This window comes from Perna viridis, chromosome 12 (assembly GCF_037379345.1).
Source record: "Perna viridis isolate PV_CMFRI_1.1 ecotype Kerala chromosome 12, ASM3737934v1, whole genome shotgun sequence".
Lineage (NCBI taxonomy): Eukaryota > Metazoa > Mollusca > Bivalvia > Mytilida > Mytilidae > Perna > Perna viridis.
This window is the reverse complement of record NC_142456.1, coordinates 25,687,002-25,831,180: the sequence shown is the minus strand read 5'-3', so window position 1 is coordinate 25,831,180 and position 144,179 is coordinate 25,687,002. Positions and strand designations below refer to the sequence as shown.

General features: G+C 32.1%; 3 protein-coding genes and 1 pseudogene across 13 annotated transcripts; 1 reads left to right on the top strand and 3 right to left on the bottom strand.

The window, feature by feature from the left end:
* Positions 1-3,952: 3,952 nt before the first annotated feature.
* Positions 3,953-10,223, bottom strand: LOC148601828 (uncharacterized). 2 transcript variants are annotated; one of them, XM_088555588.1, is made up of 7 exons: positions 9,934-10,189; positions 9,563-9,638; positions 8,253-8,387; positions 6,131-6,283; positions 5,779-5,931; positions 4,785-4,916; positions 3,953-4,469 (listed from the first exon to the last, which is right to left on the bottom strand). In XM_088555588.1, exons 1-7 carry the CDS (start codon positions 9,934-9,936, stop codon positions 4,381-4,383), a joined length of 741 nt encoding a protein of 246 aa, XP_088411714.1. In that variant the 5' UTR covers positions 9,937-10,189; the 3' UTR covers positions 3,953-4,380. The 2 variants fall into 2 exon arrangements, with proteins under 2 accessions (XP_088411714.1, XP_088411716.1); XM_088555590.1 differs by lacking the exon at positions 6,131-6,283 and having other exon boundaries at positions 9,934-10,223.
* A 13,772-nt stretch (positions 10,224-23,995) lies between these two features.
* Positions 23,996-113,263, top strand: LOC148601826 (calmodulin-binding transcription activator 2-like). 8 transcript variants are annotated; one of them, XM_088556354.1, is made up of 24 exons: positions 23,996-24,040; positions 29,619-29,831; positions 49,826-49,887; positions 54,337-54,428; positions 75,089-75,156; positions 79,542-79,677; positions 80,176-80,247; positions 80,681-80,819; positions 81,891-81,916; positions 84,765-86,156; positions 86,454-86,580; positions 87,645-87,764; positions 88,766-88,854; positions 89,909-90,093; positions 90,825-90,900; positions 92,772-93,453; positions 96,481-96,606; positions 97,901-98,147; positions 98,851-99,026; positions 100,087-100,232; positions 100,609-100,802; positions 102,866-102,949; positions 104,763-104,785; positions 106,544-113,263. In XM_088556354.1, the coding sequence occupies exons 3-23, from the start codon at positions 49,851-49,853 to the stop codon at positions 104,782-104,784; spliced, it is 4,236 nt and encodes a 1,411-aa protein (XP_088412480.1). In that variant the 5' UTR covers positions 23,996-24,040; positions 29,619-29,831; positions 49,826-49,850; the 3' UTR covers position 104,785; positions 106,544-113,263. The 8 variants fall into 8 exon arrangements, with proteins under 8 accessions (XP_088412480.1, XP_088412479.1, XP_088412474.1 ...); XM_088556353.1 differs by lacking the exon at positions 104,763-104,785 and adding an exon at positions 104,118-104,145; XM_088556348.1 differs by lacking the exon at positions 104,763-104,785.
* Positions 30,611-32,360, bottom strand: LOC148601827 (uncharacterized; annotated as a pseudogene).
* Positions 113,264-114,888: 1,625 nt separating the features above from the next.
* LOC148601825 (cytochrome P450 4F12-like) lies at positions 114,889-134,111 on the bottom strand. 3 transcript variants are annotated; one of them, XM_088556359.1, is made up of 12 exons: positions 134,036-134,111; positions 129,614-129,788; positions 128,878-129,025; positions 127,476-127,657; positions 126,444-126,568; positions 126,033-126,095; positions 124,490-124,613; positions 123,870-124,014; positions 122,479-122,608; positions 121,272-121,550; positions 120,619-120,684; positions 114,889-118,829 (listed from the first exon to the last, which is right to left on the bottom strand). In XM_088556359.1, exons 2-12 carry the CDS (start codon positions 129,779-129,781, stop codon positions 118,727-118,729), a joined length of 1,533 nt encoding a protein of 510 aa, XP_088412485.1. In that variant the 5' UTR covers positions 129,782-129,788; positions 134,036-134,111; the 3' UTR covers positions 114,889-118,726. The 3 variants fall into 3 exon arrangements, with proteins under 3 accessions (XP_088412485.1, XP_088412484.1, XP_088412486.1); XM_088556358.1 differs by having other exon boundaries at positions 134,041-134,088; XM_088556360.1 differs by lacking the exon at positions 134,036-134,111 and adding an exon at positions 133,219-134,009.
* Between the last annotated feature and the right edge of the window lie 10,068 nt (positions 134,112-144,179).

The window sequence follows — 144,179 nt, the reverse complement described above, 5'->3', positions numbered from 1 at the left end:
GTACTTATGTTGCTACCCTTAATTTGAACAACATATCCTTGTTCCTATAGTTTCAGAGCATGCCGGTAAGCCCTTAAAAACTGCAACGTGACATTCTGCTGCGGACGGCTAAGGATTTTTCGACCTGTTATGGGCCTAGAGGGTATACGGCTATATCATATGCCAATGGAATGATAAATCAATATAGCTTTTGAATAGCATTCTTTTCTAACTGAAAAGTGGTTAAGTTTTCTGCTATTTTGCATTAATTAGAGGAAGGGTCAAAATTCAATCGACCCCAGTACACTTTGAAAAGTAAGTTTAGTGAAATCGTTCATTGTAGGTATAGGAAAATAATTCAAGTAACATGTAAAGATCAAATGTATAGAAAATCCAAAAATGTAAAAAAAAACACACATTTTTTTCCGACAAAAGTTGACTATTTAATCACAGAACCAAAATGCCCTTAAAAGTGGTTGCATTTTAGTGTATTTTCAATGATTAAAAATATTAAGATTCCGTAGAATATTACATTGTACATCTAAATATTCTTTACTGAAGAACAAATAAAATAAACAAAACGTTCTCCTCTCGTTCTGCAACATGAGCTTTACAAAATGTGTTTGGAGTTGCAAATTTGTCTCATATTTTAAATACTTATTATACTCAAATTGTAAAATACGAAATCAATTCCCAGACAACCTGTTCTGTTTCCGAACTGTTGGTACAACAGAAAAGCATGAATTATGTCATCCAAAGTAACTTATTTTTTGACATGATCAACATTTTATGTACTTTTAAAGTAGATAGATAAGAGTTTGACATCCATAGTCAAGACAAATCACCAAAAATACAAAAATAGTCATAAAAATAATATGTATAAATTTAAAGAATTTATTAGCAAACCAGGCTTGATTTAAAAAACTGGGGGTATTGACCAGGTTCATTGGTAGGATTTTCTCTGCTTTTCCGTAAACGCCCGTCGATCGGTTCTTATGAAATCAAAATTCGCGAAGTGAACCATAAGGTGGCTCACTTATTTATTCTTTACCTGAAGCAGACAGACGTGATTGGTTGCCCAAAAATTAACATTATGACATTATAAATGTTCAAAACAACTTTTCTACCTTGTCAAAATATGACATCAGAAGTAACGCACAATTCAATGCACAAAATATTTATTAAAACTGCTCTGTACATGTATGTTTGCGCCACCAAAAAAATTAGTTTATAACAACTTATAGACAGTAAAGAGCAAACGATACATTGCATTCCCTGTTTATAAACGTCTTGTTCAGAGCCCTCTCTTTTTCTAATATTTTAATCTCGTTTAGTATAATCCATTTAGAGCGGCGGCGGATCCTGAAGGGGTCCGGGGGTTGGCATCCCCGCTTTTTATTGAAAAAATTCTCATTTTCATGTGTAAAATTGCCAAAAATGGTAAATAATGTCCTAGCACATCCCCTTTTCGGAGACACCCCGACTGGCACCAGCCTGGCGCATAGTTAAACACCATAAGACATAAGTATTGTGATAATATGCATGCACTTTACCGTCTTTTGCTTTAATACGTATGATATTCAAAAACTATATTGATTTCTCTTTCCATTGACATATGATATTGCCGTATACCCACTAGGCCCATTAAACTCGAAATGAAAGCAGTTTTTGATACCCGTCCGCAGCACTAACAACACCATCTTAAAATATAGAACGTATGAGCTGTAAATTGAAAAATACATACGACTGGGATGTTGAAATAGCGTATGTAAGTCTCGTCATGTGACTCCGTAATTTTATGAGAATGGATCCTCGTCTACCATTCAAATGCATGTGGAGATTCATCATTAACACATCAATGGGTTCAATATAAAAAGCAATTTTTTTGTGTGTGTAAAAATACTGATAAAAAGTAGTAAATATCTAGATCTACAAAATAAAAATGTTAAGAAAAGCATAAAATAGAAGATTTTGCATTGTGATTGCAGGGTTTCGATTTCCCGGAAGTAAACAATAAAATGCAGATCGGCCTTCGGATTTCAATACGTTCTACATCGGACATTTCGGAAGGGAAACTGAAACTAGAACGAGACTTACAAACCCTATGGTGCCACAATTAAATGGATTGTTGTAAACTCTGGATGAAGTCGGCCTCGTAGAAATATCGAAACAAATTGGCAAGAAAACTATTCAACTTGTTGCCATAGAAACACTTGCTTTGAAAATTATATTCACCAAACTACTAGTAAACAAACTTGTTATTCACCAACACAGGGATAGGTTATCATCTGTGCATTTGGTTTTGCATTTTAGTAATTTTGAATATGGATTTGAATGTTTAATTATTTTGAATATGGTTTTGTATGTTTAGTAATTTTGAATATGTTTTTGAATGTTTAGCAATTTTGGATATAGTATGCCTTATTTCTACCTTCAACAAGGCATTGGTCATGTGTTTACCAGTTTCCTCAAAATAGCAGTGCTAGTTAAAACAAATAATTTGTCCTACATATGTTGAAAGGGAATAGTAGTTTATAGGGTAGCGAAATTGAAAGTTTTAATCCTCTCGCATTTACAAGAAAGGTCATTTGAGGTTTTTTTTTCTAAAACAGACGTGAATATTCTATGCATACGCAACCTTTATTGTGCAAGAAAAGCTAAACGGTGCATATGATACCAAATTATTTAAAATTAATTTAACTATTCGTAACTTGTATCTGTGACAGATAAATTGACAAAAAAAGTATCGATCATTGAAATATGCAAGCATATTTAATCAAAACTTCTTGATTTTGACTAGAACATTACTTTGTCATAGACTTTGGCCTACATTCATTGCAGGATCAAAACCCACACTCAAAAACTCAATTTGTGTTGTCAGTTTTGATACTTTAACAATGTAACAAAATATCTACCATACGTCAGGGTTCTGTGATTCTTTTAGCCTTTAAATTTCCAGAAATTTCTATACTACCAAAACAATATTATGCTCGTATAATACTATGGGCTTTCATTATAGAGGTACAGTGATCATCATTTTCTACTATGAACACTTTGTTTTCGTGTGATGACTCGAGTGTTTCTGTGCATATTGTTTTGTTTTGCGTCTTTTTTGCACAGTTCCGCATACTATTAAAACATTGGCAGATACAATTTATTTAAAATGTGTATAAAGAACACATATCTGACATTATATCATTATATCATATTTTTTTTTTAAATCAAAAAATTGTGATCACCGAAATCTTTTTATTGTAATATTTGGGAAAAACTATACTTCCCATAGAACATTTTCCCGCTAACTATTTCCCCTTTGAAATTGGTTTTATGAAATTAATTTTGTAATTTCAACATAAATAGGTTTATTACAAAACAAAGATCATTCAAAAGGGCCTGGCAACAAACATGAAAGTATTAATTTTAGATGATATAAAGAAAATAAAGACAGCATCACATGATGCCATATGTTTTAGCAATACATAAATAAATTGTATTGCGTAGGGTAAGAATATATTTTTTGTCAATTTTATTCATTATAGTGTCAATGATTTTAGATAAAACTTGCTCTTCCTATAGTTTTTGTGCAAAAACACGCCGCATTTACTCCGTTAACAAAAAACTCCCGTCATATCTTTTCTTTTGATACTCGGTTTACATATTGGAATAGAATTATAGCTAATTTCGAATTTTCTTAAGTGTAACCTTTTCCACCAATTACTGTACATGTGTCAATTTTTGCCATATACTTATTTTTGCGATTGGCAGAACTAAGCGAAAAATATTAAAATTAATTTTAACAGTATATCACTCTAATCAGGTTTGAAACCGCGTAAACTAATGATGCCCATGAATATGTTCACTTAAAACATCCGCCAAAAAAAAAGCAACCACAAAAATGAGTAGGATTACAATATAGGATACTTCAGTTTATATGACGATCATATTGCCTCTGTCGTTATTAACAAATAATGTCTTAATTTTATGCAGATTTAATAAAACAGCGTCTATTATGAAATGACAATTTTAGATAAATACAAACTAATACAAAATATCAGATAATGAAAATGAAAGATAATTGAAAAAAAATATCTATTGAGTATTATATATCACCTTGCTTATTTTTTTTTCAGAAAATATAACTTAAATCATTATTTGGGTTTTTTTTCAGCATCAGTAATGATATTGATTAATCTTTTTTTTTTATATTAGTAGATTTGGGATGTCGCTTTCACGATAAATCATGTCCGGACATATAAACACGTGCATTGTAACACATACGAAACCCATATGTACTTATGTTGATAGCATATCGTTCGATTATAAAAGAACAAAGGCTTGCACGTTTTAGAAGCTATGGTGATGAATGAAAGCAAACATAATGCTGAGTATTCGTCACAGTTGTCAAATCAACTTCTTAAGAGGCACAATGGCGACGAATCCCAATATAAGGATAAGAAACACATCTAATTTGAGTTGACCTGATCCAGATTCTGAAAAATAATTGTATCTGTAATCACCATACGATATAACTATATATTGCTTAACATGTAACAGAAATTAGTACTATAAGTCATAAAAACATAAATAACTTATTCAGAAACAAATATAAGAGAACCATGCCCTACTATTATCTTTTTGTTTTCCCTCTTCTTTGACAGGTGCGCGTAAATTCCTCTATATTTTGTCATAATTGACCATCAGGTGTTTGAGTATCAGTGTTTGTTATACGGAAGATGAACGTACTTTCTCACGTTTGGGCACTTGAAACATATGGCATCACGATAGCTTGATATTATCATACTTACGTAAACAGGACGTAGGAGAACTAGTTGGCGTCTTGGTGTATCCAGAATTGCAAAGGCACGTATTCGTAGAAGTATCACACGCGGCATTAGCAACACATTGTCCTGTGGTGCAAGCTGCATCCGGTGTTTTTCCTGTAAAGTGGAGGTAAAAAGTAACGTTAAAAGGGAATACCTTCTAAATAAGTTGTTTGAATAAAAGTTATGATAAGATAACCGAACATTTTATCTAAAAGCGGATGGGAAATAAATAGTTCATGAACTGACGAAATCATAATGCCAAAAATCGTAAGTAGAAATCTGTCTAAGAACCAGACATTTGTATTTACTTTTATTTCTTGTTACGAAACAGTTACGTTTCACATTATCAGCTTTAGTTTTTCATTTGGTTGTTGGACTTTTCAGATAAGGACTGTATAGATTGTACAGCATATTGAAACTTTGCAAGAGTTATCGTTCTTGATTTTGTTTGATTTGGTTGATTTAAGTGGGAGATAAATGTATGATTATCTCAAAAATGCAGATCTGAATACAGAAATGACAATCGTTGTGTGTATATTTAGCATACGTAGACAACAAAAATGTTTATTTGACGAATCACTTGACCATTGGCAGTGTCTGAATGTCTGAATTTCATGTGGAGTGATACTTAACAAAATGCTATTCCTAATGCATGAACATTGTATCTGATCTGTAGAAAATACGAAAATGTTCATCGTATTTTATATTGATGATATTGCAAACTTTGATAAGACGTGGCAAAATGTTTTCTTTATTGCTATGAAACATCGTTCGCTTAACAAACTAAATGCGAAGCATTCGTTTACGATATATCCTGAGTACTCCTTTTATAATATAACTACATATGGATAGATTAGATTGTTGAGATGAAATCTTTGATTTTTTACTTCATTTTAAACACACCTATTTGAGATTTTATTTAACCTCATCCCCACTCCTGAACAAAAAAACTTTAAGAGAAACATTACATACATACTTGCAGTACAGGTACCACTAGCATCATAGAAATTAGCAGTGCATAAACATTTGTATGTACCGGCTCCGTCATCTAAACAATCGGTATTAGCTGGGAGACACTGTTCAGCTCCAGCAGAAGCAGAATTGTCGCAAGCTGTATTAATGGCAATTTCTAAAAGAAAATGCGATGCATTCTTTCACGATATATCCTGAATACATCTTTTATAATATAACTACATATGGACAGATTAGATTGTTGAGATGAAATCTTTTAATTTTTACTTTATTTCAAGCACACACATTTGAGATTGTATTTAACCTCATCCCCACTCCTGAACAAAAAAACTTTAAGAGAAACATTACATACATACTTGCAGTACAGGTACCACTAGCATCATAGAAATTAGCAGTGCATAAACATTTGTATGTACCGGCTCCGTCATCTAAACAATCGGTATTAGCTGGGAGACACTGTTCAGCTCCAGCAGAAGCAGAATTGTCGCAAGCTGTATTAATGGTAATTTCTAAAAGAAAATGCGATGCATTCTTTCACGATATATCCTGAATACATCTTTTATAATATAACTACATATGGACAGATTAGATTGTTGAGATGAAATCTTTTAATTTTTACTTTATTTCAAGCACACACATTTGAGATTGTATTTAACCTCATCCCCACTCCTGAACAAAAAAAACTTTAAGAGAAACATTACAAACATACTTGCAGTACAGGTACCACTAGCATCATAGAAATTAGCAGTGCATAAACATTTGTATGTACCGGCTCCGTCATCTAAACAATCGGTATTAGCTGGGAGACACTGGTCAGCACCAGCAGAGTCAGTACTCTCGCAAGCTGTATTAATTGCGATTTCGAATAGAAAATTGATAAATTCATCTATTTATCAATAAAATGTCACACCCAATTCAACTTTTTAATCATATTGTTTTCATTTAAATCAAAACCAGTTTATTTTGATACACAATGGTTAACTTTAAGTCACCTTAAATTATCTTTAGAACTTCTCTGTCAGGCAAAATATGCATAAAGTTTGGCACATGAAGAAAATGCCACAGAGATTCAATAACATTGTCTAAGTATTTATACCTCATGACTTCTAGAGTTCTAGAATATCCACATAAGGGAGTATTAAGCATGCTTCTTATGGATATTGTTAGATCAAATTTAATTAAAATGCACTAAGGAAAAATGGCGATATAATATAAGCAGTAAAATGTATCTAAGTCACTGACGCTTACAGATAAATTAACAACTTGTTTTTGCGATATGATAGCAACTCTCGTGTACTTCAATAATTGTACATTTTAAAGTACTTTAATGAAAAAAAAAGAATTCACTTTCGTTTTGTGAACCACGATTCTAGTGGAAAAAGAATTTAATCCAGGGACAAAGACTAGACATGGAAAACACGTCGAGATGGAAGATTCACGTGGCTAATCTAATTTTTACTGTCAACAGTTTCCATTTTTACATTAACTAGATGATCGTTTTCACAAAAACGTATATTATGTAGCACTACAGCGAAGAATTATGCAAAATCTGATTCATGGTTGGTAAGCCTACATATTTTTATTTTTGATATTTTGTTAAAAATGTTATACCAAACAGAAATGAACATGTCGCTTTTCATAATACCCTTGCTCTTAACAGATATAAAGTATATAGAATGTACAGTAGAATTCAAAATTAAGGGGGATAACTCTGTAAATAAACCTTAAATATAAGAGAAACCGTTGGATTTTCAATTAGGATTATCTCCTAAGAGCAGACAGATTTGAATGAATGATTGTGCATTTCATCATATAGATCTACAAAGTAACTTTAAAAAATATAAACATACGTAGCCTTTTTAGAGTTTATCACAAATTACAAAATATGCATGATTCTTACAATGACTTCTACTTAAAGAAAAAATTTAAAAAAAACTCATGTCATATTGTGAAGATATTTAAGTTCATACATTTCTCTTCATTGTTTAACATAATTACTCATTGTTTTGCTTCTCTCCATACTGATAATTTTCGACTGAAAAATTATCATTTTCCTTTTATGATATTGGTTACATTAAACAACGAGACCTGCATTAAAATGTGACATAAAGGTCAACTAAATTCAAACAGGCGACATGAAAACAATGACCTCTTACAATTCTCCTCCACTGAATTTAAATTCTAGATGACAAGTTATAACGAAGTGGAAAAAAGCTTGTCGTCATGGTTGACATCACAATTATTAGCACATCACTAACCATGTCTACGATGTTCGTTCAGTATATTAGTGGTTAATCATATTTTGCTGTGACGAATAATCGAACTCATTCTTCCCTATTTTCCCTATTTATTATTTTAATAAAGGTATTGTAATCTCCAGTCACATTGCAAAATTATATCGTTTAAGGTTAACTTTAAAAACTACTTCCAAAGTTTTATTGTTTGTCATAATATTCATAAAAACAAGATTCGACTTACTGCTTGCACAGGTATTGTCATCTTTTCTGAAATAATTGTCAGCACATATACAATTAGTGGTGGCACTGGTGTCACACTTATTGTTAGCCTCTGTACAGTCCTCATTACCCGTACAACTTTCACCGTATGCAGCACCTATGAACAATAAACATTTTATTTGACTTTGATTTTAGACCAGTTGTAATCTTAGAAATAGTGTGGGCAAACTCACAGACAATATTCTTCTGTTTCAAAAAGAGTTTAATATTCAATTTTAAAATAAATAAGATGGATTATCACTTTTAGGAGTCTTCTGACAATATTTTTTTACTCTTTGCACAACTACGATGTATTATGTACTTTTCTTAAAAATGTTATTGAAATATCTTGAGCAATCTTTGAGGAATTGCGCTTACAGGAAATGGACAACATATTATTATATGCTGCAAAAAGTTGATTGCAGACGCAGTATAAATATTTTTCACGTTATCGTTTGTTAGTAATTTTGTTCTACTTATTTGTACTCTAATCATCTGACATGATGATTTTTAATAAAAACGTTGATCGATCAATGGTATAAGATATGGATACAAAAAAAAATGCAAAATGTCAATTATGTTTTACAAATGTCAGTACACTGCAGGTGTTTCAAGGAGATTTCTCTTGTCAACAACAAACAAACAAACACAAACAAAACAATTGTTCTAACTCTAAAATACCTACGGTTGACGTTTTAGGTTAATCTACAAAGTGAACCGTTTTGTTTCTTAGACACTATTCATGCTGCTTGGTGAAGGTTAAGTCCAGTGAAATAAAAATTTGACCAAATCTACATACCCATGAAACATCAAATATGAAACATTAATATATTCCAAATACATTTCACATGTTTTTTTTTCTATTTTATATCATCTATATCAAAGCGTCCCTAATGGTCAGCACCTTTTCGGGTATTTTTAATTTAATTTTAAAAATGCAATACACAGCTATCAATAAAAGTAGTCCGGTACTTTTGGGCGTGGCTAATATAAATACTGTAAACCAGGAAATTTTCGCTCCGTCTTTTTGTCGAGATTTTTCCCAGAATTAAAGTATAATATTCTTCGAAAAAAATATTCACTACGGTTTTATTTTCGTGTTACGGCTTTTACCGCGAAAATAACGAAAATAAAACTGCTTTAAAAAAATTACGGTTTACAGTAACTAGAAATACGTTTAACGACTTTTGAAATTTCACGTTTAACGTCTTATATCAAATGATATAAGACTGTTCTTGCACAGTAACCGGTAACAATTGCTTTGAGTGGAAAAATGATTTAACGTGCACTCACCTTCGACTCTGGGCAAGCAAAATACCAACAATAGAAATACACCAACGAACACAACTGGGACGTTTCGTAAATGAGACTAAATTAAATAATGGAAATATTAATCGGAATACTACAATGGGAAGTACATTAAAAAACACAACGTATACAAACATATTCTTGAATAAAATATACATAAATAAAATGAATGTATATTCGAACTGTTTCTTTGAATTTAATAAAATATAATTTTTATAAAAAAAATATGATAACAAAACATCCGTGAAAAAATTATAAAAATATAATTTTAAAAGAAATATTTTTTTTCGCAGACTAAAATAAAATATAAAAATACCGATCATATATAAAAATAATTAATTGTAAATTTAACTCACCATGTTTCAAATATTTGGTCTGTCTGTAATTTCTATGTTTCTGATATCCAGCGACTGTTTGTTAATATTTCGTTTTTGGTTATTTATTTATCAGCAGTTTTAGATCCTATTGGTTGTTTAACTAAGCGACGCTAATGAAATTCAACACCAATATTGTATTTGTTTATAGGACCAAACACGCTTCTGCATTGTACTTTTTGTATACTAAATTTGAATTGTTAAGTGTCAGTCTCTGTAAGAATCAGGCAGTGGGTGAAATATGTTAAGGAAAATAATCACCATTTTTGCAATTTTAAATTGATTATTTACACCATCGGAATCAATACAAAAATCAAGATTTTGCATAACACTATGATACAAAGATAAAAAAAAATGGTCTTTTCAAAAAGAGAAAACATTATTGAATGATTTTTATATGTATGTTTCTGATTTTTCCTGTTGTGCCTAATTCTTACAAAAAATACACTTAAAACGGTTGTTTACAGAACAAAACAGGGTAGAACATGTACGTATATAAATCATGATATTAGCGTATCATTACCGTAGGTTTAGATGCTTTTGTCGGAGTTTTCCATTTAAAATCATTAACACATGAAAAATTGCAACACGTTGTATTTTCTTTCCAGTGTTTCTCGTGTCATATATCTAAAATCTAGACAGTAATAAAAAGCATATGAAAAACTTATGATTATGTCTAACATATTGGTTTGTAAAAAGCAAATAAAAAACAATCATATGAAAATGCTACGCCTGCAATAGAACGTACTGAATAAAAAGTATAGATTTCATAAATTTTTGGAAAACATTTGTTTATATGCGAATTTAAAAGCATAAAAACCATACATTTCCAGATCGGTCCTAACAGTATAACCGAGTTTATTTGTGTAAAACGAACAAAATAACCCAATATTTCAAAGTGTCATAATTTGTGAGTTAAAGTTTGATTATGTGTAACAATTCTTATCGCTTGATTTAAGTAAGTATCTGCGACCATAAATGTGAAAACAGTGTTGCAAACAATTTATCTTTACTTTAGAAAAATGCCATGCATATTTATTGAAGCTTTTACAAAATAAATATTCGCTTCTTTAGTTATATTTATACCGTCAACGTTTTAAAGGAAAACAAACTGCAAATAATGGTTATGACAAATGGCAAACGTCATTTTTGGCAGAGTCATATTTCAATCCTGAGGTGATTCATGGTGAAGAAAAGCCCACCCCAAAAAAATACTTCTTATTTTTTCATTAATATTGAGACCATAGAACACTTATTCTATGATTGTACTTTTGTCTGTGAAATAGTTAAATATTTAATTAACATTTTAGTTAATCATGGATTATTAGATGAAGACCATATAAAAGGCCAATTTGCTTAATGCTTACAAGAATCACGAATGCATTAACCTCTTAAATTCATTTTTTTTATAATATGGGAAAGTCGAAACCATGTTATTTTTTTAAGAAACGTTACACCACATTTCTGATGCATAGAAGTTGGAAGTTCAATTTAAAGAATGAACTTCATATCTCATCTCAAAGTTCCAAACTTAAACTACTCGAGAAGGACATTTGGTTCATGCTCCCAGTTTTTAGTGGAGTCCGAGTTGCTCATTTACTTTTGTTACTTTCTATGTATGATTTTTGTTACTTTATGTTCTTTGTTGTGTGTGTCTGTTTTTCATATCTGGTCTTTGTCCCTGGATTATATTCTTTTGATTACCGCCATAACCTTATAACCTTGGTTCCCTTGATTACTCTTTAAACAGTATTATTAGGGATCTTTAAGGTAAATATATCATACAATCATAGGACTTATCATAAGGATCACTTCAGCAAATAAAAGTTTCTTTCTAACTATCATTGTTTTCAAGTTATTGGCTGCAACATGATTCAATTGATTAAAACGAAAATTTGACCACAGATAGATCTCATCATGCTAAACACTTTTATCTATGTCATAATTGGACTTAACATAAGGGTTTGGAGGCACATTGTTTATGCAAAACACTACTGTCTGGCCCCTATGTTCTATTTTTAGTAACAGCGGCCAGGTTTTTCGACGGATCAAAAATCTCCACATCAGTTCTATGCGGGATACCCGAAGGAGCACTCATGCCAAGCGTGGTTCCAATTGGTCATAAAGTGTCAGAGGAGAAGATTGTTGAAAAAAACATTAGAAATAGCAAGCAAACGACATACAGGGCAATAACACGGCTTAATGGATTAAAACGAAAATTTGACCACAAGTCTATCTTATGCTGAACAGTTTTACTCTTTTCAGTTTCAGTCCGAATTTGGCTAAACCTGACGGTTTTAGAGATATATGCGAAATATGTATCTGACCCCTATGTTCTATTTTTAGTAAGGGTGGCCATGTTTTCAGAAGGATCAAAAATCCACAAATCAGTTCTATGCAGGATACCTCCCCCCCCCCAAAAAAAAAAGTTTGGTTCTAATTTGTCTAGTAGTATCAAAAAAGAAGAGTTTTGAAAAATTGTTAACGACGACGGACGCTAAGTGATGACAATAGCTAATAAAAGTAATTACAGCATGCTGACTGGGAACAAATAAGAATAAGAATGATGAAATGGCAAAGGATTACAGTATACTATAATTGTACTCATAATCGTGGTGGACAGAAAAGCGCGAAAAGAAGTACATGCCAAATTGATTTCAAACAATACATAACGCTAATCATTTTTTGAATCGGCGAAAATTGATACTCGCGAATATGTTCACTTGACAGAATAAACGAAAATTAGCAACTGCGAAAATTAATACATTTTACAATATTTGGTTCAATAATTATAATTTTGGGGTTTTTAGGTGTTGTTGTTCTTTACTTTTCTAGCTGTTTTTGTTTTTGTCTTACAGTCACGTTTAAGTTTAGCCAAAACATATACTGAATATCAACTTGTTTAGTTTATCGATTAAATTTTTTTAATTTTAGTAATTTTATTTTGTTCTTACAGTTCAAATGTTGGACATGCTTACTGAAGACGATATGTGGTTTGGCAACAATCTGACAACTCCTATACTCCAAATATTAATCATGAAGTAAAACAAAAAAGTTCACTGAATTGTCAAATTGAAATAGCATTCCATCATGGTCATGGTGACATGTTCCTTTAACACAAGACATTGTTTACTTGATGCAGACAATTACTAGTTAGTTCATGTCCCGACGATAAGAACTGAGATTAAATGCATCGAGGTGGTATTTTTGTATTATGACCCTTAAAATATTTGATGACATATGTAAGATAAACGATTGCAATTTGATACCGTTTATCTTATATAAATGGCCGGAGTAGGGTATGAGAAGAAAATCACAAAACAAAACATATTTTTCAGAACACAGTATTTTCAAAGATTGAAGCTAAATGAGTTAACGATTATATTATTGATCAGACAAATTGTGTTCATGTCAACTGAGAATATTTCCCGTAACTGTGATAACTGGAATTGTTGTATGTGATAGTTTGTATCCTTAGATACACACACGGATGAAACACAAGAAAATCAACCTTGCACTCCATAAAGGAGCTATGGAACAAATTATGTTTTCCCCTCTTTTTGATATATGATTTTGTTTTTAGAAATTCTTAAATTGGTAGAATTATTTGCCATAGATAAATAAAAAAATAGTTATATTTTGACTTTATGTCTTCTTTAGTTTTTTTCCGATGTTGTTTTTATTTTTGTTATTGTACATCTTTTTTTTCTTTGGTTTTCGGTGGTTTTTTTATTTGTTTTTTTTTTTATTTATTTATTTGGCCTGACTCATTTGTCCTTCATTTAACTTTCATAATTGAATAAATGATTAATTATTTAGAGTGCAACTGTAGTTTACTAAAGGTAACATTGGCCACAATGTAACAACAAACTTATGGAAAAAGACTGCATGAATAAATGATTCGAAACTTTAATTACATGCTAACTATGCTGACAGCTTAATTGTAACGGTCATCTGACGAAGTGTCACAATATAATTTTTTCCGTTTTATATGGTAATTCAAATACGCCTTGTGATTTAAACAAAATTATAAAATGTACATAAATCCAACAAGCAAGTTTGTGCATGATTGTTTGTCGAAACTTTGCTTTGGTAAAATCCACTAAGTTTTTAAATTGGTATTTTACTACAAGGTAAACACCAACCATTTACGTTCAACCAATAGTGTTTATTAAGAAATCAAACCTCTTCGACAGACTTCCGAAAGCGTGAACAGAATCATTTTTAAATGTGCTTAATATCAAATTAGAATAAATCGTTTAAGATGTTGTATAATTAAATTTAAGTACGGTTTTAATTTCTTAAAAGAATTTAACAGGAAAGTTATCAGATGTCTTTAGAGTTTAAGTTTTACGTGTGCGTAACTTATAATTATCATTGAAATTAAAATCATACTCGGGCGTGCCATTTTATGTGGAAAATGATGGGCGTTTCTAATATAGTATAAGACACTTACCCTACCAGTGTACCTGGTCCATACTTCCATTTTTTAGTGGAGTCCAGGTATTTCATTTTTGTTTCTTTGCATGAAGTATTTGGGTTTATTTTTATTTCTGTTACAGGCCAGGTTTTTAAGTTACTTAAATAGTTTTACGACTTGAAATGTTTTCTTTATACCTTTCTGAAGCCTTGTGGATAATAAGTATTTTAATGCTTTTGAAAGATCAATATCCTTATGATTTACCTTGTTACAATAACGAATCAGGTATTGTCAAAAATCAACACGCTGAAAAAAATCAAAATATACAAAATATTTAAAGATAAAATACCTTCCGTTCTTGGGTATGGGCGATACAAATCATTTTCTTTATTTAGAGTGACATTTGATTGGGTCTGTCGAATTGACATTCAAATGAGTAATTATGATGTATGCTAAATTGGATATCTTTACATCATATTTTTCATAATACCTAAACATCAAGAGTATCAATATTATGATCGTAACTTCGGTTGCAATTATCTTAATCTTAAGTTCCTGCAAATACTTTAGAATTATTTTTTCACGCAACATGGTGATTTCGAAATAGTATTATATCAAGAAATATCCTTATATATGTTGCTTTTAAAAACATTTTTATAAAAAAAATTGACCAAGAGAAAAAATATTGAGATGCAAAACATAACTCAATAATCATTTCGTCCATGGATGCTTGTATTTTGGACTTGGTTCTAGTGAAATTTGATCGTGTCTCCAATTTATTGAGCGTTTTTTTTATCCGTGATTGCATGACAAAAGGACATTATTGACCTTTTACAAATCCAATGGAACAGACAGCTACGATCATCATCACGTATTTTGTATCCCGATTATCTTTCCTCTGGTGAGTTTATCATTAAGGGAAATATCATGATTGCAACGATGATCCTTAATCTTGTACAAAACGGTCCACAGTATGTAGATGGCAATTTTTTTTTACAGATATAGTATTCACGTGGATGTAGTACAACATGGAGAGATCAATAATTTTAGAATATCAAATTACAAACAATTTGTTAGACATGTTAAACTAGAACGTACTTTGGTTTTGTCTCAATATAAATTGACATTGACCACTTAAGAAAAGTCCTTACAATATTATAATGTTGCTCTTTTATTATCTTATGTTTTCATATTGCCGTTATGTCATTATAGCACTATGATAAGATTATATACTGAATAAAAATCTACTGAACAATTTGCGTATATTTCCTCCTTTGGTTCAAATAATTTTATTTTACTATCATGTAAGTACACGGAAGTATATTTATACTGACATATCTTTGTTAAAAATAAAGGGCAATTATTCGGATAAAAACCATACGACGTTTTTTATAACATGATATTGAAATGACCAATGCAAATTGTTGCCGTGTTTTGACACGAATGCCCTCTCATATGGTCTTCTGGCATTCCGTATAGAATGAATCTGTCATCCGTCTACGTATACATTTGAATGTAGAAACAGCAAATTACACAAAAGGCTCAAATTTTTATGATATGTACATCCCTCATATTTTGAAGAAATTACCTTCAATAAAATACAAAATTATGTCATGTGCAGACTACAATAATCCCCAATGGAAACACACAAAGTATCTTTTTCTAATTAATAAAGTAAATCAAATATCAGTAACCCCACTGAATTCTGAAATGAAGGGAAATTCAAATAGTTACTTTATAGTGTGTCTAAATGTATACATTATTCAATTTTCGATATATCAGCATAATTTTTATAATAATAGGTTTTACATGACGGTTTAATCATGATTTTGGTATCACCCCGGAAATGAATTATCTTCCTTTGACATTAAAACTCAGGAATTTACTTTTGTTTTAGTTTTTGATAAAACAAGCCAACCAAATTACAATACATTTGTGATGTTAATCAACAGCTTCCCTTCGACTAAAAAGACCAGTTCTGTTTTCAAATCCCATTGCAGGGCTTGTTATAATACCCTTATACAATATGTCTTGTTCAGAATTAATCCCTAATATTGCGTTGAGAAAAAAAAATGAAATGAAGGAAAACAATCGGGACAAGATTTAAGATGTATACGCACAGCTGCAGAAAAAGTCAAACATTGTGATACATTTTCTCAGATTAACTATTTAAGGGGGTAGACCTAGGATAAAGGACACAATGTTTGTACTTAGCATTTTACATCAATATCATGTAAGCATCAAAGAAACGTGGATTGATTTCATTCTGTTTCAAATGAAAGCTTGGTGGGCTTTGGTGAAATTAAATATGATACAAACATATTACTGATTTCAAGAGTTATGTCCATTACCATATGTCTACCTCCTAAATCCTTTATAATCAATGCTGTTAAGTACTTATATTCACAGTAAATAGATAAATGAGACACGACAAACTTCGTCGCTTATTGTTAATGATTTAGATTAAATGTCAGGTTTACTATTGCAAAAGTGATGCTATCATATTATATGGTAATCATAGGGGATACTGCATAAATCTTACAAAGTGGACCACAAAGATCGTTTTGATTTGGTATTTCATTTCACATAAAACACGCCATCACTATCCATCTTCAAGTTAAACAAGTTAAAAGAGCAAAATTTAATCAACGCCTCTGTCAATGTAGGTACCCATTGTAGGTACCCAATGTAGGTACCCATTTGTAACCTTTGCCAGATTTATTAATAAAATGTTTTCACAATATATCATTGTATAAAATTATTTCTGTTTAATTTTTTTTCTGACAAAGCCTTACCATGCACTGCATGCATTCAGATATTTAATTTTTCCATGCATTTTTAATATTGTTTTATTGGAAATACTTTTATTTCATATGTTAAACGTTAATAGAGTTTCAGATATGCAGCACAGCCTTAAATCTGATTAAAAGTTAGTATCGAATGGCCGGAAATTAAGGAGAAGAAAATGGCCTTCTTGGGTACAATGGATGTTATTTGTATTTAATTTTCACGGAGTGACAGAACATGATATGATTGTTTTTTATATATGTTCAAACATAAATGTGACATCAGGGATTTTATATGATCCCTATGTATCTCGTAGAAAACTTAATCCTAAAAGTTATTTACACGTCATTCTTAACCAAAACTTAAGATAAACACATAATATCACGACTGTTATTGTTTGGCAAAAGTTGAGATGGCTCAGAATATTGGGTGTAGAAAATTTGTTTTCATATTTATTTCGCTAAAAAGTGGATATGATGAGAATATATCTAATTTACCTATGTGTGTGTATTTTTTTTAATATACATATTTTGCTAGCAATAACTTTTTCAAGCTTCGCCTCTATAGCTTCCCAAATCAATATTTTTTTTTTATTCAAAAAATCGAATCGCTCGCGATCAAGAAATTTTATTGGTGTGGAATAAACAGGCAAAAGAGATTATACACAGTGATAGAAACAATTAATATGGTTTGTTTGTTAATTTTGTTTTATTTTTACAGTTGAGTAGTAAAATACTCAGTAAATGTAACGCTGCACAAGATATATGATACTCTACAAATTTCGTTGCTTGTGGTGAATGATTTTGAATGAATGTCATGATATTTATTGTAAAGGTGATGCTATCATTTTATATGGTAATTATAGGTGTTCAACCTATTAGATACTGTATTAATCTTACGATGTGGAGCACAAAGATTTTTTTTTTGATTAGAAATAACAGTTTAAATTAAACATGTCATTACTAGCCATCCTTTACAAACAAGTTAAGAAGAACCTAACCTAATTACTTGGTAACCTTGGTCAATGTAACTGATAAGCTTTAGGTATCCGTTTTGTGACGTATTACAGGGTTAATAAACATATGTTGCCTTTATATATCGTTAAATACAACTATTTCTGTTAAGTTTTTTTTTTTGCCATGCCTTACAAATGCATGCATTTAGATATTCAAATTTTCATCCATGCATTTCTTTTATTGGAGCTTAAGGAAAATGGCCTTCTTGGGTACAATGTATATTGTATTGTATCTAAACTTTGCGAAGGGTCACAAGATGAATTGAAACTTGCCTTAACCGAAGCTTGACTAAACCGAAATGCTATAAAAATCCGACACTTGTTGAAGTCCCTTTATACGAATTTAAATGTATTGTGAACATGTGTTATTTTCTTCAAAGGTCATAAAAAATATGTCATCACAGTTTTTGTTTCCCTAGATATGGATCGGATGTGAATGTAAACAACACATTATAAATCTAATTAATTAATGTGTTTTTCTGGCACAGTCGGTATAGCTTCGCTTTTTACCCTTTGACCTTAAGGACGCTCTTCTATGGAAATGCAAGTCACCTGATCGCAGTTCTTTTTTCCCGATTGGCCATATACTGATAACTTAGTGGCGTTCGAAAAATCTGTATCGAATATTTGGAATTGGGTTCGAAAAAAAACTTTATCGGAACCTTAAAAATTGCGTGCCATATGTTATTTTCTTGAACGAAATGTAGAAACTTAGAAGTGAAAGAGAACAAAATTTTACTGCGTCGGCTATCTTTTTTTTAAAAGATAGTACTTGTTTTAAATATATATTTTTCGCTCGCAAAAACTTTTCAAGATTCACCTCTAAAATATCCTTAATCAATATTTTTTTTATAAAAAAATCAAATCGCACGGTAGCCCCTTTTTCTGGAGGTCGAATATCTTAAGATCAAGAAAAGACAATAGACGATTAAGGGCTTTATTGGCCTAATATTCAGCAGAAAATTAATTGTTGAATAATTTAACTGTTTATTTGGAAACATGAATCTATCACAGATGATATAAGAAATATAAAGACGTTTAATAATTCTTGCGTTGAATGGACAGACAAATTATTTGCCAAAAAAAATCGGATATTCTGTCCAATTTTGTACTTTTTTGGTCATTTGCTGGTCATATTTTTTGGCAAGGAAATGGTGTCCACATCCAAGAAGCAACTTCATATTTAGTGAATACATTCATTATTACATAGTTTATCATATGCGAAAATATAAAGTTGTTGTGTATAGGCATATCTTTCGGATGTAAATATATCAAAATAAAAAACAAAAAAAATTCACAATTCTCGGCAGTTTTTGCTAAATGGCGTAAAATTAGGGCACCATTATGACCTCATTACAATGAATAATGTCGCAAATTAATTATATTTCTATAAATGTATATATTTTACTATGTAATGGACAACTTTCATGTACTACAACAAAATTTAGGCAATATTCAAAGCTTAATACCCCTACATCTTTGATTGATGTGGCCTAAACGGGCAAAAGAAATCATACATACAGTTAGAGACAAAGTTAAATGGTTTGTTAGTTAATCTTTTTTTTTAAATTTTTTCTGTTGAGTAGTAAAATACCCAGTAAATTTAATGTTGGACAAGATAAATGATACGCGACAAATTTCGTCGCTTGCGGTGAATGATTTTGAATAAATGTCGCGTTATCTATTGTAAAGGTGATGCTATCATTTTATTTTGGTAATTAAATGGGTTCACCCTATTAAATACTGCATAAGGGACAACAAAGAATGTTTGGATTTAGTATTACACTTTAAGTAGCACTCCAGGTAAGAATCATGCAAAACGTGATTAATGATTGGAAAGCCTACATATTTTTATTTTTTATACTTTGTTTTAAATGTTATAGTAAACAGAAATTAACATGTGCTTTTTCATATAACCTAAACTCTTAGGAAATAAAAATTATGTAGAATTTACCGTAAAATTCAAAATTAAGGGAGATAACTCTGTAAATGACACCAAAATACAATAGAAACTGTGGATTATCTCCTAAGAGCAGGCAGATTCGAATGATAAATTACTCATTTCACAAAATAGACCCAAACAACAACTTTATTTTAAAAATAAAAATATGTAACTTTAAAAACTACATTACTTGAAAAAGGACTGTTCGATTCCCTAATCGCTCCACATTCAAGCATTTCCTTGAGATGTTCACGTACTTCGTTGAACATAGAAGAGGTATCCGTCTGTAAGGTTCTTTAAACGGGGTATCATCAGTCAGCTTAATTTCATGCTCGACTAATGTTGTATACCCAAGATCTGTAGGACCTGGTGAAAAAATAAACGACTTCCATTTGCCTAACAAGCTGAACAGTCTTAGTCTAACCTCACTAGATAAATTTTCATCAACCTTACAACCAAGTTTCTTTATATCTTCCTCTGAAACATCACTCTTAGTTTTAGAACTATCTACAGATTGAACACTATCATCGAAAGGATCAATATGGCGTATAACCTTGTCATCACTAAGTCCACATGGATAGATTTTGGCTTAATGTCAACAGTTTTTGCCGTTAAATTAAAATCCCAACAGGAATTGTACATTTACCAGATTTCTTCAATTCTAAAACCCTAGGACATACTGATACCCTATCTGACAATTCTGTAACAGGAACTACAAGCAAAGACACTTGAAAACTTTTCCCATTTACAAAAGGAACCTCAACCTCAACGTAACCTAAATACGGAAGTTTTTCACCGCTTGCCACATTACCTGACAATAAAAAATTTGCAAACTCAAAATCTCAGGTACTGGGTTAAAATTTTTCAAAACCGACTCAGAAATAGTAGATATCATTGACCGACCCACTGTCCACAAGAGCCTTACATTTACAACCATGTATTTCAACTTCCACCTCGTTTGACGAACCAACCATTCTTTTGTACAAATTTTCAGTTTTATCAGGGCTATTTTTTTCATCAAATGAAATAGCAAAGTCCGTATTTTGCCCTTCATTAGAGACTACTCCCCGTTTAAATTATCACCCTTAACTTCACTGGTCTTGTTACCTCTAAACTGACCTCGTCCTCTATTGAGACCTCTGTCAAAATTACCTCTGCCTCTCTGGTAACGTGAGCTATTAAAATAACCTCTTTGACCTTGACCTCTGTTATTACTCGGAGGGGTAAATTTTTGGTGGTCAGTTTGTTTACTTTTAAGTTCTTTTAATTCCGTTTCCATCGAAATTCATTCGCCTATTGAAGCAGTCAAGCTTTTTCAATACTTCCGTAAGCATCTGAGATTGGACAGAAATAGAATTTTGTTGAACTGGCGACGAAACGCTCGACTTCGACGAGTTTGGTAAATCCAACTCAATTGCTCGTATTTCTCTCCTTAACGTGTCAAAATTCTTAATCGTGTCATACTTATGCCTACATGCATTTCTCAACAAAGGATCACTAAGACCCGACCAAAATTTAGACCGCAACATTTTATCTTTGGATTCCGGACTAATATGACCCTTTTCAATAGCCGACTGCAAAAATGACTCTAATTTCATACCTTAGTCAGCAACTGTTTGATTCGATTCCTGTTTTTTTTTTTTTGTTCATTGAAAATTTCTGCAATAAAGCTACACATAGACGCATTTAATGCTTATATTAAATTTTCTTATCAATAAGTCTTTGTATTGCAGAATGTCTGACAACATATAGATATCTCCGTGGCTTCATTTGTAGTACCGGACCATGATGATGTAGAGTCCGTGTGACCTTCAGAGGGCATGCCCTTTGAGGTAGAGGGTTGTAAAAGTCTTTCCTTTAGTAAACATGATGACTATCATAGACATTGGAACAAGTTCCACATGCAGTTCGTAAACATTTTCTCATGTTCATTCAAAGACTGCTGTACAAAAGCCCTAGGAGATGTCATATAAACAGTCATATGAGGAAGTAGCATAATTGTACCGATAAAGATGCTGTGATGCAGAAGGAACACAACATGAACTTTGTGAATCCTGGAAAAATTCATTTTAGGAAATTTGTAAAGGTTGATACTGTTGCCAGGGAGGAGGACAGAAAACAACGGATTAGATACGCAGAACAGCATAGGCTGTCATTTTCTAATTTGCCGAGTCAGAACCTTCCAACTTCAGTCTGCAGAGGACAATCATTACTATTTGATTTTGATAAAGACAAAACAACATTCTTAGGTGTAGATACCAAGTGGTAAAGGACCAATAGAACAATATTGGGGGGGGGGCAGGGATAATGTTGGTTAAATGTTTTAAAACAAATTTATTTTTTTATTAAATTTGTTCTGAGGGGGGAGGAGTGTGACAGTCGTGGTTATGTCATATTAAATAAAGTGATTATCTTCCTTTTTTTATACATGGATTAGAAAGGTGAACATAACTTTTATAATTTACCGGTTATATAATTCAAATTAGGTTGTTTTACTTCATAATTTAGTATGTTTTCCGTCAAAATATTTTCATTTAAGAAAAGGTTGTGATTAGTCAAACATTTGGAATTTAAATTTTTGAGTGTCACCGTCATTGAACAGGGGCATAGCTGCCTATACGCAAATACGCAGTTGCGTACTTTCGTAAAAAGTAACAAAAATAAAAACACACATTTTAAAGATGAAATAAAGGTTACTTATCACATATGCATACCATGAACGTAGTATAGGCTCTGAAAAACTGGCTCCAAAATCGTTAAAATTCAGGAGTTTCCCTCAGGGCTTTGCCTTGCCGGACTCGCTAGGGGCTTTGAGCGACACACCCCCCCCCCAAGACCCCTCGCCGTAATTTTGCGTACAACTAAAACAGGCCTAGCTACGCCCCTGTTGAAGAAAACATGCATTCTACTTAAGTTTTAAGTGTATTTTTTACACATTGTCTTTGCTGTTAGGTGTACAAGTGTGTAGCTAAGTCCATTTTATCTGTATAGGTCAACTTGGAATTTGAAACTTTTGGATTCCATGTGAATTACATGGGTAAATAGTCTCTCCCTTAGAGTAGTTAAATTTTGATAATGAAATTTTGAATTAAATCTTCCATAATTTTGGTAAAGCTATTTAAATAAAAATGTAGTTAAAATAGACTTTTAGATTTGCATGAAGTCACCACAGTGTGTTCTTCTGATTTAATATTCACCTAGCCAGTACTTGCCATTAAAATGTAGCCTCAACTGTCATATTTTGAACTTTCTGATAAATTTACAATTGCTATAACATTGCGCAGACATTTACATTCAAGTTTTGTTACACATAAAGTATATAAACTTGATGCTGATTTGAGTCTTCTTCTCAGCATATAGCTTATCACAGGGAACGAACTTTGAAATCTGGATTGCCGTATCTAGAAAATATCGTATAACATTGTCGTTCACAGGCATCCATCGTCAATTTTTTTGGGTACAAGGATTAAAATATCTTCATTTTACATTAAAACTTTGTTGGTATAGATTTGGGTCGTTGGTCTGCTGTGTTTTCGCTATTTTTTTCCAGTCTTATTGGCATTTCTGGATTTCTACGTACTCAGCTGGGGACGGTGACACAACGACACCGAAGCCAACGGTTACACAGACGAACACAACAAAGAACATAAAATAACCATATATATTTGTTAATAGTTTTATTTTGACAGTCTGCTATAAAAATCCGTTTTGGAATTAAACTTCCCTCTGAAATTTTACCTCCTACTGCTTGAATTTTACAACCAATAATCTCCAATGATTTAAAATTCAAGACAGTTAATTTTCACACTTGAACTTTTTGTCACTTGAAAAATACCGCGAAGTACAAAGAACGACAACTCTACAGCATCCTGTGAATCATGCGCATTCAACGCGTAAATTGTCAATATGCCGACTAAATTATCAGGTAAAGATATCCTATGTAAACACTGAGATTTATTGTTGTTTTGGTGCATAAAATACTTTGCGATATGTTCTAATATGTTGAATATAATAACACGAATCTAACACGTCTTTTTTTCACCTTCTTTAAATTTCTTTAACCTCGATATTCTTCGAAACATTCAACAACTGAACAAATTATTCACCAAAAATTTGACGCAAAACTGACAAGACTTGTCAAAACAGTCGACATCTGTTGATTATGGACTCACATTATAAATATAAGCCATTATTGATTCCATTGCCATAAAGATTTATATTTTATGTAAAGAATGACGTGCAGCACATTGTATGTAACTTTGTAAAGCTACTGGTCAAGGAGAAGTTCTTGCCACCCGATTTTTTTATCCTCTCCTGTGAAACAAGTTCTTGCCCAAAATTTAAGTCAAACATCTGACACATTGATGATATTTTGCTTTCCAAAATTAGCTATCATACAATTTTCGTTGAGGAATAAAATTTTGGTGGGTAGATTGGCGAGAGATTATTCTTTGCTTCTCTGTTAAAAAATGGAAAGATCTACTCTCTGACCAGTACACAGGGACATACATGTATATTGTATGTAGGGCTAAACAGGGACATATAATACAAACTATATTATATGTCCATGGGCTAAATATTACGATGAGTAATCTAGGGAACCAAGGTTATAGCGGTAATCAAAAGAATGTAATCCAGGGACAAAGACCAGACATGGAAAACAGACATACACAACAAAGAACATAAAGTAACTAAAATCATACATACAAAGTAACAAAAGTAAATGAGCAACTCGGACTCCACTAAAAATTGGGAGCATGTACCAGGTGCACCGGTAGGGTAAGCGTCCTCTGCTTTTCTAGAAACACCCGCTGAGTTGCTCATAAAAAGTCAAGTCCGGGGTAGACAAACGAGAAAAGGAAAACTATGACCCGTTGAATAAATTAGTTTTCATGGTGCTGATGGATACACCATAACGATCCACGAGTTCATGATGACAACCATAAAACTTCTGTAGTGATGACTTCAATCTTCGTGATACATGTGTCAAGGAGTACTTCTCATCACCCAAGTTTTGTAGTCTCCTGTCAAGTGTGTCAATTTAAATTCTAAAACAAAATGTATAACCAGTTTGCTGACATATTGTTTAAAAAAATTAGCTTTCATACAACAATTAAGAAATGAAAAAAATTATGCAGAGATTGGTGAGAAATGCTTCTGTCATGAAAATGGCAAGATATATTCTATAACCAGTATAAATGTTGGATTATTGTGGTATATGTACCACAGATTACCAATTTGTACTACTTTCGGTAAAATTTCTGGTTGAAATGAAATCATGCATGATTCCAGATTTATTTTCCTGTAAAAGGCTGTATACGGTCTTGAGTTACCTTTTCTAACTAAAAAACTACAAGTATATCCCTGGTTTTATACAAAATATACAGTGTACAGTGCATCAAAATCTTTTTGGTTATGATCCTGAAATTAATATATGGAGCATTTTGGCGGTTCTGATCAGATACCTAATTTAGCTTAAGTGGACGTCTAAAAGGAAGTAAATTTTGTTTTCTCAACCACAAACTGATTTATCTGCTGTTTTAAACATTTTAGCTTTACTTTAAGTGTAATGGATAGAGGCTTGTCAAAACTTACGGACTTGATAATGTGTCATTTTTTTCGTAATAAAACTGTAAATAAAATAAAACAAACAAGAAAGACATGTCTGTAAAAATCACAATGTAAAGCAGATAGTCAGTTAAGAACCATGATATGTATTGGGTCCGTGGCAGAATGGAATTGTTACACAAGGGTAGGAAACTCACTCAAATTACAGCCAGTCCTGAATACAATTTTTCCATATATTTACTAAATGGCTATATAAGTTTTTGCTAAAATTAGCCAGCCCTGCCAAAAAATAGCCAGTCTCGGGCTGGCAGGCAGGCTACTATTTCTAACTGGTTACAACCCTTTATGTATTCCTGTAATTATTGACATTTTTTGCTCCTCAAGCTGTTGATCATGTTCAGTGTCCTTACTAGAAAGAAAAATTGGTGTTGCTGCATCCCACTCTCTTCTCTTAGGCCAATGCCTTTTTGTTCAAGCTGAGTCCAACTGTGTCCTTTATAATTTAAAAGTGCTAAAATGAAATTATTATTCACACTGTCAGGCCAATCTTGAAAAAAATTTTGGTTTGCTGTTTATCTACATACAATTTTAGATAAAAAAATATGTAGGTATGTGAATTTTTTTTCTTAATAAATGCCAAAAAGCGAAGCCAATTTGCCCGAAAAGATGTCTTGGAAAGGTTGAATAAAAGATTTGAGTAGGTTGATAAGCAGCAAACCAAAATTTTTTTTTAGGTTGGCCTCACCCAAGCCATCTCTATTTGAAATAATTACATTGCAAATAACTTAATTTTTCCTTCATGTACCATTTATATTCCGATTTTAACTATTTGCCAATCTAAGTGTCAGCGGTTCACCTATTACACACTGAAATGTCCTGCTGTTGTGCCCAGTCTAGAACACTGATGAGCATCTTCACTAACTGTTTTTGTTTTAACATGGTTAAAATTATCCAGTGTGGCACAGAAAAGCAAACTGAAGTGGAAAAAAAACTTTTATAGGATCTCTAGAACTTTACAACCTCTAGTTCAACTGGTACCAGAGGGGGGGGTTGGTCCAACTGTCAGTAGTACCAAAACTTCTGTTCACACATACATGTACATGTACATTGCAGGCAAAGTCCAGGATTTTTTTAATTGGGGATCTAGGCTATCATTTGCTCATTTATACCAAAATTTTGCTCTAAATTACATGTACATGTATGTACATGTATCTGAATTTTCTAGCCCCGTGCAGGACCGGGTGTTAAAAGAATACGCCTGCAGCAGCGCTAAGCTTGTCGTATAAGGCGACTAAATAGTGCTCAGAAACCTAGCCGGGGGCTAGGCGCTCTGCCCACAGAGCAACTGGGATGTGTGCCCCAGGTGGTGGAATGGGGTACCCCTGGCATGTTACATGCTGGGGTTGTCAGGCTATAATATGGAAAACCTGACCGCAAACCATAGTGGTGCACCGTGTTGGGAAAGATGCCACGTTCCTCGCACGTTAAAGAACCCCGCTGTGATATTCGATAGGAGTAGGAACCTTTGCGCTCCGCCAGAGGAGGCTAAATTGCCCGACCTTACCCACCCCCCCTTTTTCCAGTGGCAATCAAAATTTGTCGACCCCATTATCCTTGTGACCCATCCTTTTTTTTCATTTCATGTTCATTTTATCATCCATTTCATGTTCATTGTCTGAATATAGCTGAAATATTGCTGCTTGGACGTTAAACCCCAACAAACAAACATCTGAATTTTCTAAGAAGGGGGTTCCAGCCCTTAGACCCCTCACTGGGTCTGCCACATACTGCATTGTTGCTCTATCATTGTTCATGTACATGTATGTGCATGATCTCTGAATATAACATAGCTCACATAAAATTTCATTTATGATGGTTGTCTGAAAATGGAAAAAATTGAAAATAAAAAGGGTCTCAAGTTGTTCTTATGGACTACAATATGTGCATGTACAAAATGTATATCATATTAAGTGACAAAAAATGTTCTGAAATCTTCATTGTCAGTTTTTGTTATGTTGAAAAACTGTCACAGTTGTGAAGTACGGTATTTATTAGTTGTTAAAAATGCATTGTTTACATGTGTAAGTTACGTGTGTCTGTGCTACATGTACCAGTTAGCTAGGCTGAATATCTTCTGACTCTGTAATCTTCCTCTCTTATGTAAAATTGATATGCCATCCCAACATATCAATTTCCAAATGAAAAAAAGGAAGGTTGCAACGTCAGGGAAATTCAGACTACTAGTTAGTAGTACAGTGTCTTAGCCAGGGAAAATGGCGGGGCACTGCACCCCGCCTCTATCATGCCCATGCCCCTCTGTCCCTTATGAGTATCCCCATAGTGCCTTATTTTCAAATCCTAGCTGGAACACTGTTGTAAGTGTAGTTACGTGTACATGTCAGCTACCAAATTTAAGTACATATATATTTTATTCAAGTCCATTGTAGAACCAATTATGTTTTGGTTGTGTGATAGTTATTTTCCAAGCTTTGCACTGATTTCATTTTTTCAGCTAGGCTGAACCATTTTTGTGTCAACATTGTATAGGTAATTTGTTCTAAAAACAAGTTTCCATTGGGTATTCCTTTTACAGACCTTGTACATTTATATATTCAACCAAAATTTAACCTTACCATTTTGAAATCTAAGGTCAGTTGTAAAAACCAGGCAAATTTATGTACCGGTACATTTTTAGCCAATAAAAGAATGTTTACACTAGAACCCTGTCTTTTGTAGGTTATGTTTAGGTAGTGGAAGTTGGATTTTTTAATGATTAAGTTATAGGACAGTCACATGTACACATAATCTTTCATTTAATAATTTTTGGACAACAGGCATAGCCCCTGGTACAGCCAATACCACTGGAGCAGTATCAATAAATTGTGTTAGTTCATCTTGCAGTCCCTAAAATTCTTGTAAAAAAAATTAAAAAAACAGAGTATTTTACTCTGAAACTAATGAGAACAAGTTCAAACATAGATGTATGTGTGTGTTACTTCCACCACCATGGGCCATTGGCGGTATCAATCCAGATTTTGGTACTATACTTCTGGACCATATACATGTACCATACATACATCTGTGAATATTTTTAGACAGTAACATACAATTGTACATACACTAAATGTACAGTCAGTGCCAATGTACATTTGTACATGAATAATGTAATGCCAATGTACATTTGTACAAGTATATCTTTTCCATCACTGTGTTGGATTTGGGACACTGTGACGTGATCTACGCAGGTGTGGCCACCTACAGTGTATGTCAGGTTTTTAGGGGACATCATGACTCGATCCATGCACTTGTAACTACCTCTGTCAGGTTTTTAGGAGACATTGTGACTCGATCCACACAGCTGTGGCCACCTCTGTCAGGTTTTTAGGAGACACCATGACTCGATCAACACAGCTGTGGCCACCTCTGTCAGGTTTTTAGGTTCACTGTGACTTGATCCACACACTGTGATCACCTCTGTCAGGTTTTTAGGAGACACTATTTCATGCTGAGTGTATACTTCATTTAAAATGAAAAGTAAATTATGTTTGATTATGCACATATATTGTACATGTAAATTTTTATTTTTCCTGTATAAGCTTTGAAATTATATTGTTTTTTTTTTTTTTTTTTTCATAAAGATTTTTTTTTTAGAATTGTGTAAATGAAGTGTTTGAAGACATTATTTCATGTTGACATGGTTGAAAATATTCTTCATTTGAAAGGAAAAGTAATATGACTTCATTAGCTTTACACATACAATGTACATTATTATGCATTTCCTGTACATTAAATTAGCTTTGAAATCATAACTCTAATTTTTTTTAATGGAGAATTTTTTGACATTGTGAAAATAATCCTTAAAACACAATGAATTGAGTCAGCGTGCTACATATATGGTTGATTATATTTAAATTCTTTATTGATTAATATTTCAGTGTTCACAACTCCAAGGTAGATATAGCCAAAGCACAGAATGTGATAATAGATGGTGTTGCCTTTTGATTCAAAAGGATTTGTTAATTGGTGGTATATTATCACAATTTGAATTTACATATCAGATATTGACATCTGGAATATTTGACAGCATTGATTATGTGGTACATGGAAGACCCGTGTGTTATACAGAGATGGATGCAGATAAAGTTACTGTGAGTAGATCATTTGAATTTGTCTTCCTTTTCTAATAATTATTATATTATTGATTTTTAATGTTATTTTATAGGGCTCATTTCTTTAATATTGTCTATGAAAAAAGGATGATGGTTCATTGGATACTTTAATTATTTTGAGACTATTTCTAATGGAATTTATGTACAATCTACAGAATGTATATGTGCATTGTACATGTACAAAATGTATATGTGCATTGTACATGTACAAAATGTATGTACAAATGTACATTTGTAGGTGTACACTTGTATAAGATGATGTTGAATATTTACTTAGATACTTGTACAGTAAATGCATACATGTATTTTTAGAATTTTTGTACATTAAATTGTGATATTCCATTTATTTTCAATATAAGTTGGAGGTAAAAACTTAGCAAAATTTATTTAACCATTTGATATGCTGCATTTGCATTTAAAACAAATTAAATTTTCAGTGGTTTCAAGGGTTCATACAACCTATGACAACATTTTGAAAAAATTATAAATAAAGGTAAAAAAGTATGTTGGCCTAGGTTGATTATTGTGTAAACACAGTTGTCTTGTATAAACAATGTGACAAATTATTTGTAATTGGTTTACCTGTCAAATTATAATTATGTATCAAATTTATTACAGCTTGTAATTATTTTATATGCTGTTTTTTGTATGATTTTTGTGATTTTTTTGTTGTTGTTGATTGACTTTTATTTTATTTTGGTAAATTTTGTACATTTACTTCCATTTTATTTTGGTACCAATTTTATTTGTACATGTACAATAGTTTGTAATGATTGTGTTGAAAGTTTGTTGCATATCCATTTTAAGACTCCATATATTTTGGATTAAAAAAAACAATAGTATTCAACATAAATTTTATTATTTTTTTTCATCATAATAAATATTCAACAAACAGACAATTCATCATAAGTTCATCAACATATAATAATGGAAGTAAACATGAACAAATACAAGCACTGAATCAATACAATTTCAACATTCAAAAATAATGTAACAAATGTGAGGCGGCATTGGCGTAGTCAGTAGTTGTGAGTTCACCATTCTGGAGTCTTTCTATCAAGTTGCTGAGTTGGTTGTCTATTTCAGTGTACTTGCGTTTTGTGGGTACACGCTTACCACCTGCTGCATACTGTATGAGTCGTATTTCTGTTGCTGCTTGTTGTTGTTTGAGTAGAGTAATCAGGTCGTATACATTTGGGTGCGGATGTCTAACATGGTTCTTCAGCTTGTGATGCCAGCCCTCTAGATGATTTGTTGTTCTGGGCCCTTCGGTTGCGAAATTGTTCCAGAGTGGTCGGTTGTTCTCTACCCAATAATCTATCATGTAGTCGGTAAAAGGAAGTGTGTTGATGTTCATGTCTTCTAAAGCGTTGAACCAAATATCTTCCACATGTTGCATGGGTACCAGTGGGAGTACTGCTGCTCGTCGTACCAGTTTGTTGATGTCATGTTCTTGTAGTGGGTCTGGTATCTTGTGCTTTCCTCCAAATGCACTGAGTATAATGGAAAAAGCAGCCATTGCCTGTAATACCTTGAAATACTCGGAAAGCAGCATTACGTACAGCAGTCTCAAAGTCAAGGAAGATGTTTGTTGTAATAACATCAGTAATAACTGATGTTGTTGGCAGGCGTCTTTGAGAATTGTAAGAAATCTAACATATACAGCTTCACTTTTACCAGGCAGTAATGCGTATACAGTGGGTAGATGGCTCCATCAATGTATGCGTGGAATGTGTAAAGTTGAGTAAATATATCTGGAGATGTATAAAAGGTACCATCTCCATATTTGATGTCGGCTGCGACCAAGTGTGTCAGGTTTTGCTGAGTGGTAAATACTAGAATACGATCATCTGCACCATCATCTACCATTAGAAATCTGTTGTTTGCAGTGGTTAGTGTCCATTTGCCTTCTAGTACGATGTCTGCCCGAGTTGAGTTGGTGGTAGAGCTGGTATGAGTTTTGATCTTTCAGTGTAGAAGCTGCCTCTGCAAGACTCAAATGTGGGTAGTTCTTCAACAACTTGTTGGCTCTCATCATTCGATTCTGGATTGGTAACTTAACAACATCCTGCTCATATATAGTTGAAACTGGTGTGGTCTCCTCTCTGCAGCGTTTCTTGATTTGTTGCATAACCTCATCAACTTTAAGTTGGATTTTGTCATCTGTGTGATTGTGTCTATCTGGTAGTTTAACTAGCTTGGCAAGAGTGTTTAGTGTTGCAGTACAGTTGGGCGTAGTACATATCCAATAACATCTGTTGCCCCGTCGTGTCTTTACTCGGAACTTGTAGCCATTGTGGACTAAATTCTGGTTACCTAGTCTATTTGTTACAAAGCGAATATCTAACTGAGCATTTGCCACAATTGTTACTAGTGAATTATGAGTGAAATTGGAAGAACATGTCTCTTTATATCTGCTCAGGCTTGGTATACTCACCATCATTCTGACATTTCGAGATCGGCTTGGCAAACTCAGTTTAATTATCAAACAAAGTGAACATCATTCAAAGTGTCTTGCTAACACATTAAGATGGCTTGGTATGTTCATCATTATTAAGGTTCATGTCATGAAATAATTAGTATTAAAATTGATATGCAATTAAATTAAAAGCTAAAATAGCTAAAAACGTCATCCCAAGCATGGATGGGCCACCATGAAATATAGAAATATGATCAGATTTTATTTCATTTCTTCATTAACGTATCAAACTTTATCATATATTTATTTTTTAAAGTCTCTGATTTAACAAACTTTGTATTCCTCCTTGTAATAAAATGATTTTTATTCTATTTTTTATTGCCTGAAAATTACCTGTAATTAAGCCATAAATTATGGCTTAATTGTTAAATAAACACCTATTGTATTTTGTTTGTTGGCATTCCTTGAATATGATATTTTAAAATGTTGGCATAGGTTGAAGACACCGTTTCAAGGTATTTTTTTTCTTTTACCAGAATTTGGTTAGGTTAATCATCATCTAAACAAATTAAATTGTTTTAGGATTTTTTTTCAAATAAACAAGAAAAAGCATGGTTTTAATTGTTGTTATCTTATTCTCTGGCAAAGTGGAGCACTGGTACCCAATGTTATGCCTTATGGTAAACTTAAAAAAAGAAACATTTCTTGTACATTTGTACATGTAGTTACAAACTTGTTTTGACCTTTCAAATTTTTATGCAAAGTATACAGTGTACATGTATACAAATTCTTATATCACAAATTGTTAAGCCAGATCACTAGATTGACATTGTTTTTAAGTGCTGTTCATTGTAAGAATCAGGCAGTGGGTGCATCATGGTGAAAAAACACATGTATGTCTTTCCTGGAATGTTATTCAAAATATTACCCAAAATGCAGAAATGAAGTTCATTTATTTTTCTTTTTTTTATACTTTATTTGTTTTTCATAGTCAGGATTTTATAAATGCCCCACTATCACCACCTGAACAAGGTGTATAGAGGTGTCCTGAATTTTTACAAATTGTTATTAATACTGACTATAGGAGAGTTCGCTAATCTCATTAGTGATGTCATATTCACTAATTTGCATATCATTAAGTGTCAAATTGGTTGGCAAATAAACAACAATTTCATGATAAGAATCCCAATTTTCAAAACTTTTAAGATAAGATAAGATATGTTTATTGTACATGTATTATAAAGGCCTCCAGCCCATGGTACCAATTTACAATAAGTAATTAATAATTTATGCCAACTACATCATTTGAACAATATTTAACACAACATATTATACAATAGCTTTATAAGCTCATACAGACATTACACATAATAATATTTATGTTTGCAAAAAAAAAAATTAAAAACATAATACAAAATATCAAATTGACAAGTATTTTCAAATTGACAGCATTTCTCCTCGAACTAACAATACCTTTTTTATATAAATTGCGAGATTTCTTAAAATGTTCACATCTTTTGACTTGAACAAAGTTACAAGTTTCTCTGTACACACATGGTTTTGACACCAAGAAGGTAAAAAACATTTTCGGATATCAGCTAGCATTGGACATATTAAAACAAAATGATCTTCATCTTCTACCACTTGATAATTACATAATTGGCAAAGCCTATTTTCACGTGGTTTGTTTTCGCAAGTTTATGATTTGAACATAAAATACACTTTATAGCTTTGTTAATTTATATCCAATTTTGGTTCTGTAAAATGTGTCATTTAAATAAAAGTATTCATATTTTGTATGTGAATTTATAACTTTTTTTACTTGAAAAATAATTTTGAAATGATATTTATATGTAAACCTATATTTTCAAACAAAATCTTTTTTTTAAAAATTATGCTCAAATAGTCTAATTGCTGAATATTTAGAAAAAAAAATCACATGGATAAAAAGAGTTTTACCAGCAGTGTAGGGAACCAAAAGAATTTTTCAATTATCTTAAAAAAAGAAAAAATTATGATAATTTAAAGTTGATGCTCCATGCCACTCAATGGATTTTTTTGCCAACCAAAACCAAACTACTGGAAAGTGATGACATCCAGTCTCCTATCAAGATTTTTTTTCAATACTAAAGAAATATTTCACTATATTTATTTTTCTAGTGTCAGAAATTTTAGGTTTTGTATGAATTGTATGATATGCATTGCAATTTCATCGTCAAAGGGAGATGACTCACTTTTCCCTCTACATTTCAATTGTAACTTTGAACTAGCTAAACTTCTGCATCCTCTGACACTTTTCAGACATAAGAACTGTCAATTTGTCATAAAAAAGTTCATCATTAACCTGTATTATCTAATTTTTGCTTTCCCCACTATTTGCACAAAAGAGGCAAAATGGTGGCTCTGGTACTGTGACACCATTGTGTATCTCTCAAAAAAATAAAAACCATACAGTTTACCTTCATCGTCTAAATCTAGATTTCTGTACTCCACAATGTACACATGACTGAAATATTACTGTTGAATATACATGTATGAGAAAGTATTACGCAGTATATTAGCCCAATTACTTTTAATTACATCATAAATTACCTAATCCTTCCTGGGTCACTGCAATTTCTCTAGAGTTGTATAAAACCTGAGTTGTCAAGCCACAGGTGAAAATTATCACAATCACCATAATCAATGAATTAGGTAGATACACCTGCTGACTTGTATACCCTTGATTTGTTCTTATTGAAAATCATTGGGAAAAAAGATCAGTGTGTTGAAAAAATTAGTATTTTACCTTTAAGTGAAAAGCGGAAAAAATATTATTATAGAATTACAATTTTTTTTAATCAATTTTAGAAATTACAACTATTTTCAAGTTTTGTGCAACAATTTATTTTGCCCTCTGCTAATTTGTTCTATTCCAATAATAGAGAAAATTCATTCAATGTTTGAATGTACATAGGATGGGCATTGGAAATAGAAGTGCCAACATGAGGTTTTCACTGTAGAATTTTTTAAAGGCCAACTTCAATCTTAAGATTTTCCAAAGAAATGGTCGGTACTATGGCAATATTTGAGCTTAAGTTATACATGTACATATAGTAACTGCCAAGATTAGATGTCATATAGCTACCTCATCATTAGTATGTGCAGTAATTAATTAGTCTGACTAGGATAACAAGTGTGTTTTGTCTGATCTTACTAAAGAATTGTCCATTGTAATATTTTGTAAATTGGCTACCTAATCTATATAGTAATGTAAAAAAAAACTTTTATCATAGTTATTGCAATAATCTGACTATCCAACGTTTACTCATAAGCTGCCTGGTATTTGACAGTTCTAACATCGTTGGGAATTTTTCAGACCCATCTATAAGTTTACGTTATCTTCCCTGTATCAATTTGATCCGATGGAGCAGTGTAGAGAATGGAGTCGTCACATTCTGAGACGTTATATATATATGTATATATATATATAGGTCGGTCTGAAAAATTCCCAACGATGTTGGAACTGTCAAATTTGCGAATCACATTGTTTTTGTTTGACTGTCCAGTGTTAACTCAGTAGCTGCCTGGTATTTGGTGTAAGCTGTACTTTTTTTAATGTGTCCTTTTTTTGTCTGTCTAGTGTATACTCATTATATGCCTTGTACTTGGTATGAGCTGTACTTATCTGAGTCACAGCATTGTTTTTGTCAAACTGTCCACAGTTTACTTAGTAGCTGCTTGGTTAATAATTTCTCAGGAGCTGTACTTATTTGATTTGTCTGACTGTCCAGTGTTAACTGATTAGCTGCCTGATCTTAAATATGAACTGTACACGTTCTTGATTGAATCAGTTATCATTGTAATGCTCTGACTGTCCAATGTTAAGGGTAAAAAGTCTCTTCACACATCTAAAGGTGAAAACTATATAGGGTTTGGCAAATCCATTATCTTTTCTACATGATGTGGAAGCTAATGTGATGTACTGCATACCAATGCATTATTTATTGAACTCCCAAGTGACTTGATGTGACTGGACACTTCCATTGTTATTTGTGCATTGATTCATGCTTTCTGGATTATATTTAGTGCTTTGTTGAATAATGGAAAGTACAATATTGACATTTGTACATTATTTACATGTACATTATATTTGTAAAACACATTCAGGTAAGGCATGACTTGTACATTTGTAAAACACTTTCAGGTAAGGCATGACTTGTACATTTGTAAAACACATTCAGGTAAGACAAACTGTATGTATAAGCACTTTATTTATTGTGTTTATATAGAAGTTAAAATTTAGTTAGTCTTTCATGATAGTAGTGAGCCTATTACATGTAGCTTTCAATTTGTAAAAATATATGTGTGAAAAAACAAATTTGACTATTAGAGTTTGTTTTTTGATGAGTAATATAAAGTAATATGACGTTTATTTAGTGATAAAGCAATATTCATGATATTGATTTTTATTTTTGTTCAAGGTAAAATATCAATATCAAAATTTGAATTTTTAAATGAAAAAAAAAAGAAAAATGAAAACATTAATAATTAAGAAAGTTGTTGATAAACATGATATCCATAAAAACAACTAGTAGGAGTCATAACATTTTTGGCATGTTTGTAAAAATATGGGAACACAAAAAGCAAATATTGATAATTATGAAAGTTTAGATAAATGTGATATTCATAAAAACAAATTCTTAAATGTCCTAACATTTCTATACCTTTTTGACATGTTCGTGACAGTTATAAGAAAAATAATTTAAGGAAGGCAAAAAATTAATAGTCTTGTTTTCTGTTACCAGCAAATAAAATAGGGTTGGTAGATAGGGAAACTATTTAATATTTCAAAAACAGTTTACATTGAGTAAATGGAGAAATAATCTGGATTTTAAACAGTGTTTGGGCTGAAATGGTCATAGAAAGGCATAAAAAACTAGGGTAGGAAGGGTAGCAGGAAAAAGACATATTATCTATTTTTTTGCCTTAACATTAAGCAATAAAAATACATGTACATGTTAAAGTTTAAAGGTTGGTTTAAAAAAAAATTATACAAACAATATCAATTTCATATTTGGATGGATGATATATAAGTGTAAACAAATAATTTTTCCAGTTTGAATAATTTTAAAGTGTTATATTCAGTCTTGACTGATTTATTTTTACTACTTGAAAAACAAACATTCTGTGTGGGAGACTTGTTTTATAATGGATTACTTGTACATTTCAGTTTTAAGTGAACTATTTAATGAATGCACACCCTCATGTAGATAGGTTAGTTTCATGTACTCAGATCAACTGTCTTGTAATTGGAGTGTTTAAAATTATGTTTTTAGGAGGTATGATTATACTTACATGTGCTTGGAAGAAAGGTAATGAATTTTTGTTTTACATGTAAATGAGTGATAATTTTGAGTACCAAAAATTTGGTATCGAAGTGGATGTTTATGTTTTTAGGATGGTAAATTATCTGTTCTGAATCTTTCTTACTCTTTCATGCAGTTTACAGCATGTAACAGTGTTTGAAATTAGTGGTAGACTGATAGACATTGTCTTTGAAACGTCATGCAGGCTTACACTAAATTCCGGTAATTTAATATACACTCAACAGAAAATTTCATGAAAATTTGCTGTTGGTGAATGGTCTATGATAAAAATATATTTAGTTTTGAACACAGATGTGCAGTGCAGGTATTGAATATTTCGTGATCACTTACACGTACATAATTAATGGCACTTGGGTTCATGCATACATGTAATATGGTGCATTGAGATAATTGCACTTTTCTTCATAAGTGATATCCATATGCAGTGTTATGCATTTAAGTTCATTGACTGTGCAAGTATAGCTTCCTGCAAAGATAGTATTGTTATTTTTCCATGTTTAAACAATTGTTTAGCAGATGGTGAATCCAAAAATTATGGAAGGTTGGGAAAAGGGGATAGGTGGTAGTGGGGTGGTGGTGTGTAATTTTTGATGCAGAAATTTATAAAATGGGGATGTTCAAGGCCAAAACTTGCTAATATTTGCTTTCCACGGATCAACCACTGTTATAGCAATTGAAGATGGCACCCGTCCTTTTTATTGAAAAAATTGTCATTTTCATGTGTAAAATTGATAAAAAAATGGGAAATTATGTCTGAGCACCCCCTTTTTTCTGAGAAACCCAAGCTGGCACCCCTCCTTTCATATTGTTTGGATCTTCCCTTGTAAACTATCAATTGTTTGTATGCCCGTTTTCCTAACTTTTTAAAATTTTTGGATCTGCTACTGTATAAATAAACCAAGTTTGTCTGATAAAACAATAGTTTAAGCATGAGAAAATAATAACACTGACTCTGATGGAAGATATAGATATCACTAATGAAGGTGCAGCATCTGTTGACTTCAGACTTATAATCCCTTCAAGTTAAGGCAGGGAAATCGAAATGCTACCACCCATCCATATGTTCATCTGTTACAGTCTAGTGAATCATCATTCTTCAATCAATTTTGACCAAAGTTTGTTGATATAAGTCTATCATGTACATGTACAAAATGTACATTGTATGAGACCTGTACTCTTGTTGATTTCCAGGATCACTGGACAATAGTATAGTATAGATCCAAATGGACAAAAAAATTTTATGTCAAGTCATGGTCTCTTTTATAGTGCTACATGACCTCTCCTAACAAAGTTACCCTAGTAACCAATTTAGCACAGTGTTAATACTGTGTAGTATGCAATTTCATCATATTGATTTGATATGAATTGATAAAATCTTTGTATTTGTCCAAAATTTTTAATCATTAAAAAAGAACCTTGAGTGCCCAGGTCTAACTTACGTCCAAAATTAAGCTTGTTTCCTATTATCCTACCAACATGTGCATTTTTTGTACCATAAAAATTGGCCTTACCCAAACAGTGTTATTACTTCCATGAACTCATAATCTAGACATTTTAACATAGTTAAATGATACAGATACATAGTATTGCATGTACTTGTTTTTTAATTGGGTTGTAATAATTCATTTCAAAGCGATGACAACTGTCTAAATGTTTTGAGTTAGAGTAAGACGGACAGAAAAATAATCTACTTTTCTTTTTGATGATAAATCTAATTAAGAAAAACATGTGTTGGTAATTACCTAAGCATTTGGCAGTGCATAAAGAAGCAGGCTAATTAGTATAACCCTCAAAATTCCTTATTTTTTCACCTGTTTCAAAGGATTTGTTATCATACAAACTGGTGCTCTCTTTACCTGGTTGTTATATTTTGTCTAAATTGAACCCGAAAATCTTTAAAAGAACGAACTGTTGAAATCATGCTGATTAAACCTTGAATATCTAGACGACTGTCAAAACCAATTACTTGTCTTAACCAACCCTGAATAGCAATTCATCTGTCTAAACCAACCCTGAATAGCATTTCATCTGTCTAAACCCTGAATAGCAGTTCATCTTTCTATACCAACCCTGAATAGCAGTTCATCTTTCTAAAGCAGCCCTGAATAGCAATACATCTTTCTAAACCAACCATGAATTGCTACGTTGTATGTACAATGTAGTGGTTGAACTAATTTCTATGTTACTTGAGAAAAGGAAAAAGCCTAATGAAATCAGTATACTTTGAATAGCCAAGATACCTGTATAAACCAACTGTGAATAGCCAGATACCTGTATAAATCAACCTTGAATAGCCAGATACCTGTATAAATCAACCCTGAATAACCAGATACATGTACCTGTCTTAACCAACCATGAAGAGCCAGATACCTATATAAATCAACCCAGAATAACCAGATACCTGTCTTAACCAACCATGAAGAGCCAGATACCTGTCTAAATCACCCTGAATAATGAAATACTTGTCAAAAACCAAACCAAAATAACCGGATACCTGTCTTAACCAACCAGTTTTTGTCAGATACTTGTCTAAACCAACCCTGAATAGCCAGATACATATACAATGTATCTATCTAAACCAACTATGAAAAGTTAGATACCTGTCTAAACCACTGAATAGTCTAAAAAATGGTGTGTGTTGAAGGATTTCGATTGAGTATTTGAAATTAAATTTCTATAAAAAGATAAAGTGAAGGCCAAACTGATGACATGGTTAGATGATTCATGATAAATACAGTGAAGTCTATCTAAATGGAACATTTTTATAAAGTAAGTTCAGTTTAGATAGGTGTTTGGTTTACACAGATCCAAATGCATTGAAAGGGACATTATTTCATAATAATAATAATAATAAGACAGATAATTCATTTCCTCCACTCTAAGTGAAAATAAGAGATTTGGGAGTACAGCATATTTAAAGTTATTTTACTGTCTAGAAGCGAAGGAAACACATTGGAAAATTTAATTTATGCTATAATGCAAAAAAAACCAGGGCATGCCGCCAGGGGTGATAATGATTATCAATTACTTTAAATTGGCCTTGTCTGTTTAGGTACTTAACTTTGTACATCTGTATGCTCGAAAATCCTGTAAAGTTTGTTTTTCACTGTTAACAGGTGATTTATTTACTGGTGTTTTTGATAAATGAAACTTTGTAAGCATCTTTTTGTATTATGTTTTACATCATAGAGTTCCCCATTTTACTTTTGTTGGTGCAGTTTGTTATTGTTTTAAGTAATTAATACTTCATGTGTATATTTCTTTTATGTAATTTTTGAAATTTCTTCAGGTTGGCATGTTAGTCAGTTTAAGTAAATACATGCTTTTTGTATTTATTTGCTATGAAATTTCATTTTCTTTGAACATGTAATAAAAAAGTTGTTTATAAAGCATTTTTTCAGTTGTTCAAATTGGATGTATCAGTGCTTGTTATTTGCTAAATATGCATCATGTGAGTGTAAAGGATACTTGGTCTCTATTTGGCTCCTGATTTTTTTCTCATTTTAGTTTGCTATAATAGCTTAATTTTTCATGTGGTGAACTTTAAAATCAATAAAGATCACCTAAAAGTTAAAGTCTTACAAATGAACAAAAGATACACAAATTATCTCTATTATTTTACTTAGAAGTCTTCGTTTGTGTGGTCTTGAGTCTTTTTAAATTTTTTTTCAAACATACTGTCTTACTACTGTACAGTCACATTTTGTACATGTACTCTTTTTGTACATTTTCTTCCAAATTGCTCTTTTAATCTGTCCTTACAGATCTGTGCAATTCCCCTGTACTTCTGGTTAGTCTTAATACTAGGTTAAGTTTGCAATGAATTTAACATGATTTTAATATGTCTTGAAAACAAGGTATTATCTGGTATTTAAAGGGGTAAATTCACTAACACTAGTTTTAGGCCTACTATTTTGCTGAAGTTTCAACTTGCATGTGCTAATTTGAAATTTTATATTTGCTTATTTTAAAGCGAAAATACTATCTAAATACTAATATACAGAAAATACAAGCAGTTGTGTCATAATTTTGGTACAAGGAGAGTACTCGGCTTCTACACACAGGTTTCATAGAATTTTCACAAAAATGAGAGGATGAGGGATAGTTTTTTAATCCAAAAATATAGAGTGCAAGCTATGAACAACTAATTTTTCTGTTTGGAGTTGTGATTGTATGGAAGGTTATATTTGTATAAACATGTAAGAGTTTTACAAATATGCTCTATATATTCTTTATAAAAATGTCTCTTAAAATATGCTAATTTAACACATTTCAGCTAAATTGTGCAACACATGCATTAACAGCATTGATACTTTGTTTTTAACATAAGTACATATTCAACTAGTACATTATGCAGTTTTTGAATTTATTTGAATCACTCTATACTTTGGGGCTGATTTTAATGTTTTCTGAGCATACTTCTTTGGAACTATTTTGGGAATGAGAAAATGAATAAAAAATAATTTGTAAAACTAGTTTTCTAGGGTTTTATAATGTCATGCTGTCCTGACTATGGAGTTGGAAAACTTTTCTTGCCTTTTGTTATCCAACTTACCAAACCCCTAAGCCATGCTGGCATGACTGACCCCCTTCATAAAGGTTTGTTTAACAGATGTTTTTTTCCCACATTTTCTAAATTCCAAAATAATTCCAGATTTAAATAACTTCCTTGTGTGAACTTAAGTGACCAATGCACTATGTCCATAATGCCAGTTTTTTTTAGAGTCTGGGTTGTTCTTTTATTCTATAGTTGTTAGTTTCCTATAATGTTGAATACAGGTGTAGTGATTTGTCTGTTGTGTTGGTCTTGTCTTTGTCCCAAATTCATTATCTTGTTTCAGTGTAATCATGGCCTCATTGCTTTTACTTAAGTCCTTTTATAAGATATATTAATAAATGTACATTGAATTAGCTCAAATAAAAAGTTTTGAATCTGTGATGTTTATATAGCAGGATGGTATTCTTTGTCCTACAATGATAAAAAGGATGGCGCCTGCTTCTATGTCTGTATAGCCTTTATTACTGTATGCTATTTTAGTAAAATTCTATCATGAACAAGGCCGATGGAGTAATCATATTAATTCTACACAAAGTGATTTTATGATTTCCCCATATTCAGTCATAAACATGCAGCTTCAATGATGTCCGATAATAACAATTTACTTGTTAGGCAATTTTGATGAAGTTCTATCTCTCTGCGGAATTGGTTCCACAGACAATTGTTCATATATCTACACTGCATTGATTTTCCAATTTCTGTAGTTTGTTTTATCATAGCGCTATCATCTGTTGTGTTTTCAGCACTTGTTAATAAGGCTTGTGTTAGAAACAATTTTACAGATAGTAAATTTCCATTAGTTTGATTTCAGTGATTGTTCTTTCCTCGCAGTAGGAGCAGTTTCCTGACTTCGGCTGATTATTTTCTGCAATTTTACCATTTAAATTTTAATATTAGGAACTATTTTTTTTCTCAATGTGTTTCGCAATTAGTAAATTTTGACTTTATTTTACAAAAACAAAGGAGTGGTTTGTGGGTAGAACATTATTTTACCATTTGTAGATTCTGAAAAAGGAATAATTATTTTCCAATGATAATTAAGAGTTAAAAAAAATCTATATCATCATGATCAACTTTATGTGTAATCACTATTATGGTAATATCATTTACAGCATTATTACCTCATTTGGTTCATAATCACTGTGCATTATTCTTTGAAAAAACACTTAAGGGAATACCATAGACAATGTTTCTCCATTAGATATTTGCCAATATTTTAGGATTTAAAAATTTATTCCAGGGTAAAGTTACTGGGATTTTTCTGTACAGTTCAGTCTATCTAAACTGTAGCCCTTTAGAAAGAACTGCTTTGTTTGGCATAATCTGGTCATCTGTTAATACAGTTTCTTTTGCATTCATTAATATTGAGGGGATGACCTAAGTGTGTCTTCAGAAGCAGTCTGGTTGAGTTATCTCTGGTTTGGGCATGCGATTGCTTTATTGTTCATACTTCAGATACTGTAGATAGTTAAAGTGATATTTGGAAAATAATTACTGGACAATGATTCTTACAATGAAAAAAGACTTTGAAGCAATAGTCATTGTCGGACCTATGACATTTCATTAGAAATATTCAGTACTGCTATCCTTTTAGATGTACAGTGTACATTTTATACATGTACAATTTCTTTTATCAGTCTGTCATTCTGTAGCAGGGTAGGAAACTCATTCAAATTCTAGCCAGTCCTGAAATACAATTTTTCAATAAATGTATTTACTATATGGTTATAAAGATTTTTGCTAAAATTAGCCAGCCCTGTCAAAAAAATAGCCAGTCTTGGGCTGGTGGGCAGGCTACTATTTCTAACTCTGTTCTGTAGGGCTGTCAGGAATTAGAAATTCATTTTTAGAGATTATTTTATTGGTTTCATATGCAGATTGTTTTTGAGGTAATCTTCAATTATTATACATGTACATTTACAGATATAAATATTTCAAATCACATATCTAGATAAAAAAAACAAAACAAAACAAAAACAAAAAAAAAACGATACAAAACAAAAATGAATTGCATACTTGGCAAATTTCAGAAATGTCCATAGAGATTTTATGTGTGAAATAGTCCTCAGGAACCAAGAAAACCATTTCAGGGGCCTCCACATTCATGAAAGTGTTGTTTCTAGTTTCTTTATGTCAAAACAAATCTATTGTAAAACTAACTTGAATCTTGGATTAAAAATTGTGGTCAATATTGCTCTTTTAATAATTATAATTTTGGAGGACCCCAACAAATAGTGACAGTTGTCAGGTATATGAAATTGCAATAGATATTAGTTAATATGTATTTAATAGACATTCTTACACTTGTGGATGCCATTGACAAAAACAATATACATTCTCCCTTAATATATATTTAATAGACGTTCTTACACTTGTGGATGCCATTGACAAAAATAATATACATTCTCCAGTTGTTAGGTCACAATTTAAAATTACATTGTTTCATTGAGGTCAAAAGGTTATTTGGGGACAAATCTGGGGTCATTTGGAGCAAAATGACCAGCATGAATTCATGTATAACAACATGTCCCAGGTAAACATGTAGTACATGAATTTCTGAACTTAGTGCTGTGTACTAATTGTTAAGTCTTATTATTTTCCTGTAGAAAATGCGTTAATGTTTTAATTGGCTATGTCCATAAAAAAAGATCAGTTGTGACTATGTCTCTATGATGTAAATATTGGCTGTGTCCTTTACCAGAAGATCAGTTCTGACTATGTCTCTAATGATGTAAATGAATGTTTATTCACACATTAATATTAGGAGGTGTGTCATATTATTTTGTCATAAATCAATCAGTCTGCTTTTGTTTTCTGTTTCTCTTTGTGAAATGAATGAATAGTTACTGATAAAAATACTGACTTGGGTGTTGGTTGAGAGGGTCAAGGTTACATAAAAAATAATGATGACTTAATTACTACTAAGTGCACCCTCTTAAAAGGAAAATTATTTTATGTATAGAATTTTGATATTTTTGAATAAAGACTCTAATCATACTTGTTTCTACATGTAGTGGTTAAGTTTTCATTAATACTTTAAAGTCTATGAATTTAGTAAAAGTTTAATTGGGGTACAATGTATTTATATTTTTGTAATCACCCTGCCTGTGTGTCTTGAACAATATTTTTACTGCACTTGTAAAAAAAATTTGCAAAAAGTGTCCATGAAAATTATTTTATATAAAGCCTAATCTGTGTTTTGTCCTATTTGTTATATGATCATTCTCAGTTACTATGCATTGTACATTGGAATATTCATTTAAGTGAGCTTGTGATGAAAAGTAGAACAGTTACATTTAGAATAGAATAATTCCAACTTAGTTTAAATTTCTGAGAAGATAAACAGCATACAAATTTTGCTTCAAATCCAACAGAAAAATGATAGCATGCATGGAAAAGTCCAAATAAAGAGGTTTAATGGGTCTTCTCTAATACCCAATTGATTTATGATTGCTTAGCAAGAGATACACATAGACATCTACTTAAGTTGGACAAAGCTCCATCCAGTCTGTTTAATTTCCCAGAATGTATAGATTTACACTTCGTTTGTGGTTTCCATCAATAATATACAGAATAACTTTAGAATTGAATAGAAAATTGTGCTGTTGATGTTCATAATCCTACATCCATATTTAAATGGTATGGATTTTTTTGTCAAATAGTGGGATATATATATTTGGATTTCATTCAGTATAATTCAATAGGATATGCAAGTTGTTATTTTATTGTATAAACAGTGAAACCTTGCTGTGTTAACAGTGAAACCTTGCTGTCTGAACAGACCTTTTGGAATCTGATCAGTTTAGAAAGGTATTCGGTTTTATCTAAGTTAAAAATATATTTTAACTGATATAAAGATCATTTAAGACTTTAAAAAAGTCTCTTTTAGATTATTCTTGGTTCTGATTTGACTGGCTTCACTATACCTGTAAATGGATGGCCATATTTGGCTGAGTGTTTTTATTTGAAATATAGAAGGTAATGCGATAAATAATTGACATGCTGGATGCAGTCAGTAAAAGCCGCTATTGGCTCAGCAACATAGATTGATTGCTATTTATGACTTGAATAGAAAACTGTTTTCAGTTTAATACATACATCTTCCATGTGCAGTTTAGAACTAAAAGGATTATTTCTTTCTGATGAATTTAGGTAAGGAAGTTATTCTGAGATTTGGTTTATAATGTATTTTTGGTGCATTTTCTCTTATATTTTAAAACAAAATTTGCAAAAGCAAAGGGATTATTTCTGATTGATGAATTTAGGTGAGGAAGTTCTTGCATTTGGTTTATCTTCTAGATAATCTGGGAATTTTCTCATACTACATTGAATGACATGGTTGATATTATTTAATTGTTAATTTTGATTCATTTTTTTGTAAAAAAAGGTTTATACAATTACAACGATTACATTTATTTGTATAATTCATATTAAATTAAAATGCAAATAAGATTTTTCTTAAGTAATAATTATTTCTAAACTCAAAAGGATGACTTTAGTTTACAAGTTAAGTATCGTCACTTCAAATGTTAGTAATAGTGCCAAATGACTAATAACTCCAATAACAATGAAAGTTGTATATTTAGAAAGAGAAATGTCTCAACTTCCATTATACATATTTTATATTGTCATGAAGGGATTTTTTACCATTTTATAACGTGTTAAAGTTGACTCAAAATTTAAAATTTTGCCCTCGCAAGAATATCGATAAAGGCACCTCCCTACTTGAAGTATATAAATGAAACATAGGTGATAGTTCTACAAACTTTCATTTCATTTCATTTTTTAAGAAGTCTTTCGATTATACAACAATAATAATATAATCAAAACAGTTCTGTTTAATTGTTAATTACAAACATGGTCATATTTATTTTACCAGTACCAGTCACCCTCCCCTGTTCCTCCCTAATGGATTAAAAAGGGGCCAAAAATAAGCATTACATAGAATTTAAGTGTATTAATTAAAAGAATAGGGTTGTCTTGATATTTTTCTACAATATTCTTCACCACAATCGTCAGACATGGATTGATTTTTTGGATTAAGATTTTAACATTTTTGAAGTTGGGGACCAAAATGGAGGCCAGAAACATGCATTTTCCTGAAGTCCAGGCAGTTGTAATCAAAATTCGAAATTTTTGATTTTTCATAATTTTAATCAAAACGCATATTGCTATGCAAAATGGAAACATCAATAATATATCTGAATCAATAATTCATTACAACCACCCTGCCCCTTTCCCCACTCCAAAAAAAAGGTTCTATCATTGTATTAATGGAGGTGCTGTCTAAAAATATCAGACACAAGGTGCATATCAAAACCAACCAAAGTCATTCTTATTTCTCATTCAGAAACATTCACCACATACAAAATTGTCACTGGTCTTAGGATGCACTTTTGAGAAAAAATAATTATACATGTAGATTGTGTATGAAATTGGCACTTAGTAAAAGTTACCATTCATATTTTAATTGAATTTGTATGGTTTTCTCAAAATTACGGATCTACTATCATTGCATAAAAATTTAGCTAACCTCGTTATAGACTCAGAAACTGTTTGATGGGGTTTTCTACACCATAAATCACCTCTATTATAGGCTGTGTCTGAGTTTTATACGGATTGGTACTTAAATGAATATAGGAATATTCAATATGTGAACTGTAGTTAGATACATTGTAATTTTGTTTTAGATAACAGTAAGTTTGAACTTTTGAAGTATTGTTCAATTTATAAACTCTGTTTTTTTTCTCTCAATAAAACAGTTATATATTCTTATTTACCGAACTCTTGTGTTTTGTCAGATATCATGAATATATTTTTGGGTGGACATTTAATGAAACTTAAATTATCACTTCAATCACCTGCCTTTCATGCTATACTTTGTTCTTATCATGTGAATTACATCTCACTGCAAGGTTAGTCTTACATGTTATCAATTGCATGAAATATTCAATTAAATATACTCCACCCTTTTTTCTTTTTGAAATCCTGTGTCAGTTGAATGAATTTAATGATTTGCAATATTGGGTTAGAAGTAACAATGCATATGTTCATTATTTTTATGTCTTATGACAATATTTTATTGTAAGCTTTTAAGATGACTGCTGTTTTTGATATTTAGGAAGAGCGCATGTATTGTTAGTTGTACACTTTTAAAAACCCTCTTATGCCTTTTCAATGTGAGCCAGAATTAACAAAAACTTTTTTTCTGCCGTCAGACATAGGACTGACAAAGGCAAATGTTTTGTCAGTCCCTCTGAAGATTTGCTGGTCCCATGTAATTAGACTTCACAAATCATTTTAACCACTGTCAGTCATGGGACCAACACAAGAGGTTGAAACGCTGGTCTTACCGAAATTTTACCTGTTAGGTACGGCAATTTTCGTGAACTTGGTGTGAATTATGCAATAGCTCTTTGTCTTTAGAGCGTTCTTATGGTGTAAGCTCCACACTTTGAATCAGTTGTGGGGATATAATGTTTTAGACCCATTATGAGTTGTCATCCTGTCTGTGTGTCATATATATATTGTTGTTGCTTAGAAAGAGCCTCCAATTTTTTACCATTTTACTTCAAACTTTGGTTAATGGTTACTGATGATATGTTTGGATGGGATGGATTTTCACCGATGTTGGTCAGGAAGGACTTAGTCAAAAGTTTATTATTTAGGTTTGTTACCTGGAAAGTGCCTCCATATTTTTATGGTTTCTTTTAAACAATGTTGGATGGTCTGTTAAAAGCAAGAATATCATGGTTGGGATTGATTTTTATTGAAATCTGTTGAGACGAATATTTTTTTTTAGGAGGGGAACTCAGTAAAAAAATTAATGAAAGAATATAAGGATATGCATGATAAAATTTTTTTCAAATACAGAAAGACTCCATTTAGGCAGGTTTTAATAGAAAAAAATTTTTTAGTGTCTTGCTGAATAAAAGCCTGGAACCCAACATAATCCCTTTTTTCAAAATCTATTTGTCTGCCTGTATATGGATCACAACAGTACCCTTAAATGGAAAATATGACCAAGTGACAGCAATGGATGATCATTAAGTTGCCAAAAACTACATATTTCTTCAGTTTTAACATGGATACTAAAAGTTTATTGCAGTGTCAGCAAAATTTTCAACAGTCTGTATATGTACATGCACCAGTATGTGTTTAAGTGGAAGTATTTGTAAGAATCTGGCAAAATGGGAAACATGAGAATTATGTATGTCAAAATCCCACCGATCTGACAGTATGATTTCACTCAAGGATGCTTTCTCAATTTGAAAAGACCATTATTTGATATCTGCATCATTGGATTTGCTTCTAAATTTGTCAATAGAATAATAGAAAAAAATGTTGTTTTTGACAAAATCTTCTCTTTAAATGTTTATGCTCAGTGCTTTTCAATGAAATTGTATCTCAATGCATTTGGAAAATAATGTTTTTTTCCCTTGATTCTGATTATGCAAATAGTGAAATTACACAATCAAAATGATAGGCTTTTTTATGGCATGTTTCACCCTTTGCCTGATTCTTACTAAGACTGACACTTGAATATTTAGTTCTAGAATGTGTTAATTGAAGTTTCTTAAATTATTGTTATCTTAAATTATTATTATCTTTTCAATTTTTTTTTCAGATAATCATGTGACTACTTAAGAGAGATGGATTATCCATCAACTAACCGTGACAGAATTCAAGGTCAGTATTTAACTATATCAGTTTACTTTCTTCTTCTTGTACTCTCCTACACTTTGACGCACTACCAAATAGTTAGAGTTAGAAAACACTCTCATGCCCACATGGGGTCAGGAAGTAGGCCAGAGCATTAACAGAGCAATGGAGCCATTGGTAGGACATACTTTGAGTTCTTCAGTTAGGTATCCATTAGGCTGGTCTTTGTTATCTCCATCTACTAACAGTTATGCTAACAGAATTCCCGTAAGGTGCAGTGGTGTTAGACCCATAAGGATAGTCAAGACTTTAAAACCCCCCATAGAAGATTTGTTCTTGTAATCTTGGTGATACCTGTATAGCATTTGGAAAATCTGGTGGGGTTGCTATTTGAAAATAGATAGTCCCAAATTGAGTTTGTTTTCTGGCCGCACACTAGCAGAAAATAACACTTAAAGAACATTCTTTTAACCAGTAGAGATGTTAATAAGAAGTGAATGACATCAAATTTACATTTAATCTCTTGTTCTTCAAAAAAAAAGTATTTACTGTGATGATAATAAATTAATTCTTGGATAAAGACAATTATATGGCATAACTGTAGAATAACTGAAGCCATTGCATAATTTACTTGATAAGGTACCTTTAATATAATTATTTCGTTATTTAATTGCTTTTAATTTGAAGTAAAATTGGAATGGCACCCACCTTGAGTGCTAGATAATTATTATGTAGATATTTACATTATTAGATAGAATACGTCCATTATCTTTAGTAAATGTGTCACATCAGAGGAAAATAGGCTATTCTTATTGGTTTAAACATGGCCTTGTGATATTCATATATGGGCATTAAAATGCCTGGATCATTATCACAGGATAATGCCCTCTTCAGATATTTGAATGAAATTGACACAATAGTTGCTTATACTGAGGGCATTATTGATAAATTGACTGCCCTTTGGAAGTCATATTGCGATCAACATTGAAAATACCCTTTTCTGGGGTTCAGGGGATTATCAATTTTTAGGGGATATCACTGCACTGTGCACAGTTAATTTTTTATGATAATATCCTCTTTACACGCAACTATAATAAGTCAGGTATACTTTAACCTTTAATTTAAATGTCTATTGGGTATACCACTTCAGTGAAACAAACACAATTATGGGTTATGTAAAGGGCAGTATCAAGATATTGTTTGACCTCATCCTTGCCTTGTAGTTTACAACAATACCTTGGGCAGTCAATTTATCATGATAGTTCCCTCTACATCAGCGAATATTGTCAATATCGTATATTGAGATATTTTGGATCTAGTTTTGTTTTGGTTTTATATGGTGACTCCTTTAAAAGTGCCAAAATTAAAGACTCCAAAATATAATGTATGCAAGTATTTTGACTGCCAATAAACACTGGTGAATTATGATTGCTGAGCAATCGACAAACAAACAGTGTAGAAACATATGTGTTTATTGTCTAAAGTGACCCCCATTTACCTTATTTAAAAAAGCTATACATGCATTTATTTTTCCAGAGAAAAACCGAAAAAAATTAATCTGTCATTGGTAGCATTAGAATTAGATGGATTGTTTTCACTCTAATGAAAAGGCCAAAGTAACACACACCTAATTTAAACATGCATATTTTGTCAGAAAACCGCCAAAATATCCCAATTTACCTTGGGAATAAAAATTCTATTGTGATTCTAACATGAAAAAAAATAAATTTGCATGTTTTTGAAAGATCAAAAGTCAGGTTGTTATAGGGCAAATAAACATGTTCTTAATTTTGGTTAGAGAGATTAAGGCCACATGTTGAGAATTAAACAATCTATTCAGATTCAGAAGACTTGATGTACTATTCAATCAGATTAAAAGCATTTCCCATTTCATTTAAATAAAAGCAGTACCCAATTCCATTTAGACAATTGATAGATGCATTTAGAATGTAACCAAGTACAATTTATAAAATACTAGTCTGTAAAAGACTTGTGCAGGTTGTCCTGCTTATAGGGCATAATGCTTTAGTTTGTTTAATATATAAGCAAATACGAAGATAAATTCTGTAGACTGGTAAAATTCATTAGACAATATCATAAATACAGGCCATATAATTGTGATTCTGCTTGGTCTATATATTATCGTACAACAAAACCCTATATTTGTAAAAAAAATATTTAAAAAAAATTGTGGACCATTTTCAAACCAACCAAAAATCTAAGATGGCCCATGAAAATCAGGGTACATCTGATGAACTTAAGTACCTGGTTTTCTTCCACTGAAAAGATGTTTTCCTTTTTTTTGCCGAAATCTAAATTTACCAGTCATGATTCCCTTTTTACTGTACAGTATGTTTAATTCCGGATTTGCAAGTTTCCACTATTTGTTGACATCATTAAATCAAGTCGATCTTTCTTAACAACTTTGAAAACTACTCTCAGAATGGTTTTATTTTCGAAACATAAACGTTTGCATGAGTTTCAGATGGAGCTGTTACTAAATTGTTAATTCATCTATATTGATTTTATGATATTCAGAGATTAATACATGGAAATCTATCCAATGGCTTTTAAGTCAACTCTTGGTTACTGTAATATCTAAAAAAATTCATAAATTTATAATAAACAGTTTTATTTAGGATAAAGGGGAAATTTCCTAACCTGTGCTATCTGTATTCCTTGTGTAGTGAAACCTCTATTAGCCAAACCCCATTTTTACTTTTCAATTAGTTTCAATTTAGACAGGTGTTTAGTTTACAATGTTCAAAATACACTTTTATGGATATGCACCTTGGCATTGAAATTCATACCCACCTAGATCTTGTATGAAAAGGGAGTGAAGTGCATTTTATCACAGAAAGTGAATTTAAAACACACTTGAAAAAACTTCCAGATAGTGAAGTCAGTAATGGCATATACAAATAGATTAAAGTGGTCAAAGCTGCAGGTACATGTACCAACTGCCGTTTAGCTGAGTACTTAAGGACTAGATGCTGCACTTCCTTTTGTCCTGAACTTTTGCTTGATGTTACAGGGTTGGATCCAGAAATTCTAAAAAAAAAGGGACAGCTGATAATGGCTTGGGGTGATGGGCACTTCTCTGATTTTCAATTTTTATATGCTCATCTAAGACAGGACATATTATGGGATACTGTTGTCCCCTTTTTGGATCTGCCTGAGTATAATTAGTCCTTGCAGTTTTATAAGATGTGCCCTCACTAGTATCAAGTCTTGAGGTATATTGGTTTTGTTAGACTATCTGTTTGTCAAATCAACATAATGTATACTGGGTGTATATTGTCCTTAACTTGTCCTATATTACTTGCTGGATTTGTGCAAATTTCATACCTTTAATAAACTTGAACCCAAGTGTATTTCAAAACATTATTTACACAATTTTTTTACTACTACTACTAAGGGGTTTTTTAACGTTCTTGACTACCCTTTCGGGTCTCACTTATACAGTACCTTTTTTTTGTCTGACATGTATGTACTTGTGTTTAAAAAAAGCTATACAGTTTTTTTTTGTCAGACTTGTATGTATTTAATCAGAGCCCCCATATTAAACAAGCTATTGTTAACTAAAACTTTAATATTTGCACAATGACTTTTTCTTTTGATCCATAAAAGTTTTTTTTTTCTTCAAATTTTCATCATTAGATAAGTAATAATATAAATAAACTCATCAGAACTTACTTTGTTAGTGTCCTACTATCATCATTACTTAACAGTACTTCTCTTATTGGTTTTCATACTTAATAACAAAATTTGAAGTGATTAACGGTATATAGATTAATACTTCAAAGTCATTTCTTTACAAACTCCATCAAACTCTATTATAATATACAGTTACTTCAGCATCAGAACATTAAAGTCGCAGTATTCCTTTATTTTTAAGATATTCCCGTCAAGAGTTCTGTATTAGATGTAAACTTCAAAAGATTATCTCCCTTTAATTTACCTTCAAATCTTGTGTAATCGACTCCTTAATTACTTATGATTGATGTTAAATGACAAAATTTGGGTTTGATGGATAAAACAGTTTCTTTCTGCAAATCTAAGCCTCTTTGCAGTAACTAAAAGGGAAAAACCCACTGTTTTGAAGTACACATAATTTGCAATTTTATCCGTGATCATTTCTGTTTTTCTTTCTAATAAGTTCTCATTTACTTCCCTCATTACATTATTGTTGGTTTTTAGTTGTTTTCTTTTTTTTTTTAACTGTGAGTGCATTAATGAAGCTGATTTTTATTATTTTCTACAAAGAATCAGACAAATAATGCAGTAGTCAATTTTTCAAAAATGACAAAGCGAAAAATTGGTAGTAAGCATGACATGACATTATAATCTACAACTAGTCTTACACTCCAGATTTTTTGTGAAGTGCACCACTGAATATTTAGAAAATGTGTTTCCGCTAAGTTAATATATCTACAAATGGCATGTTTATTTATTTTTTTTAAATAAAACTTTCAGGTTGCGATTTCCCTAAACTTCCGAAACAGCTTGATGAGATTCCATCAGCCAAAGAATTTCCTCTCTTCCGTCATCGCTGGAATTCAAATGAGGTAAGTTCATCCTTCCATATGTGTTTGTCCATCTCTTTGAACATTCTGGAAGGTTAACATTCTAGGGTAGATTTTACCAAAACTTGGTACATAGAAAGCTTCCTAGCTTTAAATGTGAACACAATGTTGCTGATTTAATCTCTCATAACAAGTTAGAATCGATCAACATTCTTAGATTTGCCTGACCTTGATACACACTATCAGTTAGTGAGGTCATAGGTCTTAGGTCAAGGTTTAGTGCTGCCCTTGTTAAATATTTAGTTACTGTTTACCGGTATGTAGAACCAATATTCAGGATAGGAAACTCAATAAAATTATAATATGTTTACTATATGGCTATATACATTTGTACACATAGATTTTTGCTAAAATAAGCCTGCCCTGCCAAAAAATAACCAGTCTTGGGTGGGCAGGCTACTATTTCCAACTTTGCCAATATCACACTAGGTCCTATAGATATTCATATTGAAATAAGAATTTCAGTGGAAGCATTTTGCCTCATCCAAATGGACTTACTAATATACACATCAATAACAAAACCAATTAAGAGAACATGTTACATAGTTATTGTACTGAGTTATGACCATAAAGATTATTTCGAAAACTGATCACATTTACAGGCTTTATAAAAATCTGCTTATGTCATCAGCAGAATCATTTTTGTGAATATTTAAGAGGTGACAAATTGTAATACATTTTATTAATGGTGGACCTTCGATTTATTCAAAAAGGAATTACTTAGTAGACAAGAGGAAAACAAATGAGTCTGATGTAAACACAGGGCCTTATGTAGGGGGAGAAATGAACAAAAACTTCTCCTAAGAATTGTTTGTGCTCACTTCTCCTATTTGTCTTTTTTTTTGTTATAGATTATATGGACATAAATGTCAGTATTGTTATTTTTCAATCAGAATTTACTAAAACTACTCCTTGTAATTGATGTCTGCACTGATTGCCATATGTGATGGATAAGGCAAGATGAGTTTTTACATGTATATCAGTATAGGCTTTTCTTAACCATGAATTAAAGGCTTACGAAAATGAAAACAATGGCGTTAGTGTAAGCATATATCCTAAAGGATCAAACTGTAATACATGTACTTTGAATATTAATCAAGGCAACAAATAAGGATTAGTCAGTTTAGTTACACATGACTTCTATAGAAAAATAGTTACTTTTTCATTGATGGACTCAATTGTGCTTATACTCGGCGTCACATAAATAACATACTGTTAAAATTTGAATAAAAATATTTTCTACGACTTTATTGACACCAACCATCGTTTAAATTGTCTTAAATGACTTGCTCATTCGTTTAGCCAAACAGCTTCTCAAAAACAAGTCGCTTATTAGCTTAAATCATGCGTAACAAATCCTTACGGGAAAATCCCATACTAATATCCGCCATGTTGGTTTTTACGGGACGATTTGTTTACAAACGAAGTTCGTAAGTTCCCGTCGAACTCCGGTGACAATCGTCTGCTTGATCAACTTCTCGGTATTGTACGTTGTTCGCGTAAAATAAATCTGAGATATCCGAATAACGCCGAAGTGCATTCTGGGTTCTTCGGTTTTTGGACAAACCATTTAAACGTAAACAACATCTCCTAGCAACCCGATCACTGTAAACATGGCCGACTTTTTACAATGTAAATATTGGCACCGAGAATTAAAATCTGACCGGAATTTAACGATTCAATGTTTAGGGAGAAGCCGTTTGGCTAAACGAATGAGCAAGTCATTTAAGACAATTTAAACGACGGTAGGTGTCAATAAAGTCGTAGAAAATATTTTTATTCAAATTTTAACAGTATGTTATTTATGTGACGCCGACTATAGTTTAAATAAATTTTGAAGAATTTTACTTAGTTTTGCTAAATTTTATTAAATTTTGTGGAATTTTACTTAATTTTGCTTAATTTTACTAATTAAATTAATTTAGAATTTTACTTACTCGGAAAATACTTCACTAAATATGATACTACTAGGTATATGTTCTTACAAGTTGTGCCTTTTAAGTTGTTTCCTTAGAATTTGTGTAAATATAACAAAACACATGGATTAATGGATTGTAAACTGCTTTTTACATATAGGGTTCTTATTTTATTGTATTTTTTCTACTTCCAATTTTGCCAATTTCTATTTCTCTGTTGTTCCTATTCCTTCATCCTTGAAAACGGACTCTGGAACTATTGTTATTCAATCTACGTGTACTTAAGATTGCATTTGGACTAGATATATGTCTTAACTTGTTGGCAAATACAACCATTGGCATGATACATGTACATTCCTTGATTTGTGACACAGATTAAAGCTAATGCATTATACATGTACTTATATCTGTCTCCCTAAGTTATTATTAAGTTAATTTCCCTCATCGTAATTATTCATTCAGACTTTGATGTGAATGAAAGTACGTCCCTGATAGAACTGTAATGGAACACTTAACCGTTGTAAGTGGCCGTAAGAGACGAGAATCTTACAATCTCAACTTCCTTTGCCATTAATGATCAGTGTTAATATGCAGGAAATTAATGCTATAATGAGTAGATATGAAATAAGTAAGGGACAACTTGTGCTGTATATAGCAGAAGTACATACATGAGGTAGAGTAATTAAGTACAGGTCCACCTAAGATTCATGCAGAGGATGAGCAATCCAAAATATGTTGTCAATTCCCTTAATTGTGGAAGAACATCCTTTTAGGTATTTTAGAAGGAATAAAAGTGATGATTCATGTTTTGAGAAAGGAGAAAAATGTTGAGTGATTATATGTATGCACTGTTAGTAAAATTAATTGAATACCACTGAACTGTTTTAACAAATTTCATTGCTTATTCAACCTTATAGATAAATGTACAATATTTTACTTTACTCTTATTGTGATTTTTTCTTAAATGTAACTTATATAAAAGTTGTGTGATCTTTAAGTGTAAGTGTTTGTACAAATCAGGCAAAATGGGAAAAATCAGAAACATGCATGTCAAAACCCCACAGATCTGATAATGTAATATCACTCTAGGATACCTTCTCTATTTCAAAATGTCATTTAATCTCTACATCACTGGCTTTGCTCAGAAATTGTTCAATAGATTGTTAGAAAAATGAGGTTTATGACAGAGTTATCTATACTTGAAATGTTCATTTTCAGTGTATTTCAATGTAATTATAACTCAATGGTCCAGCATGATAAAGAAAATCTTGTCTGTTTTCCTTAATCTGATGGTGCTAATAGAAAAAGTATACAATCAAAATGATGGATTTTTTCATACCATGTTTCATCCGCTGCCTGATTCTTACAGAGACTGACACTTAAGAAATTTTTGTTTTGTTCTGGTGAAAGTCAATTAATAGAGTACAATAACAAATAAACAGTCATAATTGAAATTCTACAGTTTGGTTGTTTTCATTATACCCCGCTGAACTAGTGGTTGGTACATGTATATTGGAATCACCTTGTCCATCTGTCCTTCATTCCTTCCATCATTTACTAGTAGTCTGTTTGCCATTATCTCAGCTCCCAAGTAATGGATTGATTTCAAATTTGGTGGGTGGCTTTATACAGATAAGGCATATGTTGTAAGCGATATAAGATGCTGTCCAATACCAACATTCTGTTTTGTTGGATTTGCCATTTTTTACTATATGGAATGAAAGAGAAAAATTTTGTAAGTAAAATCCTGGCTCCCAGTCGATTGATTTTAAATTTTGTGTATAGCCTAATGGAGATGAGACATACATTGTAAGCGTTTTTGGTTGCAGTCCAGTACGTTTTTAGGGGAGGTATACCTAGCAGGACAAATCTTGCAACTTCATGTTATAGCCCAAGCTCTTAAAGTATGGCAGTATGTAGTGATCAGGATGTCCAATTTGAGTCCTTCTGTCTGTCCTTCCTAATGGTATTTCCATCTGTCTTTCCAGTTGTCTTTCTGTCTGTCTTTTCATTTGTCCTTCCATTGGTCTTTTCATCTGTCTTTCCAATTGTCTTTCTGTCTATCCTTCTGTTTGTTCTTCCATTGTTCCTTTCCTTATGTCTTTTTTCACTCATCCTTCCATCTTTCCATCCATTCTGTTCATTCATTCACCTTGTAGATTAAATGCCATAATCTTAACAATACATGCATGCATCTGATTGGGTTGATTTGTCTGCTGCTTTTAAAAATATGCCAATCCTTATGAGGCTGAACTTTTATTGTATGTCTGCTGTAGGTGAGACTGCAGTGTCAATTAGTTACAAGTGGTTGCCTTCATTCCTCTGGTCTGTTTAAATGTTATAGTTGATTTGGAGCCATCAGTTCTATTCCGTCTGATAGGAACCATTTGTTATGAACTGCTGTCAGAAGTAATTGGTACAGGATGGAATTAGTTGATCTTTGATTAAAATTGGTGTAGTCTCAGTTTCAAAAAGGAATCAGTCCGTCAAATTTATTGACAAGTTGCCTCACATTCCTTTAGAAAAGAGAAGCTTTCTAGAAGATGAAATTGGATCCATTGATCATGAAAGAAGACCAAATTTTAGGGAATTATTGACAGTTCATTGAATTGATAAGAGATCAGAGATGAAATTCTTGTTTATGTTTTCAAAATTGGATCATATTGGTTGTTATGATTGACAAGATGAACATAGCTGGTTAAAAAAGTTAATTCTTTTGATTATCATCTGTCACTTCTTGTTGTGATGTATTGGTGAACTGTTCATGGAAGATTTGTACATGAAATACTAGATAGACAGGTTAATTTGATGTGTTGTATTTTATGGTTTAGTAAGATTTCTTAGTAGAAATATGTTTTAAGTTCAAGGTTTAATCACAGATTTGAATTCTATCAGGGGCTGCTCTGGCTTCCAAAATTCTCTCGCCAGAAAAATCGCCAGCTGCCATTTGTTGTCGTCAATTTTCAAAAATTAGAGCCTAAGGGTGCCAAAAAAATTATACTTTTTTTTTTTTTTTAAACATGACAGTATTAAGGCCACTGATAAATTATCAAAAAACCTCTCCATTCAAGACATACATGTACCCAAGATTCACTCTTGAAGCCTGTACAAAGTACTACTCCAGAAACAGGTATTTTACTTCTATCAAGGACTTTATATTACCGTTCTCATCTAGTCCCTGATTCTAAAACATTTTTGTTAACCTTTGTTCTTAATGGTCTAATTTATCTTACAACATAATTTGATTTTTTTAAAAATATTTTTAACAAACTTCATTCTTTTTTTCAAGTGATAAAATTTCTGGCAAACTGCATTTTGTACCATGAACCATTAATTGTGTCCCTGTTTAATTATCTTGATATCTGAATAGCATTTCTTAAATTAGATTTTGGGAATCCTCATTCTATTTGTTTACTGATTTTCCCTGCCAAAAAAGTCACGTGGCAAAAGTGTAAACATATGTCACCCATTTTCTTTTATCAATACTTTCATATGGAAGTGTTTAGACACTTCCAGATGGGATAATGATTTTTAATTGGATTTGATGTATTATGTTATTAGGTAAGTCTGTTTCTGAATGTATTACATGGTTAAACAGGGCTGTGAAGCTTGTATGTAGGTGTCATACCACTATTTCTGGTCTCCATTACTTTCTATTTTAAATTCAGCTTTTTATTAGGCTAAAAAAATTTTTTTTACATTAGTACTGATGGTGCTAGAATGGTATCATTATTATGGTCACCCTTTACCTTAACTCTCATAAAAATATCAACGTACCTTATGTGCTTTCTAAGAAAGAATGGTAAAGTGAAAGTAGACAGGTGCAGAAATCACTACTTTCGTTTTGAAATTTAGCCATATCAAGGGGCGTCAAGTTTTTGTTCAGAATTGTTTTACCCTACACCCAAGAAAGAAAATGAAGTTTTTAGAGTATTGCTGATTCATTCAGCTTTCAGATGACACCAAGTTTGTATACCTCTCCTAAACAAGGAGAATGATAGAGTGCTATATTGGGACTACTTCGTGTCATTACGAACTACTTTCTTGTATGTTCAGGTGACTGGTGTCCGAAATAGTGGTATTACACCTGTAGCCATGTGCACATGACCTTTATTGTGTTTACCTTAGACTAGATGATAAGAGTTTTGATTGGCTCAATAATATATTAACATTTGATTGACACCTCCCATGAGGATATTGTAAGTCAGGGTCGCCTGGTCTAACTACCTTTAATTGCCTTCAGTCGAAAATTGGGCATGGTCAATTTACTCTGACCAGGTGTCAACACAATTGTTTGATGAGAGAGAATATCCATTGCTGATAGACTTCCTGTCAATTTTAATATACACAACCTAGGCGCCAAGAAAATCGCCAACTGGCTATTTTTGTCACCAGATAAAATAAAAAATTGCAAATTGCGACATTGGTTAAGCCCAGCACGACCCCTGTCTATCATTTGGTTTCAAAGCCACAACTAGGTGCTTAATTTATTTATTGTCAAAGCAATTTTTAGCTTGAAAAAAAGGCTACATATTTTTTATTTTTGTAATTGAGTTGTTTTATGGGTCTAAACTATGAAATGTGTAATTATTCACTCAAATCTGTCTGCTCTTAGAAGATAATCACCATTGAAAATCCAAAAGATTCTATTGTATTTGAGTGTTATTTACAGAGTTTTCTCCCTTAATTTTGAAATCTACAGTGCATTCTATATAATTTTTATCTCCTAAGAACACGGTTTATATGAAAAACTGAATGTTAATTTCTGTTTACCATGGCTATTCAAACAAAATATCAAAAATATTAATATGTAGGCTTTTTACCTACGAATCAGTTTTTGCATGATTCTTAGCTGGAGTTCTACTGAATTTCCCAAAACACGAGTTTGCCTTGACAATTTTTTATACTCATTTACAATGTTGTTCTCTTTTTTTGGCATTTGGAAGGGTACATTTTCATAAAAAAAAATACACCACTTAATTTCTGAAAAAGACAAGTATTAATTTGTTAAGTTGATTTATTTTTTTATACATTTATCATGTGAATCATTATCCTATTGAGGTCAAAAAATGATAGTTGTGTTTCCTGATACTAGCCAAAAAAAATGGTATGTAGGAAAATTATTTTATTTTATTTTCAGAAACATTGAATGGGGAAACAATCTAGATTATAGATTTTATTTTATTTTTCAAAAACATTTTACATCAGATCAATAGGGAAACAATCTAGATTATAGGTTAATTGTTTTATTTTATTTTTCAAACAAATTTTGGATTTGATAAATGTGGAAAGGGTCTAGATATAACAGTTACCATTAAATGCTAAGGGTATAGGTACAAAACAATTGGATATAGGTAATGTAGTAGACATATATTTTTTTCATTTGGAGTGAAAGTGGAGTAAGTTTTGATTTATCTTGTCTTGTTGATTCTTGCAGTTCATATGTGTCACAGGCTTTCAAGCAGACCTTATTTTCCTAATTTTCCTAATTTTTTAAAATCCCTAATTTTCCTAATAAAAGCAGAAGAATTCTAAAAAAGCCCTATTTTTGTTGAGAAATTCCTTATTTGTCGAATTTTGAAATTTTTAAATAATAATTTCCCTTTATATTGTTTGTATTAATGGTATCTAGCTTAGTATACTTTCAGATAATGAATATTATGATCAAATAAACACCTCTGAAGACATTTTGGTGGTCATTAGCAGTTGCTGAATACAACTGTTGATGGCCACTGACATGATCTTCTGGGTTGGTAAATAGCTTTCATATTGTTGTCTTAAACCAGTGGTAAGTAACTTGTTTTTCTTTTAGTATTATGATAGAAAAAAAAGAATGTCATCCCTTATTTTTGTGTTAAAAGCCATAAAAAATCCTGAATTTAGCCCTTATTTTTGAAGAATTTGGCCCTAAAAATAGTCCTTATTTTTTACAAAAAGTCACTTGAAAGCCTGCATTATAGAAAACTAAATAACTGGTGTACAGTTCCGAAAAAGACATAATGTCACCAATCACTGAATAGTGGTGTACCACTTGCAGAGTGGCAGTAAATATCTTTGAAGATATTTTTACATTTTTTTCTGCATTCAAAGTGGTAGAGCTTACCAATCACAATACTGAAGGAAGGAACAAAAAATGTGTTATAGAAAAAAATGTATTGAGTGGTACACCACTGTGTTGGTGTTCAGTCATGGTATGTCTCTTTCTGTACTGTACAGTTTCAGGAAACAGTGTATTTGTGGTTACCTATAATTGTATTGTATGATAACATACATGTACATGTAATAGTTTTTGATAATGCACACCTGTACATGTACATATTTTGTATGAGCCAGCCTGTCCCTGTAAATGAAGATTGTATTTTTACAGGTATCTCTAGAATGGCTATTCCGTGGCTACTTAGGTAGGATTATAATACATGACAAACTGATCGTAAATTGTAATTCTAAGAAACTTGAGTAAAACTTTAGCAAGTGAGCTCTTGTTCTAGAGTTAATGATATCTGTACCTTGTATAGCCTCGTTGTAGGTAACAGTTGATATCAGATGTTTAAGGAAGGATTTGATATAATCCTTTGATCTTGTTTTGTTCATGGGTTCAGTTGTTTTCTAAGGCTGAGCACTGCTTGTAAGGATTTGAAACTGACAGGCATGCTGAATTATCAAGGATTCCATCTTGAGGAAGTGTTCCAGATACATGTATCAGTCTGAGTCATGTCAGAAGCTTTGTGTCAATGTGATAATGTCAAGGATGTTGTATACTAGCTTATTTTCATGAGCAAGAAAAAATAAAAAAATTAATTGTCATGGATAAGTTAGAACATGTTAAATCAAACAGAATTAAAATAAATTGTAACAAAATGGAATTCATATCCTGAAAAACTAAAATAATTAAGTATCTGAGAAAATTAGTTGGTTAACAGACTACTTCATTATCTTGTTTGTTTGTTTGTTTGTTGGGGTTTAACGCCCGAGCAGAAATATTTCAGCTATATTCAGACGATGAACATGAAATTGATGATAAAAGGAACATGAAATGATGATGAAATGAAAAAGGGATGGGACAAAAGGACAATGGGGTCGACAAATTTTGATTGCCACTGGAAATAGGGAGAGGTGGGTAGGGTCAGGCAATTAAGCCTTCTGTGGCAGAGCCCTATGGTTCCTACTCCGGGAGAATACCACAGTAGGGTTCTTTAACGTGCGAGGAACATGGCATCTTTCCCAACACAAGGTTTTCCTTATAGCCTGACAACCCCAGCATGTAACACGCCAGGGGTACCCCATTCCACCACCTGGGGCACACATCCCAGTTGCTCTGTGGGCAAAGCACCCTAGCCCCCGGTTAAGGTTCTGAGCACTATTTAGTCACCTTTTACGTCAAGCTTAGCGCTGCTGCAGGCCTATTCTTTTAACACCCGGACCTGCACGGGGTACTTCATTATCTACACACCTTCTTAAAATACATGTACATGTACAGTGTTGCATACACATACACATACAGATGAAACAAGCTAGTCAGATCATTAATCTAGCTGTTAATGCTGTAAATACTGTGAAAGTACTTTAATTCGTGGATACCAATTTTTGTGGATTCTTGATTTTGAGCTTTTAGTATACACATCAATGGAAATCTACTATTCATTGGTTTCACTTACCCACGAAAACCACGAAAATTGGTACCACAAGAAAAATAGTATTTTTGGTGTTGCTAATTTTCATGCATTATGTCAAATTATCATATTCCTAGCTATCAATTTTTGCAATTTAACAAAAATAATAAGCGTAACAGAATGTTAAATCAATTTCATATAACTATTTTTCACACTTTTCAACACCACAAAAATAACAAAAAATAAGAGGTTTCAGTATTGTAATCATTGATTTTTTTAAGAAGTTGATGTGAATAATTTTTTCTTGGATAGTTTTCTTCTGCTTTTCAAAATCTGGATTTTAATCAAAGTTATGGTTCTTTATTTAACTAAATATTTATTTTTTTAGATTTTGCCATTTATCTTTTTGCCTTGATTTTCTGTTAAATTTTTCCTTGGTAATGACAGAAACAATCATCAGTGTATTGTTTTCTCTAAAATTTACAGATACCATCCTTTTAACCCCTGAATTTCAATAGTAGATATTGTATATAAAAATCATGGCATTACATTTGCATAATGGACCCTATTAGACATTCTTTTTGGGTAGCATGCTGATAAATAGTATAGCATCAGGGCATTGTGATGCTATATGACCCTGGGGAGATCACTGATTTATCATTACCAGTAGTCCTTACTATGAATGATGATGTTGAGGGTGAACATTCTGACTATAGTGTTTTTTGTTTTGTTTTTTTATTTACTTTTTATGCAGCATAATAATGTTTGTACAATACAAGGTATATTGTAATATAGTAAATATCATGATGGAACAAGTTCTAACACGATTTTATTATGATTTGGAATTATTTCAGAAGTTAGAAAATGACAAAAAAAAAGTAATTGGAATAACTAACCCTTTCTAAGGGGGTTAGTCATGCCATCATGACTATGGGGTAAGGTTCTAGTTGGATAACAAAAGACAAGGAAAACATACGGCATGACTAACCCCCCTTAGTAGGGGTAAGTTTTATAATTTTTTTTTTCTTATTTTCTTAAATCCAAAATAATTCCAAATTTAAATAATGCCTTGTTTTCTGTGGAATTGGAAGATAAGTCAATTGCAAAACAGAAAACAATTTTAAAATTTTCTGATACACATTTAACCCTGTTTTAGAAAATCTCTTTTCTTTCTGTCTTTAGATAGATATTTTCTAGTATTTCAGGATTATGTTTAAAATATAAAAGTTTTAAGAAATTTTGTTTGACGTAATTGAGTGATGTCTTTTGTCAAATGGATAAATAGATCACATATTAGCATACAATAATTACTTAAAGACTGTAGTGTTTTGTTTTCATATTTTGATACATATTTCACTCCAGATTTTCATAAGGCTAGTATACAAACAAATGTACATGTTCTCTTCATGGTGGCTGTAGAATTTTCTTTTTTATGAAGATGAAGCAACATCTTAAAAAAAAAGAAGACACGAGCACATTTTCATAAAACTTCATTGTTATGTCATGGCACAAACCAGATGGTGCTATCACAGCTTCCAGTAGTATTTAGTAGTAATCTTGTCTTTTTCTTTTTGCATAAGAAATGCATGCTTGATTTTATGTAAAATAAGCTTCTTTCAAATTAAAGCCTATTTTCTTAGTCCTTAGTATTATTATCCCTTTGCTGTGTTGATCTCAGGTGTTATTTTAACATATTTGCTAAGATGTCTTTCATTTCATGCTGAGTTTGTTTAAGATGCATATAATCATAGTCAGGTCTGTGTAATTTTGATTTAATTTTATTTTGAAATTCATGGTATGAAGTCCACATAACTGTAATGAGAGCCTTATTTCTGTCTGACAGTAAATCTGTCTTTCGGAGCTTCCCATACAAAGTCCTGTATTTTTTGTATCTTGTATTCTGCAAGGCCAGTTGAACTTAAATGGTAAATTCTCAGTTGAATCTTCACAAAAAAATGAGCAGATGGGAAGATTTTATTTTTTATTTCTTACCTGATATTTGCTAACTATTTGTATAAGTACATGCATAGATATGTTCTAAATCCATAGCCATTTCCATTTCAGAGAATAAACTTTCTTAGAAGGAAATGAAAGATTTATGTGTTATAGTAACTTAAAAAAAAATCCTGACTTTGAAATCCACTTCCCAATTTAAAAAAAAATTGGTATTTTTAAGGAGCGGGAGAGGATGGGAATCTTCTTATTAATTTTATTTGGCTTAAGAGCTAACAATGCCATCCTTACTTTCCTAGGTTCAGGTGGTGTATTGTGTTGTGAAGCCCTACATCAATTTCTGCCTTTGACATGTGTATCCATTATAACAATGACCGATATGACCATCAACAGTCATTTTATGGCTGATATAGACTTAAAGTTCCTCAAGAAATGTTTTAAGGTGGTGGACCTAGGGTAAGGGACATAATTCTTTAAATCAGTGATATGTTTGTATCATATGCAATTTCACCAAAGCCTATCAAGCTTTCAATTGAAGTAGAATGAAATGATTTGCAAGAGTATGTCCCTTACCCTAGGTCTACCTCCTTAACTGCCAATTAGAAATACATTTTGTCTATTGCAAACATAGAAATTGTTGTGTCAGTCATTTTTTGTCCACCTAAACAAACAATATTGTTAAATTAGAGAAATTTTGGCTATATGTCAACACCATTTGGGTTGAGTTGGTCAAAAAGTATCCCAAGTCAATACTTTTCACATTAAAGTACAAAATATGATCAATCCTTTATCGTTTACTCCTCTTACACCACTGAATGGAATTAAATGAAACTTTCACATAACCTGCATATATCTGGTATTACATATTCCAGTTGTGCTCCTTCTATTTTAGATTTTGATCAAAATCAATTTGGAGGTTAAAAAAAATTACATGTTACCAAATTGGGGAGTAAGGTGTAACAAGTTTTTGATAAATGCTCAGTCTTTGTAGTTTGAATTAGAGTGCTAGTAACAAGAGGGGGTCCAGGGTTTTATAAAGGGGGAGGCATATTTATGAGAATCAGTATAAAAGGAAATCAGATTATGACATGTTAAATGAATGAATATAATTAATTGCCATATTCAATACAATATTTGGCAGATTACGATTGTTTTTTTTTTCTTTGAAAACGGAGGTGTACCCCCATTATGCCCTCACCTCGACCTGCCCCTGAGTAACCTGTAAGTATGTACTTTATGTTCACAGTTTTACTTTTGGGTATCAATCTTCACATTTATTTGATTTACTTAGGACCCCTCCTTAGGAGGTCACCCTATAGTGATCAGTCTGTCCGTCCGTCCATAACAAATCTGTGTCTGCTCTATATCTAGAGAACTGTTATGATTTCATACTTTATACTTAACATCTATATTTACCCACACCAGAGGGTGTGTCATAATGTATGTACAACTTCATAGGTCAATGGTCAAGGTAGAAAAAAACTTTTGTTTCAGTTGCCAACCCCATGTCCTGTGGTAAAGATCGTGTCCGCTTTATATCTTGAGAAACGTTATGATAACAAAGTTTATACTTGACACCTATATTAACCAATATCAGAGGGTGTGTCATAATGTATATACAACTTCCTAGGTCAAAGGTCAAGGTCAAAAACTTCAGTTTCAGTATTCACTTTAAACATGTGATCAATACAGCAACCTATCAATAAGAAGGCTTGCTTGACCATTTATGAATCAATTCTGGTGTCATTGTTTCTCATCAGATACTTGCAAGATCTCCTTTCAGTGATCATTTCCAAGTTTTTGCTGATCTTCAATTGTAAACTGTTTTTTATAAATTTTATTCCACAATTTTCCTGATACAAATAATATGTTTCTTTATGTTGTATTTTTCTTATTTAAAGTAAAACCCATACATCCTTTTTCAAAAAGTTGCATCCCTCAGCAAATTTTCATTTTTTTGACATTTAATTCGCATCCTTTTTTGGTGGGTCATAGTCGATTGAAGGCATAATTCAAAATAAATATGTGACAAATAGCAGTTGGGCAGGACCTTTAAAACATACTATTCAAACATCAACCCATATATCCAGAAGTCACCTAGTGGTCAACAATGAATTCACACCATGCAGTCATATCACTATTGTACTATGAAAGTAAAGTCAGGATATTTATCAGTTTTCACTAAAAATCATAGAATAAAATTGCACATAACGAGACTATGTAATAACTTCAAATAATGTCTCATATCAGCTTATTTACCACATGTTATTGACATCGGGGCCCACAGAGATGGCTCCCATCTCAATGATATCTAGTTGATGTTGATGAGAGGTATACTCTTTGAAACATGTGACCGGCATATTGAAATTTACAATATTTTTATAAGATTGATATTTTATAATCCAAGTTATTACCACATAATTGCTGGAATCATGCATTATTTTCTGACATGATTAAGCCAGCACTCCACAGTTTAGTTTAGTTTCACACTTTTGGCTAGGATGAAAAATGACCTTAATGGAAACTGATGGTTGCTATATAGTGATTAAAAATGAAGAATCTATTGTTGATAAAACATTTTCTGAAAAAGGAGACTTTAGAAGTATATTGCAATGTTTCATATGTTTTTGATGTTGAAGGGGCTTTTTTTCAATGACAATTGGACTTCATTGTGAAAGTGAAAGTAAGTCAATTTTTTACCATGCTGAATTTGATAAGTGAATTACTAAGTGAAATAGCTAAAAATCCAAGGGAAAAGTTTTGACAGTTTCAGGGCATGAAATAAAAATTTAAGATATTTTGCGGGATATTTGATATTTTTAAACATAATTTTATCAACTTTTTTTGCAAATTTTCGCATATTTTTGCATGGTTTCTATGGTAACCCTATATGCTGTGGGTAAATGTTTTCCAGAAAATTTTTACTGCATCCTGAAGGCCTTGGCTTGAGCTATTTCTAGATATATAGATTTACAGATGCTTGGCAATTTTTTTTAAAGTGATAAATGTTACAAAGCATCTGATTACAAGACCAAAATTAGGCAGTTCTACAATACTGAATTTGACCAAATTTTGTAGGATTGATTGTCACCATATGTAGTTCACCATACTTAAACGCTATTTTGATTCGACAATTTTTATGGGAGTTATGGGACTTTGTTCATTTTTCACATTATTCGCAATAGGAACACCTTGTGGATGCAACTCCTCAGCAACCATTGAAAGGAATTTGACCAAATTTTGTAGGATTGTTTTTCACCATTATTTCATTATACTCAACTGCCATTTTGATTCATCAATTTTTATGGGAGTTGTGAGGGTGCTACTCATTTCTCCTGAAAAGTCTGTGTTTGTTGCTGTGACATATAGACCTCATGATATGAATAAACAACACTTTGTTCACATGATTTCAAATGCATTAGAGGAAATTCCAAAAACAAGTACAATTATTATAGGAGGTGATTTCAATCTTAGTTATGATGATGTACACCTACAAAACATATGTAGATTACATGATTTGACTCCGTTGATACATCAGCCAACACACTTTCATGGAAACAACTTGGACCAGATCTTAACCACAGACTCTGAGGCCCAATCTTGTGTTTTTCCTGTTCCCTATTCAGACCATTTTTGACATGTATATCTCTGCAGTGAGGAATGTTAAGAGTTTCATCTTTTGACAAAATATCATCTTAATATAATTTCAATCTACACAGAATAAAAAACAAATTGAATTTATATTTATTTATGCTTGTGAATATTACATTTTCAGAATTTCCTCTCCATTGCATCACCCAGTCCATCCTTCAATTCTTAACCTAACTTAATTTGATTCATTAAGATACATTAACCTTGAATGGCCACATGGACTTATAAAAGCACATAAGTTTTGAATCTGCTATTTATATAAGTGTCAAACATTTGGAATTCAACTCTTTCTACAGCGGCTAGTGACATATGGCGTAGCATTCTTGCTGAAATTCTTATTTTTATTAGCTCACCTGGCTATTGCCATCCCTTGGCTTCCATTGTCATCGTCGTCGTTGTCGTCCATTAACAAATTTTAAAAAATCTTCTCCTCTAGCTGAAACTGCTGAAAGGAATTATATGAAACTTTGCATAGATATTCCTTAGGGTATCTTGCACAAAATTTATGTTTAGATTTTTGATCTGTCAAAAAACATGGCCGTCGTTACTAAAAATCAAACATAGGGGTCAGTCTGTAGTTTTTCGCATATATCTCCAAACCATTAAGCCAAATTCTGATATAGGGTAAAAGTGTTCATTATGAAGAGATAAGAGATCTATTTGTGGGCAAATTTTCATTTGTATCTGTTAAGCCATGTATTCTTATGATAAGTCCTACCGAAGTCTTCTTGGGTCAAAATTATTAGTAAACTTCTTGCTAAATTTATTGCCATTGAAAGACAAAATTTAACCAGGTGAGAGATTCAGGCTTCTGTGAGCCTCTTAAACTTAAAAATCCTGGGACACTGCCATTGTATTTTATATACCCAGACAAACACATGAACTGAAGGACAAACAGACAAACAGACATCATGATCACGATATATTCCTACCACAAAGCAATGTAAATAGCCAGTATATGTAAACAGCCATCCAAGGACTAATTATTATTTTTTATATCCCAACAAACAGTGAAACTGAAGGACAAACAAAATAGACAGACACCATGGTCACCATATACTCCTGCCACAAAGCTGCAAAGCTAATACAATGTAAACAATAAACCAAGGACTGATGGTTATTTGCCTGACATAATTTCTGATCGATTCATATATTCTATATGATTCTTTATTTCATGTCTTTTAATATAAATGTTTTACAAGATATTGATTGTATTACAAATTTTATTTGTTTTTTATCAAATGAATGTGCAAATGTTACATGTAAAATAATGTTTTGACAATTCTGAGTATGTGTTTGTTGGATTCATTTATAATGAAACTTTGGAATTTTGATAAATTAATCATTTTACATATGTTGCAAACAACAACCACCACAACAACAAACCAAAAAATAACATAAACGAAACAAAACAGACTGGTTAATTAACTTGAGTTGGTGATTGACACTGATACCCCTGCCAACAGGATTTTGAGAACAGAAGGTGAAAAACTTATCTAAAGGTCAAAATAGGATAAGCGATAGTCCTCAATTAGCTGGTATCAACAAAAATGGTGGACAAAACTCCATTGAACCTCGGTTAGGAATTCTGGGTCCCAGTCCTCTATTGATTTTAACCCCTGGTTAAGCCAACAAAAAGTCAAGTGAATTTATTCAGGAATGGGTTAATGGGTTCAGGGACTGTGAGCATGCAGTCTAGTTGATACTAGTTAAGTTTGTTTTCATGAACAGTACGTTCTTCCTGAATTATAGATCAAATTTCACATCTCAGGATATTATTTTAGACAACTTAATTAGTAGTTTTTAGATTAATAGAAATGTTTTAATGAAGGACTGTTCTTAAATCTGTTTAGAAAATCTTGACTTGGTATATCAGAAATACAAATGTAGATACCATGCAGGGATTTTCTGTAAAAAAGCAATCATCTAAGTTAAACTAATGGAGAACCGATGGTCTCTATCTGATACATGACTATTTAAGTGCAGTTATATCATATGTACCACATACTCTTTTGAAGTTTTGGTTGTTAGAGCAGGGTTATGTTTCAGTAAAAACCATGCAAACTTAAACTGATGGAAATTTGTTGTTTTATTTTTGATTTTTGACTGATAATGTTTTTCCAAGTAAAGAAAAACTCTATAGATATTTTGTATGTGAAAAGAAGGATTGTTTCTGTATTAACTAATGCAGCCAAGTTAAACTGACCGAGAACTGATGGTCTATTTGTGAAACTGTATTTTTAAATTGCATTGAATACACAATGTATTAGATAATATCGCTACATGACAGGTGTAGAGAATAGCATGTCTGGGATAAAATAAACAGGATTACAGAAATAGCAGATTGATTGTACAAGATAATTTACAAGAATTGACAGATGGGTGTAAATTAAGTAATACAATGTATGTTATACTTCATGTAGGTCCATCAAGGGAAACAGTAATACCCTCACTCAGATAAAGCTCTGAGATTTAGCTTACAGATTATCTCTGAGATTTAGCTTTGAAATTATCTCCGAGATTATAGCTTTGGTATTTTCTCTGATATTATAGCTTGGAGATTATCTCTGAGATTATAGCTTTCGGAGTCTTTCTGAGATTATAGCTTTGAAATTGTCTGAAATTTAGCATAAAAGTTAAGCTCTGAGATTGTTTTTAAGAATGACCTCTGAGATTACCTCTGAAATTTAGTTCTGCTATTATCTCTTGAGGTTTAACTGTGATATTATCTCCAAGATTTAACTTTGAGATTATCTTTTAGTATGTACAGAAGCTCTGATATTATCTCCAAGATTTAACTTTGAGATTATCTTTTAGTATGTACAGAAGCTCTGATATTATCTCCAAGATGATGCTCTGATATTATCTCTTGAGATTTACATGTACATGTAGCTCTGATATTACCACTAAGATTAAGCCCTGATATTTTCTCTGAAATTTATCTTTGATATCATTAATGAGATTTAGAATTATCACAGTTTTATCTTTGTTACTTAATATTTAATATTGTACAGGATCACATGTATTAAACAATATAACCTGCCAAAACCTTACCTTGAATTAACTGGAAATTGTCAAATCAAGACATCATCTAAATTGTCCCTTTATATATTAATTTTATGGCATCTTAAACCCATGTTAACACATCACATGAACTTAAACAGAACATATATTTGAGTTTAAAAGTGGAGCTTTTTGTGCATACCCTGAAATATATTTCTAGCATTGTTTGATTTTAACTGCAGTATCATAAGTATAATATCCAAAACACATAAAAGTAAAAGACTGCTCAATAGTTTAAGGTTATGACATGTACCATTACATGTATTCCAGGTTCAGAGTGTGTGTAGTTTTGACATGCACCATTACATGTATCTTGTGTGCAGAACATGTGTGATTTTGACATATACCATTACATGTATTCCACATTCAGAACATGTCTGGTTTTGACATGTACCATTACCTGTATCTCGTGTTCAGAACGTGTGTGGTTTTCACATGTACCATTATATGTATCCCAGGTTCAGAATGTGTTTGGTTTTTGAAAGGTATCTAATCCCAGATTCAGAATGTATGTTGTTATGAAAGGTTCAGGGAATGAAAGCATGGTTTTGACAGTAGTCTTGTTCTGAAGGTTTTGCAATATGGTATATTGCAGTTTTCACTGTAGAAAATTTTTATTATAGGAAATTAATTAATAGAATAAGATCTAACAGATGGGTGTAGATTGATGGTTGTCATGCTTTGTATACAACATAAATAACAGATGTAGGATAAGGATGGGAAAAGATTTTGTTGAAGTTAGAAGAATAAACTCTATTTCAAGAAAATTTAGAGAAAAGTAGTGTACTTGTATAAATGACCAATGAATGTCCGATAAGTTATTATCAAGGGCTCTAGAATTATTATTTCCTGTTGACCATTGCATGTTCAAAGTCACTTAAGCATGTAAGGCCAAAATTAAACCTAAGTTTGTTTCCCCTTACTTTACCTACACATAACAATTGACCCTATCTAAATTATTTTTTGTCATTCTCAGACAAGATTTTAAAATTTTTTCAAAGCAACATTTTTCAATTCTTTGATCATGGTTTTTATAGATTCAGATGAACTTGGATAAAAAAATTCCCTACCTGCCTACCAACCTACCTACCCAAAGCCATGAGGTAGAGTTGGGTAAGGAGGAAGACAATTATTTTAAGTGTGAACTAGATTCAAGTAATTTTAATGCAGAATTTTGCATTGAAAAGCAGAAAATTTCATTAATTTTGCTGCACTAAACCAAATTAAAATGTCTCATTGTTTCCAGACTATTTAATTATCTTGTATATCAAGAAAAGAAGGGGATTGACCCCAAGCTCTTTTTTCGATTTGCCTTTGTTGAACTAATACAGTTGTACACAAGGGTAAAACTATTATTATATCATAAGAGAAGTCTATATCCTAATTCCAATTCCTTAGGCCAAGAACTGCATTCAATCTCCTTTTAACTATATCATGATTATTGATTAAAATGTTTCTGCCAGACAATTTTTCTCTGTCATTTTATTAGGTCATTTTACGTAAGGCAATCATAAAAAAAGTCCTAGATTCTCATTTAACATTTTTCAAAATTAGGGGCGGGCAGATGGGCAAACAAATTTTATTATTTTTGTTTTGCACCAGTTTAAGTGAAAAATGCTGTCAGTTTGAAAGAAATTGACCTAAATTGGGAAAAAATATCAAAATAAAGTTTTTTGGGAAGGATGAAAAAATTGGGTCCATAGGAGATGAAAATCTAGGATATTATTTATTTTGGCATAAGATTGACAATTTTGTTGTTTGTTTTTGTGTACAATTTTGTTTTGTCTGTTACAACAGACTTATTTGTATATTTTTCTGTTTCCACATATATTGCATTTTGGCCATATGGAAGATTAGTTCTTGTAAACTATCTGTGTTAATTACCCTCTTGAAATAAAGTCTTATTATTATTGTATTATTATTATTAAGTGTTTGATGAAGCATAATTTGGAGTGAGCCATGTAGAGTGAGATCAGTGTGTGTATTTGTAAGATAATGTTGAAGCTTTTCTGCATGGGGAGTTTGGTCAGATCATAATGAAATGTTATTGTTGATACCTGTAAATCATAAATCATTGTCGTGTTAATTGACTTAATTGAAATAACATGGTCAGTATTATTAAAAAACTGTACCATATGATGGGTTATTTTAGTAGGTGTAAATTTTGGTGATTTTCAGATGAAAAGGTATACACAATCTTTTGGTGTATGCTTAGTAATGCACAAACTACTTAAACCAAGAGTAAATATTTTGTAGAATTTTTGTTTTTTGTTTTTGTTTTTAAACAGACCAATAGAATATGTCAAAATTAGCATTTTGCAAAAAATGACCCGCTATACCGTACCCTAAGCAATATACAAACAAGTGACCTGTCATTCTATAAGTGTTTAAAGTAAACTTGTAAACTGACTGCTAGTATAGGTATCTCATTGATGTCTATGTTTTACAGGAGGTAGCAGCTATACTGACAGCTTTTGATAAACACAAAGAATGGATGTCATTGGAGGTCAAGATCAGGTGGGTCTGAACAAAGAAACTGTTTTACTGATAAAATTGCAATGTATTGTTTTTCGTATGTTTGTTTTTAAATTGTGCTTCAGCTAAGAATCATGCAAAATATGATACATGGTTGGAAAGCATATACTTTTTTATTCTGTTCTGTCTTGATTAGTTCTTATAAGTAAACAGAAAATAACATGCAGCTTTTCACTTAACCCTTGGACTTAGACAATATAAATCGTATAGAATGTACTGTATAATTCAAAATAAAGGGAGATAACTCAGTAAATGATACTAAAATGCAACAGAAATTATAAGATTTTCATTGTGAATTATTTCCATAGACCAGACAGATTGGAATGAATAATTATTCATTTCATCATATAGATCCATTACTTAAAGCAACTTAATAACAGAAAAAAATGTGTAGCCTTTATTGGATGTATCGCATATTACAGAATTTGCATAATTCTTACAAGGGCTGCTACTTAGTTCTGGAAAATGTGTACAGAAACCTTTATGAGGGTACTTTATTTTCTGAAGAATTTTATATATACAAATAAGTTTTTATCTATGCTGCCAAAGGAGGAAGCAGGTCTAGGAGTGCAATCACTCTGTCTGTCCTTAACACTTCTTGTCATTGCAGCTCCTCTTAAACTTCTCAGCAAAAATTCCTGCAATGTGGTGTGTACATAATGCAAAAACATCCTGCATATTTTTGCTTATTATGATGAAATTTGATTCTCTAATTTTTAGCGCACCTTGCCAAAGGCTATATGAACTATTGCCATCATGGCGTACGTCGTCATGGTCAGTTGTTTTCAAGACTCTTCTTCTCTGATACTACTTGACCAATTGCTACCAAACTTTGGGAATCCTGCATAGAACTGATTTGGGGATTTTTGATCCGTCAAAAAACATGGCAGCCATTACTTAAAATAGAACATAGGGATCAGACAGTAGTTTTCTTCACATTTATATCTCCAAAACTGTTAGGTTTCACCAAATTCTTTCAATTGCTGAAATGATCCTCATTATAAGGCCTATGAATGTCTCCAAGGGATCAAAAATTCAGATGATTCCTTGTAAGAGTTATTTTCCTTGAAAGGTGAAAAATGAGGGTGTTTTTTTACTGTTTTCAGCCGATATTTTGAAAACTTAATGATAGATAGAAAGAAACTTTCAATTGCTTAAATGTTCCTTATGATAAGTCCTACCCAAGTCTTCTTGAGTCAAAATTTGTGGACAACTTGTGAAATTTATTGCCCTTGAAAGGCAAAATTTAACCAGGTGAGCGATTCAGGCTCCTGGGAGCGTCTTGTAATGGGAGTGGTGCCCCTTTGATTTAGAAATTTGCCATAAATCATCATGTATCAGCTTGTCATCAAAACTTCTCTGAAACTACCCAACTGAATAGAGTCATCTTTGAAATGATCAATTACAGTATAACTGTATACATCAGCTTCTGTTGATCATCATTTCTTCATTACAAGTTTTAAAGCCACCATTTTACAGCCTTCGCTGAGTACCATTCAGATTCAGTCATGATGTGAATGGCCTCATTCTGGGTTCACCGGAGGTTCTTCCATTATCGTAATTTATAAGTACCTGTAGGCTAATCACGATCAATCAAAAATACATGATTTCCCAAGTTACCTCCCACTAGGTAAGCCCTATTTTATTAGCACTAACATACAAAGTTCATTAGACCTCTTAATTCCTACTACTTATTTGATATATTGCCAGAATTTCCTGTCAGAGGAAGTGTGATTTTAGATAGAATTCAGTGTTATGAATGGGGTATGTGACTTAATATTGGAGTACATAAATTGTAGGTCACCAGATTGCTTTCTGTTGTAATGAATTTATGAAATGAGGGAGTAGTATTTTAGCCCCATTCAACAATGTGTTGTTTATTGCAATCGCCTTGTCTGTCTGTCTGTCTGTCTGTCATCCAGACAGTCTGTCCTAGTTTCCTCCCAATTGTCTCAGCTCCTAAAGGAGTCTGGTAACTGGATTAACCCAGATGGGGCATTCATTGCAAGTGGGTTTGCTTGCTGTATGATATATTATCAACGTCTTGTATGATTAGGGTTTATCTAGCATGACAATGCACGCAGCTTTGTTTTGGAAGAAATTCTTGATGAAAAAAAAATTCGAGTAGAATTTCAGAATGGTACTTTTAATTTCTCAAATCAAAATGATTCAACACTAAACACTCATATCCTCTTACATGATGAAAAATACTATAAAAATATATAGAGTCATGCTTAGTGGTCTATAAATATTTTATTATATGATGTCCATAGGGCTTCCAGGCTCCCAGTACTGTTGTAAGAAAATTTCTGCTCTAAGTTGACTTTAGTGTTTAGATAGATTGTAAGCTGTTTGTTACCAATTATCAAGGTATGGGGTCATATATCTGGTTAATGTTCTTCATGGAACTCCTCCTGGAATAATGAGTCCGAATAATCCATATATTAGCATGGGAGTTACCTATGTAGAACTCAGGAGGGAAATGATAATTAGAATTAAGAACGGTTTTGATTGGATACTGTTGAAACTCTGGAGTGCCTGGAGCAATACTTTAAATAAATTCAAAAATCAAGTTTTATTTATTTGTTGTCAGAAAAGCATGTGAAAGAGAACGAACTATATTTTTGTGCACAAAAGGCGCATAAAAACATGTTTCAAAAATTATACGAAAAACTGTACTGTTTTCAATTTTTGAGGAAAATTTATTATTACCACAGGATTTTTTTTAACATGCTGTTTTTTAATTTTAAATATTTTAATGTGTTGATCATGCTTATGCTTATAAAAAGATATGACAAACATACTTTTTGTACATTTTCAGGTTATTTTTTTGAACATTTAAAACATAGGTACCCTGTGATCCTGAACAGTGTTCTAGGATTTTCAGGAATTGAGGTTTCCTCAGGAAAAATCCATATAAAATCAACTTTCCCACAGTCAATGACTGTTTTCCTAAGAAAACAAATCCTTACAGCATATGAAGTTTTCAACTTGCCATGGGAAAGTGTAAATAAGTACCTAACTTTCCCTGACCCAAATTTCACTTGACCCAGGTAACGGGAAATAAGAATCCTAGAACACTGTTGAACAGTCAAAATATTAATAAAAACAGTGCTTTTAAACTGTTTTATGGATTAAATTAATGGCTTTCATTACATCACTGTTGAACAGTCAAAATATTAATAAAAACAGTGCTTTTAAACTGTTTTATGGATTAAATTAATGGCTTTCATTACATCATTTTTTTTTTCCTGGGGGGGAGGAGTGAATGTGGTTACTTCAATTAGAAATGGTAGTATGTGTGTGCTACAGAACAGGGTCTATGAAAGTGTTTTTCCCAAATTCACAAATGACCTGTCATGATCAGGGTTGCAATATTTTCCATTGTTGATAACAGTATTTCTTTTTCACAATTTTACCATTGTAGAATGCATAACTCACTTGTTATGGACAGGCTGGGTGGTAGTATTACCACATACAGCAATATATAGCAGTACAGCAATATAAAATTTTACTGTTGAATGTCATTGATATGATGTGATTTTTTTAATCATCATCAAGTCATTATTTGGGTTACCTTTGAACTTTGAATGTCATTGACATGGTGTGATTTTCCAAATTTTAGGGTCATGAACAGGTTCTGGTTTGACCGCCATAATTGGCACATATGTACCGATTTTTTAGTGAAGTAAATCACCCACTCCCACCCCCAGGCACTGAATTTAGTTTCTGTGTATAGATTTTGTATACATGTTGATGCTTACACTGCATTTAAGGTATATTTTTTTGGTGAATTTAAATTTTGTAGATCTTTAGTATCTGCAATGTTACATTACATAAAATTCTCCATAAACAGTGATATTTTGTCAGTATATTAAAATCACAATATTTTAAGACCTATAAAAAATGTTTGTTAGGCTTACTTATCCGAAAAATATGTCCACCCCACAGCAGATTTCATGCACCTGTCCACTGACAGGAGATGTTGGTCATAAATGTGTCCTTGTGTCATTGTATTACTTTTTAGTATTGAAGACATGTCATCATTCTGTAAGTCTGGTTTTCATTCTTAATTTTTGTCAGGCCATTCAGAGCTTACTTATAGGTGTGTTTACACTTGTTGAAGACCTTTTTGAGATCACTGAAAGTTTTTAGTGATACTGTTTTGTATTTATGTTTTCTGCTGTTGCAATATGTTACTTTTCACCGTATTCATTCTTTTTTACTATCATATGCATCAAAACCATTATTGAAAAGAACGGTAAATAAAAAGGGGTTAGATGAATGCAAAGTAAATTTTATATAACTGTAGCAATGCAAATTATCTATTTTTATTTTTTTTTTATGTCATAATTTGCAAATTGCAGGCCTCCCAGTGGCTCCATGATATTGTACAGCAGAAAGAAAGTCCGCTACAAAAAAGATGGCTACTGTTGGAAGAAAAGAAAAGGCGGGAAAAATATCAGGGAAGATCACATGAAGCTCAAAGTGCAAGGGTTAGAGGTAAAAGTTCATGGTCAAGATGTATGAGTTTGCACATGGTTATATATCAAATTATTTCATTGAATTTGCTGGAGTCCTTGGAAAACTGATAACTGTTTCATCTTCGAAAATTGTTTTCAAATGAAAGACTATGGCAATAAAGTCAGACCATTACAATTTATTACTGATCAGATGTCGGAAAGAGCGAACTTTAATTAACATTTTGCAAAATGGCTTGAATATTGAATTATTAAAATTAAATTTAAATCTATACAGATTTTGGATTAAGTTGCTTTGAATTTTTGTTAATCCAAAAATAAACTATTGCATGCATATAATATTTTTGATATTTTTAGGATTTCAGTATATATACAAATCATGCAATTTTGATAACTATGATTTCACCCTGGTGCAGTTTTTTTGCAATGATAGAAAATCCCTATATGTATAAAAATTAGCCTGTCATGTCACATTTTCTGATGACTTATAACAACAAGACTTATGGTATTTTTATTTCAGTGCATTTATGGCTCCTATGTACACTCTGACATTCTACCAACATTCCACAGACGCTGTTACTGGTTGTTACAGGTGAGTTATCTCCCTTAAGTTTCTTTTCCATTCACAAAAGTTTTATATTAAATAATCATGATAATATATCACTGGTATGTCATTTGACAAATTTTAAAGCAATATAGATGATGATAAGTTCTTTCACTACTCACTATATTGCTTTCTCATGAGTTGTACCTTGTCCCCTCTCTTTTCAGATTCATTGCCCATTTACTTTCTCTTTACTGATCAACTTTGTAGTTTTTTTTAGGTTGCTGCATAATGAAATTTATGTAACAGATTTCTCAGCTTCTACTGGAGGGAATGTTTATATATGTTTCGTCTGCATGAAAAATTATACTGCATCTTGACTGAAATGGTTAAGTGGGGTATTCTTAGCAGGATGTAGTTTACATCATCTTATAATCTCCTGCCTTTTACTCTGTTTATTTATTAGATATATATTTTACAGAATCCTGACATTGTTCTAATTCATTATCTCAATGTTCCTTACCCTGATGACGGCAAGGTAAAGATACCCATGATGCCTTGCTCAGCAGAGAAGAAAGAATGGACGAAAGAAGAACTTGTAGAACAGCTTCGACCTATGTGTAGGTTTTTGTGATTATATTACTAAAATAGCATTCAAGCTAAGAATCATTTAAAATGTGATATATGGTTGGAAAGCCTTCATATGTTTATTTTTGATATTTTGTTTAAAATGTTTAAGTAAACAGAAAATAACATGTGAATTTTCATTGCAGCTGTTGTCATAAGAGATATGAATTATAGAATTAAAAATTAAGGGAGATAACTCAGTAAATGTCACTAAAATACAGTATGATAATTTATTTTCGCTTATTGAAAATACATTATTATATAGATAGTAGTTCCCTATATATATATTTTTTTGATAATTCACACTGTGAAATAAATTAAGTAATTTTATTCTCACAGTTTTTCTAGCCAAAATATTAGTCCATTGTTTACAAAATTTGAAATTAATGTTGAACATGGTAACCAATAATGGTGAAAATCTATATAGGGTAATCATTTGGTTATTCACCCTTTCCAATTAAGTATCCTATTGAATGGTTAGGTGTACAGAGGGTGATGATTTGGTATCATAATTGATGGTATTTCAAAAGTTTCTCTATTTGCATCACTGAAGGCAACTATAGGTTTGTACTATGTCTGTCTGTCTGAACATCAGTTGATCAGTTATACAAGTTTTTTATACCAGAGTGAATGGTAGAATCAACTTGTCTGTTTGTCCATACATATGTCCATTCAACCAAATTTTTGTTGCAATTATTTTGGCTCCCAATTAATGGATTGATTTCAAATTTGATGTGTGGCTTCATAAAAATGAATATTGGATATTTACTTCCTGTTTTGTGGGTCTTTGTATTTTTTTCACTATATGGAACGATAGAGAAAGTTTTTGCCACGAAAATCTCTGCTCTCAATGGGTGGATTGATTTCAAATTTGGTGTGTGGTATGATATAGGTGGGGCATATGTTGTAAAGATTTTTGGTTCTCCTGATATCAACTTCTTTTATGAATGGGAGTATGCATACACCACAAGACGTGCAACTTCATGTTTCTAAACACATTAGTCATTTGAATGCATGAATTATTTATGGCATCATTATAGTGCTTATATTATTTTTTTTTTCAGTTTCTGCTGGCAGTTCTGACCAAATGGTAAGTTCATACATGGGCAAGACACAAAAGGGCAGTACAGTTGATTCCACTTATTTGCATACCTGTTAATTGCATATTCTTGTTATTTGCATAGAAACCCAAAGATCAAAAAACATTCCCCATCTGATCCATGTAAGAAATGCCTCTTATTTGCATAACATAAGACCAAAAATTAGAAAATTTCTTCTTAACTGCATAAATATTTTTCAAAGCATACTCAAAAAGGTACCTGAAAGGGTATTAAAAACAACAATATATTGCTAGTGGAATACCTCAGTTTTCTTAAGAAATGTGATTTCACAACAGTCTTTTCTCTTTCTTTTGACTAGACACTATGACAGGAATCTACTTAACATGATAAAGAACATGTATCACTTAAACATTGGAAATATTAGGTATTTTTCCTTGAAATGATAATTTCTGTTAATTACAATTTTTTTGTGACAAATAGGCTATGGGATCAACAGGAGTCCTCTGTACTCAAAAGGCATCTTTGTTCTTTCTCCAACCAAGTTAAAAAGGGACATTATGAATCACTATCACTTCTGCTCACTTGTCCTTCTTTCACATACTTGTCACCTTGTCACCTTTTGAACTTAAATTTTCAAGGTTATAAATCAAATGTCAAGGTCACTTAATAAAAAAATCTTTCTTTTCTTTGTAAATGCAGTTTAACTGTATATGTAAGTCAAGGTTAAACCCAGAACATGGTTTGTCATGTTGTTTGTTTCTGTTTATTATTTAGGTAGTACAAAACAGTTATGTCATTTCTGAAAATTTGGTCTCATTTTGTTGAAATAAAGCTGTTTTGATTCATTCTCTCACAATTTTAGTTCCAAAAGTTCATGTGAAATAAGATACTTCGAAAATCAGCCATCTGATGCTGAGGAGAGAACCTAATACAGCAGGGGACTGAAACGTTTCGGATACCATTCTTCCTTTAAATTACACCTGTTTACCATTACATATATTACATCTGTCTATGTATTAATGCTTAACTATATTTAAACAATATATCCACCAAATTTCGACTTTTAATTTTAAGTTTTACGAAATTTGATGGGTGTAACTTGGTGTACAAAACTGCGCCTTAATGTAACTGTCTAGTGCACCCTTAGACCTACCCATGAACTGAGGATTATAATCAGAGGCTGTAAACTCCTTGAAACCTAAATCCATGTGCATTGTCTATGCTTATAAAAATGTTAGTTACAAGGCTGTTTAATCTCTAGTGTTTAAAAACTTCTCTAACTATGGACAAAAACTACTCATTAAAGATATCTAATAATCAATTAATTTTCTGAATATAATTATGTATTTTGATGCCTTTTTAATGACATCCTTGATCAATGAGGTTAACAAGGGTATCACATTACTGTCTTTATACCGGGAGTTTAATGACCTTTTACTGACCTTTCCTATTGGGTCAATTGTAATTAACTATTCCCTAGAAGCAATAATTATCTTGTGTTCAGTTGATCACTAATAGTGAACTAATGCCAGTTAATTAGCATGTAGAAACTCTGATAAAAATACATGGCAGAAAAGTCAACTTTCATCTCATACAGAAGCTCATGGATAAAATATCTGTTTACTGTAAACACTAGTATTTTTTGTAATAAATAAATTAACACTCTGCCAACACATTTTATGTTTATAATACCAGACATGTTGGAATTCAATTTGTTAAGGTAGTACTATACAGTTTGATCAATTCTGAAAGTTAAGTCTCATTTTGATTAAATAATGCTGTCTGGAGGCAGTCAATACAGAAATTTTAACTGTTTTGTTTTTAAATAAAGTACACATATTTCTGAACCGGTATGTGTGGAGATTCATGTAATACCTAAGTGCACTTTTCAATTCATTTTCTCGCAATATAAGGTCCTAAATTTCGTGCAAAATAAGGTATTTTGAAAATCAGCCAGCTGATGCTGAGGAGAGAAACTAATATGGTCAGGGTCTAAAACATTTCGGATACCTTTCTTCATTTAAATTACACTTGTTGACCATCACATATACTGTGTATGTGTAAATGCTTTAATGCATTTAATTAATGCTGTAACATATTGATTTTTGGGGTTCCTATTTTTTTCACAGATTCTGTCAAATGAATATATTTTTGCAGTTTCAGAAATGATAGGTATTACATAGTGTTACAGCTCCATTCCACAGATACTATTTTTCACTGTTTTATGTCCAATAAGAAAATTGATAACAGTATATCCACAAAACTTAAACTTCTACTTATTTTAAGATTTACTAAAGTGGATTGGGTCAATAGTGTGTATGAAAAAGTGCCCCTAGATCTAACTGTATAGTGCACTCTAATGCTAGGTGTCATTTTATATGACAAATTAGTATTTCTGTTGGTACTTCTCAAAATTTCTGGTAAATGCTTAGGATATACTATACTCCTACTGTATGATCAGTGATGTATTGGAATTAGCTTGTCCGTCTGCACAGCCAATAGTCTGTCTGTCTTAAAAAATTTTCTCAAAATTATTTTGACTCCTGATGGATTGATTTATTTCAAATTTGGCATGTGGGCAAAAATTTTCTTGATTGAAGTAAACTAATAAACACCAGTGTCATATGATATTTTGACATCTGCAAAATATTGACCCCGTGGTTAAAATATCATATGCTATCGTAACCCTAGGGTCAAAATTTCACTGATATATTAACCCGGGTCAATATCTCGCAGGGTCAAAATATCGTATGACACGGAAAATTTAGTACAATGTACCACATGGACAATTTAGTGAATCACATTGACTTACATACATGTAGTGGTGTGAAGTGAATGTAGTTCGTGTAATTTAAGTGATTTTTATTATTTTCCTAGCTTGAAGAAACTGTTGAGACATTGGTTAAGCATCTGATTCAATATCATGAAAGCCAGGACAAGGTTAAAGTTCCAAACATAGGATATAAGAAGATCAGTTGTCATTCCAACTCAAATTTCACCAATACACCAGGGGATAGTTCAATGGTTGGATCAGAGGACTCACAATGTAAAGACTTGTTAATGAACACTGTTTGCCAGCTTAATGCCAAAACACAGCATTCATTTCCATCATCAAGCCAAAGAAGGCATCCAGGTGTTGTACATATTCAGACTAAATCGAACAATGTGATTCCTTGCTCAGAGAATTTGACTCAGCCCCCTTTTTTGCTCAGTGTTAGCCAGTTACATACCTCTCAATATTTGCTGCTGCGTGACGGAGCCCAGGACTCTGTTACAGTGACAACATCAGGATGCCAACTTCACCCCATCCCTCATGTACTGGACCAGCCCATAAATCATTTATCACAGCCTCTCCAGCAAGAGGAAGTAACTCTTGGATTTAGGGAAGACAACTCGCTCTCAGAATCTCACCATGTACCTCAAACTGTTCCAGGGCAGCTAAATATATTTGCTCATCCAAACTCCAATGACACACTTCCAAAATCTAATGTTATGTATACGAACTCAAATGATTTTTTGTCATCTTCATGTCATCCAGGGAATGGCAATGCTGGACGTGTGCCACATTTGGAGAATGTTTCTGTAGATGATATTCATAATATCATCAATACACCCTATTCTGTGGATACTTCTGAGAATTATAGTGGTCTTCCACAGGCTGTGACTTGTAATTCAAATATACCAGGAGAAAACTATAATAGTGGTCAACATGTTATTTCTGGTAATATGAATAAGTCATCTGAGGCTTTTAATAATTTCCAGCACACTGGTGTTTTTAATTCAAATGCAGAGGAAAGCTGTAACAACTTCCAAGAAGCTGCAGGTTTCAGCACAAGTACATCAGAAAATGGCGGCAACAACTTTCAACAGGGGATGAGTGGCAATGCAAATACATCAAGAAACTTTAGTAATTTTACTGAAGAAATGTCAGGAAATACCACTGCGTCGTTGTCATTGGAAACAACTGACTACAGCATCTTGGACAATTTAGATTTTGAAATTTCTGACATTGAAAAACTTTGTGATGATCTCAATGGTAACTCAGAGTCCTCGAAAGACCATGACATGAACAAAGATAAATCATGTGATACTGAATTAGCCAATGAAATTAGTTTATTCAATTGTGACCTTGTGCAGTCTTGTCAAGGTCAACCAGATCAAGGTTTTTCCAACATATCTTCTGTCTGTGATAGCAAAGAGAACAAAAGTTGTGAAAATTTAAAAGAACAAAAGATTGTAGATTATTCTCCAGAATGGGCTTATACTCAGGTTAGAAAATTAAACAGTTATATATCCTATTAATAAATCTGTTACTTCATTGAAGACAATAGATACTATTTACCTTTGTCACTATTAGCAATGTTGCATAAATTTACAAAAATGCCGCCTGAGACTTTCTGGTTTTGGATATATGGAACCTATAATATTAGTATTCCCATGAAACAAAAGTTGCTTAGAATTTTGCTGGATATGAATATAGAAAACCTGTATTAGAAGGTATAGGAAAAACTAATGTACAAAAATAAATTAGTTCAAAATACAAACTTAACCCTTTTTATTTTTAAGGGAGGAGAGAAAATTTTGGTTGTTGGACCCTGGTGTTCTTTATCATCACAGTATGGATGCCTGTTTGACAGTAAACCTGTACCAACAACATTGGTTCAACCAGGTGTTCTCAGGTGTTACTCACCAGGTAAAGTTCAACAAGGTACAAATGTATTCTAGGGGTTAACTCACCAGGTAAGGTTCAACCAGGTGTTCTCAGGTGTTACTCAACATGAGAGGTCTTACAAAGTGTTCTCGGGGTTTCTCACCAAGTAAGGTCCAACAGAGTGTTGTCAGGGTTGCTCACCAGGTAATTATAACATTCAGCCAGGTGTTCTTAGAGGTTACTCACAAGGTATTGTTCAATCAGGTTTTTCTTGCCAGGTAAGTTAAAAAAGGTATTCTTAGGTGTTACTCACCAGGAAAGGTTCAACAAGTTGCTAGTCCCTACTGGCTTTTAACGATGGGACTAAAGATTTGCATTCCAGACCGTCTGTCTGTCTGTCTGTTTCTCTTTGTCAGTCCGGGTTTCCGCACTTTTTTCTAACGCTTGCAGATATTGAGCTGATTTTTGGTATGTGTGTCAAACTTGATGAGTTACAGATCGTTTACATTTCCTTTTGCTCTGCTGATTTTTGTCTGAGTTATGGCCCTTGACCTTTGAAAAATTTACTGAAATAAAAATTTTCTGCATTTTTTTTTCTACATGCTTGCAGATATTGAGGTTGATTTTTGGTATGTGAGTCTACCCTTATGAGTTAAAGATCAAGTATAGTTTTTGTTCCCCTTCTCTTACTTTTGTCCAATTTATGGCCTTCGAATTTACCGAAGCTTAAGTTTTCCGTACTTTTTTTCCTAACACTTGCAGATATTGAGCCGATTTTTGGTATGTTAGTCTAGCTTGATGAGTTAAAGATCAAGTTTGTATTATGTTCACTTTGTCTTTTTTTTACATGTATATTACTTTCAGTTTTAAGTGCATTTTTCTGAAGACTTAAGATATTGAGTGTTTTTTTTTTTTTTTGACAAATCGGTCAACTATTATTTGAAATCTAATCAGTAGTATTTGGGTCAGTGGGTAGGGAACTATGTATCGGACGATGTACGATATAAATTGTTTCTACTTCCAAAGAATATTTTGCAGCATGGCAGGGTATTATTCTAATGTCCCAACAGAGGCCCTATGTTGTAAATATTTAATTTTCTTTGCAGCTCATTCTGAAGGGACATTTTCATTACAAGTCAGCTGTGATGGTCTTGTGATCTCAAACTCTGTACCCTTTAAGTTTGCCTCCAGTAATAAAGAGCAGAATGATTGGTTTTCAATAACAGGTATGTATCAAATGTCATTACAATCCATCAAATAAGAAAAGTTAAGTAGCTGCCTTTATAAGAATCATGCAAATTCTGAAAAATTTGATACACCCCAAAAAGGCTACATATTTTTTTTTTTGTAATTGTTTTATTGGTCTGTACTATAAAATGTGTAATTATTCATTGAAATCTGCCTGCTCTTAGGAGATAATCAACATTGAAAATCCAATAGACTATTGTATTTTAGTGTCATTTACAGAGTTATCTTCCTTAATTTTGAAATCTACAGTGCATTCTATGTAATTTTTATCTCCTAAGAACATGGATTATATGAAAAGTGAATATTAATTTCTGTTTACTATGGCAATTCAAACAAGATATCAAAAATAAAAATATGTAGGCTTTTTACTCATGAATCACATTTTGCATGATTCTTAGCTGGAGTGCTACTTAAAAATCAAAGTTCAGAAACTTTATTATTTATGTGAAGTGTTGAAGTCACTAGTATTTATAGAAGAAGAATGTTATCTTTAAAAAAATCCTGAGATCACCCATTTATCTTTGCTTGTGGCCATCCACTTTCCAGCAAAACCATGATAAACAAAATAGATATTTAAACTTTGGTTTGTGTTTTTGTTGCCTGTAAATTTTCTTCGTCAAGTTTTTCTGGTAGAGTGTGTGCATTTTTAAAGATTCTTTATACAGAAATGGTTCTCCATTGGTTTGGAATTTTTCACTCTTCATTGATGCAATATGGATTGACATTTTGATTAGAAGCATCATATATAAAGTGTTGATAATACTCAGTTTAGATAATTGTAGGGAAATATAATCATTTTAATCAACATTATAGTATGTTTGAGATATGGTTTTGCAGGGCCAGGTTTTGGGATTTTCCTCAGATCTTCATTTCCAAGTTATTTGATTGGTCAAATTTGGAGTTCAAAAAGAATTTGAGGAAAATCCCAGTTGGATTTTTGTTATAAATCTATATCTATTTGCTAATATTTTCATTGTAGATGATGAGTTGAAAATACTGTTGTTAGATAGACTCTATGTTATTCAGGAAAAGATGAAAAAATCCACATCACGTCTCTCTTTACAAAAGGTATAGATTGTTCAATGTTAAAATTTCGTGGGATCAAAATACCTTATGTCACTGGTTTATGTCAAGAACTTCTCTACTGTTTCTAAACTAATACACAGAATATAGTACATACATATTCCTTTAATTTCAATTAATATCTCTTTCAAAATCAGTTAATATATTTCAGGCACTTTTTCAACTTAATAATATTCTATCATTCCTGCAAATAAAGTTAAGATCTAATGGTCTGAAACCTGATGAAGATTTAAGGGTCTTCTTTTTGGACCTGAAAGAAATGTTTAACAATAAATTTGCTATGAGAAAATTTAGTTTCTGCAGAATGTGTCAAAAAGCATTTCATGTGTTAAATATATTCTATTAAACACAATTGTCAGTCCAAATCTTTGTCCTCTCATCAATATTTTATAATTGATGACAAGGAAGTGAATAGCAGTAATTTTTAACCAAGTAAACTTGGAGGAACAATTCAAATTGATAAAAAAGTTTTCAAAATCGTTCTTCTAGGAAATTATTTTCTTAAGCAGTATTTTTTTTTAATGAAATTGCAAATTTATTTTCGGACAGGTATAGGATGGGTATTGTGTAAAAGGTAGAATGAAACAAAATTTGTGAATGTTAGTTAACTATGGATCTACAGATACCTGTTAACCCTCCATGCTAGAGGGAGACTCCCACCAAATCAATTAAAAATTTATAATGTCCCACATAAAAATGTAAGATATGTAGAAGGTTTTTGGTTATAATTGAATTTTTACATAGAAAATTTGCTTTTATGTAATTATTTTCCACTTGAGACAGTGTCAATGGGGGATAATTTCCCACATGCACTGTTCCAGTTTGAACTTTTAAGTGGATCAGGTGCACTGGTAGGGTCAGCTTCCCCTGCTTTTCTAGAAACACCTGTCTGGTTAATCCAGAATAAAAAGCAGAGGGAATGACATTGTTAATTAATCTTTCAAAAATTCATATGTAACATGGATATAATCAGGTATATGTTTTAATTTTATCTGTAATCCTTTTACTTTTTGCTACATGTATATGTTTTTTTTTCCAGTTACGAGAAGAGAGGCAGTCAGACCAGTTTGAGAAAAAGATAGTGCTGTTTGTGAAATCCTTAGTATCTCGACCATGGGGAAACATGTCTGATTTTCCGAAGGCTGGGAAGTATCGAATGACCCTGCTTCACTTAGCTGCAGCTCTAGGATGGCAGGCATTAGTTCATTCTCTTATTGTCTGGAGGTATGAACTAGCAATGTGTACTAGATAAGAATGAAAGCTTTTTCTTGTTTTTTGTATTAAAATTATCCATCCATTAACATGCTGAGACTGATTTAGTTACACCTTGGGTGCTAAGTAGGCAGGTCATATCGTTTGACTCCTATCCATAATCCTATAGTAATGTTATTCAAAGCAAATTGTTTATCACACTTTATCACACTTCTTATATATGTATCCAAAATAAGGTTTAAACAGTTAAATTGTACCTCAGTGAATTTTGAGGAAATTTTACAGGAATGTTAGGCATCACTTATGAATATGTATGAAGTCAACCAACAGCTCATGAGTAGTGGATTATGGACCGTTTGATCCAATTTTTTTCCATTTTCAGTTTGCACCATTAGATTATAGCAGGTAAATTTTCCATGGTGGTAATTTTGGCATATTTTAGCGGTCTGACTTAAAAAGTAAAAATGACTTCCGCATTGTAATTACTCTGGGCTTTAGCTGTCGGAGCACCAATTATCATCTGCCAAAATTATTAAAACACCTTTTGGCCTCAAAATCACAAAATTTTACATCCACCAATGAAACCTGCTAAACAATATGTGGAACATTAGAACAATTTTTTTTTACAATAACAACATGAAGGAACACTACTTGTACACACAATAATGTATATGAAGGAGAACTTAAAAGTTATGCCTTTCACTTCTTAAACAATAATGAGAATTTTATACATTTTTTTTCAGGACTGACAACCCTTCTTGGGTCCTTGACTGTGAGGTAGACTCCCATGCTGTAGATGATATGTCATGTACCCCCATGGTAAGTTTTTATAGGTGTACTGATAATTAAGATATTCTCTATGATCTGGTCATTTTATCAACTTCTTGGATGCTTAGATATTTGCAATCTCATACCATGGACCATGTAATATTAACTAGTGATTGAAATCTTCACCGTCGTGATAAGTTGTTGTGTGATTGTGTATCACTTTCTATAAAACCTGATTGGTGATACTAGTAAGTGACATGTGACATTTCTAACACTGTTGTCCTGACACTGTTGGTAACTTCTCAAATGGATGATTGCTAGAATTTCTACCATGACAGATGCTTCATGTCAAACAGTCAAAAATTCCATAGGAATCCTAGAGAAAAAGGTTTCACAACTTGTGAAAGTGGAATAATGCAATATATCGAATCACATTATTTACTTTCCACATCATAACAAACTTTCCAAGACTCTTTTATGATTTTGAAATTAAATAATTTGAGTTGATATTTTACAGTCATTATGAAACCTATAATTGGTCCTTTGTTTAAAAAATGTGATGATGTTTTGCTTTCAGTGATCAAATCCTGCATTTTAATATGTTAAAAAATGTAAAACTAAAATTTTGTGATTTAGCTATGAAATTACAAATTTGTAATGATTATGTATGGAACAGTTCCTGAATTTACTACATTTAAATAGGCATCAATTGTGGTAAAACGTATAAATATACATTATAAATGTAGCAATCTTAATTTGATCTTTCATTTGTAGTAAAATGATTCTGTTTTCTTAGCTATAGTTAAGTGAAATTTCCTCTCTCTTAATTTTTCACTTGGTAGATTATGTTTACCCAATATATTATGTATCAGTCTTTTTTTAAGAATTACGCAATTTCTGTAAAATGTGTTACAACTCAAAAAAGCGCTACCTATTTTTAAGTTTATGTATTAAGTTGCTTTATATGTCTATTTGATGAAATGTATAATTATTCATTCCATTCTGTCTGCTCTTAGGATAATCTATATGGATAATCCAATAGTTAGTATTGTATTTTCGTGTCATTTACAGAGTTAATTCCCTTTATTTTGAATTGTACAGTACATTCTATTTCATTTTTATCTACTGTGAACAAGGGTTATATGAAAATCTACATGTTACTTTCTGTTCACTATGACATTATAAACAAAATATTAAAAATAACAATATTTTGCATGATTCTTATGTAGTGTGGTACTTATATTGTCAACCTACGGAGTGTTGAAGATGTTCCTTCCTTCATTGGATTTAACCATAAGCTGAAGCATCATAGTGAACTTTGCTCTCTGTTTCTTCAGTAGATCTTGTGTTACTTATTTATCATAAAAATTACCACCACTTATCATTTCTGTTATTTAAGCATTATTAATTTGATTCTTTCACAAGATTTTGACATGCTTAATTTCATGTTTAATATATCAGCTTTAAAATTCCAAGGACATAAAATTGTGGCCTGGATTTTACCATTAGGCGGACCTTAAAAAATGTTTGTTTGCTATTATTGACCTACTCATTAAAAACCTACCTACTCAATTTTTTCTTCATCCTTTCCAAGACAACTATTTTTTTTTTTTAATTTCTATCATATTTCTATCATATTGGCTTCTCTTTTTTGCATTTTTCAGAAAAAAAATCACCTTCCTACCTACTCCAACTACAATTGTAAGTCGATAAACAGCAAACCAACATTTTTTTTAAGGATGGCCTTAAGATTATTTTTTTACTGTATTTTTACCTCCTATTTTTCCTTTTTATGCTTCGTTTGTTTACTTCCTTAAAAATAGAACTAAGCTTCCCAGATTAAGTTTATATATGCACATATATAGACATTTATGTTTATGTTGTATCTTTAAAAATGAATTACTTGATTATTTTTTTTTAAGGTTTGGGCATGTGCAAAAGGTCACAGGTCTATTGTTGAGTTTCTGTTCCACTGGAATCCTGACTCTGTAGACATCTTGACGAGAGATGGCCTGTCGCCATCAAACATTGCTCAAAAATATGGTCACACCTCTATAATTTCTGAGTTGTCTTCCCTTAGCAAGGAAGGAAGGAAAGATCTAATATCCCTTTCTAGAGAAATAGACTCTTCTGGGAAATATGTCTCACCTGATGGCAGTATGGAACAGTCCAGTGTATTTAAAACTCCCAACTCTGTACTTGGAAGTCTTCACATTGATATACCTGGCCAGTTTGATCAGCCTGTGAGAACTTCTGTCTCATCCAAGTCCCATATTAAGCATTCCCATCATCATAGTGGAAATAGTCGTCGCAGACTGGCCAAGCATTTTTCCATTGATTGTACACCTGAAGACTTCACATACATTCCCCCTCATCAGTATGACAGACCAGTTCGAGAAACAAACTCTGAGCCAAGATTGTGTTCTGTATCTAACGCTTTAACTAGTGCTAAAAATCCCATGCTGTGCAACCCAGGACGTGACCTGACATCTCCAGACATATTGGTCAATCAAGAGGAAGCTAGAATGAAGGCTGCCATGATGGATCACTCCCAGACTCCTTCTGTACATGTGACAGGAACTTCCTGTGTAGAAATGGATACAGGTAATTCAGGTGACTTCAGAGTGGTGCATTCGTTAGTTGAATAGTTTCAAAGAGTTTTTAAAATTGATTATTTCAAGTTTTAAGTGTGAATTAGAAAAACCCATTCCAAACTAATATTAATAATTTGTCTTAGATTTAACTTAATGATTTAACAATAGTTTATTTTCTAGTAAGCTGTAGCTTGCTTGTTTACATGTGCAGATGTTGTTATTTGGACATTAGAACTTCTTAGTTGGGACTCATATCTTTAAGAGAAGTAAGCTTATGTATAATCAGAGGAAGAAAGTATAACATAACTATTTGGTGTATACATATTTTTTATGAGACATTGTGAAATTTTCACCCATATAAAAACAATAAAAATACAAAAGATTAAAAAAACAAAATTTTAAGCTGGAAAGAAAGGCAATGGCTTAAATGTTAGTCATTTATTTTTTTAATTAATTTACATATAGAAATGTCTATACAAATATTACATCACTGATAGTTCCGATTACAATTATTACTGTATGTAAACTTCACTTTGGTGATTCCATTTTCCTTTCTTTTCATTACCTCGTCGTTTCCATAAAGAGACACCTTCACATGCATGTTATTACATATATGCGGAAGTTTCCCTCAAATAATGGTAGTTTTCACCCATGCAAAATTTTGTTGTTCTTTTTTCTCCTCTGTTTTGAAACCAGTAGGATCCATGGACAAGTATTTGACCATCTAGAAGCTTTGAAAAAGAATGGTCAAAGAGGGATAACTCAAAAAGGGGTTTCCTTTCTCTCAGTTTAAATGCATCATTCCGTCTTTAGAACAAAGATGACAGTCCAGTTTCCAGCCTACAATTTTGCTGGTTACACAAAATATATATTAAAAATTAGTTCTTGAATGTTTTAAAGGGGTATTGAAGATCACAGTTTTTGTGAAGTTTGGAAACACATAAAAAGTGTCATATATGATGTAATTGCAACCACAATCTATGAATAAAATTAACTTTTGTGCAGTCAAGTTTACAGACAGTTTCCATTTTACAATTGCTGTTAGTAGGTAATCAGGAAATCTTGATAGTTAATTTGCTTTTGTCAGATTTACTAGGTTTTAAGTTTATAAAGGGTACTACCTATTCATTTTTTCTCATAAATCTTTAATTGTAATTAATTAAGGGCTCTTTTTTCTAACATGTATTGATGTTTACTCTTAACCTATCCCATGTTCTTTTTTTAGCTCACCTGGCCGAAGTCCATGTGAGCTATTGCCATCACTTGGTGTCCATCGTCATCATCTTTGTCGTTAACAATTTTTCAAAAATCTTCTCCTCTGACACCACTTGACCAATTGGAACCAAACTTGGTATGTTTCTTAGGATATCATGCATAGAACTGATGTGGGGATTTTTTTATCAGTCGAAAAACATGGCTGCCATTACTAAAAATAGAACAAAGGGGTCAGACAATAGTTTTTCACATGTATCTCCAAAACTGTTAGGTTTAGCAAAATTATTTCTATAGCTGAAATGACCCTTATTATAAGGTCTTCAAAAGTTGTCAGGTGACTCCTGTAAGAGTTTTTGCCCTTGAAAGATGAAAAATTCCATTTGTTTTTTTTTTTTTTGGTTTTGTTTTTTTTTTTTATATATAATTTTCAGCCAATATCTTTAGAACTAAAAGAAAGAAACCTTTCTATCACTGAAATGATCCTTATGATAGTCCTACCAAAGTCTTCGAGAGTCCAAATTGTTGGACAACTCCTTGTTAAATTTATTGCCCTTCAATGACAAACTTTAACAAGGTAAGCGATTCATGCTTTTGGGAGCCTCTTGTTTGCATTAAGTTTGAGTAGAATTTTGGACAGAACTTGTCCATTGAGTTTGGTTTTTCACTTTCATCATTTTTTTTCTACATTTTCTAAATTGACAATTCTAGAATTCTTATACCCTTTTATTTGGGAGCAGAAATGTTTAATTTTAAAATGTTTATTACCTTTTTTGATATTATTTTGTATCTGACACTTGTGAGAAAAAATGTTTTGCAGTCACTTAAAAAAATTCAATTCTATTTAATCCATTGAATAGAGGCTGATTTTTTATTGTTTGCCGATTAATGGATTTTTACAACCTTTGACCTACTCAATTCCATTGCTTTCGGTTACTATTTATGTTTTAGTTTTAGACAAACTGAACTTAATAAGAAAAAATTATTTTTGACAGGATAATTTTTTATGCTAGTAAGTGGGCCAGTAAATTTTTTTTTACTTTTTGCCAAGAAACTCTACAAGTATTCATTTATTTGTTAAAATCTTGATTAAGGCTTATTTTAGGCCATTCATCGTCATAGGCATTTGTAAGGATCAGTGTCGGAAACAGACAAAAAGATGACAAAATACAGCAAAACCATATCAAATATATAAACCTGTCTAAACCAGACACTTTTAAAATACCTTTATATCAGTTAACATATATTTTCAATCTTAGTAAACCAAACCAAATTTGAAAGTCCAAAAGGGGATTGAAATTAGATAGTTTTAACAGATAATTAATGAATACACGAGGGGAGGTTCAAGAGTGAAAGGTAATTTCCTTTTCAAGTGTAAGTGTTTGTAACAATCAGGCAAAATGGGAAAAATCAGAAACATGCATATCAAAACCCCACCCATCTGATAATGTATACAAAAAATGTATCACTCAAGGAAACTTTCCATATTTGAAAAGACCATTTTTTGATCTCTGCATCACTGATTTTGCTCAGAAATTTTTCAATTGAATGTTAGAAAAATAAGGTTTTTGACAGTGTCATCTGTCCATGAAATGTTTATTTTTAGTGCATTTCAATGAAATTATAACTATATGCCAAAATGATAAGGATTTTTTTTTCTTTTTTTCAAAACGATGGTTTTTTTTTTTCATACCATGTTTCATCCACTGCCTGATTCTTACAGAAACTGACATTTAAGTGCTACTCAAACATAGGGTATGATTTTTGCCATGTTTGATGTATTCATTAACAAGTTTGAAGTGGTTGGCATGCTAACTGTTTTCAGATGCAGATGACAACATGTCAGATGATTTCTCGTCGAGTGCTGGTAGTCCTTACATTGATGTCGAACGAGTATCCTCTGATGAGGAAGATCATGTGACCAGAATTAGGACTGATAGGCTATCAATAAGTAAGGGATATAGGTCTAATGGTGTATTTTGTTTTCTCTTGTAACCTCTTTCCCGCTCTCTTTTGTAATCAGTCCTTGTATGTTGTACAATTAAAGCTTAAATATTTCTAATAATTCTTTCAATTTACCAGTAAAGAATATTCAGAGAAAGGTCATGGAGTATTTTAGGATAAAGTCTGTTTCATGACAATTGAAAACCCCCTTTAAAAGTTTCAAGGGGAATAGCATGTATCAACTCTTGAAGGTGACATTGAACCATAAATTTTATTGCTCCTTGGAAAAGTGTTACTTGTGAAGATTGCATGAAATCTTTTCTGTGCACTCATTTGTATTATATGTTAAATTTCTAAACCCATCATGAAGTCATGGCAGTGTCAAGTATGTTGAATATCTGCATTGACTTCTTGATAGACTCTTTTTACCATTTTATAGAACTTTACCTAAACTTGAAATACAGTTATACACTCTATTTTCATATGCCATTTGCTTAATATAGTTAAAAAGAGTAGCTTTAGCTAGTGATGAATTCTGTAAGTATTTTGCTTCCTTGTTTATCATAATTCACTTTTACTACTGCTTTTAAACAAGAACTTTATATGCAGTGCTTGCATTGATCTACAAACCACTGTCAAGTGTTTGCTTAATACTACAGTTATACAAAAAATAAACCTATCAATTGTTCCATTCAGCCACTGCATGTTGGATCTAACAACACATCTCTACTTTCTGTTCAGATTACCTTTTTAGAATCCTCAGGTTTTTCCCTTTGACAATGTTTTCAAAATCATGTCAGATGAAATCAGATTGGCTGATCAGAAAGATAATCTGAACAGAAAGTAGAATGTAGTGTTGTTGGATCCTACATACAGAGACTGAATGGAACAATTGATAGGTTTATTTTAATAAAATTGTATTACCTACACAGAATTAAATGAAGAGAGGAATATTTAGAGGGTAAAGCAGCCTTTAATCCACAATAAGTAGTTTGTATACATGTTTTATAGAAAAATGGGTTGGTATGTAGCAAATCATGTGACATTAAGGCATGGGATACATTATTGAATGTATAAAGAATGAAGATAGAACTTTGCAGTTGTGTTGGTAATAGCCCTGGTTTCAATATATTTGTTGTGTAGATTATAGCCTTTTTTGGAAGCAAATTGTGTCATTCCACGAAGAAGGGTAACAGTTATAGAAATGGCTTGAAAACAAATAAAATACAGGTATTGTTAAGCATTAATTTACTCATTTTTTCTCACTTTCTATTCAAAACCTTTTGTTTTTGATTCCACAGATGGTGACAGCAGTGAAGAAGCTAAAAGACAGATGGTGAACCTGGCACAACAGATAATTGCGGCTATGCCAATGAGGATTAAACTGTCTCCAAGCAGGGTGGATGATGCTGCTGAGTTTGCATCCAGAGAGAGGAGTAGCTCATACAGCTCAATACCCTCTCAGCCATCTCCTCATGCATCATCGTATGAGGAGGATTCTGGGATATCTACTCCTATGGGTGATGGATTTGCTTTTGATGAATACAGGTATGTTAATTTACTCTTATCTTCCCCCAGAAATAGTGGTGTGCGTCCATTTGGTCGCGCTTATGGATGCAAGTCCTCAGAAACAGCTTTACAAATTTTGTTCCAATTTAGTATGATTGTTAGTCATTATATGTAGTTGATCATCTTGGACCATAATTTTGGTTAGACAAAGTTAACAGAAGTTATAGGACTTTTGCAACTCAATTTTTTTTTTGTGATAGTGGGGGACATATGGCTGTGAGTTGCCTATTAAAAATTTAATTGCTTGTCTGGCTGGTTTCTAGAATATCTTAACTATTCCCAGGTATATGTCAGGTTCCTAAAGAGCACTGTTATTTCATTTTCCCTCACTATTATAATGGACAGTCGTGGTGTCTCTGCATCACTCTTCAATGAAATTATAGCTTTTTTAAGATTGCTAGTTGAATTTGTATGATATTTGAATATTTTTTGGGGGAATTATGGTAATATATATATTTCAGTCAGTTTTGTAGTTCCTTTTTTCATTTATTTTTATATGTCATGCTTTTTTAGGGGATGTGAAAAAAAAAATGTCTTAAAAAAAAAAATTGAATTTCATATTGTTTTGAAACCCAGTCCAGGCTTTATTAGCTGCATTTGTTTCATTATAGAAATCAATAAACATAGCAGCTTTTCGTAGGATATATTCAAGTGTAAGGTTGATTACACTTATACTTTCTAGGTATTCAGATTTAGGAACACCAGCTTCCTCACTGAACAGTCCTGAGTCCACATGTCCTTATAGTCCATATGATTTTAAGCTTGACTCACCTCCACCAACTACTGAGGAGTTCACAGAATACTTCAATGCTCCAGCAACATTCATGGAGAAAGATTTCTCTCTTCTCACTTTGTCTGGTAGGTGAAAATACATGTATATATATATATATGGCTACAACATTCATGGAGAATAAAACTCACTTCTTACTTTGTCTGGTTTGTTAAGGAGGTAGACCTAGGGTTAGGGACACAACTCTTAAAAATCTTTGGAATGTTTGTATCCAGCATTTTACATCAATCTCATGCAAGCATCAAAGTAACTTAGATGGATATACATTCTGTTTCAAATGAAAGCTTGATAGGATTTGGTGAAATTGAATATGACACAAACATATCACTGATTTCCTGAGGTATGTCCCTTACCATTGGTCTACCTCCTTAAATACATGTACAATAGGAGACAGCAACATTTATGAAGAAAGATTTCTCACTTTTTACTTTGTCTGGTAGGTTATAAAATTCATCTGAAACATTTGCATTAAAATTAAGGTGAGCCAAATGATGAGATTTGTATAAAAAGCCATTAAAAATGGACAAAGGTATTGCTAAGTAAACTCTGACTAAAACTATGGCACATCTGCATTAGCACTAGGATGATGGTGTGTTACCATACAACAACGTTGGCTTGTAATATGAAATTCATGCAGCTGCAATGTGCCTTTCAGGACTGAAGATTTAGAACAAGAAATATTTGTCAAATTTAGAATAAATGGAGTAAAGAAAAACTATAGGGAAAATGGTTATGATACAAAACCCATGTAGTTTAATACTGGTAAAATAACAGAAGTTGACACATCATTTAAATACTGTAAACTGTAATTTTCGTGCCATATTTTTCCTTCTGCAATTTCTGTGATTAATTTACTTAGGCACAATTTAGAATTCACAATGTTTCCCTAAAATTTAGTATAATGTTCTTTAAAAAAAAATATTTGCAACAGTTATAGCTGTTAAGCTCTTACCATGAATATTTCATGGTTTACAGTCAACTTTTTAGATACAAAAGAACATTCAATCACATTCATTTGATAAATTGATACAAATTGAACTATTACAAGTTTGACATTTTTAAGTATGTGGAACTTACACAATTTAAGATGAAGATGGCAATGTTAATTACCTCATTCTTATGTTATAGACCAAGAACAACGTAAACTCTATGAGGCAGCTAAGATTATACAGAAAACTTACAGAAAGTTCCGAAATAAACAACAGATGACGCAGCAACAGAAAGAAATGGAGGCAGCTGTTCTCATACAGAAATACTACAGAAGATATAAACAGGTAAGTTATTATGTTGCAAGCTTCATTTTATGGCAATTTGAAATTGAGTGATACCACTTTCACAATTCTATCTAGCTGGTCTTCTGAGTTACTTGAATTAATTTCTAGGTAAAATATGCCCTACATTACACCCTTGTGTCCTTTTTATGAGGAATTTTGCAGGTGTTTCTAGAAAAGCAGAGGAGGCTTACCCTACTGGTGCACTCGGTTCATGCTCCCACTGTTTAGTGTGAGTCTGAGTTTTCAGAGGATGACCCCGAACATAGTCATTGTGTGCTCTTTCAGAAAAGATGGCACAGCAGTGTATTTTTCTTGTTTCTTGGAATTTTTAAGATGTCTTTGCAGAGAAGTAATATGTTTTGTAATATTTTTGCAGTATGCATATTACAAAAAGATGACTCAAGCAGCTGTGTTGATTCAGAGCCAGTTTAGAAGTTACTATGCTCAGAAAAGATTTAAGAAAAGTCGAGATGCTGCAGTTGTAATACAGAATCAGTACAGAACATACAAAGAACATGAGAGATTGAAAAAGGGAGGCAATAAATCTGTCATTATTCAACAGCGATACAGGTATGAACACAGTGTAAAGGTTAAGCTTTCAAAAGAGGAATAACAGTGGAACTTGTCTAATCTGACACTAGGATGGGTAAACTGGAATCTTTTTGTGTTGATCTAGCTTGGGAACCCGGGATCTTTTGGTGTAGATATAGCTTGGGAACCTGGGATCTTTTGGTGTAGATATAGCTTGGGAACCTGGGATCTATTGGTGTAGATATAGCTTGGGAACCTGGGATCTATTTGTGTAGATATAGCCTGGGAACCTGGGCTCTATTGGTGTAGATATAGCCTGGGCATTGCTGTTTCAAATCCAGACAGTAATGCCCAAAAATGATATTAAACAAACATTTGAAGAAGAAATGGGTGAACAATTTTAATAGGATTCTCTAGAATGGTGTTTCACATGTCAGTTCTGGCCATGGATTCATTAAAACCTCAAATTTAGAATTTCCTCACATCTTTGATTTCAAGCAAGTTGATTGGTCAAAATTTGAATTGAGGAAGGATTTGAGGACAATTTGAGGTACTATATGAATCTGGGTCCTGAATTTGATGTTTGCATTGTGTTTCTGATTGTTTACTCCAAGATATTGTATTATTAATTATATTTCCAGTTCTAAGGTCTGATAGATTAGATCATTTCCACTGTATAAAGGTTCCCTAGGGCAATTCCAGAACGACACTTAAAATGATTCTATTCACATTTTATACAGTATTTTTTCTTGTAGAAGATTAGATATACATAATGTAGTTTCTTAGTTCATGAGTATATGTATCTATTTTTAATCTTGTTTTAAAAAATTATTGACTTGAATGTTTATAAAAAAAATGAAGTTAAAGATCTTGATATTGGGTTTTACAAGCACTTTAATTTTCCTTACATTACTGTGGTTTGTTACCTGAGGAATTGTCCTTTACTTGCATGCATTAGACCCCTATGGGGAGTGCTTTCTGGTACCTACTGAAATAAACTGCACATTTTATTTATTTGATAATCTACTCAAAGGAGTAATTTATCTGTTTTTTTTTTTAATTAATTTTTAATCAAGCTGACTGTTGTATTAGACAAAGTAATTTTTTTAGGCTTTAGTAAAATAATAAAAAAAAAAAACATGTAGAAAGTTTTATTTAACCTTCCTTGGACTTCATCAGCGAATTTATTAAAAAAAATTAATTGCAAGAAGAAAAAAACAGTGTCTAAATGTTACAGAGAGTAATAGGATAATTAATTGGAAAGAGTGAATAACCAAAATATGATCACGAGTGCCGAAGGACGCCAAAATTTAAAGTGTGTGTGGAACTTGTTCCCCGCACGAGTTAAATTTTTATGCATTCTTGGCACGAGTGATCATATTTTAGTTATTCATGATAGCCAATCGATTATCCTATTTATTATACAAATTTCCTCCATTATTCATTATTATTTTCAACACAAATTTAAAATTTTGTGAACAGCAGATTGATATTTGTGTTGTGACGTTTTGGCGGGAGAAAGCGCAAGAGTGAAATTACTGAATTTATTTCACAGTGTGAATTATTGAAAAAAATTATACTGGTAACAATCAGAAAATCACTGGAATATATTTGTCAGAAATTATTGTTGTAACATGGCTTGTTTGAATTATAAATTGACAAAAAATAATTGTTCTAAGATTGTTTAAATAGGGATAAAAGATGAAAAAAAAATGGAACTAGGGTGGTATTGCTGTGCAAAAGCCAGATATGATATTCTTTCACTTTAAAAGAGAATACTGCTTTTAATGTTCACTTAATTTTCTTTTCTTATTATGTTCAACTTTTATTTTTTGACAGCTTTTATGTTTTTGTTATCCTCCAGTGTTCTAGGATTTTTGAAAACTTAAGGTTTCATAGGAAAAAACTCTAAATGTAAAGTCCAAACTTAACAAACCCTTCCAAAAATTCGAGTTTCCTACTTGAATAGAGAGTGGAAGATAATCAGTAACTTTCCCACACAAAAATAATACTTGCCCTAATGACAGGAATGTTAAGTCCTAGAACACTGGCCCAGTTAATTCATATCTCACATACCTTATAATGAGTGTATGTATTCTCAGGAGTCATTATCAGAGGATACCGAAGCATGTTGTTCCTAACTCTGATGGACAGATAGTACAGATAGTACCAGAGGGGGCTGACAGGTAAATGTCTGGATAGAATCATTGAGTATTGGGAGGGGTGGTGGAAAAGTTGGGGGGAATGGGGGGGTGTAAGTTTGTTTAGACAGATTCAGTTGGTATTTCCTCTGGACAATTTTTAGGTACATTTGTGGGAGTGTGGTTATAGATTGTTTTAGACAAGTAAATATTTTATGTAAAATTTTAAGTTGGTGAAGGGGGAAGTAACTCCATCAGGTTATATTGATTTAGATGGGATGAACATGTGAATATCAAGATAGCATCATGTAGATGGAAATAAAGCTCAGGAAATGAAATAATGTTTAGTATTAAACCAATCTAATTTATATTTGACCTATCAATGGTTCCATTCTAGGATCTAACAACAGTCCATTCTACTTTCCATTCAGATGACCTTTTCAGAATCCTTAATTATTGCTTTCAAAATCATGAAAGGTGAAATCTGATTGGCTGATGAGAGAGGATGTCAGAACAGAAAGTGGAATGGAGTGTTGTTAGATCCTACATGCAATGAATGGAACAGTTGATGGATCTAATTTAGATTAGATTAGATTGAGTATCAAACTTAAGATTCATTTTACCTCCTTTATATCATTGGTTATAGCATGAAATCAAATTAGATATTTCATCACAATAATTATATATTCATTTTTGAAAAGATGTACAAAATATATTGATATAAAATGCATTCACTGGCCTTCCCATTTAAGCAGTCAGAATAAATGTACTTGCATGTATAACTCTGAGTTAGAATAAAGGTTGTAATATTTCTATACCAACCCAACCACACTCATCTAAAAAATTAATAAACAAAAAAATTGTTTCATGTGTGAATTTAAAAAAAAATAAAACCTGATTTAGTTAGCAAATCATTCATCAAGCTCAAATCTAAACTGTAATCATAAATATTGTCATGGCAGAGTAAGTTTTTCACTCATTCCTTTATAAAGTCCTGGAAAAAAAACCATCACTGCCCATGAAGCTCAAACCCCACAATAAACATTATTTCGACAGCATTTTCTTTATTTTACAAAGTTGCTTCAATTTGCGCTTCATTCATTGAGAAATTCACACATCAAGTGAAGAATGACTTATATTAATTAGCATGTTTTATATGTTTGTGAGTGGTATCTTGAAACACTAATATGTTCTTGATATTTAACTAACAAAGAGAATGGAAAATATTACAAATTAGAAGGGTATGTTACAGTTTTCTGTTGTCAATATCCTTTTAAATGTTTGATGTTGTTCAGTCCTAGTGGTAGACAGTTTTTGCCGCCTAATTTGCTCTTGTTGCCAGTGTAAAAGGTCAATAGACATGAAAAACAAAGGTCATAAGTCAAGGACAAATGTATTTTGATTGATGCTTCATTTTACATTTTAACAGTTCAATTTTTCAGTTATTCTTGATGTGTATTTGAATGCCTTTTTCGTAATATATAGTCAATTGCTTGAATATTTGGTAATTTAGCGATTCACACATTTTTTCTTTAATTGAGTCATGCATTGTTTTACTCAATATACCAGTGAACATGTTCTTTAAAAATATTAAAGGTCTTATATTTTTAAGGTGTAACTTTTTAATGCAAATTAAGTCATGTTGTCGAAGACATACACAATATTTGCAATGAACCATTTTAAATTCAAATTCTGTTGTTTAACCATGCCATTTTGTTCTGCTGAAACATCTATACATATATAATTCATAATGAAAACATACATACCCTGTGTAATATATGTGTGCCATATGATCTGCTTTATGTATTTTGTGACAAAGCATGTGTGTGCTAAACAATCATGTCTGTTTTGTTTTCAGAATGTTAAAACCTAGCCACTAAGGTACAAAAATATATCCCATTCTTATTTATTACTATTGTTTACCATAGTGAAGTGTGCTTTGCTTTTACTTTTGTCAGTTCTGTTCTGAGATTGAAAAATCTTGCAAATTTACAAAAAAATAAGGGGTAAGGGGTTCAAAGTTCATAGTTCATATTAGCCAGAAAATATATGTATAAATGCTTTTATGTTTTATAACCATAGTAACTATTCTGCTTCTTAAAGTTCTAATTTTGTCAAAGGTCATATTTAAGGTCAATATAATAACATTTTAATTACAACAATTAAGTGGTTTTCTAGAATATCATGGATATTTTTGCTGTGTCCATGTGAACTGTAGACAGATAGCAAAAAAAATCATATCAGTGCATTTGTAGAATTTTGGAAGATGTCTTTATGCAAATTTTGGGTATTGTTCTGTTATATGTTTTGCTAGTCTTTGTGAGTGATCTTTTAGCAATTTGTCCATTGGTTTTAAAACAAATATTTCAAACTTTGAAAAACTAACAAAAGCACTATTGGATTATTTTATGTTTTAAAAGCTAAAGAAGTGCTCTCAGAACAGGACATTTTACTTAATCTTTTATCTTTTAAGAAGCCTTTTTTTCTTTAAGAACCATAAAATCACAGGACTTTTTAATCCTTTGTCACCTAATGGGTTTTTCTGATCACCTAGGGTCACAGATTAGTTTTGATTCAATTTTATGCATATTTTAAATCATGGATAGAAAAAGGGAAGTAACTCAGCAGGATAAAGGTATTTACAAGAACACATTTTCTAACGATCAAACTTAGTAGTTTGTTTGATGGAAAGAGAAGTTTAGATTCCAGAAGAAATTACAGGCCCTTTGTCTGTCTGACAGGAAGTTGACAAACTGATCACATGAAAGTTAAATACACGTTTTTCTACACCTGAATCATTTAGGAAAGGAGTATTAGTTTATCACTGTCTGTCTCAACATCCACATGTCTACCAATAATTCAGTAATGCTTTCACTTATTCAAATAACAATTTGGTACAAGGCTTGTCATTATGATTGGAAACTATCATTTTCTTTAACTTTCCAAATTTTCATTTCAGAAATATGTGACTTTAAATACATGAAAAAAGTGGTTGATCAGGCAAATGAAATGTTTTATGCAACTATTTGTTGCAATAAGATCCCTAACGAGAACCTGAAAACCATAGTCAAGGGGGAAGGGGGTTATGACGAACACCCCTCCTCCTCTAAAGGCAGAAATACAGCAAAAACTGTTAAAAAATTCTAAAATTGGTGTAGGGTTATTATAAAAGTCAGAAAAATTTTGTAACCACCTAATAAAAACTTCAAGCTACAGGTCTGACTACCTCCACATCTTAAGTGGTATCTAAAGTACAGCTTCAGGACAGTTGTACTTCTTTTTCAGGTTTTTTTTTATATTTCACAAAGATAAAACCTGTTTATTCCAGTTCTATAGGCTATATATGATCATTAAATATTGTTCTCCTGGTAAAATGTTGACTGCTTTGATAGTAATAGTTTACACATATATGATAATATTTTTTAAATTTTCATACAATATTTTGAAAGTTTTTGTGAGATCGTTTGAAATAACCTTTTCGTAACCACCATTCTCATTGCCGTTATTAAGTATAAAATCAGTAGGTGTTAAAACAACTTAAAAGATCAGATGGTACTGTTTGATATTTTCTTATTTATTCCTCATATTTTAAAATGGTATTTATTTAATAATATTACTTATTTTGATTTGATTTTGCAGCACACAGGCAGACCAAAACAGCACAACAGACAACACACAACAAGCAGACGGCAGTGAAATAGCTCCATCTAGTGGAGATGAAAAGTTAAAGGGAGACAACTTAGTATAACATATCAATGAAGATAAAGGGTTGAAAGGGGAGATAACTCTTTTTTTACATATCACAAGATCTTCTTCATTAGAACTGCTGTGAATTGATCATTGAAGAGAGTTTATGTGTATTTGAGAAATTGAGCTTTACTTTACCTTTTTTCTTTAATTTATGTGTTCTAAATTTGTTATATGTGCATAATGTATTATATTTTTTTGAAATGATCAATTTAGATTTTTTAGATGTGGGATTTTTACTTGATGTAATTCCTTTTGATCATGAGATTGTAATCGAATCTTTCTATGTTTGCAAATTAAATTTACCTATTCAAACCTAACTATACTTAACCTAAGTTTGAAGATTGTTAGAATCTATGAATATGACAAAACAAAAAACATACTACTACATGTATATAGTGAAGGACTTTATGAACATATAACAGTAGTCTTAATGCTTTTTTCTTCCAAATTTTGCTAGGTAGTGGAGTTTTTTTACTTTTATACAATTTTGACTAATAATGTAATTCATGCCCATTATTTTTGTTTTATGTACTTAAGTAGCTGTCTTTGTAAGAATCATGCAAAATCTGAAAAATGTGATACACCCCAAAAAAGGCTACATATTTTTATTTTTGTAATTACGTTGTTTTATGGGTCTATATTATTAAATGTGTAACTATTCATTCATATCTGCCTGCTCTTAGGAGATAATCCACATTGAAAATCCAGTAGATTCTATTGTATTTGAGCGCCATTTACAGAGTTATCTCCCTTAATTTTGAACTCTACAGTGCATTCTATAAAGTTTCTATCTCCGAAGAGCACGGGTAATATGAAAAACCACAATGTAATTTCTGTTTACTATGACATTTCAAACAAAATATCAAAAATAAAAATATGTAAGCTTTTTACCCATGAATCACATTTTGCATGATCCTTAGCTGAAGTGCTACTTAATTACAATAGTACAGGGCTGATATTCAAAGGCTAGACAAACAGTGGTAAAGGAAGCCCACGAACCTGTAAAGTCTATGAAAATTAGCCAGGTTATAGAAGCTCACCTCCACAAATATGACATAAAAACTAATTGGCTTATTGAGAAATTAAAAATTATGATAGGCACTCAAGGAGGTAGACCTAGGATAAGGAACATAACTCTTGAAATCATTGATATGTTTGTATCATATTCAATTTCACCAAAGCCTATCAAGCTTTCATTTGAAACAGAATGAAATCAATGCAAAATACTTGATGCTTGCATGAGATTGATATAAAGAGCCTGAATTCAAAGTTTCAATGATTTGTAATAGTTGTTTTCCTTACTCTAGTTTTACTTCCTTAATTGAATCGTGGTTGGTTAAGGTAGTTGTAAAGACTTTTTTCCCTGTACTACATGTGTATTTCTCTATGCTTTGGTTGTTTTGTCTACTCCTTGGTTAGTTAGATATTTGCAGTATCACACTGTGGATGATGTGATATGAAGTGAATGGTAGAACAAATTTGCCATATCGATGTTTGTGTGATTGTTTCACATTCTGTTTCTTTGTTCTCTCATAACAACTGAGGGTGTCATCTTGAGATGGAAGATCACAAGAATTTCTGCCATGGCAGGTGATAAATGTCAGTCGGTAAATAGTAGAGATTAAGGATTTGCAACTCATGAATTTTCAACATTATGAACTCACAAAGGGTAAATTATTTTGCTGTGAGTTGATATTTTGGTAATTGAACTTTTGACCTTTATGTATGCACCTTCTAGTGAGGATTGATTAGTTAATCAGAGGCTCTTGGGTCATGGTAGGTTTAGACAGATGTTAATAATTAAAGGGCCAGTTTAGACAGGTTTACCTGTACTACATATATATACATGAATGATAGATTAGTTTATCAGTGATACTAACTTTCAGCGTCGTTGATGTTAGTGGTTTTTTTTCTTCATATTTATTACTTAAACTATAACTGTTCTCTTTAATATTGTTATTGTTCAGAATTGTTAATGAATTTTTAAATATTTAATTAATTTATAAATGGCAAAAATTGTAAATATTTATGATTATAATTTATATTCACTTGTTGAAGAGTCTGTGACTTAAATGTTATATCTGTAGTATTGAGGGCTGTTACGGAAAACGTTATCCCCATGAAGGCATTTTCATTTACCCCTTATCACCCACGTAAAAAAAAAAATACATCGGCTAAATAGATATTTTTGGCAATTACCCACAACCCATGTGAATGAAGTATAAGTGCTGATGGAGGGGGGCATTGCAATTTCTGGAACAGCCCTATCAAAGCTGACCTTACTTGGGTTTATTTCAGAAGGTTTTTTTTTCATCCATGTGTATTTGGAATTTATCTCTTTATCTGGTACTAAAGCAAGGAAAGATTGCTGTTTCATTTTGGTCAGTAACTTTCATTTTATGTGTTTGAATATACTGCATGCCTTATTCATGTTTTAAGTACAGTGCTATTTTTTTTTTTCAAATATCCAGAGAAATTTCATCTTAATGTAATGGTAGACAAAAGTCATTTTTGAATTGTGGTATTATTAGAAGGCATCATTCAATAATATTCACATTTATTTCTGTATCAATTTTTAAAAAAAATTTATTCAATGTCTTATCATGTTAATTTGACATTAAGTAATTGGCCAATTTAATGTAATATTGTACTAAATATATGAAATATTTAAGCTTTGTGTATATGGCCAGATTTGACACAATGAAATGAACATATATAATATAAAAACGTATCCAGCATTTACTCAGGTTAGAAATCAAGGTAGCTTTTATGAGTCCCATTGTCATGAAAATTTGGTACATATTTTGTTTGTGATTCAAATTGTTGACTGTGTCGGTAATATGTAATGCTTTTTTTTTTAATTGGAAGTATTTTACTTGTCTGCTTCCACCTATTATTATGTAACCATTGAAGCTTCTAAGAAACGCTAGGTTTCCATAGTTACATTCTCATAAAAACTATACAATCAAGTAGTCACAGTTTGGGTATATTTAGTATTTAGGAACATCTAAAAACAGTGATTTTTCAAGGTCATAGGTTGAAGTTCAAGGTCACAGATAGGGGAAGGCTTATTTATTTAAACATTTACTTTATTAGGTATTGGTCATTTATCTTTTTCCCCATGAGACATTCTTGCATGAATGGTGATGCATGTCATCCAGCTCAACCAGAGTCATATCCTCTCTGGGTTTAACCAGTGGGCTTGCTGTTTTTGTAATTCTTGGGCATTTGCCTTTTTTATATGGGTTCATTTAAGTTTCCATGTTTCTGAACACATTATTTAGAGGTCCCATATCACGTTGTTTCAGGTCATTATTTAAGATGCTTTTTACCTCACTAATTAGTCAAATACAATGGAACCTGTCTATACTGGACACCTTTTGGACTTGGTTTGGTTTAAGCGGGTGTTTGTTTTACTATGGTTCAGAATAAGATTTAATTGATATAATGGACTTTAAAAAGTGTCTGGTTTAGACAGAATTGTGAATTATTCAGGGTTCAGTTTAGACAAGTTTTAGTGTATTTATATAGGTAAATTAACATTATTTCTGCCGTTACTTTACAACTTTTTTTTTAAATGCTACAATATGGATTTAAAGGGTCAGGTTTGTGGTTAGATTTACATATTCTAAATAGTTTAGCAATAAGATTGTACATAAAATGTTTGATCAAGTCTTTCATATATATATATTGTGATGACCAGGGGTGTATCTACTAAGGTTAAAGGATATGATCATCTGGACTGGATTTGGAAGGTGGATTTAATACGTACTCAGTTTCATATCCCTGCTACAGTTATGATCTGTCATTGATCATCAATCTGTTTCAGACCAGTCGTTGATACGTCAAACCAATCTATAAATTAACACTGGCGTTGGCTTCCATTTTTCACCATGTGGCCCCTGATCAAATCATATATTTAAATAAATTATTTGTTTCATGTTTCCATTTTACACATATCTACTCAATGATATTGATTTAGGCATAAAGAAATAAATTAAATAATAGGATATTTAAGTGGAATGAGTGGAAAACCAAAATATATGCATAAGTGCTGAAGAACGGCTAGATTAAACAGTTGTGTGGAACTCGTGCACAGAAAGTCTTCAAGTGTTCTTAAGCATGAGTACTTAAATTTTGGTCATTCAAGATGACCAGTTGATTATCCTTATTATTTTTCCCCTGATCTTTTGCTTTATTCAATATAAATTTCAATTTCTGTGATCAGCAGATTGATGTTTGTGTTGTGACATTTTTGTGGGAAATGAACAATAACTTCATACCCCCCTACCCATTCCCAAAAGTATATCCCCCTCCAGTGAAAACTAATGGTCATATAGAAATAGAAAATTGTGATGTATTTTAATGTTTACTTGTTATTTAACTAAATTGTTGATTTTTTTAAGCATTTTCTAAATGTATTACGTGTGTGTGTTTCAACTTTTTATCATTGAAAATAAATTGAATTGAATTGATTTCATTTCATTACAACTTGTGTTCGTAATTTTTACAAACTGGAAAGTTTTAGTGTCTAAACTAAATGAATGTTAGCATACTCAATGTTCATATTGTTAGTTTTTTTTTTTCTGCTAGTAAATTTATTTGCTTACATTATTTTCTAGAAAGGTTGTATGTTCTTCATCTTTTCTTTTTTTCTTTTTCTTCATTTTTCTGTTTCCTAATTCTTTACAGCAGCTTACATGTATGGAGACTGCCATATTTTAAATGTGCAATGCACTGGGATTTTCAGACTCAGAACTTGGTTGAACTTTTAATACCGCTTCTGCTAAATGCTTTATGATATAACAAAAACGCATAGATTGGTCTGAAAAATTCCTAAAGCAAATTTTTGGTCGTTCTCCCCGCAGGTCTCTCAAACTCATACATTTGTGACATCCTTAGACCACTGGGCTAGCGAGGCTAAATATTTGGGTCTACCCAATTTCAAGAATGTGAAAAGGTATTGTGCAGTAAGGTTCATAGACAAGAGTTACGTAATTTTAAAAGTGAAGAAGAAATCTGCTAATTATGAATATAAATATAAGATAATACAACACAATTTTTCAACCTTTTCCAATTATTTTGATTAGGTTTCTGTTTCATGTATCTCTTCTATATTTTATTTATTTTAAGCTTTCAGATTATTTTTAAAATGCACATACACATTATTGGATGAGTTTACATTATGAATGGTAGGTAGATTTTATATATTCCAAGCAAAAGTGAAAAGAAAATTGCTATATATTTTGTGAGTCTGTAACCATTTTGATTCCTTTTTATACCTATGCTCAACTAGAGTCAGTAGTACACGTACTTATGTCTGTCTGTCTGTCTGATTTACCAAACAATACTTTCATAACAATTTAAAAAGGTATATCATATAATACAGGTTGAACTTTATCATGTTTACATGTATGGCCTTTTTCTCATAAAAATTGGAAAATTTAAGGTTCAAAATGTGGAGGTGTCAGTGTTGAAGATCATCAACATTCTTTAGTTATGCCAGTTAAAGCAGTCTAATATTTCTTACCTAATCAGGATTAATTAAATAAATGATCATTATTTGAAGACTGCCATCCATGACTTAATAAAATATCAAAGAACACATTTTGTATGTATCCTTTAAGTTTATTTATATATTATTTATTTGTTTATTATTTCACATTCCACTGGTTAAAAGGTATCCCAAAATTTGTGTTTTAAGTATACATATGTGTGTAAGATAGGCAGATAAAAAAATTGTAGTACTTACAAAACATCCTTATCATTTTTAAAATTTCAATATAAAATTACTTTTATTACTGCTAAAATTACCAAATACATTGTCTTTCATTCCATCCGTCGGTCCAATTTTCGTCCCAATTATCTCTGCTCCTAATATGATAACAGATTGATGTCGAATTCGGTGTGTATTTTCAGGGTATAAATGTGGTAAGTAAGCTATCAACTCCCTATTTTGACACTTTTGTGGGCTTTTGGAACTTTTCACTATATGGAATGATGGAGAGAATTTTTGTCACAAAATTTGGTGTGTGGCTTATTTCATAAAATAAAGGTGGGGCATATGTGATAAGAAATTTTGATTGGTGAATGAAGTAATAAGTTTTTTAAAATGTGGAATAAGCACGTTTTTTACACATATTAGACCCTTTTGTGTTAACTGCTGTGTAGTTGAGCATGCATGACATATTTCAGGTGAGGCTTGGAGCAGAACAAAAGAGTTTTCCTCACTGAAGTGGATATCAAGCATGGTCACCATGACTACACCAAGTTAACACAGTCTAATAGATCAATTGGCTCAATTTAACATCATCAGCTTGTACACTTTTCTTGATGTATAGCTTACATTTTCTTGCTGCACTGTCAAGTATGTTAAAAGTCCTCTCTTTGATTGGCTTTCAAGGAATTCATGTTCAACTAAAACTTTTTCAAGGTCACTGAAGCAGACAGTACCTTTTAATCAGTGGATATTTGTATTGTGATATTTTGTATTCTGATCCTCTATTTATTGCAGCTTTTTTGCATTTTGTTATTTGTTTTGTATATTTTTATACTTTTGAAACGACAGCCTATATAAAGCTTCTGTTCCATATTAAACTGCCAGAATTACTTCTTGCCTTGATTTATCCTTTTTCAGTTACTATGTTAAATTTTTTTATTCTGCTTTAATTGCCCTCGTCATACTGTCAAGTGAAAGAAATAGGTCATGAGCAGATACTGTGAATGTACTTTTATTCGTGGGTACCATTTTTTGTGTTATATGGAAAAAAAAAACATCAGTTCATAAATTTGTGGATTTGAAAACTCCCTACAAATACCATGGAATTCTCCTTTTCGTTGGGAACCAAATTTCTCGGTTAACCAACCCACCAAAAATTGGTACCCCACAAACAGTGATAAAGTAGGTAACAGTGGTCAAGTATTGCAGCTTGATTGTAAAGAAAGGATGTTAAGGATTGTCAACAACAATTTTGTTACTTTTTCATCAATTTCAGTAAAACTTATAAACAAATCAAGTATGTACTATGTCAAAATGATTTTCTTTTGGGAAGGGTGCGGAGTAATGCATCATCTTCTTTAAAATAGGACTTTTAGATGTTATACATGCATTACAGTTAACAAGTATGACAGGGTGTTAATTGTACATGCAGTTTGTCTGGGTTCTTTACAGAGCTCAGTCTACAGGTGTTAGTGGGTGACTCCATGATACAGAAATAAGTCTCTTATGTTGTGTTATTTTTATTATCACATTTGAAAATGCTTTCAACTCTCAAAAAACTGGGTTTTATCTTAAAAAAGAAACCATATTTTCACATAAAATGTTTTTCATTTTGAAAGTTGGAGGTCAACAGACCTGCATAGATAAAAAGGTATAATGAAGTCCTATTCAAAATCTGTGTCAAGTAATGGAGTCCTTTCACTATACAGCCTTAACTTCCAAATTTTAGTACAGAGTCTTGGCTTTACTTGCAATAAAAGCAAAAAGTTAAACCTTAAGTGCTATGCATGGTATACTTATCTTTTGTTTCGCACATGGAATTTAATTTGTCTCAACTTCAGCACTTTTTCAATAAGCCAAATATCATCTTACACTGCTTTGATTTAAGCCTACATTTAATTTAACTGGTATTGTTTCTTAAATGTCAGCTTTCTTTAAAACTATTGTTTTATATATGCCGCCTATAGAATTGATGATTCAAAGAGTCTCCTGATCTGGTGATAGTTTCCTTTTGTGCAGGAGGTCAGGTGTTCAAAGAGCATATTTCTATGAGAACAAATATACTTCAAACAAAGTTTTAAAAGTACTTTTATTCTAATTTAAATTCCAATAACTTTAAATTCATATATATTTTTTGGCACATTAATATTATTCAGTAAATAATAGATGTAGGATCACATACATAATAACATTAATCTCTGTTTATCTCATATGATTGCCTTTTTTGAATTATCTCCCATTATTAATCTTGTCAATTATGAGCACAGACCTCATTAATTAAACTAAGTAGACAAGTAATAATTTTCTTAATTCAACAGATCGATCCCATTGCCACAAAACTTTTAAAATATGTAGTCTTAGAATATTCCTAACTACCATGGTAACTCAAAAAAAAAGTCATGTCATAAGCAGATAAGAATATTCTCAGTTTTAAGTTTTGTGGTAAAAAGGCTGCAAATGACTGTCTCAACAAACCCGTATAAATACCAGAGCAAGTAAAATGAGTAAATCTGAGTTGTACTTTTTGCATAAGGATTTTATTTGTTTGAATCATAGATCACATACAGCTGTTCAAGGAACCTGTCATTTTTTTGTATCATTGCAGTTTAAAACCTGTTTCATTTAAAAAAAAAAAAAATCAATACAAAAAACAACAAAATATTATCAAAACATTAAAGAAATTACAGGAAATGACCAATTACCAGGTACAAAAGAACCAACATTTATAGCACTCTAGTTGTGATTCTGAAAAATAAGCACCATGAAAAAGGTTTCATAAAAGTACCTATTGGACAGACAACCTTACATCTCATCACAAAACAATACATGCACAATTATGATACATGCAACTGTTTTAACATAAAAAATTTGTAAAACAGTTTCAAAGCAGTTGCTGAGGCACATTAGAAATTAAATAATAGTCTGTAAGATTCATGCAAATTCTGTAATATCTGATACATCCCAAAAAAAGGGCTACATATCTTTTTTATTTTTGTTATTAAGTTGCTTTGTAGGTCTATATGATGAATAATTATTTATTCAAATCTGTCTGCTCTTAAGATAAAATCCAAATTAAAAATCTAACAGTTTCTATTGTATTTTAGTGTCATTCACAGAGTTATCTCCCTTAACTTTGAACTATATAATTTTTATTTCCAAAGAACAACGGTTATATGAAAAGTCACATGTTAATTTCTGTTTACTACAACATTTTAAATGAAATATCAAACATCTTTGTAGTCCACAAAGAAACAAAATAATATTCACACTCATTATTATGGTGAATGTACATGTTTATTTCACCATGCTATTGATTTTGAAAGTGCAATCAATAGACTGGGGTTTTAATACCAAATCTATCATAAATACTAAGTGGTTTCATAGATAAATCGAATGTCACAACCAATTTGGATTGAAAGGACAGATGACATCACCAATTCAAATGTCCCCCAGTAACCAAATCAAGATATCATCTTCATGTTTATCACTTCCATATATCATAAAAGGTGAAGTGCATTCAAATTGACAATAATACAAATTACTTTATCTACTTCAATGAACAATTTCCTGAGTAATTATTTTCTTAATAAAACATTTTTGTCACGTTCATCAAAAATATTCTTTAACTGTGGTAGAAAATGATTTTTTCCAGAATAACAATAATAATAATAATCAAAAAAATTACAGTAAAGTTCTGTGGGGAAAGACCTTCATTAGGCATGATTGATAATTCCCAGATACAGAAAATGCAAAAAAGAACAGCTTTCAATTGTCCCCAGTGTAAAAAAGAATTTTCTTATTTCCAGGTTCGTAACTTCTGTAAAAATCATTCAACAATAACTAAAGTCGAACTTAATCTGTAACTTCTCATAGTAAGACTACATACAAAAGATAAAATCATTTGGTAAAAGCATTACAAAATCAATGACTGAATTCTTCAAATTTGCAAACGTGAAATATTCACTGTCAGCGATTTTGGCATACTTTAAACATCCTAAATGGAACAAATGTGACAATGTGATATGCTCTAAAATCAGGGGATTTCCGCTGAAATTTTGGTTCCCTTGATATTATTGTGTACTCTTTCGTAATCATTATGTATGACCCAAATAGCTATATATAGATATTGGTATAACATATATATGAACTTTATATAACCAATAGTAACGAAGGCCTGTGTTTGAATTGGAAACTGGGTAATATTACATAAATTCAATGCTTAACTGATCATTTTATCCTTTAATGTAAACTTGCCGTTCTAAAACAAGCAAAAAACGTGCATAGACATGTATGATATGTTCTATAAAAGGTACGTTGTATCGTTCTTTGGGTTGCTTATGATACTGACTGGGAACAAGTTTATGAACCAGATTTAACAGCTGGCAATGAATATTCATAAATATCTGGGCATGCTAATGTATATGACCAATATAGTCTTGTAACTAGCCTTAGTATCTGAATCGGAAACCAGGTAATGTCCAAAAATTACTGATCATTTCATGAAATCTTCCCGTTCTCATAAAAGCAAAAAACCCATGTACAACACACGTTTGATATTTAAGAGGTACATTTTTATCTCGTATGAATCTGGAACTACGATGCTTTGTTGGTGAACATGGCAAAGATCTGTTGGATTATGTGGCTTATGACTACACATTAATGCAAATCATATGCGAATATTAAATACAGAAATTATGAGTGCAAAAAGTCGCTAACACTATTAGCGATTTAAAAAGTGTGGAAAACTTTAAATTCACTGAAATTTTCTAAGTCAAAAAAAAAAAAAATAAGTAAAAATCATTCAACCATAACCAAAGTCGAACTTAATATGTATCTCTTCATAATAAGGCTACATACCAAAAACAAACTTGTTTGGTAGGAGCATTACAAAAAAAAATGTGGAAAATCTGGACAGACGCCCAGCATTTCCAATTCCCCTTGCAACACGTCACGAGGACAACAATGGCTTAGCATATACACATACATGTTTACAAAAAGGACAACCAGTGTAAATGTTTGTGTGACCTTTCAAGTCAATTATCCTTGATACATACAGAATACACAGGCATATATTGTTCTTTAATTCACATGAAATTCATGCGATTCTTACATGAAGTACACTTCATATGATTTTCCATGTGAAATTTTAAACACTCAAATGTGTAAATATATAAATAGTACTGTTTTTGAACTGGTTTTAGTGACTATCATATACAGGTACTGTGTTTTTTTTTATAATTTAAACACGAATATTAACAACAGTACATGTATGAGTTGAATACTACAATGAATAGCCATGTATCCCATGCTGCTCCTAAAAAACTTGATGTGCAAAAGTCCATAACTCCTGTAAAATTTGTTTAACCAAAGTAGCAATGTAATATGATGAAAAACATGGTGACTAACAATCCGAACAAATCTAATAAAAGGGTTGAGCAGTTTCCAATGGGTTTCAGGGTTGCACCCACAAAGTCAACAGATAGACACAGGTACTTCTATTCCACCTCCATGTTGTGGCAGGGGATAATTATTGACCAATGGGTGAATCTGCTAGTTACAGGAAAATCCCAGTCATGATTCATGTTGTATTATTGATTTTTCATTTTAAATTTAGCTTTCATCATTGTGAAATTATCAAACGTAATTAATCCTTATTTTCACTATAAACATGATCAAAATGCAGCATGTATGTGTGCTGCAGTAAAGCATTTCTAAAATTGAACTTTAAAGTTTTTCTAATGAATACATAAAGAAGTGAGTAAGAAAAATAATATCTTTTTTTTTAAATCAAGCTCATTTCTAATTACTTTTTGACCCACAAATTATGATACAACCAAAATCATTTGTGATGTAACAAACAATAACAACCAATAAATAACTTGTTTTCCTAATAATAGAAACAACTGTTAGAAAAACATTGCATTGTGGAGAAAGGTTAAAAAAGGTCAAATATTAACAGCATTACGAAGAGGTTTGATTACATTTTCATTATATAATAGTTGCTTAAAAAGAGAACATTATCCTGACAAACTAACTACCCTATTGCCTAAAGTTTTGATAGTGCCCCGAGTCACAGGGGAAGGCATTACCAATGTTGAAGGTAATATCATTTCCCAAGGGCAGTCATTATATTGATAATGCCCTCTACATAAACAACTATTGTGTTTATTTCATTGAAGAGTCTGAAGAGGGCATTATTATATGATAATGGTCCAGGCATGATCACATGATAACACCTCCTGACATTTAAATGCACATTAATGAATACCACATGACCATGTTATAACCAATAAGAATAGCCTATTTTTCTTTGATATAAAGTAATTATTAATAACTCCACACTACAGTGTCCTTCAGAATCTAGGATGAGCCAGGAGTTTTATTCCATCTTCAGCTCTCATTACAACACTAATTTTCTTCTTAACCACAAGATCTGGATCTGGTTGGAAAGTAAATCTGTAAAAAAATTTTAGGTAAAGTTACAAAGTCACCATTCCTGTCCTAACAGCTTTTTTGACAATATCCTCATCCTACTAAGAAAGCTGTTTTTATCTACAAATAGAATGCCAAAGGTAACAGATCTACTGTGAAATGAATACTGCATAGACTAGAGATTTTGCTACTATGAAAGGGAAAGTTTACAGCTGGAAAGTCAAAATCATCCATAAAATTTTTGTAGTGATGTTATAGCAAAGGCAGTACTTAGTTCTGCTCCCAAAACTGCCTACTTTTTTCAAAATGGCATTTGTATACAGTGCAACATAGAACATACGCAGATAAATTCTGAGCATTATCTGGATGGTGAGTTTTCACTGATGATCTGTTAATTCAGTCCCATGTAATAAACACAGATCATAAATTACTTAATCAGCCTCATTAAACTTGTAATACATGTTTTTATTGATATTTTGCAACAAAGTAAAACAAACATTTTCTTACAACACAGAAGATTCACAGTATGAAATATAGTGGATTCCCCTTAATTGCATAGGAACTATAAAAACAAAAACATTTCCAAATTTATCCATGTACAAATCCTCTTATTTGCATAACATAAGACAAAAAATCTGAAAATTCCTCTTAATTGTATAAATATTTTTTAAGATTTACTAAAAAAAATGTACCTAAATGGGCAAAACAATAATACATTTAGTGGAAGACCTCAGTTTTCTTAAGAAACTTTTTACAATATTTTATCTTTTCTTTGACTTCACACTAAAGCAGGAATATAATAAGACATGAGAAAAGAGTATATATAACCACTTAAATATTGAAAACATTCTGTTAAATGAATATTCCTGTTAAGTAAAACTCAAGCTAAGAATCATGTAAAATAAGATACATGGCATGGTTGGAAACCCTAAATATTTTTATTTTTGAAATTTTGTTTAAAATGCTTAAGTAAATAGAAAATAGGTGTCTTCCCATTTATCCAACTTTTGAAAATTGTCTATTCCCATTTATCCAACTTTAGTTTTGGGTTAATTAAGGAGTTGTTTGTTTTGCACTAAATAGGTGTCTCCAGAAAAATGACAAGAAATATGTTTCTGTATGTTATTATAAACATTATAGGAAAATATGTCAAAATTGATTAAAATTTGAAACTTCTTGGTATTTTGTAAAAGAAAAAAAATGGAATAAAAACTAAGTATTTTATGAAAATTAAAGTGTAAAACATTTATATATTATTTTATAAAAAATGAATTAGTTATTACTGTCAATCATATAACTAATTTATTGTAAATTTAGGAATTGGGGCAAATTGTACTTTTAATTATCTTTATTGAAACTGAATTTCATGTGAAAAATTGTGACTTTTGTAAAATAAAGTATTGTCTATTTAATTATTTTTAATGATTCTGTGTGATAATCACACGTAACAAAACACTTCCTTATTATTGCATTAAGCCATCCAAGCATCCGAGCCAATATATTCAAGTGCTCAAAGTGTCATCCTATGGAACAGTGGTATAAATAGGCCCTCAGTAAAAAATTCGGGAACAAATGAACAAAATACAACTTTACCATAAAATGAATATACAAATACAAACAGCTTAATATTATCAGGCAAAATTAGTACTCTCATGTATTAAAAATACTAAAAAAAATCTGAGAAAAAAATGTGTAGCCTTTTTTGGGGTATACCACATATTACAAAATTTGCATGGTTCTTACAAAGACTGGTACTAAAATGCATACTTTTTTTCACATGCAATTAACAAGAATCCACTGTAAATAAATATACCTTTGTAAAAGTCTTGCCAATATCACTTTCTGTTCATTCATTGCAAAGTGTTGACCAATACAATTCCTGAAGAAGAAAAAAACGTTGCTATAATTTTCAAGATTAAATCTACATAACTCAGGGATGATTTTACGAAGTCTACAAACAAAGCGGAAATTGGAAATATCGGAAGTAAATATACAGTAAAAAAAGAATCATAACGATAAAATCAAGATTTGAAATCGGAATTCCGATAAAAAGCAGGAAGAAAATCACCCCTGATAACTACATATGTAAGTAGTCCAAGATAGATTTTCTTCCCTTTCAGGCATTTAGTAAAACATATATCTGCCTTTGATAACGTTTCTAATTTATGAAAACATAAAGCTTTGAGGATTTTCTCACAATTTGCAAATTAAAAAAATGTCATGATTTAATAAGCAACTTAATCCAACCTGTTGTAGATAATAAAAAGTATGGTGAAGAATTTGTTCATGTACAATTTATACACAGAGTTATATGTATTGAAATATCAAACAAGACACTTATATTGTTCACTACTTATATTCAGAAAAATATCTCATAGGTACATGTATTTTATGTGACAAATTTCAATGAATGAAAAAGATATGAAAAAATAAATATTGAGTTATACAGAAAATAAGGAAGTTTACCTTGGACCAGCTGAAAACGGGACAAAAGCATAACTGTCACGGTTCACTGAATTTTCTGGCAGAAACCTTTCTGGCATAAAGTCATCAGGATTTTCCCACACTTCCTCATTGTGGTGTAAATTATAAATCTGGATTGCTAATGTTGTATTGGCAGGAACCTTAACTCCGTCAAAATCCATCTCTTGAGTAGTGATCCGTGAAATAAAACTGACTGGACCATGAAGTCTCATACCTTCCTTAATACACAGTGTTAATGACTCTAACTTGGACAAATCATCGCTGCAATAAAAAAAATTAACACAATCACCTCACTAACTGCATGAACAATGAATATATTCTAGGATCAGAATTAACTTTTGAACTCTAAAAGTATTTATCCCCTTTCATTTTTATTCCACTGCTTGTTAAGTTAGGGCTAAACTCAACAATGAAGTGGTCACTTTACTCAATGGTAATACTGAGAGATTTGGGGTGATAACAACCATAAAATCACTCAATCAAATCTTTTTAACTTTAACATAATACTTTGGACAATAAAATCAATATGATGAAGATAAATTGAAATTTAGGAAATAAGGGTAACAACAAAATTACAGAACACTACTGGAAATCCGTTTCATAAACAAGTCAAGTCCAATTAAATCTGGCAAAATAGATCTTACACCAACGGAGCAGCTGGTATTGCAATTGTCCTAAATGCAGGGATATTTCTTAACAACAGAGTAATTTTGTATTTAATTTTTTTTTATTCAGCTTTACAAATTATGTCAATGAAAACATTAGCTTCAGTTATAAACCAGATTTAGGACACTGTATAGACAACTTTCCTTTGAAAAAATTAAATACATGTACATGTACTCATGAGTCACTCATCAATCAAATAAATTTTAATGTGGTAGCCTTTTTTCAGCTGAAAAATCCAGTAAAAATTGATATATTGCAGAAATTTGAAGAAATATGAAGAAAGCACTCTTCTATAGTGATGGAGATAGCACCAATTGGATTTATGTATTCTTAGTCTGCATTGTTTCAATGGCTTGGAGAATACTCAATATCAATATGCTAACTCCATTTTAAATAGAATTTTAAAGAAAATTTTAGAGATAGGTGTGCTAACTCCATTTTAAATAGAAATTTAAAGACAGTTTTAGAGATAGGCATGCTAACTGCATTTTGAGTATAAATTTAAAGAAAGTTTTAGACATACTATTCTATATCTTTGGTATCCTTATCTTTCAATACATCATCTATTTCATCTTGTATTCTAGTCTGCCAATCTGGGTGCTGTGATATGGAATATAGAGTCCAACACATTGAACTTGTGGTTGTGTCATGACCTGTTGGTACAGAGTTCATAGAGTTCAAAAGGTTATGTGCAGCTGCATAATATTAACTTGCAAATTAGTTAAATAGAAACATTTTGACCAAAATTAAAGCAATAAGTTAATATTTTTCGACTTAATTAGCATAAAAAAAGAAAAATGGATTTATGATGTTGCTCAATTGTACTTTCTTAAACAGTCTAGAAAACAAAGAGTTAACTCTGAGTGACTTCATTGCTGCTCGGACGCCAACAAACAAACAAACAACTCTGAGTGACTTCATTGCTGCTCGGACGCTAACAAACAAACAACTCTGAGTGACTTCATTGCTGCTCGGACGCCAACAAACAAACAAACAACTCTGAGTGACTTCATTGCTGCTCGGACGCTAACAAACAAACAACTCTGAGTGACTTCATTGCTGCTCGGACGTTAAACCCCCACAGACAAACAAACAACTCTGAGTGACTTCATTGCTGCTCGGACGCTAACAAACAAACAACTCTGAGTGACTTCATTGCTGCTCGGACGCCAACAAACAAACAAACAACTCTGAGTGACTTCATTGCTGCTCGGACGCTAACAAACAAACAACTCTGAGTGACTTCATTGCTGCTCGGATGCCAACAAACAAACAAACAACTCTGAGTGACTTCATTGCTGCTCGGACGCTAACAAACAAACAACTCTGAGTGACTTCATTGCTGCTCGGACGCCAACAAACAAACAAACAACTCTGAGTGACTTCATTGCTGCTCGGACGCCAACAAACAAACAAACAACTCTGAATGACTTCATTGCTGCTCGGACGCTAACAAACAAACAACTCTGAGTGACTTCATTGCTGCTCGGACGCTAACAAACAAACAAACAACTCTGAGTGACTTCATTGCTGCTCGGACGTTAAACCCCCACAGACAAACAAACAACTCTGAGTGACTTCATTGCTGCTCGGACGTTAAACCCCAACAGACAAACAAACAACTCTGAGTGACTTCATTGCTGCTCGGACGTTAAACCCCAACAAACAAACAACTCTGAGTGACTTCATTGCTGCTCGGACGCCAACAAACAAACAACTCTGAGTGACTTCATTGCTGCTCGGACGTTAAACCCCAACAAACAAAGAGTTAACTCTGAGTGACTTCATTGCTGCTCGGACGTTAAACCCCAACAAACAAACAAACAACTCTGAGTGACTTCATTGCTTTTGTCATAATGATTATTGAGTAAAATGACCTGCATATTTTTTTCTTAATTGCAGACCCATATTTACCTTCAAATAAAAATGTATCCACTTCATTTCTTATTTCAAGGGGAGTTAATCCTTCTTTATTTTCATCTTGTGCAGTGAGCAAAATATCCAGAAAATCCAAGTATCTAGACTTTTTACCAGTTTTATTTGGAAGTCCTTCTACTTCCTGAAAGAGTCAAAATGAGCTAGTCCTTTGATTTCTATGACCATTTCTGTTAAACACATTTAAACAAAAAAAAAAATTAACAGGAAATTACAGCTGTTATTATGTTTCCATTATAGTTGGATTACTTATTTCTTATTTTAGACTCACTGATTATTTTTGTAAAATTGTTCAATTTCTAAGTCTCTGCAAATTAACAGGAAATTACAGCTGTTATTATGTTTCCATTATAGTTGGATTACTTATTTCTTATTTTAGACTCACTAATTATTTTTGTAAAATTGTTCAATTTCTAAGTCTCTGCTTCACACTTTAGTTACAGTATTTTTCAATCTAAAATTTCTTAAAATAATACCAGATCCTGGTACCTTTACTTAAGTCTGAGAATATTCTTACTGTTAGTGATGTCATAAATCTGCAGGCTTTGGCGTAGAGAGTAACTTTTTGACAGTTTTTCATTGTTTTTCAAGACATTTACCAATGTTTTCCTTCGTTTTTCAATTATATCTTCTGATACACCATGCACATAATCACATGCTTCTTTGAATTTTTTTCCTAACGCAGTTCTGTAGAAGATGAAATTTGGGAACAAATACAAATTCCTGAAATTAAAATTGGAACTGAAAATATTGAATTAAAACAAGCTCAAAAATAGCTTTACTTGAACTTTAAACATATAGAGCTCCTTAGTTGGATAACCTCCCCATGTGGGAATCTGACAATGAATATCATAATAATCCTCATATCTATATACATATGATGCGTAATTTTCTAATAAAATCCATTGTGTGTATACATGTACTTAAACAAAATTGTTCATATAACTAGTAGAATAAATAAAAATTAATGTTTAGTTTTATAATACACACATATTCTTATGAAGATTTCTTATTGTTGAGTGTCTAGTAAGGAAGTTGAGTATCAATTTATTAAAAGTAGAGTATCAAGTTTAGTATTGATTCTGAAAAGTCAAGTATCTATCCAGTCAGAAAATACAAGTATTCAGTCTGGAGAGTCAAGTATCCTTCCAGTCAGAACAGTCAAGCATCCCGTCAGAGCAGTCAAGCATTGAGTTAAAAATGTTGAGTATTATGTGTCCTTATGGAGTGCAACAGGGTAGGAAACTCACTTAAATTCAAGCCAGTCCTGAATACAATTTTTCAATATATTTACTATATGGCTATACAGATTTTTGCTAAAATTAGTCAGCCCTGCCAAAAAATAGCCAGTCACAGGCTAGAGGGCAGGCTATTATTTGTAACTCTGAGTGTAACATATAATAGATTTTAATTTACAAATACAAACATTTATTGACATTAGACATTTAATTGTATATTTCTATAAAAATAAGAAATTTGTCAGATTGTTTCTAAACCTAGCACATGAATCTGAAAAAAAAAATGTTGCACATACTCTTCGTTGTGCTAAGAATATGTCAACTCAACCATTTACAGTAAACATGAAGTAGATAAGTAAGGAACCTGGAAAATGGAGTATGTGTCATCATGCCAAAGTAGTATGTGTACCAAATTACTAAGCATTCCCTTTAATAAAAAAAGCTGAGAGATCTGTTTAAAAAAAATTCACTATACATCACCTAAAAAAATACTAAAATGTACAAAATATCTTAGGATTCCCTCTAATACATGTAGAAGCTTTGGTCAGACAGGCAACTTTTTGGAGGGTAACACATACTACCTTGCCACTTTGTGTGTGTGTCTTTGTTTTGGGGGGAGGGGGTTAATGAGAAGAACATCCAGGGTCTTTCTAGCTATGTTCAAATTTTTTTTCCATATACTTGCTGAGGTTTGGTCATACAGTAAAACCTGTCTAAACAATCCCAACTTGGACTGTAAAATATGTTTGATTTAGGCAGGTGAAGTGTTTAATTCATCCAGGTTCAAAATATATTTCAACTGATATGAAGGATCTTTATGAAGGTGTCTGTTTTAGACAGATATCTGGTTCATTCAGGGTTCAGTTTATACAGGTTACATTGTATCTATTCACCTGATACTTACAATGATCTTTTAACCCAGATTTCTGTTAATTGTTCCACAGCATTAACATATGGATGTCTTTCCCTTCAAAGACAATTCAGAGGCAAGGTAAAATAAGTTTTTTTCAACAGAGAGTTATGCCACACCTGCCATGATTTTAAGTGCTATTCTCTGTAAGAATCAAGCAGTAGGTGAAAAATGGTGAAAAATAACACACGATTCTTTTCATGAAATCTTATTTAAATTGTTATATCATTCTTTTTTAAGAATTGGTAATTGAAGGTATTAATTGTATCAAATACATTTCATTCACTAAAATTAGCAACCATGAAAATTACTATGTTTACAGTAATATGTAAGAAACATAGACCAATTCGTTCCCCTAGGTTCCTTATCAAACTTTCCCAAGTTTCTTAAAAAGTCTGATCTTACCCAAGTTTCTGGCAGTCACTTTGATAAGAGAAAGCACATCTCAGTATGATATCCAAGGAACACAAACCAATGTTAGAAAACAAATCCATTGATTCATTTTTCTCTGAAATCCTGGTTATCTTATCCTAAAATAGAACACACATATATATATATATATCAGTAATGAATAATTACGATCATTTCTCCACTCAAGATGGTAAAATCAAGATTTAAAACATGCAAACTTTAGTGAGTCTTTGCAAATCAAGTTTTAACTACTAGTAATTCAAACTGTTAACTCAAAAATAATTGCATATTTTTATAAATGTACATGTAATTACTATGGCAAAGTTTACATTGATGCAAGTAGTTTTTAAGGGTTTATTTGGTGTTATATGAAATGGACTTGGTATGTTGTCCCTTTGATTTTCCAGATATTATTTTGTCCAAGGATTTTCCTTTGTTTGTATCTAGGGTATTGCTACTTATTATGATGTGAATGAGACACAGAGAAAAATTTTCTGCAGTGCAATAAATTTATCAATAAGAGTTTAAATTAATTTTACTGACCAATAGCCCTATTTAAGCTAAGTATAATGATTATTTTTTAACAATTTCTGAACTAATAGAAGTTCACTTCAATTTCTATTACAATGACCTAAAATTGCCAGATATCTTGAGATATTTGAACTGAAAGCCTATCATTACTCAGATTTTTACCATATCATTTTAAGAATTGTTTCATTTGATTATGCAAAGAGTGAAACAAAATGATGAGTTGAAAATCCAAAAAGCATGAAATATAGGTGTTAAGTCTCCTGCTTTTGACCTGAGCCTCCCAAACTTTCGTTGAAAATTCAACAATTTTCTGCTTTCATCCCTGTATCAAAGCAGGAGATTTTTCCAGTCTTATTTCAGCTTAAAAGCTTAAAAATTACTTCAATTCACGTCACAGAAATAAAAACTCATCAAATTTTTAGACAATGTTCTCCCGCTTCAGAAATTTGGATGATTAACACCTATGCATGGAGAGATTATAGTATTGAAACTTACAATAAGAATATCTGTTGCCTCGTTGTAAACTTTAACATAAGGTTTCAGTATATCAAAGTGGAAAGCTGGTGTCAGAAGTCTTCTATTTCTAGCCCAATGATCACCATTTGCTATCAGTAGCCCTTCTCCTAACCAATCTAAACCCATCATGTAGACAGTACCTAAACCTCTAGGTTTAGGCTCTGTAGATATAATAAAATATGTTTCTAAGTGTTCTAGCTCCCCCCAACGACCTTCATAAAATATAAAAATAATAGACAAAGAGTTCATGAAGTAATGAGGAAAGTATAAAATCACTATTTTATTATTTACAATGGATGAGTACCCACATTTTTTCTCTCCAAAATTTGGAACATTTATTTTTTTTTCAAAAAAGATTCCAGCCATTCCCCCTTTTCCCTCACTTACGGTCAGCGTTTTAAAATTTAATCAATTAACAGTTCATAACTAATACTACATGTATCAGCATGAGTAATATACATGTAAAATGGACACAATAATACACCACAGAGTGAAAACAATAAATTCATGCAATTTCTTGTAGCTCAAAACCATATTATGGAATACAATTTTGGACCAAATGTATGTTGTCAGACTATCTGCACATCTATATTTCAATATTATAGTCTTTATGGGTCCAAAATTATGCTTGCAAACTTTGGCTCAAGGTATAGAGTTAAACTTGAAATCATTGGAGTGCATACCCTGGGCCAGTGATAGCAGCAACCCCAACTTTTCAAAATTGCAGGATCTGCCATTGTTTATTCCAACCTGCCAACACATTATTCTGACTCTAAGCCAACCATTTATCACTCTATCTCCTTAAAATACTCTGTACATGGCAGAGAACAAGGAGCTACTAATTATAAAGTCTTTTTAAGTCCAATGGCAGATGTTTCATGCATCTCAGGATGAGAATAATGGACTAATCCAACAAACCTTATTCCCTGCAAATTAAGCTTTATCTTTATTGTGCAAGCTCACAGAAGCAACAGCTTGCAGACAAAAACAACTTTTTTAAAGCAAATATGTAAATATTGAACCCACAAAAGCCTCAACTTTACCATATCAGATTTAACAAACAAACACTAAATCTAGAAATAAACAAACAACAGCAAGACCAAAATTTTATCTGGGTAATCACTACAAGTGCACAAACAACTAAATTGCTTGGTTAAATGGAATACTGTGAAAGTACTATAGTTCGTGGGTACCAATTTCATTATTTTCATAAGTAGGTCAAACCACAAAAGTTAGTTCACAACGAACAGTAGATTTCCATTGATGTGTATACTGAAAACTTTAAAACCAAGAATTCAAGAATCCAGAAAGTGAGTTTCTTCCCTGATTCATGAAAATTGGTATCCATGAATTAAAGTACTTTCACAGAATTTGAACTTACCTGAAGTTTTCAAGATGACTTTCATTGTATCTGGATGATGAACAACTATAATTGGCCTAACAAACCCAATCCATAATCTGTGTAATTTGGGATATTTGGAACATCTTTCCATCTGAAACTTTAGCCCTGCTTCATTTGGACCTGGGTACTACAAGATAGGAATGTGATTGATTTAACTCACCATGATATAACCTACCTAATTCAATCATGGCATCAATCACATCACATGGACCTATATTTTCATTTAGGCCACTGCAAAATATTATAAGAAAAAAATTCTAAAAATATATGTAGTTGGCAGTGTTTGATTTTTATATCATTTTTAATTAAAATTGTGATATTGCAAATAGCACTCCAATTCAAAATGCTCTGCTAACAAAGTGTCATTTTAATATGGAATTATTTTGTAATTTAGAAAATGACCAAAAAAAACCTGTAAAACTAACCCTTATTCAGGAGGTCATGACTATGGGATAAGATTAGTTGGATAACAAAAGTCAAGGAAATCTTACCAACACCCCATTTCATGCACTTGTATTGCATTTCTTTGCATCTCTCATCAAGCCAGACAAAAATATCAAATAAATAAGATACAAACAATATACATGAAATTGTACCAGCAAATATTTGATTTCAATTTACCTGGGCCTATATCCTAAGAAGTCCAACTCCATGATCTTTTGTGTCCAAAATATTTATTACTTATACAGTGTACATGTATTCAAATTAATCTTACCAAATGAAGATGTCCCCACAACCAATGCTTCTCCTTTTCCCCGGGCATGGCATCATAAATAGCAACCCATTTCCTGTATGCAATAAACTTCTGTATAAACTGAGCCAACAAGACAACAAGGGCAATAACTCCTACAATACTGGTTAAAAGGGCAGGCTTTTCATCCATTCTGATTCTAAAAAAAATGAATACATTTAAATATAAATATGATAAATAGAAATAGGTATTCATAATATAATTTATTCCTGTTCTTCTGTTTACTGATTATTTGTTTAGTAACATATACATGTAGTGTATCAAGTTTGAATCATACCTCTATGTCAATGATTCATGTTTTTGCGACTGCAGCTCTAGAATGGTATAAATTTACCTATTACACCACAAATGATCCCGTCATTCCCCATTTCACACTGCCAGTATCCCATTCATCACAGAAATTCACAGTTAATCACAGAAAAATCAACATCCCCCATAGATCCCCATTTTACTTTGTCTAAATCTAGTAAACATGAGCTACTTGGTGACTGCTAATTTACATCCCTGCATTAAGTGTAGTGTATTCAAACATATCGGTTTACATGTATATGCAGCAATTCCTATTAATTAAATACATTTCCTATCTGAAGACATTTGTCAGATTTCAAAATATGAATTTCTATTTGTGAAAGATCCCAGTACCCTTTACTGACCAAATAAGCATACAGCATGAGTATGGGCAATGGTGAATTTAGAGCCCCCTTCCAAAAACACAATACAACCAATCCCCACCAATTTTATAAATAAAAGTAGTAAGCCTTTCTCTTCTCAGCACTCATTTAATTTATGTCCCTCTCTCATCGTGCATTGTTTATTGTGCGTTTACACATTGTTTTGCGTTTGTTTAAACGCACGATGAACACGTTCTTTCCTTGATTCAACTGTTATTTTTATATTTTTTGCTATTATTAATTCATATATTTTCATTAATTCAATTTTCTATTTTTCCTTTCATCATTATTTGTTAATATTATTATTTTTCATATTCCGTCTATCATGCGTTTAAACGCATCCTGTGAGCGTTCCTCTATCGTGCATGCTACAGGGATTTGTTAGGCATGATAGGAGCGTTTGTTTAAACATGCATTTGGTGAGCATTTAGCATGCTTTTAAGTATCGTGTGTGCAGGAAACCTAAATGTCTCAAGGAGTGTATGTACTACCAGTATTTGCCGGACCCACAATTAGACTCAAGTGTCAAATACTTGTTGATTAAATGTATATTGTATAATATTTTGAAATGTGAAAACAAGGTAAATTTAAATAATTTTTGATCAGTTGTTTATGTTTCATATTAACATTAAAATTGATTATCAAATTATTTACAGAATCAAATTATAGATTGAAACATTTAAGTCAGGTCTTTTGCTGTAATGTTGTGTTTATTGTGCTGTAATAAGTTATAAGAAAATTCAGTTACTTTTCTCATTTAAATTAAGTTTTTCACGCTACGATTTAGGACTCTATAAATTTGACCTTGATATTTCATCCATACTATGACTACTGTTTGAACACCATGTATTTAAGTTTATATGTAAATATAATGTACATGTACATGAAATTTTACATGTTGCTCAACATTATGTACAAATGTATTCATTTGTCCATTCTGACACACGCCCCGTGCAGGTCCGGGTGTTAAAAGAATAGGCCTGCAGCAGCACTAAGCTTGTCGTAAAAGGCGACTAAATAGTGCTCAGAAACCTAGCCGGGGGCTAGGCGCTCTGCCCACAGAGCAACTGGGATGTGTGCCCCAGGTGGTGGAATGGGGTACCCCTGGCATGTTACATGCTGGGGTTGTCAGGCTATAATACGGAAAACCTGACCGCAAACCATAGTGGTGCACCGTGTTGTCTGTTGGGAAAGATGCCACGTTCCTCGCACATTAAAGAACCCTGCTGTGGTATTCGATAGGAGTAGGAACCTTTGCGCTCCGCCACAGGAGGCTAAATTGCCCGACCTTACCCATCCCTCCCTTTTGCTAGTGACAATCAAGATTTGTCGACCCTACTGTCCTTGTGTCCCATCCCGTTTTTCATTTCATCATCATTTCATGTTCATTTTATCATCCGTTTCATGTTCATCGTCTGAATATAGCTGAAATATTGGTGCTCGGACGTTAAACCCCAATAATCAATCAATCAATCAACCATTCTGACACAAAAATTGTAATGATATTTATCAACAATTTGTATTTCACATAATGCAGGCATACTTTTTTGAAAGAAATTTTAATACTGGTACTTTCACTTCAATGAAATCAAACATGGTGACCTGATCATGCCTGCCAACGTTGGAAATTCCCCATGGGGGTTTTTAAGCTGAACGACATGTGAACAGACATTTTCGGGGCATATTTTGCAAACTGTATGGGTTTTACTGAGGTAATGAATGAATGAGACAACCACTTAGTGACTCTAGTATTAAAGGATCTGTTTTAGTTGAACAGCATGTGCATGCAATGTAGTAGATTGAAGTTTGTAAGCCACTTTTTGAGGTGGATTCCTTCAAACCTTCATGTAATTGAAACTCTGAAATTTCAATTCATGAAAATAAATGAGAAAATGTTTATTTACATTAAAATGTATTTCTACTATTTTAAGATATTTTGAGCACATTTTTAATTCATACCATTAGTAACATAGAATTCAGTTCAGTTTTAAACTTCTATATGGTTTAGTCCCGACAGTTTGCTGGTCTGTGCAACCCATTTTAGTATATTGGTGAGGAGTAAGTATAAAAGTACAAGCTTGGGCATCTCTTTCTTTTCATTAGATGCATAGCATGAGGTACAACATATGTGGAAATGTAAGATATATTCAAGAATGTTGCTACCAATTTCCAAAATCATCAATACTCAAAAGGAATAGTATTTCTTTTAACCATTGCAAACAAACTTATGGGATATATACTGCACTGTTGAAATTACAGCAAATGTGAAAACTGCAGGGGAGGTAATTCATCATGTATAAACAATGGTAATTTTATAAATTTTTAAATACGTGGTTCTACAAATTTTAGACTGTATTTGTCAAATTAATTGTAGAGTAGAAATTAATCTTTAGAAGATGATTATCTGTTCATAAAATAGTGGAAGATCCAATAAGGGCTCATTTGCTTATTGTCAATTACCATTGATAACCCTGATCACCTAATTACTCCTCAGAGATTATTTACCTGGCATAAAACATACCCTTACCTGTAAAGACACCAATTAACACCTTTTGTCATGTATTTGATTCTTCTAATCAAAGAAATGAGATTGAATTGGGGGGTTTGAGATCGGTGTTTTTCAGGAAATTTTGAAAAATCAGATTTTGGGACAAATTTGGTAGAAAAAAATCATATTGGCTGGACAAATGGTCAAAATAGTAAAAACACAATTAAATCATGTAAGTTTGCAGGTATGAGTGATTATCTTCAAACCTGATACCATTTATATTATATTTATTAACATAAACTCAAGATAGTGACTTTCATGGTTAAATTATATTGCCTATGATCACAGATTGTTAAGCCTCTGTTAGAATCAGGCAGTCCGTGAAACATTACAGGTATGACAAAACACACCATTTTGATATTGTAATGAGGCAGGATGGCCCACATCCATTGTAGTAGGTAGTTACATGTACATGTAATTAACTTGACTAAAGGATTCTTTATCTGAATCGGTTGTCACTGGCTTGTCACAGCACGGTCTAGGACTAAGGCTCAATCCTCCACAGCAGAGTTTAATTCTGTGAGTCAAATCATGCTCTCCTGTTACAGTAATTAGACTGCTTGCATCAAGGAAAAAAACACACCATTTTCCATATCTTTTTGGTAATTTGAAAATGATCTGAAAGTGAACATCTCAAGGGCAGGTAACTCTGTCAAAAACCTCATTTTTCTAACATTCTATTGAAAAATATTGGACAATATTGTGCGAAATGCTGTAGGACATCTAATTATAAGCATTAATTTATGCCTTCAGATGTCAGTGGGACCCTCTAAATAATTCATAAAAAAAAACCAATCTCCTACTTAGGTGCCTGTGTCTGTCAGTGATTGTGAGATTTGCCGCATTCGAAATCGAAATTTCTCCAGTTAATTTTTTTTTTTTTTTGCTTAGAATGAAAGTAATTAAAATTAAATCTATATATACTCTAGTCAAAACAAATTGAAGTGATCTAGAATCTGTGATAAATACCATCCCAAAAGGGATTTAAAACTGGTCGCGAAAGCTTAACCTGGGCAAATCAGGGTATTATAGTAAATGTGCTTTGAGAAAACTTAAATTAACCTGAACTAAATGGAACCAAGTCACAGGTGATAAGGCTCTAAAGCAGTAAATTGGACTTACAACCTTTGTTTTTTTTTTTTTTTTTGTCAATGTTAACTCAATTACCTTACTTTATGTTGTTATTCATGGGGCACAGGTCTGATAAGGACACAAGTATAACGTCCTCAATATTGACATTAAGCGGAATAGTCTACGTGACTGTTCGGTCATTTCCGTGTGGGTCGAGGGAGGCCGAGTTTTTACGATTTAAAGTAAGCAAAAGAGCTTCATGTGACACAGCATGATACGACCGCAGTCGCCGAACCTTGAATAGTTAGTGCAACTGTGTACACAATACATATTAGTCTTTTCAAACATTTCAGCATATATATAGGGATTAAAAGTTCATTAGGACACAATAACTGGTTTAGACACAATACTATGCACAGTACCAAATTCGAAAATTAATTAAACATTTTCAAAATTGGACCAAAATTTTTTTTAAAAGTCGATGTTTTAGGCTGTGGCATCTTTCACCCTTTTTACTCGAAAACAGTAATAGATATCTGATTGAAAAAATCATAGGAATCTAATTTTAAAAAATAATTAATTCATAAATTTGTTTAACGGAAACATAGCTCTTTTTGCTCTAACAACAATTAATTTAGACTCAAATCATCAGAATCTTTCATTTTTGTTCACTCACTTTAAGTACATAATTTTTTTAGCCAAAATTTTAAGGAGGTATGGGTAAAGTTTGATTTTTATTTCTTTTTTTCCAAAAGTACGTATTTTTTACATATTCAGAATAAACAGAGGAGATTATCTTTCGTTTGGTACATAAATGTACCAGTTGTATGTAAAGGTTTTTTTCTCTTCACTGTACGTAATAGAAGCTAATTGAATCAAAATTGAATACTTAGATTTGATGTAAACATATTTGATTGTCAAAGACAAATGGATTAGACACAAGTTGTACAACTTATCAATGCCTTCTCCTAATATATACATTTGAATAATACATACTTATGACATTTACAATAAATAGTATTATTCACGAAGTTACTATAGAAACAAAATACTTAAGTGACCCATAAACATAGATGCATGCACTGCGGATTAAGCATGAATAAAATTAGACAGGCATATCGAAACATATTTACTCAAATTGAATGTATTATGTTTAAATGAGTTATAAGTTGAAATTTTCAAGACACACACACATGCATCAATGTTACAGTGGAACATGATAAAAATAAACACAAGTAGTGTTCACGATATACCCTACAAGCTGAATGTAACGACATTATATATATTCATCTGAAAAGCGCATAGTAGCTTCAATGAACGTTTGAACATAACTGAAAATCAATGCGCTAAACTCATAACTCAAATTATCATCTCCAAAACGCAAAGTGTGGAGACAAATATTTTTTCCTAGACCAGTCATTGTGAAAAAGCATCTTTCGTTGCACAGTAAATTTTCGACAGACGAGGAAAAAATGTTCTGCGTCTTCTGTCATAGCTCCACAAGAACAGCTTTTATCCAAAATAATATGTGCTCTAAATAAGTCGTTTTTCACAGAACTACACTTACTTCTAATTCGTGCATGAGTCAAATTCATAAATCGTTTACCAAAGAGGTAAAACAGTGGTGGCCTACTAGTAGCATTATTATTACTATATTTTAATTTTAAACGTAATTTAAATATATCAGAAGAAGGTGATTCTCGTAAGGAGAGATCCAAATTGTTCCATAGGCTCAATGTAGCTGGCAAAAATGACAGGTAAATCCGATAAATATTCAGGACAATGTCCATTAATCATATTATATAACAAAAGAAGCTTCTTTTGTTCTCTTCTATCCTTTAATGTTTCCCAACCAGTCTCTCGATAAAGTGAATCTCTACTAGCATATGATGTTAAACCCGTAACTATTCTGGCTGCTTCAAGTTGGATTTTCTCAATTCTTTCTGAATTGACTAATCCACAATTATCCAAAACTTCGCTTGAGTATTCTAGAATCGGTCTTATGAATGTAAAGTAAATCCTCTCGAGGAATTCTCGATCCAGCTTAAATTTTAATTTATGTAATACATTGAGTTGCTTAGAAGCTCTCTCAGTTAGAATATCTATATAATTTGTCCATTTACAGTCAGAGCTAAAAACCAAGCCAAGATGTTTATGTGATTCGACTGGTTGTATGATAGAATTATCAAAAGTAAAAACAATATCAGTAGCTCTGTTGCAAGTACCAAATACCAGCCATTCACTAGACCATATATAGAAATATTTTCTATGTCCATATTAGTCATATGGACAAGCGTCGCCTAATCATTGGCTACATGACCAATCGAAGTGTAATCTGAAAATAATCTTCAAAGCCCAATTTTACTATCAGATATGTCATTGACATATACAAGAAAAAGAAGGGGGCTAATACAGATCCTTGTGGTACACCGGCATACAATGAGCCTATGGTTGATTTTCCATCCATGAGAACAACCTTTTGTCTTCTTGATTCTAAATAACTATAAAGCCACTTTAATAAATTAACCTTGATGCCATATAGTTTTTACTTAAAAATCAATCCCTTAATCCAAACACGGTCAAAAGCTTTGCTGGCATCGCAAAAAGTAATGCAAGTTGTTTTTACCAGAATCTAAAGACAACAAAATTTCATGATAAAGTTCAATCAATTGATGAACTGTAGGAAAACCAGGTAAGAATCCCGACTGAAATTTATAGATAAGATTATTGAAAAATAAATGGTGAAAAATAGGTTTATAAAATAATCTTCTCTAAGATTTTACTTGTGCAACTCAACAAAGCAACTGGTCTATAATTTGATACCTTTGATTTGTCTCCCATTTTATACAGGGCAATAACATGTGCCAATTTCCAATATGATGGAAACGTATGAAATCTTAATGATTTGTTGAAGAGCATGCATAGGGGTCTTGCTATTTCATTTTTGACAGCAATAAGCATTCTGCTACTTATAGAATCTGGGCCAACTGCTTTGTTATGATTTAAATTTGATAACACGTTAATAACATCTTATTCGAAAATTACAATATCATAGATGACCTCTCTTTCTCTGTCGTCAAAATCAGGAAGATTTTTATCTCTGTTTTCAATTTCTGTAACGGAACAAAAATATTGGTTCAATATATTACATTTATCTGAATTGTCAAAAACAAGTTTTGAGTTATCGTTAGGATCGCGGAGTGGTGGTATATTGTTGCTTGGGTTATCAACCTTCAATAACATCTTAATAGTCTTCCGATATAATGTAGCGGCTAGGGGTGCTACTAGTTATTTATATATTTTAACAACGTTTTGTGTAGAATAACAAATCTATACTAACAACATATCATGAGTATTCACTCATTCACTTTCATCAATTATATTTAGTACATGTGGTAAGAATCCATTATAGTACCAAAATATATCTTCAATACTTAAAGATAGAACAATGAATAGTCATAGGTTCCTTACCCATGAAATTACAATAAAATTAAAAATATGCATGGGAAAATATCTGAGTTGAGTCCTGCTAAAAAAAAATATTTGTTTAGAAAAATAATTTTTGATTTGGGAAGAGTTGTCAGAAAACCTTATTCTGACTATAATATAATTTAAATGACTGGTTTATCACCAATTCATTTAACCAATAGTACTTCTCAACTCCTTGTTGAGGTTGTACAATGAAAAGTTTATTTGTACACATATTGTCCTCCAATATAAGTACATTTTTAAAATAGTTTCTTGCCTCAAGAAAACTCCCTTAAATCCAAATATCTCCTATTTATTCCTATTTAAAAAATATACTGATGATCGGCAAAGTTCTATGCAATTGACATTTAATTAACTTGAGCTTTGCCTGCGAAAGTTCAGAAATTAACTATAATTATAATAAACCAAACTTTCTAATTTACCATTATCCTTGACTTTTCTCTTAAAAGATTAAATTTAAAAATATAGCTCTCTAAAAAAATACTAACGTTTACAGCCAAAAGTTTCAGCAAGACTAATTTTTTAGCGTAATTACGTCACTTGTTGGAAGACGTGCGTTGTTGGAAGAGTAATCAAGGGAACCAAGGTTACAGCGGTAATCAAAAGAATGTAATCCAGGGACAAAGACCAGACATGGAAAACAGACATACACAACAAAGAACATAAATTAACTAAAATCATACATACAAAGTAACAAAAGTAAATGAGCAACTCGGACTCCACTAAAAACTGGGAGCATGGACCAGGTGCACCGGTAGGGTAAGCGTCCTCTGCTTTTCTAGAAGCACCCGCCGAGTTGCTCATAAAAAGTAAAGTCCGGGGTAGACAAACGAGGAAAGGAAAACTATGACCCATTGAATAAATCAGTTTTCATGGTGCTGATGGATGCACCATAACGATCCACGAGTTCATGATGACGACGATAAAACTTTTGTAGTGATGACGTCAATCTTGTAGCAACATAACCCTGTTCCACAAGCCTATTTGTTAGAGTTCTAGCGCGATACAAAAAGTCTGCGTAGTTTCGGCAAGCTCTAGCATAACGTATGAGTTGTGATATGAACACTCCATATTCTGCATGTGGCGCAGTGCGCAAGTGACCCGGTTCATTCATAAGACCAGAAAATGCTAGTATGTATTATGTACGTTCCCTATTTCCATGATTTAATGGGGAAAACATAACGAGACTCGTATGACAACTTATTCAAAGAAAGCAACAAAAACTACAGAGTTTGATGGTTATAAAACAACAACAAATATGCGTAATTGTCGTTCAACAATGGATCATTCAACTGTAAAAGGACCAAACACATGGTGACCACATGGTTTGCAGCAGATAAACAAGTGGACACAAGTGGTATCTACTCCAATATTTGTAACTTGTGATAATTATATTTTATAATAATTTCTACCTGGCAAATCTTGTAAAAATTGAAATTGCAAATATGAATAAAAATGAAAATACATGTCATGTCATGTACAAATATAACGAAGTAAAGGTTTTAGATCTGTTCATTTACTGAAACAGTTGCACATCACTATGGCAAATTATGATTGGATATATCATTCGTGTACATACTCATAGGTTACATACATAAATAAACATGCATATTCATAAAATATTAGCCTTCATTTCTTCAACCCATTGAATATTCAAATACACATGGTAAAAAAAAAAAACAACAACACGTCCATCTATATTATATATGGCCTATGGTTGTTTAATCATGAGATAATAACCTGATAAACGACTCTATTACTATTGGAAGTTTTTTTTTGTAAATCTGACAATGTCTCGTTAATAATCAAATAAAACTTTTCAACTGCGTACATGTTTTTTTCATACTGTTTACCTTGTAACATGAATCTTCTTTTTTCCTTTGATCTTTTTATGGAATAACATAGAGACGACAAGCATGTACCAAAATGTATGCTCTAAATTGAAGCAACCAAATAATATTGCATGAAAGGTCATATGGGCCTATATAATGCAATGAGGAAACAGCCATGAAATAACCAAAACACTAAAACCAATATTGCATGGGTAAGCTCCGCCTCTTTGGGAAAAGATTACGCCTACAAAAAAGCACACATACAAATGTCAATTTTATTAGGTTTCATATAATAAATTACAAATCTTTAAATCGCTGCAGGTTTTCTTTGCCAGACAGAGAACAAAAAATATAATGTCTACTCATTAATTTAAAGATAGAACCGAAAAAATACACATTTCTTTACTTTTGAAACATATTAGCAAAAAAAAAAAACAACGCCCAAGTTGAACATAATGTATCGATGAAATTTTGCTCAAATACAGAGCTAAAAGTTAGTGAAAGTTGAAGTTGCAATTTGAAAATTGAACTACTCCTTTAGTATTTGTAACGTCTTTAAGGATTTCTGGTGTGGTCCGTTGACGTTTTATCGGTGGGATGGCCAACACGCTCGAATTTTCACTAGTCTCTTCAACGCTAGCATTTTCCTCGAGAATGCGTCTGCCATACTGCCTACTGTGCGGGTTATTAGATTTTCCCGTCAAACGTTATTTTTTTCTGCACGGACTGTCATGGGCGTGTCATTCATGTTACAAATCATTTATAGCAACGCCTTCCTCGTTAGCCAAATAAACTTCTCACGCTGCGCGTTCGAAAGTTTATTTGTCTAACTCGGAATACTATGCTATAAATATAACTTGTTACGTTGCGCCTTGTACTTTAATTGATTACCTGGTGTCATATGTTTTAAATAATGTTTTCGTAATCGATCTCTAATGGTTTATTCACGTTTCTCCAACATTTAATTATTAGACTAAAACAACATCAATTAAGGGTAGGGATTATGGGGTCCTCAAAAGGGATTGATAGTCTAAATTTACCTGTATTTTACCCTGTTTTAACTAAGTAAAATACTTTCTCGATTTTTCCTTGTTTGATCACAGTAATGTTATTTTTTGCTCAGTTTCTGACTTTTCATTTTTTTATACTGAAATAAGACAAATATATATATTATAATTATTGTATTACAAATTACAGATATATCGCATTATTGCATACACATGTATCATATGATAAAACAAAATGCAAAATTAACAAGACATGAAGCACTTTCAGAGATACATTGAAAGCAATGTGTAAAGTCAATGTCTAACAATTTAATATTACCGAAGTTCCATACGTATACATATGCAAAAAGATGTCTGGTCTGTATAATCTTGATCTATCATCTGTTGGTTAAGAAATCCGTCTTTAAGGATTCCAAGTCTGTTGTCGATGTTTCGGTATTTCTTCTGCTTTGGTCTTGCTGTTGCGCCTGCTGCTACCTGTATCTGGTTGGCTCATGTGTTTGCTTGTGTGTGTGTTTTTTTTTTTTTTTTGTTTTTGTTTTTGGAGCAGTTCTATCAATTTGTAAATGTTCAGATGGACGTGTCTAATGAGTTTCTTCAGCTTGCCATCCTTCGAGGTGGTTGTCGGTGCTTGGTCCTTCGGTTGAGAATTGGTTCTAGTGGTTCCTGTCTTGTCGCTCTATCCAGTATTCGGTTACATGGTCGGCGAAAGCTGTTGTGTCGATGTCGATGCCTTCTGCGTCTTTTAATGCGCTGAACCAAACATCCTTTACCAGGTCTGTTGGGATAAGTGAGAGTACGGCTGAGGTTTGAGTTGAACCAAACTTTATCGTTTTCACTAATCATGACCTTTTGTGATGGTATACATTCAGTATATAGTTGCAAAAATGTGTCCGTAAATAACTGACATGCTATATCTAAATTAGGTTGCCTTCCAATTAAGTTAAACCAATCAGTATCAGCGACCTTTCTACGTAAGAGCTCATAATTTGCTCTTTTATAGTTCCACACTTGCCTCATATGGGTTTCTTACTGTCATACCCGGAATCAATAGTAATGTAAGTGCCATCATGATCACTCATTCGGCGACCAATCTGGACAGTATCACAATCAACGACTGGTATGCTGTTTGTTACTAAAATAGGGTCTAATAAAGACTCAATATTCCCGAAAGAGTTTGTAGGTTTCACAATAACATTTGAAAGGCGATTTACTGTAATAATATCTCTAACTATATGCACTCGGTAAATTAATCCAAAAAAATATTCAAATCTCCAAGTACGGCCAAGTACAATAATATTCGTGCACTCGTCAAGAGCTGCCTTAATTGACTGATCAAATAGACACCAAAAGTTTGGATCAGAGTGTCTTTCTGATCTATAGACTATATTATTAGAGTGACCATTCGTTTAGTTTTCAACTCAAATCGCATCGAGTTTAAGGTCAACACGCCGTTGAAAACAAAACAAAACAAAACTAAACTATACTCGGCGTCACATAAATAACATACTGTTAAAATTTGAATAAAAATATTTTCTACGACTTTATTGACACCAACCGTCGTTTAAATTGTCTTAAATGACTTGCTCATTCTTTTAGCCAAACAGCTTCTCAAAAACAAGTCGCTTATTAGCTTAAATCATGCGTAACAAATCCTTACGGGAAAATCCCATACTAATATCCGCCATGTTGGTTTTTACGGGACGATTTGTTTACAAACGAAGTGCGTAAGTTCCCGTCGAACTCCGGTGACAATCGTCTGCTTGATCAACTTCTCGGTATTATACGTTGTTCGCGTAAAATAAATCCGAGATATCCGAAATAACGCCGAATTGCATTCTGGGTTCTTCGGTTTTTGGACAAACCATATAAACGTAAACAACATCTCCTAGCAACCCGATCACTGTAAACATGGCCGACTTTTTACAATGTAAATATTGCCACCTAGAATTAAAATCTGACCGGAATTTAACGATTCAATGTTTAGGGAGAAGCCGTTTGGCTTAACGAATGAGCAAGTCATTTAAGACAATTTAAACGACGGTAGGTGTCAATAAAGTCGTAGAAAATATTTTTATTCAAATTTTAACAGTATGTTATTTATGTGACGCCGACTATAAACTAAACTAAAACAAAACAAAACAAAAAATTAAAATCAAAAGCAAAACGACATGTTTTTGTTTTTTTTATTTGTTTTTGTTTTCACTAGAAAAACGTTAACAGATCGAAATGAACTATCAGTTGCTAAAATTATCTTGAGGGCAAAACCAACATAAGATTTTAGAGGATCCACTTCGAAGTTTTACCATATTGAACCACGCGCCACCCTCCTGTTACAAGATATATTATCTTCGTTACCTTAAGCCAGCAGTTTTTTCCTACCTTGAAGCTGTTTTTTTCCTATGAAACGCTTGTGAAATAAAGTATTAGCATTTAAGTTTGGGTCAAAATATGAAACGCGATATAAAGACCTGTATTATTACCTCAAGTGTCCAAAAATCGAGAGTAAGCAGCACTCAATTCAAAATCATCTAAACGAAGTTTCCATATGTCCCAGACTTTAAACCTGAAAATTACGGTACCGAGTAGAAAAGTAATTAAACAATTTGTGCATTGAGTTTCGTTACTCTGAGGTCATTTCCCTTCTAAAACATAATCCTGATATGGAAAATTTTCATTTTTTTTAAATCCAAATTCTCCGATACAAGGACATGTAATGTGCCCTACTGAAATTCAACCTAAAACCACATTACGTGATATTATAATTTTTGATATATCGAATATGTTTTTCATTGACTTTTTTTCTCTATCGGTTATACCTGTTTGTTTAAGCGTCCGTATCTGTAAGAATCAGGCAGTGGGGTTAAACATGGTATGAAAAAGCCCACCACTTTGAAAGTTAAATTTGACTATTTTCACCATCAGAATCAAGGAAAACAGATAACCTTTTACCTTATCATGCTGGACCATTGAGTTACAATTTCATTGAAATGCATTGAAAATGATCATTTCCAAGGCAGATAACTCTATCAAAAACCTCATTTTTCTAACATTCTATTAAAAAAAGTCTGAGCTAAGGCTGTGATGCAGAGATCAAACAATGGTATTTTCAAATAGAGAAAGCATCCGTTGGTGAAATTACCTGTTAGATCGTTGGGGTTTTGACATGCTTGTTTCTGATTTTTTTCCATTTTGCCTGATTCTTACAAAAACTTGTACTTAAATACACAAGTACAAAATTCAGAGAAAGTCATGATCAATCAAACTCGTTTCCTGCATATTTTTGTCGTTGTTACTGAAATGCATTGATTACACCATATAACAAATAAACTTGTAAAACAGAAACAAGTAGCAACCGGGGGTGGGTTTCTCGAAGCTATCTTAGGGATAAGACGTGTCCTAAGACTATCTTAGGATTCGTCTCTGTCTTAAGTCGTGTTCTCGAAGCCATCATAAGTTAAGACGAGTCGCAATTTTCATCCTGACTTTAGGACGACTAAATAAGAGTCTTAGGATCATCTTATACCACATCTGTACTAACCACAAACATGGAATCTTCATGTTATTTATTTGCAAAGTTAATATCAATAAATTTACATTATTTATTTGGAAGCATGAATTATTGATTATTGAACGAAATAAGTTAAACATCATATAACTGCATATACTTAATTTGAATTTTTCTTTAGCAATTCTAACCATAGAGGTACATGTTTGCTAGTGTCTAAAAACGATTTAATATACGATCTTTGTAACACCAGGCGTGCTCGGGGACAATGCTGAGGTCAATTTACCCCCCCTCCTTTTTGCAGATCTGTTGCCAGGAGCTAAGATAAAGTTCCTGATTGGGGACACCGGCTACCTTTTTAGTAGTGATGTCGGCCATTTTTAGGATTGTATAGGAAAAAATGT

Bases quoted from the DNA above. Each gene is read 5' to 3' on its own strand.
- LOC148601828 (XM_088555588.1), bottom strand. The intron at 8,388-9,562 runs GTGAGTGCACGT...TATTGTTCATAG, and splicing joins TTGCTTGCCCAGAGTCGAAG to GTGCTGCATACGGTGAAAGT. The intron at 6,284-8,252 runs GTAAGTCGAATC...ATTTTCTTTTAG, and splicing joins TGACAATACCTGTGCAAGCA to AAATTACCATTAATACAGCT.
- LOC148601826 (XM_088556348.1), top strand. From the start codon at position 49,851: ATGGATTATCCATCAACTAACCGTGACAGAATTCAAG. The intron at 81,917-84,764 runs GTAAGTTCATAC...TTATTTTCCTAG, and splicing joins CTGGCAGTTCTGACCAAATG to CTTGAAGAAACTGTTGAGAC. The intron at 90,094-90,824 runs GTATGAACTAGC...ATTTTTTTTCAG, and splicing joins CATTCTCTTATTGTCTGGAG to GACTGACAACCCTTCTTGGG.
- LOC148601825 (XM_088556358.1), bottom strand. The intron at 127,658-128,877 runs GTAAGTTCAAAT...TTATATCTACAG, and splicing joins AGTCATCTTGAAAACTTCAG to AGCCTAAACCTAGAGGTTTA. The intron at 121,551-122,478 runs GTATGTCTAAAA...TTTTTATTGCAG, and splicing joins GATACCAAAGATATAGAATA to CGATGATTTGTCCAAGTTAG.